Source organism: Halichoerus grypus, chromosome X (assembly GCF_964656455.1).
Source record: "Halichoerus grypus chromosome X, mHalGry1.hap1.1, whole genome shotgun sequence".
In the NCBI taxonomy this organism is placed as follows: domain Eukaryota; kingdom Metazoa; phylum Chordata; class Mammalia; order Carnivora; family Phocidae; genus Halichoerus; species Halichoerus grypus.
The window spans coordinates 106329761-106473939 of NC_135727.1; the positions used below are offsets into that span (position 1 = coordinate 106329761).

The window sequence follows — 144179 nt, forward strand, 5'->3', positions numbered from 1 at the left end:
AGCACAGGAATGCTCGGGTTTTTTTGATTTTTAAGATTTTATTTATTTGAGAGAGAGAGTGAGAGCACGCATGAGAGCGCACAAGCAGGGGGAGTGGCAGAGGGAGAGGGAGAAGCAGGCTCTCCACTGAGCAGGGAGCCTGACAGCCTGATGCAGGGCTCAATCCCAGGAACTTGGGATCACGACCTGAGCCGAAGGCAGACGCTTAAACAACTGAACCACCCAGGCACCTGTTTTTGTTTTGTTTTTAAAAGCAAGTACTAGGCTCAACTTAGAGCTTGAACTTGGGACCCCGAGATCAAGAGTCGCATGCTCTAGCAACTGAGTCAGCCAGGCGCCCCAAGTAATGGTCATTTTAAAAAGAGCTCCCTGGGAGGTACCTGGCTGGCTGAGTCAGTAGAGGACGTGACTCTTGATCTCAAGGGTCATGAGTTTGAGCCCCACGTTGGGCGTAGAGTTTAGTTTAAAAAAAAAAAAAAGAGCTCCCTGAGCTGGGAAACCGGTGATGTAGACTGTGAACTGGCAAATATTCACTGTCCTTTGAATTTGATTTACAATTAATTGAAGAGGTAGATTACAAACAGACCTATTGTTTCTTCCTTTAAGAAAGATGTGGTGGTAAATTAGTAAAGGGCTGAAGCTTTAAAATTTGCAGAGAAAGAGGATAATGAACATATGAAATTAAACTGTTTAGAAGCTGGGGCTCGTGGGTGGCACAATCGGTTGAGTATCCGACTCTTATTAGTTTCCTCTCAGGTCATGATCTCAGGGCCATGAGGTTGGGCTCTGAGCTCAGTGCGGAGTCTGCTTAAGACTCTCCCTCCCTGCTTCCCCTCCCCTCTGCACTCTTTCTCTTTCTCGAATAAACCTTTTTTTTTTTTAAAGAACTATTTAGAACCTTAAGAAATGACACAAAGGGTTCCACTTAGAGAAAAATCAAGTTACTGATAATTATGGTAATATATTTTGGGTAACACTTTTGGAAGACTGCTTTGGGGGAAACAGGTTAGATGCATCCTTTAATATTAGTATAGAGTATATTCTATTGGACTGACCATGGAAACCTCTGGGAAGGTCAATGGAAGGCCAGATCTTTCGTTCCATCATAGTCTTTTATGTATTAGTGACTAAAGCATTTCCCTTATTTCCAATACTAGATGCTTAAAAAAAGTTAATGAAAGTGGAATAAAAAGGAGTTAAATTTATTAATCTCCATTTTTTCAAGGAGCCTTCCTTCCAAGGGCTCATTTCAGAGATTACAAACTCACATGCCATCAGGGACTGGTCATAGGCTGACTTTACATTAATGCAAATTAAAAATAATATTGTTATTTTAAACAAGCCTGTGGGCTGAATTTGGCCTGTGGGTAACTAACTTATGACATCTGAGTTCTTAAAGTTATATATTTTATTGAGATATAATACATATGCCATAAATGCACCCCTTTAAAGTGTATAATTCAGTGGTTTTTAGTATATTCACAAAGTTGTACAACCATTACCACTAATTCCAGAACATTTTAATCACCACCCTCCAAAAACCTCATATCCATTAGCAGTTACTTCTCATTTCCCCTCTCCCCCTAGCCTAGACTCAAGCAAACATCTTTTCCTCTATGAATTTGCCTATTCTGGGCATTTCTGATAAATGGAATCATACAATATGTGGCTTTTGTGTCTATCTTTTTTCACTTTGTATAGTTTCCAAGGTTCAGTCATGTTACAACATGGATGTATCAGTGCTTTATTCATTTTTATAGCTAAATAATATTCCACTCTATGGATATACCACTTTTGGTTTGTCCATTCATCAACATAGACATTTGATCGTTTCCTCTTTTTGGCTATTATGAATAATGCTGCCATGAACATTCATGTACAATGACCTTTGAATTTAAATTCAAAAATTTTAAATTAGATTTTTTTTAGGTAGGCTCCACACCCAGCATGGAGCCCAATGCAGGGCCTAAACTCACCACCCCAAGATTAAGACCTGAGCTGAGATCAGGCACCCCTAAAATTAGATTTATAAACAGCTAATACATTAACACGGTTCAAGATTACATACGCTAACAATTAATGTAGTTTAAATATATATAAACAGTGAAAAGGTTTTTCTCACCCTTGTCTCCCATATGCCCAATTATCACTGCTTTCTGTCCCACTAAGTAAACACTATTAACAGCTCCTTAGGTGTCCTCGCAGCATAGGCAAACATCCTAGTTTTCTTTTTTTTTTAAATAGAAAGAGAGCACACTTAGGCACTCCTCTGCACCTTGCTCTTTCATTTTTCCTAGATAGGTTTCCATGTTTCTACAGTATTCTTTTCTAAAGCCACACATCTTCTGTTATGTGGTTGTACCAGTTTATTTATTTTTAAACATTTTAAAGTAATTTTTATACCCAACGTGGGGCTCGAACTCACAGCCCTAACATTAAGAGATGCACACTCCACCAACTGAGCCAGCCAGGCACCCCTTGAGCAACTTGTTTGGAACCTACCTTCTGCTTCTCAGAGTATTTATCTTTATAGTCCCCACATGTAATTTAATGGGTCATTTTCACTAAATGTGATGAAAGGAAAACTTCAGGACATACTTTTGAGTTTTTTCTCTATGGTGTTTGGCACATCTAATATTTTATCCTAAAACCAGAATTAAGATACATACCTACAGGGGCGCCTGGGTGGCTCAGTCGTTCAGCGTCTGCCTTCGGCTCAGGTCATGATCCCAGGGTCCAAGGGTCGAGCCCTGCATCGGGCTCCCTGCTCAGCGGGAAGCCTGCTTCTCCCTCTCCTTGGTTCCCTTGCGTTCCCTCTCTCGCTATGTGTTCCCTCTCTCGCTATGTCTCTGTCAAATAAATAGGTAAAATCTTAAAAAAAAAAAAAAAAAGATATGTACCTATATAAAGTACAGGCCAAGTAGCAATGAAGTTGATTTAAAGGTCCATTTTCAGGGTGCCTGGATGGCTCAGTCAGTGAAGCATGTGACTCTCGATCTCAGGGTTGTGAGTTTGAGCCTCACATCGGGTGTACAGATTACTTAAAAAAAAATACAATCTTTAAAAAAAGTTTTTTTTTTACAATTTTTTTTTTTTAAGTAAGCTCTCTGCGCAACGTGGGGCTCAAACTCATAACCCCGAGATCAAGAGCTGCAAGCTCTGCCGACTGAGCCAGCCAGGCGCCCTGAAAGTCACCCAGTTTTCTAACTATTATGTGACCTTATGAAAGTTGTCAGGAAAAAAAAAGTTATTAGGTTGCAAAATAAAGGATCAAGTAGACTTCATTATTTAAATATTTTTAGTCAAAATAAGCTATTAAAATTAGTCAAGAAATAATTTTGGGAACCCTTGTACACTGTCGGTAGGAATGTAAAATGGTGCAGTCACTACAGAAAACAGTATGGAGATTCCTTAAAAAATTAAAAACAGAATTACTACATGACTCAATAATCCCACTTCTGGGTATTTATAAAGAATGGAAATCAGGATCTCAAAGAAGTATCTACACTCCCATGTTCACGGCAGCACTATTTACAACATCCAAGATATGGAAACAAACCAAAAGTCCATCGACAGATGAATGGATTAAAAAAATGTGGTACATACATACAATGAAATAGGTCTCAAAAAGGGAAGAAACCCTACCATTTGCAACAACATCACTGGACCTGGAAGACATTATGCTAAGTGAAATAAGCCAGACACAGAAAGACAAATACTACATGATCTCACTTATGTGTGGAATCTAAAAAAGAAACAAAAATGTCAAACTCATAGTAACAGAGAGTAGATTGGTGGTTACCAGGGGTTGGGGAAACGGGGAGTTGCTGTTCAATGGGTTTAGTTAGTTATACAAGAAGAATAAGCTCATGAGATCTGCTGTCTAATGTACTGCCTATGGTTAACAACATGGTACTGTGCACTTAAAAATTTGTTAAGAGGGTAGATCTCATGTTAAGCATTCTTACCACACACACACACACACAAAGCTAAGGGACACAAGGAAACGTGTGGAGGGGATGGCTATGTTTATTACCATGATTGTGGTGATGGTATAATGGGTGTTTGCCTATGTCCCAGCTCCTCCAAGTGTTTACATTAAATATGTGCAGTTTTCTGTGTATCAATTTTATACCTCATTAAAGCTGTAAAAAATAATTTCTGCACTTCTATTTACTATTAGGTAGACACTATGAGTTAAACACTACCTACCATCAATGCTGTTAGTTTCTGTGCTATGACATCTTCTTCTTTTGCTGGTTTCTCATAAATAGCCATCATTCTTCATTCCCAACATGATACAAAACACTCAGAAACCAAAGACTTAAGTTTGGGCGCTTCAAAAGAAACACTAAAAATTCTAAGATACTGTTACAGAAGCAAAGATGCATTTACTTCTTAACCAACTGAGCCAGCCAGGCACCCCTAAATGCATTTACTTCTTTTACTGATTAACTAAAGAACAAAAGATTGAGGTATTGGCATGAAATTGAGAGAACAATGGCACACCTGACTCCACCGGCCAACCCAGACAGAAAGAACGGAGAGAAACCAGTAGAAAGGCATGGCTAGCCATGAGAGACCCTAACTGATCATGATTTCTGACCTCAGCGGGTATTTTCTGGATGCTGAGATGGAACAGTGTAGTCTTATCCAATAGAATGATTAAGGTGCTCATCATTTCAGAAACTACTTCTTAGGCTCTTGGTTAATTCTTCAGAGTGTGCCTGATCAAGTGCTAACAGCTGAGTTACATCCTTCTGGATTTAACTTTGATCTTAAGTTCTAGTCTATAAATGAGAAATGCAAGTAAGAAACATCCTTCTGGATTTAACTTTGATCTTAAGTTCTAGTCTATAAATGAGAAATGCAAGTAAGAATGAGGGGTCAATTTATTTTAAGTCAATTTATCATTAAATACCAATGTGCACAGTTTCAAACATTTATAAATATCGCAATTTATAGAAAATTAATGGAATCTTAAAATTATTTTGAACAGGATTTAACAATTATTTACAATTAACTCAACCTACTTTTGTAGAAACATAATTATGTTTAAAAGTACCCTCAACACAAAGTAATAATTTCACAGTACCTTTCTGTAGTATTTTTGTCACGCGAGCGGCAGCTGCATCAGTAAAACCCAAGTAGACTGAATAATTTAGAAACAGCACAATCAGAACTGCAAATGCAAGCTACCATTAATTCCAAACAAAACAACACCTTTTATAATAATATATAAATATTTTCCATTGTCAGCCCTGGTTGAAGAAAATATTAGGAGGCAGTATTTTCTTACTTGTAGTAAACAGAAATTAATTTTAAGATTTAAAAAAATTGACATTAGGATGCTAGATTAGGTAGGTTTTTATAACATGTAATACTAACCATTTTGAGAAATTGTTGGTTTCACTGGAAGCCATTTCTAACTGCAAACCTTTCTTCAGTTGTACTAGGACAGTAAGTGAGAGAATTGTCTGTGATCCCAAATAGAAATTACACTTGCTTACCAGCAACTAGTAACATATTTGGATAGAAACAGATTCTTGGCTTTATTCCTAAGGTTTTCTTCTACTTAAGTGTTTAACCTTTTTTGCTATTCCCTCAAAAGGATCCCTAATATGTCTAAATTATGTCAAAGGAAGGCAACTTTATATGGACTAGTGCTTGTTTGAAAACAATATTTACCATAGTATTCCACAGTTTTGTCTTTTTCCTTTTTTTTAAAGACATATATCCAGCTAAAACAATTAAATAAAAAGATAAGGTATAAGAAATATAGTTGAAGTCACAATAAAGTACATTTTCTTTTATTGACATGGAACATATACTTAAGCTTTAAATGCTGGCTCTTTAAGAAAAAGTTTCTCCTTGTAAATATGCATAACCGTTGCCCAAAAATGTATACAGTGTTTTCCCCAAAATATTTATACACATAGTGGTCCAGTTAAGACCAGCCCCATTATAACCTACTGAATACAATGTGCTCTGAATTTATAAATGGGCTACCCTCTGTATATAAAATATATAGGCATGTATGTTATACATACAAAGTAAGAAATATAAAAAGGAGAGGTGAAAAGAAAAAGGGTTCTTCCCTGTAAGATCCAGACAGAAATTCAGTGTAATTAGTGAGATCATGTAAAATGTACTCTTAATTTATAAATGGGTTGCCCTCAGTATATAAAATATATATATAGCCATGTATGTTATACATACAAAGTGAAAAATATAAAAAGGAGAGATGAAAGAAGAAAGGAAAAAGCGTCCTTCCCTAGAAGACCCAGACAGCAATTCAGTGAATTAGTGAGACCATGTAAAATGTCCGACGAATTTCAGTTTTGGCAAATACCTTTCTGGAAAATATCTAAGTTTGAGAGTACTAAATTTCCATTTTAAGGATTTAGTAGAGGTGTCCATTTAAACATTCAGGGAAGATGTTGTGGTCTCCTTAATATGCAGAAAAGAGGACTTTTAAGGTCTGTTAAAGAGAAACAAAAAGCCACTCATTTTTAGCTGGTTAGTAATCACCCCTTAGTCAAGTGTGTGCAGTGCAGAGAATCAAATCCTAGACCATCAGCGTTTGAGTGTGTTTGATGAAAGATTCCAATGAAGGACCTGAATTCTTCCTAGATCTCAGAGGGAATGGGGCAGGACGCGATGGCAAAGGAGGGGTCAGCCCCCAAGGTGGCTGGTCCGATCTTAACTCTTGATGTTAAAAAACACACCAGATGTTTCTATAGCATTCTTTCTGCTGCATTTTCTTTATTTCAAGCCACAGGTCTACTTGGAGGGTCATGCAGCAAGTGGCTTATAAATAAAATCAGAGTCTACGAATAGTGTCATCACATTAAGAGATAATCGCTGGATTCTTTCATTAGGCAAAGAGCTTGCATCTTTGGAATCCATGAGTTGGTATCATTTACGGGATACCTAAAACGGGGGACAAAAACCACATATATCAGCAACAACATACACGCAATTTAGGAGTTAAGGCAACGAAGACTATTTAATCATTTGAGCTACACATTCCACATGATTTCTAAATACTGCTTCACAGTTAAAATGCAACAAATATAACTAGGCCAATTCCAAAATTAGCAAATATTAACACTATTGCTAATCATTTGCCAAGGCAAGTGACTCCCACTGTTCTCAAATCCCAGCACATGTTACCAAGAGAGAGAAGCGAAAGATGGTGACCGTATCCCTTCGGGAGCCTAGGAATTTAGACAAATAACGTATCCCTTAGCTTAGAGATAAGCTGTATGTCTCAATTTTGATAGAGAGTAGGCCTTTTCCTCCTTCACAGTACCAAGGGGGAAACAGGAGAAAAAAAAAATCAATGAAAACATTCAGGTGCAGTATTTTCCCTCCTTTTACAAATCATCGTCATGCAGCCAAAACAACAACAACAACAACAAAAACACCTCAGGATAATGAAAAAATGATATAACTTTTCCTAAAACAACTCATAAGTTTCTTTATAAATCTAAATGACTTATTTTTGGATTATCACAATATTTGGAAAATATTTTTGGATACCCATTTTGGATATTTTGGAAAATTACAATATTTGGACTTTTCCACCAAACATTCCCAAGAAGCAGAAAGAAAAGAGACATCTGTGAATTCTGTATAGACTTGTGTATACAGAAGCCCTTCATAAGGTGGAAAGCACTAATACCAAGATAAGGTATTGTTTTTATGAAAGCAGATTTGAATAAACTTATCCCAAATATGAAGGATACGGAAAATGGTAGCCTAGTTTTAAGTTCTCATGCAAGTAACTCATATTTTATCATTAAAAGATAATCTAATGTTCTGCTGATGTAAACACTTTTCATTCCATATTTATATATAGCGCTAAGCTAATGACGTCAAGCTGAGTTAAGGCTTGTCGGATTTCTACAATCAGGTGCTCCCTCCATATCAATAAAGTTTACATTTTACATGTTAAACCCAGGTCAACATCTGATTAATTACAAGAAATAATTTAACTCTTTCCCTTGTTATGAAGATTTTAAAAAAATTTCACTTTCTTGGTAACATATGGAACAAGTCATTGCCATGTAGTCCCTTAAGCCTCAATTGGAAGAAAAATCGAGCTGTCATTAGGAATAGCTCCCCAAAACGAATATTACATTTAAATCATCACAGGTTATGCAATGTATTTCATAACATGCTGAGCAGTTTTATTTTTCTAAGAATAAGCAGAAGTTAATGTGCAAAAAAATAATTTGGTTTTAAGTTTGACTCCCCTTATTTTAGCAGTAATTTTTAAAACTTCATCTCACAAAATATATTCTTTTAACTAAAATAAAAGCGACTATACATGTTCCCCAATTTTAGAGTTTTTCCAGAGACTCTGCTAACATACTCTGGTGGAAACTCTTACCAGAACTGAAATATTTAGACCCACGTGGCAAGTTTTCTTGAGTATGAAGAACTTATGTACGTTTGAAAGCCAATTGAATTAATGTCAAAAATCAGACTTTAGTGTCCACCTGTCACCCTGAAAGTCCTCTCATGGAAGCTTTCACAGCACGCTCCTTTCACTTCTGCTTCCTGCTGCGGCTGACAGCAGAACGTGGCCCCTCAAAGAAACTGTCATCTACCAACAATAAGAGAATTAAGCAGAGCCACAGTCCTCAGTTCTGACTGCTCCGAAAGATTAACTGGTCTCACAAATTAGACCTTTCAGGGATTTTCCAGGTTCCTCAGCACAGGAAGAATGAAAAACTCTAAACATTTTCTGCCAAGTTATACACAAATACATTAGTGCTAACTAATAAAATTGTCTAATTTAAAGAGTAACTGACCTGAGATGTACCTTGCTCCGATTAACATTACCATGCTACTCACTATAAAAAAGCCCAAGGGTAGACTACAGAAGATACTAGGGTCACCTGTGGTCATCCAAGTAGAAGGGAATTCCAGTCAAGCAAACCAAAAGAGAGACACATAATTACAATATTTGTGTTAAGAATCACATGACAGCAAAACAAAATTAAGTTATAAAAATAGTATACTCATAAAAGCTAGCAGAGTTATTACTTCAAATCAAAAATATAATCAATATTGAAGGCTTATGACAGTTAACAAACAATATGGGTAGCATGCCACAGGTAGCCAAGAACATAATACATATATAAACCCACATAAGCCTTCCACTGGCAAAGCTGAAGAGAGTTGGTGGAGAACTTTTTGGGAGGCTGTTGACTTTAGCTTTTTTGATTCTTACCCCAAAGATACTAAATGAGCAATCCAATCCCCCCAAGATTCAAGGTAGAGATCCTTTAGTTATCAGAGAAGAGTTATACTGGTCTACTAAAAATGAACTTCAAACCCTATTTTTGCTAAGATACTGGTTTTGTTTTCTTTTTTAAACAGAATTTGCTATGTAAGGAAATGCACCTCACAGTCAATATTACTTTAATTTAAAAACTAAATTGTAAACGGGCACCTGACTGGCTCAATCCGTGGAGCGTGGGACTTTTGATCTCAGGGTTGTGAGTTTGAGCCCCATGCTAAGTGCAGAGGTTACTTAAAAATAAAATCTTGAATAAACTGTATGAATCCATATATTTTTTAAAAGATTTTATTTATTTATTTGAGAGAGAGAGCACAAGCGGGGGTGGGCAGAGGAAGAGGGAGAAGCAGACTCCCCGCTGAGCCCACGTGGAGTCCCATGCAGGGCTCCATCCTAGGACCCCGAGATCATGACCTGAGCTGAAGTCAAGATGCTTAAATGACTGAGCCACCCAGGCAGCCCCATATTTTTTTTAATCTATATATGTATGTATGTATGTATGTATGTATGTAAACTCTACACCCAACATGGGGCTCAAACTCATGACCCCAAGATCAAGAGTCGCAAGCTCTACCGACTAAGCTAGCCAGGTGCCCTGTGAATCCACATTTTTAAAAAATTGCCTGAGAATATGGTTGTGTTGGTATTTTCTAACTAATTTCTGTCAAAATCCCTTCCTTTAAAGAAAATTCTTTATTTATATATGCTTTTCTTGAATTTAAAAATTATGTATCTCTATTATTTAATGCTCTTTTAGAAAGAAACATATTCAAAATTAACCTCCAAGTTTTAAGAATATGCAACCACTGGATGAACGGGCTTCGTTGAAATGCAGCTAGTTAAATATTTGCTATGGGCATAGTTTTTGATATAATAAACTGACAACAGTCATTTATTTGCCTTTTTGGGAAAGGATTGTTTTTTTTTTTTCCCTGCACCATACATTTCTTTCCCTTAGAAGGTAGATTAAAAGAGGGGTACAAACCATTTTCCTCCATTTTACCACTGCTTATGTTATTTTTCAGATAAAACCAAGGTTTCTTTTTGTTTCCATATTTGTGGAGACCACATTTTAATTTGATTTTAGGAAAGGGAACATATATTCTTGTTCTTTTAGAGCAAGCCATCAGTTACACTAAGTTCTTTTTTTTTTTCAGTTAGGCTAAGTTCTAATCACTAATTTCCTGATATGGCTACAGTGAGTTCTAGTTTGCAAAGAAGACCCTGAGGACTATCTGCATTTACAAGTCCTTACCAATTTAGGTGGCATTTATTTATTTATGTATTTATTTTTAAATTTATATTTTATTTTATTTTTTTTTATTATGTTCAGTTAGCCAACAGGTGGCATTTATTTAATGAAAATATATCCCTTTTGGTCACACACACACACACACACTTACTTGTTATCTGATAGCTGTGCATTTTAAACCAATTTGACCTGTTTTCAAAATGTTGTTTCGGTGTGTTTGGAGTGCAAAGCCAAGCTTATCGTTTATGATAAGCTCTCTCTAAAAAGTATCAAACTCCCAATCACTTCTACAACATTTTAAACACATGTCAAAATGTATATTAAAAATTATTTATAATATATTCAAATATAGTTAGAAATAGGAAAATAAATATGACTGCTTCAAAAGTGCCAAACTGCTTTGGAGATGAAGCTAACATAATATTTTCCCCATAAACTAAAGCAATTTAAAGAGCATAAAAGACCAGGTAGCAATTCTAATATCCTTTCAAGATTATTAAAATAGGATTCTATCTGTACTGCGACTATTATAGAGCTTATTGATATTTAGTCATATATAGTTTATACTGCTTAAATAAATACAATTGGCATGTCACTAACTGAATATAATTCTGAGTTTATTACACAGCTTAGAGACTCAGTATTATACATGAGAGTGTGTTTCATAAACCTACTGAAAATCATCTTGAAACTCTTAAATGCATTGCAGTCTGAAACAAAAACAGAATGTGAAGAATCTAAACCTCTCAATAGCAGAAACTAAAGAAATCATGCAATTGTCTTTCATCAACTTTTTCTTATGTTTTAAATTCACTGACAGTGAGGTATTCAAACAAAGTGAAAATGATCAGTTGTTTTTATGGGAACTTTGCAATTAAAATTTGATCTTCAACTGCTAGCTAGTAAGGTGTGTGTGTGTCTGTGCGGTGCAGGGAGGGACAAAGGGACGACTGTGCCATTTAAAAAAATCCAACAAGTCAACGAAAACATAGGACTCAACTGCTCATTAGCCATTGATTAAGGGCAACTGGAAAATAAATCAGGGTCCATGTTGTTATATCTTGCATAGCAACTAGCACCGGGCTAGGAAAACACTTATGATCGAGAAGTTTTGTTATAAAGGGTCTCAAAATCACAAAAGGTCTTAGTAAGAAAAGCTTTGCCACCATTTTGGAAAGAAAACGGAGTCTCAGAACAAAAGATTTAAAGAAAAAGGATATTAAGCTTATTTAGGAGGTAAAAAAGCTTCAGGTAGGAACATCCAGGACTGAAAATACAGATCAGTGATCTGTGGTAATGGATGGTTCCAGAAGTGTCTCCTCAAAGCCAGATACATTAAAAGTAATTTTATATTCACTTTTGGGTTGGAAGGCAGGTAATATTTCATTTATAAACTCTTCTCCATTAAAGTGTATGCTTCAATATATTATTGGACATTGTTCTATTTATTATGTTCTAAATCTTCATTTAGCAAAGAATTAACATATTATGGCATATTAAAGGCACGTTTAAGTCTGTTTAATTATCAAGTGCATAGTAAAGGCAGCTTAAGGCTGTCTATGACTGAATGGCTTACTTAAGCCCAATACCTTCCTACTTAAGTTTTCTATTTTCTGCCAAGAGCATTTCCCAATCGATGATGACACTTCTAATTTACTATTTGGTACATTTCTTCCTCTCTGATTCCAATGAGTTCTTAAAACGTACATTCACTAAGAACTTGGAATCAGCCTAGGAAGTAGAGAAACAGATTCTGAAATTAACATAAGTTTTGGTTGGTTCAGGCCATGAAGACAGCCCCCCAAAAAGGTAAAAGGAGACACTTAAAAAAAATAAAGAAAAGGAAGACTCTAGTTGATTTTCTTTTTCATTGAGAAGAAAGAAATAATTTTACTTTTAGAAAGCTCAGTTACCCACTGAAGTACCAGGAAAAAACTAATAAGGAAAAGAGAGGGCAGGATAGAATTAAGTACGTTATCTATCTGATAATTTACATTTTATGTTTAGAACTTTAAAGTGTTTTCAAGATGTTAGAAACTCTGGACATATGATAATGCTTTTCTTCAGAACAGCCTTGCTAAGTGTAAATAGTTAGATACTTAAATTAAGTTATTTAACATACTAAGGCAAAGCGGCAAGAAGAATAAAAACATTTTTACCACTTTCCGAAGACTGAGTTGTAACCCAACCCACTGACTTCATCACAGCTTTCTTCCATGTAGAGTAACGAATTTCACTTTCTAGAAATAGAAGGTAGGAAAAATACACATCTGAAAAGTAGTTTATGGAGATAGTCTAAGCACTGTACTTATGTTCGCTCAGCATTTTCAACAAATTGTGACACATATTCAACTGGCATGGGGCTTTACCAGAACCTGGATTTGGGTGAGATACCTGCTGGAAGGTGGAGGGGAAATTCAGCATGGTGTTCAGGGTGAAGGGAGACTGGGAGCCAGGCTACCTATGAAGACCAGGCCATTCACAAACAAGTGGTGATGAATTAGAAAGGGATTTCCATTGGATCTGTTCTCTTTCTTGTGGGGAGGAAGCGGGGGAAGCTTCGGATATAGGGAAGGGGTGTACTGTAATGTGGAAAGACTAGAAGGAGAACTGTTAGTCAGTCTAGCCGAAGGATTTAACAAGTATTGATTCTTCATAAGATTCAAATTGCATTCCTGTGATACAGGACTTTTTTTACGATGGAAATCCACAGTAAGAGGACTAAACAAAAATGGGCACCACTGGTGCGTCCACCCACACGCACTCCTCCTAGTAATGGGGAGGCTTGCAGGAAGGTGTCCCTGTCAGGCCTCCTGGCCTTGCCACAGCACCTGAAGCCTGTGACACCTGAGTGACACTGCTCAAGCATCACTTGCTTCAGAAAGCTTTCCAGGGCCCCACTTATACCCCTCCTCCCTCTTCCCACACCACTTCCCACACATCTCAGGCGACCCGCCACCACAGTGAACTGTCATGGCTTTGTCTGCCTCTCCCAACATACGTGAGTCTCCTGAGGGGCAAGGACTTCGTCTTAATCATCTCTATATCCCCACATCAGGACAATTTCTGGCCTGTACTCAGCTCTAAAAAAAGTTTGCTGGAGAATGAACTACTTATACCTAGATGCCTGTTACACATGTGCGCGCGTCCCTGTTGTGTGGGGAGGCGTGGGGCTGGGGAAGGGAAGGACAGCTGACATAACCGACCACCTCTGGGCCGAGGCCTTAAAAAATGGCAAAGAAGGCTGTCCTCAGAAAACAGGAAACCCTTTGCACAGAACTTCCTTGCTTTAAGAGTGGGATTAGCATCTCGAGACCATATACTCACTCTGAACGTTATTTGTTTATTAAAAAATTGATTTTTTTCAGACGTAGAAATTTTTTCGAGCCCCCATTTAATCCAATATTAACAAATAAAAATTACCTACAGATAGAATATCAGATTTTGAAACACATTTCCTACATCAAGTTACGTGGTATACTGTCTGACTATAAAATTACTAGTGTTACAATCCATTTTCTTGTACGTGGGAAGGAATAAAATTAAGAAGTGCGGGCTTAGTCTTCCAGAAAATTAAAGAGAAATGCATTTGAGAGCTTATTTCTCAGTAGTGCAAAATCTACTTTGATGCGATTTTATACATAGGTTTTTGAAAGGCTATAAAATCAAATTCAATATATATAAAGCCTTATTTTTGTACTCACATTTATTTCAATTTAAGAGATGCACCACTGTATTTTATAAAGGTGTCGGTCAGAGCCTGTGGCTTAGCTTAGCTGGTTAGGACAGCGAATCAGGTATTTGAGGCTCGCTTATTTACTGTTGCTGCTTTTGTCAGGCTAGCTCTGCTGGGCTTAAAAGTTCCCAGGATGTCCCTTAGGCCAGCTAATCATGTCCTAAACCTAGGCCACTGGCACCACAGACGGTCAGCTCCATGGCTGATCTATCTCCCTTCTTACTTTTAAAAAAGGCTATGTTAGCAAGTTAGAAGCAGTGTCATCCTTTTGCATGAAAGGACTGTGAATAGTAGAAGTGGATGGCAAAAAAAAGTGATTTTGGAAGGTTTTTTTCTTATAATAAGGAACTTCTTCCCTCATTCAGACTCACTGCACCCCAACATGCTTAGTAGCCAATCTAAAACAGTAGCATTTGCTATTTTGCTTAGTCTCTGAACTTACGAATAAACAGAAAGGCAAACTCTCTCTTTTCCATGGTATACCATTAAAGAAATTATATTTTTAAGTAATCTCTACACCCAACGTGGAACTCAAACCGATGCCCGCAAGATCAAGAGTCATGTGTGCTCTACCGACTGAGCCAGCCGGACGCCCCTACATTTTCATTTTTTTAAACATACCCTCAGCATTGATTTGGGGTTCAAAGCGCTCCATTGTGACTGCAGACAGATCCTCGGGTTCGAGACTCCAAACGCCAACTCCTTCTGCGGCCCCTGCGGCCATGGCAGCTCCCAGGGCGGTTGTTTCGGGCATCGAGGGCTTCACTGAGGGAAGACGGCAACATCAAGGTCTTTGCAGTTACGTATGCCTAAAAATACCAGTTCTTCCGAAAGAAATATTCCTCTCAGAATGCAAAGGAATGAAGGCTTACTGACCTACTGGTATATACAGAATGTCTGCTTGCAACTGCATAAGAATTTTGTTGTTGGTCATTCCTCCGTCTACTTGCAAATGACTGAGCGGAATTCCACAGTCGCGGTTCATGGCATCCAAAATCTTAAATGAACCAATGCAATGCACGTAATTAAACTACTACTCCATAATGACATCTCTGAAAATGGCAGTCTTCTACCCAAAAACCCTCAAGAGCTTCCCAAAGCCTACAGAATCAAACTTAGATTTCTTTTTTTTAAGGCTTTTTTAAAGATGTATTTATTTATTTATTTGACACAGAGAGAGAGAGAGAGAGAGGGAGAGCACAAGTAGACAGAGCGGCAGGCAGAGGGAGAGGGAGAAGTAGGCTCCCTGCTGAGCTGGGAGCTCTATGCGGGGCTCCATCCCAGGACCCCGGGATCATGACCTGAGCTGAAGGCAGACGCTTAACCAACTGAGCCACCTAGGCGCCCCTCAAATTTAGATTTCTTATTCTCATCTTCCAAGCCTTCCTTCATGGATCACACCAACCTTTCTTCTCACTACACCTCTGCCCTCACCCGAAGAACCAGCCATGCCAAATACCCCAGCTTTGCACCCTGGTTTCCTGCCCTGATGCCTATGCTTGTGCTATTTATCTCCTTTACCTAACATGTTCTACTCAACATCCTCCCAACTGTAAAACACTCAGCGCCTGGCGGATGACAGGAACTCAGAAGGTAATGACAATTAACAAAAAGAGGAGAAACTTGTACTTATTAGAAGAGAGCTTAGGCAGGCTTAATTTTTGATTAGGTATTTAATAATGAAGCATTTAATAAATTTTCAGCATTAATATATAATTTGTTTGAAAGTGATAAAAGCGGACGAAGTACAAGAAAAAAAGCCCTTATTATTACCTCCCGGGTTTGGAAACAAACAGCTTCCAATGCAGCAAAAGCAATATGGCATTTATTGGTGAACTGGGTGAGCCCACAGATGATCCTAAAAACACACACAAAGATTTTTAAGATTAGAGTGGAGTACACGAGTCAATCTGAAATGTCCTGAATATGGAAAGGTTGACCTTGGTGGACAGAGAAGTTCAGGGGAAAAATGCGTATTAAAAAAAAAAACTGGACATAAACAATGAGCAGCTTGGAAAGTCCTTATGGTCCACAATCCTGCATCCACATAGGGAAAAGTCCAGGATCCAAATGAACAGATGACAATAATGTAACACCAAATCAGAATTCATCTAGACGATGTCCCCTGGATACATAATTGGCAGAGGCCTTGAAGATAAAAGATCGTAACACTGACATGGATGTGGCAGGGGCTTATTGTCAGATGATTTATAACTTCTTCCAATTTAAAAGTTCTGAAATTAATACTTTCCAAACAGAAAAGGTTTCCTCAACACTTTAAGATCATTTGAAAATAGATAGGAAGCTAGAAACTATAAGCTATTAGCTAATTTAGTAAATAAATCAAGACCTGTAAAAGCATACCTCATATTCAATTCTTACCCTCTCGCACTGGGCTCCCAGTAAGGTGCATATAACCCTGAAAACGCGGGGACGAAATAGCAGCCATAAGAAGTACCTACTTCTTTAGCAAGTTTTTCTAATAATAAAAAAAAAGAGAGAAACAAAAATCATTCTAAAATATTCTATTACTCTAGTCAATAAACACATCTGTATAAAAAATTAGGATAGGGCTTTTGATTTCTTATTTACTAGTAGAGCAAAATGTTCCGAATTAAAGATGTAAGCTGGGAGCAACAGAAAAAAACTTCCCCACATTGAATACCTCCCACTACAATGTAACCCAGGCCAAGAAATAAAGGAACTGGATTAGCTTCATTAATGTATTTTAACTCCTTTCCACTATTTCTAAGGTGGTTGACAACGAGATGAAAAAGTAGCCTCCAGTGCGTCCCCAGTAAGAAATGTGCTTCTGATTGTCTCACCTTCAGGCTGAAGTAAACAAGTAGATGAAAGAGTGGGTAGATGAGTTCAAAAATAATTATCTGTACTGAAAATAGTCATGTTAATAGTTAAATGATAGGCCCTGGGGTTTTAATGCTCACTCTAAGAGTTAAAGTTCTTTCTCATCAGGTAAATGTAACTAAACTACTTTACCTGCAGATTCTGGCCATCTTTGCTGTTCGATTTTACACCTGGGTAATTTTTATGCCCTACCTTGCCAGTTTGTTAAGTGGTGGCTACCACTAATTATGTCAATTTGTTGTTTTATAAATCTTCACAAAATAGTCTTTTTTATATAAATCCAACTCGTAATAGGAATCCATATCATTTAATGTCACATATGGCTCAAAGTACAATTATTAACAGACCGCAAAGGTAAAACATTAAAAATTTTCATTCTTTAGATTCTAACGCTTTGTTAGAACATACTCACCAATCTCCTCTGAGGTCTGTATAATTCCAAGATTGTCTCTCAGCCAACGAATAACAGCACCAGCTATAGCTACAGAGCCCTGCGAAGGAAAAGGAAGCCCAGAGAGAATATACGGTATCACTATAAAAAGATTTTGTTGAGCATTTCTCAATGTACGACACTCCAAGATGGACACAATTTAAAAATGTCAACTTTGGGGCTTTTACAAATATCATAAACGAGGTCTACTAATGCAAACATAGTTTTATCTAGGTCATTAGAGAAGTTTTTTCATGACACAGGGCAAAGAAGTGAACCCTCCAGCACACGCTTGGACCTATCCAATCTGCTGTTCTATGGACTGCTGCTCAACCATGAGGTAGATTATCACCCAGAAAACATTCCCACCCTATCTCCCCAGTTATCAGGGAAGGCCACATTAAAAGTTTTTTTCAAAACCATTTCTTGTATCTGATAGCATATTAAATCAAGCAACAGTAACAAAAAAGCGAAGAAGCTAACTACAAAGTAATTATTCAACGAAATCACCAAGGGATGGGGAGGCAGGGAGGAGGCTGTGGCAATAAGGAAGAAAACGTACGATTTGGAGTCAGATAAACAGGCTGAGTCCAAGTTCTAGTTCTTAACTGCTATGTGATCTTAGGCCAATTAGTTAGGCTTAGTGAGTCTCCATTGCATGACCTATAAAACGGTGGTGACTATCACAACACCTACTTAAACTACTATGAGGCTCAATATGAGCACGGAGGGGGAAGGTTATTACCCAATGTAAATATTAGCTTCATTAGTTTTTTCTGTGTTAAAAAAGTATAATCCAAATTCCACTGACTGATGAATGGACAAATAAATATAGTATATTCACACAATGGAATATTATTTGGTCACAGGAAAGAATGAACTTCTGCTATAACGTGAACCTTGAAAATATCACGTTAAGTGAAAGCAGCCAGTCACAAAAGACCATAAAGTTCACCATTCCATTTATATGAAATGTCTGCAAAAAGCATATCCATAGAGACAAAGAATAGATTAGTGGATGCTTAGAGTTGGGGTGGTGCGGTTATTCTTTGGGGCGATGAAAATGTTCTAATGTGAGGCTGTGGTGATGGTTGCATGACTCTGTATATACTGAAAACCACTGAACTGTATACTTTAACAGGGTGAATCATGTGATATGTGAATTGTATCTCAATAAAGCTATTATAAAAAGATCCTGAGGAGAAAAAAAAAAAAGTACCAGCACAAACCATTAGGAATTTCAAAAAAAGTTTTTTGGTTCTGATGTTTTATTCATACAGATTATTAATGTAAATTACTTCCAGAGTCACCCCAAACCAAAACATCAGGTGAGATTAAGTACAGAAAGCAGAATGTTTTTTAATCTGTTGCCTACCTCCTTGCCTCCAATTCAATTAACTGAATTACAGATGGTCACCCCTTCTTGCTGTCAATTTCCAGGATATAACTAGACGTGGAATATGATGATTCATTCTACCATTCATAGCTTCTATGAGAATAAGTCACTATATGTTACTGGAAAGCTGCAGACTACCACAATCGTTCTCTTTATACAGCAGCTTTTTAGCTATAAAAAATTACTAAGGAAGAGATCTGACATCACTGGGCAAACTTAACCAGGCTTTAAAAATGGGAAAAAACCCAATTCAACAAATACCTTGAAGGGACTCTAAACCCACTGTCTCTCTCTGGAGAAGTTTTCAGTACACTTCCTAACTTTGATATGTTACGTATTTAGGTACTTAGTGGAACCATCAAGGAAAACTAAAGACTTTAGAATTTTACTCTCAAATTTCCTTTGGAAGCAAACAATTCAAAGATGGTAGCTATTAAAAACAAGTAAATGTGTAAGATGTTCTAGACCAGCACTGTTCAGTAGAAATACCATGTCAGCTACATATGTAATTTAAATTTTTGTAGTTATCATATTAAAAAAGTAAAATGAGACAAGTAATTGCAATATATTGTTGTTTACTCCAAAATATTAAAAATACTATCAGTGTAACATGTAATCAATATAAAAATTATTGAGGTATTTGATTTTTTGGTACTAGGTCTTTGAAATCAGGAGTATATTTTACACTTACACCACATGTCAACTGGGACTAGCCACATGTTCCTAGTGGCTTACCATATTGGAGGGCACAATTCTAGATCTAATTCAAAAAACAGGTGTCCCTTTCTCCTTATATTCTCAAAAGACACTGGGCCTAAATTGCATCTAACCAAGAAATGCAAATATTTTCAGTATTTTTAGGTGAGTAAACTGATACCTTCAAACAGCTGCTGGGCTAGAAGTCTAGTGGAATGGTTTTGTGGTTATCAGCTAGTGGAACTTTATACTTTGGGAAACCAGATGCTGATGAACCTCATTTCCATTGAAAAGGCAGTATGCTATAGGCTTATAATAATTTTTTTTTTTTTGGAGAGGAAACAATATTGTTTTAGCAAAAGGAGTATCAAGATTTTCATGAAAAAGTAACTGGTTGTGAGCCAGAGGGCATTACTTTGATTGAAACAAAAGAAAAAAAAAAATACAAAGCCACTCTCAAGGCTCCAGAAGAAAATTATTTTAAATGTGGTCATCAGGAGTATATAGTAGTGTTTGGTTGTAAGTGAAAAAATAAATTCAATATTAAGAAAATAAAAGATAGATTAAAAATACTCATCTGAAATAAGAATATAATTTTGGTACCCGGATATAATACATGGTATTAGCTAGCCTTCTAAAAAATTAATAAAAGTGAAAGAAACCTCCAAATTCACAAAAGATGTGGTCTTCTGAATTCAGAGGCAGGGGATAAAGTGGAAAATGGCATAATGCTTTCAAAGTGGGCAGGAAAGAGTACAGGAACAGAAACCTAAAATGATAGAAGGTGATGGTCTACTTGCTATCAAATAAGTTATTGTCAATTATATCCTAAATATAAAGATCTAATACTTCAGTGTATCGTCTACATATATGAATGAATTCTCATTCCAAGGCATGACCGATACGTGAAAGGTGCATGCAAGTTGAATAGTTGTACTCTAAGAAAGACATAACAGAAATGAGAAGGTATAAAGAAAAATAAATGAAATGATGAACAGGACAAGAGGAATAAATAACTTAAAAACTAGGGGTGCCTGGGTGGCTTAGCTGGTTAAGCATCTGCCTTCAGCTCAGGTCATGATCTCAGGGTCCTGGGATTGAGCTCTGCATCGGGCTCCCTGCTCAGTGGGAAGTCTGCTTGTCTCTCTCCCTTTGCCCCCCCCCCACCCCGCTCGTGCTTTCTCTCTCTTTCGCAAATAAGTAAATAAAATCTTAAAAAAAACCCCAACTAAATACATAGCCTGGTAAATGGAAGGCTAAGAAACAGGCTATGGGAAGAGGAGATTAAAAATAATGAAGTAGGGGGCACCTGGGTGGCTCAGTCAGTTAAGCATCTGCCTTCAGCTTAGGTCATGATCTCAGGGTCCTGGGATGAAGTCCCGAATCGGGCTCCCTGCTCAGTGGGGAGCCTGCTTTTCTCCCTCTGCCTGCCACTCCCCCTGCTTGTGTGCCCCCCCGACACAAATAAATAAAAATCTTTATAAAATAACAAAAAAAAAAGATTCTTTCTCTCCCTCTGCCCCTCCTCCCACCCCTGCTTATGCTTGTGTATGTTCTCTCTCTAAAAAAAAAATAATAAATAATAAAGTAGATCTGATGTAATGTCATAGAAGACAAATATACTTTTCCTCAAGAGCTCCTTGCCATGAACAGTATCCATATAAAGGAGACATTTCAGGATGTGGGGTAGTTGTATGATACAAGGCAGTCATGGTTAAAATCAGTGGGTATGGAGAAAAATTATGTAAAATTAAGATTATCCTCAAATTGCTTAAAATCATCTATTAGGCACGGTAAACATAGCTTTGTGTATGTGACAGTAATATGCATCTCTGTGTATATAATTTATACCATACTTAATTTGTGTAAGATTACAAATGCAAAATCTAACTCCATAGCATTTTTAATTGCATAGAAGAGAGAACAGAAACCTAGAATTAAATTGGGGGAGCATTATTTTTAAAATGTAATCTATATTATCAATACTTCAGTAATAAGTTAGGGAATTAAGATAAAAAGCATTTACTGCTCAGAAAGTATACTTTCCAGGAAAGTACATTACAAAAGTCCAAGAACAACGTTCACAAAGGCTGTGGCAGACAGATTCATAATTAAGGTGGCCTCCATGGTCCCCACCTCCTGGTGTTCATGCCCATGTGGGATCCTCTCTCCTTGGGCACGGCGGGGCTTAGGACTTGCTGCCAAGCAACAGCACACGTCAAAGGTGAGGGATGCACGTGATGAAGTATACGTGATTAAGCTACGTAAGATTATCATGGCTGTTGTCTGGACTCTCTCTGTTCCTTGCTGGCTTTGAGAAAATAGAGGGGGTCCTCTGTTGGGGTCTTCATGTGAGAAGAAACTGCGGGTGGCCTCGAGGAGCTGAGGGCAGCCTCTGAGCTGACAACTACCAAGAAACTGAAGACCTCGGTGCTACAACCACAAGGAACTGAATTCAGCCAATAATCTGAGTGAGTACGCCTGGAAGGGGATGGAGCGTTGGATGAGACCACAGCCCTAGCCAACACCTTGACTGCAGCCTTGTGAGACAAGTGGTTGTGAGCCACTTACGTTTGTGGTAAAACTGTTACACAGCAATAGATAACTCACACATAGGCTTATACCAAAAATGGAACATCTGGCTTAAGAAGGGTGAAAACCTCAGGGCGCCTGGGTGGCTCAGTCGGTTAAGTGTCTGCCTTCAGCTCAGGTCATGATTCCAGGGTCCTGGGATGGAGCCCCGCATCGGGCTCCCTGCTCTGCGGGGAGTCTGCTTCTCCCTCTGACCCTCCCCCCTGCTTGTGCTCCCTCTCCCTCTCCCTCACTCTCTCTCTTTCAAATAAATAAATAAAATCTTTTTTAAAAAAGGATGAAAAACTCTAAAAAGGAAATGTCAACACCATCATCATAAATCATACCAAAGAAGAGATGGGAGAAGGGGCATTTAAAGAAACTAAGAGGGCCTATACAGAAGACCTCTTTGAAACTCTTATTTAAAAAGACAAAAATGGCATAAGATTGGGTATGTAAACGGTATTTATTGAGTACCTACTCCACACCAGCCTGCTCCAACAGAGTGGTGAAGCGGACAGACAAGTAGCGTGGCCTCAGGCAACTTGCATCTCAGTGCCACAATACAGAACATGGAAGTCTCAAATCCTAAGTAATCTCAACTTCATCAATAAGTAAAGGCCCCCAAAGGATTTCTGTTTTGTGAAATAATATTTAGAAAAAGATAAACAACAGAAGGGAGAAGCACAGCTTAAGGAAGATGGCATCCTATTAACAGATGGCAGAGAAAATGCAGACCTACTCCACTGCTCTGTTTTGCGTCAACCTCTTCCACACTAAGAAAAATTTTCTAGTGGGGGCATCTGGCTGGCTCAGTTGGTGGAGCGTGCTACTCTTGATCTCAGGGTTGTGAGTTTGAGCCCCATGTTGGGTGTAGAGACTATTTAAAAATAAAAAAAAATCTTTAAAGAAAAAAAGGAAAATTTCCTCGTGAAAGAGTGGGACAAACTGAAGCAGTTTAATAGGACATTAAAGTTTTAGAACAACTCAAGGATCATGTGTCCCAATTCCTTTTTACTGATAATGAAAATAGGAACCTAGAGAGGTTAACGTATCAGGCCCGGATGAATCACATGCCAGGGAGGAAGGAGTGAAAAAAAAAAAGAATTCTCTTGGTGATGTCCACATCAGAAATGATGAGTTTGCGCTTTAAAAATCCCCTCTCTCTGTTTGAGACACAGAGGATGAGAGGGCAAAATGTAAAAAGGGAACACTAAACCAACACCTGCTGACTCAAAGGCAGAGCGGCGGTCGAGGTGGACAGAAACAGAAATGCACAACGGAGCAGGGCTTGAGACCACAAGCCTAGGAGGTTCTGCTTCGGTTCTCCGTATGCATCAGGAAGCAGGAGTGGGGGCCAGGAACCGGCTCCCCCAGAGGAAAGGGGTCTAAAGTAGCTTGCGCGACACAAGGGATAGAATCAGCTTCAGTGCTTGAAGCCGGGGGCTAGGTGGCGCTCTCCTGCTTTGTGCGGAGAACTATTTGCTGACAAAGGCTGTGGCTTTAATAGAAGATGGGACCGGAAGTGAAAATTCCAAAACACATGAAGAACTCCATCATCACGAAATCAGCCGACAAAACTTAACAGATGGAAGAGAATTCACTCCAATCTGGCAAGGACTTTAAAATAAGTCAGTGCTGGAAGAATTCAAAGAGAGAAATTAAGGCATGATTTCCATTAAAAAAAAAAAAAGCCATGAAATTATGAATCAAAAGAAAAGCGAAATCAAACAAGATCCGGGGGGATACGAACAAATAGCCAGTTAAAACTGGTGGAAATGAAGTCACAGAGTGAAATTTAAGAGTGTAATAGGCGGGGCCAACTCTAGAAGAGACAAGATGAGGAGACATACACCGCAGGTGACTGTAACTTGCTGCCTCCACTGTGAAAGGTGGTTTGCGTCATCCGCCCCAAAGGGAAGATACACATAATCAGTTGCGTACAAGTCTTACTCCTACAGCAGCATGTGTACAGGAGAGTTACACAAAAATGTTCAGAGCAGCATTTTTCATCAGAGACGAAAAGAGAGGACAACTAAAAGGTCACCAACAGTTGCATAAATACTAAACGGTGGCATTTTCATATGGTGATGAAAACGAATGACGTCAAAGCTCTACGTAACAACACAGAGAATCTCACAGATGTGATGGTGAGAGAGAGAAGCCACATTAAAGAATACATACTGTATGACTCAGTCTCTCTCACTTTCTCTTGTCTATTTTTATTTTTATTTTTTTTAATTAATTTATTTATTTGACAGAGAGAGACACAGCGAGAGAGGGAACACAAGCAGGGGGAGTGGGAGAGGGAGAAGCAGGCTTCCCGCCGAGCAGGGAGCCTGATGCGGGGCTCGATCCCAGGACCCTGGGATCATGACCTGAGCCGAAGACAGATGCTTAACGACTGAGCCACCCAGGCGCCCCTTGTCTATTTTTAATATACAAAGTATTAAAAACATGAAAACTCAACTCTGGTGTTGAGGGTTGCACTTATTTTTTAATAAACATTTTATTTATTTATTTGAGAGAGAGCATGCACAGGCAAGTCGGGGGAGGGGGAAGGGAGAGGGAGAAGCAGACTCCCTGCTGAGCAGGGACCACCCCCCCCCCCCACCCGCAACGTGGGGCTTGATGAAGGGCTCGATCCCAGGACCCTGAAATCATGACCTGGGCCGAAGGCAGGTGTTTAACCACCTGAGCCACCCAGTCACCCTGAGGGTTGTGCATATTAAGTGCTGGAACTATAAAGTAAAGTAAGGAAATGATAAAAGCCAGGGCACTGGTGACCTTAGGGGAGAGGGAGAAACTGTGAGTGCGAGGGGCGCACAGGTTCCTGGCTGCTGGCCCTGTTCTGTTTCCTGCCCTGGGTAGAGGATACATGTGTCTTCCCTTTATACTCATTTGTCAAGCTGTACATTGATATTTTATGCATCTTTCTGTAGGTGTTTTATATTTCACAATAAAAATGTTTTGATTTGCTTTGTTTTATTTTTTTAAAAGATTTTATTTATTGGGGCCCCTGGGTGGCTCAGTTGTTAAGCGTCTGCCTTCGGCTCAGGTCATGATTCCGGGGTCCTGGGATCGAGCCCCGCATCGGGCTCCCTGCTCCGCGGGAAGCCTGCTTCTCCCTCTCCCACTCCCTCTGCTTGTGTTCCCTCTCTCACTGTGTCTCTGTCAAATAAATAAATAAAATCTTAAAAAAAATAAAAGATTTTATTTATTTATTTGTCAGAGAGACAGAGACAGCACAAGCGGGGGAGTGGCAGACAGAGGGAGAAGCAGGCTCCCTGCAGAGCAAGGACCCCAATGCGGAACTCGATCCCAGGACCCTTGGATCATGACCTGAGCCAAAGGCAGGCACTTAACCAACTGAGCCACCCAGGTGTCGCTGCTTTGTTTGTTTTAAAGAGAGAATTTGGAATGTAAGGTAGGTAGGGAGGAACTAGTGAGGGATGCAGGACAGAGAAGCAAGGGGATGAAAATATATAAAAGAACAGTTCAGAGTCGGGGAGGATGGGTTTAAAGGTGCCAATATTCATACAATAGCAATTGTAGAAGAGGCCAGGGGTAATGGTAGAGTAGCAATGCTTAAAGAAATAACTGCTGAGGATTTTCTAGAATTGAAGACAGACTTACATCCAATTTATCTAACAGGGTAAGTAAAATCAAATCTAAACCCTGGCACATCATAGTAAAAGTGTAGAACATCACTGATAAGAACATGTTAAAACCCCCCCATCCCCAGAAAATAAGCCAGGTTATCTGTAAGAGAAACCACATTTAGATCAGAGGTCTCATTAGCATAAACAATGGCCAGAAGGGGGTGCCTGGGTGGCTCAGCTGGTTGAGCGACTGCCTTCGGCTCAGGTCATGATCCTGGAGTCCCAGGATGGAGTCCCCCATCAGGCTCCCTGCTCAGCGGGGAGTCTGCTTCTCCCTCTGACCCTCCCCCCTCTCATGCTCTCTCTCTCTCTCTCTCTCTCATTCTCTCTCTCTCAATTAAATAAATAAAACCTTTAAAAAAAATGGCCAGAAGGGATGTAGGAGAAACGATGGTTTCACCTAAGATTTTATACCCACCCCAGAGAGAGGGCAAAATAAAGACAAATCTAAAAGGAATAGGCTTATTACCCAAGGCTCTTATAAGAGAACCACAAAAGGATGCCCCTCTGCAAGAAAAAAATGGGGGGAGAGCCATAAAAGGTTTGACCCCAAAGAAATGATACTGGACACAAAAAATGATAAAATAAGCCATTAAGTATGATTTACTATCTACTGATAAGAAAACAGAACTAATTACCACCCGCTTAAGAAAAAGGGGAGGGGCAACTGGGTGGCTCAGGCGGTTAAGCGTCTTGTGCGTCTTATGCTGAGACTCCTGATCTCAGCTCAGATCTTGATCTCATGGTGGAGTTTGAACCCTGCGGGCTCCCTGCTGGGCAAGGAGCCTACTTTAAAAAAAAAAAAGAAAAAGAAAAAGGGGAAACGAAAACTTTAAACTCAATGACAGGACTGGTGGAGGTCATAGAGGAAAAGTATTTGAGGTTATCATCATGGGTGGGACATTCAAATTACTAAACAACTATCAACAGTGCTAAGAAAATATATAGTTAAGTAATATATTTTTTTAAAGTAGGCTCCACACCCAATGTGGGGCTTGAACTCATGACCCTGGGATCGAGTCGGATACTCTACCAACTGAGCCACCCAGGCGCCCTACGGTTAAAATAATATCTTCAAAATTTAAAGGTACCCAGAAAAGAAAAGAAACCCAAAACAACAACAACAACAACAACAGGAAATGCATGATGTTGCTTCCAAATCAGCAGAGGGAGAATGCAAAATTAAAAGACTTAAGATGTGCTGCTACAGTTTCAGTTTTTAAAAAATGGAGAGTAAATTTTTAATACCTCAGATTGCCAATCCTAACAATTTGTCAAATTAAAGAAATGATTATTAAATATACACTTTGTAAGCACTTACAAAAAATGGAAGTGGTGTGACCATGTGGGATTACCAGGAATTGACTGAGAAAAAGTTTTACCAATGTAGCTTTATGCTTTGCCCTCTTTTTTGGTTTGGTTCAAGTTTTTTACATGTCTATTAATTGAAACAAAAAGTGAGAAGATACAGAAAAAAAAGAAAAAATCTCATCTCCTATTGTGAACGTGTGTGTGTGTGTGTGTGTGTGTGTGTATAAGTGTGTATGTTGTGACTCAGGCAGGCTGCTAGGTTAGCAGACGAAGCAAGGGACAAATCCGAGATGCACTGAAAAGAAATGGACTCGGGAGACTGGAGATGGCAGAGGGGTGGCCAGGTGTCTAGATTTTGATGTCCAATAACCTGAATTTGCATCCTGGATCTGCTACTAACTAGCTGTCAAAAGTTACCATGGCCAAGTGACTCCAATTTCACTTCCTACTCTCAAATGCCTTGTGAGGACATAGCGAAGCCTGTTTGTCAGTCTTATCTACTGTCCCTCTCAGCTTTAAAATTCTATCAATCTTTTAAAAAATTACATGAACTGAAACAAAATCTTAAAGCATATGCTTGTTAAGTTTCCAGATGAGGCAAAACTGGAAAAGTTACAGAGTAAAGCGTGAAAAAGAATCTAGACTGTGTCACTGTAGGTTGAAATCACTATCATGAAATTTGACAGGAAGAAGCAAAGACCTGAATATAGATTAACAAAAGATCTGCAGGGGCACCTGGCTGGCTCAGTTGGTAAAGCATGTGACTCTTGATCCTTGATCTCGGGGTCATGAGTTTAAGCCCCAGCTTGAGTGTAGAGATTACTTAAGAGGAAAAAAAAAAAAAGATCTGCACAAATACGGAACGGAGAGGACATGGCATGACAATGAGTCATTTGAAAAACAGCCAGATATTTTAACATCTGCTTCTAGAGCCAATGATATGATGGGGTTATTAGACTAATTAATGAACTCTCAGGCTAGAGTAGCAGAAGCAGTGTTTGTGGTCAGAGAGGAATAAATCACACTAGTAAGTACAAGTCAGATTACATGTAGAATATTCTATTCCATTCTGGAAGAGTCTGACAAATTGGAATGCATCTAATGAAGGGAGTCCAGAACTAGAAAGCATCCAGAAACCATATGACATCAGGGCACTGGGGAAGTTTTTCCTGGAGTAGAAAGACCCAGAAAAAGTGACAGCCGCGGGGCGCCTGGGTGGCTCAGGCGTTAAGCGTCTGCCTTCGGCTCAGGTCATGATCCCAGGGTCCTGGGATCGAGCCCCGCATTGGGCTCCGTGCTCGGCGGGAAGCCTGCTTCTCCCTCTCCCACTCCCCTGCTTGTGTTCCCTCTCTCGCTGAATCTCTGTGAAATAAATAAATAAAATCTTTAAAAAAAAAAAAAAAGTGATAGCCGCCTCCTAGTATTTGAATGCTCTTGACAGCTGATCCAGGTCTAGTGGTAGAGGTGTTAAGAAGCAGTTTTTGGTGCTATCTTCAAACAGAAGTTGTAGGGCTATCGGTGAAGGAAAGAGAAGGCTCTTTGTACTGGGAGGGAAGTTAAGACCTGGTAAGCCCAATCCCAGAAGCCCTTTCCAGGTCTAAGGCATCTCTAATTCTAAACGACTGACTGTCTCCAGTATAAGGAAAAAAGAGAGCCGCTTCCTCAATTGCTATAGGTAACTTTTAACAGACGGTACATATTCGACGTGCCCAGCTCTGTACTAAGCACTTTCCACAGGGGGAAAGAGAGCAGGACAGGGCTTATAGGAATTCACCTTTTGAGAAATGATATGATACCATTATTACACAGACCAAGTGTTTCCCAAATGCTTCTATTATCCATAGAGAAGGGGTTAGGGGAGAGAGAACACAGTGCTTATGTCAGGAGGGGTCAAGAAAAAAATGGAAATAAATTCTTCATGCTCTAGGCAGAGCAACTAATAAAATGTCTGAACTATAAACAGAAGTCTAATACTTATGAACAAATTATTATCGATACTTTAGGAAACAAGCCTCAGTAAGCCTTCAGATCAAAGGGAACCATTTAAAATGAATTGTAAAGAGATGCCTTTAAGAAATGTATCTAAGGGGAGGGGTAGGGAATGGGCGAAATGCATGAAGGGGGAGAAGGAGACACAGGCTTCTAGTTACGGAATCAATAAGTCACAGGAATAAGAGGCAAAGCATAAGGAATACAGTTAACGATACTATAATAGCTCTGTATGGGACACACGGGAGATGCATTTGTGGTGAGCAGAGTCCAATGTTTAAGCTTGCTAAATCACTAAGCTGTATACCTGAATCTAATGTAACATTGTGCGTCAACTATACTCAACAACAACAACAAAAAGAATGTGGGGGGCCTGGCTGGCTCAGTCAGTAAAGCATGTGACTTGGGGTTGAGTTTGAGCCCCACATTGGGTGTAGAGATTACTTAAAAATAAAATCTTTAAAAAAAAGGATGTATCTGATTTGATAAAAAGAATACTGCTTCTTTGACCTTACCAATAAAAGTTAGTAATGTTTCTAATATAAATTCACCATGCCCTACAGACTTAGACTGATATATTCCTACTAGAATTTACAAATGTGTTTGAAACAAATACTTCCGCTGAAAAAAGGCATAAATCTCCTCACTTTCTTCCCCACACCAAAATTGGACACAAAATTTATTTTTATGGGGAGACACGTGAAGAGAGTTCCTCCGCTTTTGTGCCCAGTGGTTCTCTTTGGAACACTGGGGTACTGTAGTTATAAAAACACAGAATTTTCCAGCTGACAGAAATACTTGGGAGAGCAAGTCAACACCTTCATTAAACTTCAGAGATAGAAAACCTTACACTGCCAAGCGACTACAAGGTGCCACAAGGGACTGGTAAAGAACCAAGGAGCCCATACACTCAAGATCTCCTGGGAGTCCTCACCCCAGCTCAGTCCCAGGTTCCTTCCACTCAACCAAATGCCAAGAAAAAAACTGAGTTTTTTCAGTCCTATATATTAAGATTTACCAGAAAAGGTGTTAGAAAGCACCACGATTTTCACTGGCTTTGATTGTTTGCCATACTACCCATATTGATTGAAAAGTACTTACTTCCAATGCATAATACACTGGTTTGTCTCTGCCAAGCTTGTAAGCCACTGTGGTCAGAAGGCCATGCTCAGAAAATACACACTGTAGGAAAGACAAAAATATTTCAGTAGCCAGGAAAATAAAAAGATAGCGGAAGAATATTTTTTAAAGCTAAGATGACCTAGGTACAAAAATAATTCAATAAACATGTAACAATTAAAAAATAAATCTTAAGTCAAAATTACCAGTATTAAGGACAATACATTTAAACAGTACAAAATGTTTATCCCTTGTTCCAAATTAGATTTGCATTAAGAATCTGACATGGTCCTAGCATAGATATCCCACCAGCAATCAAAATCACACATGAAAAAATTCAAAGAACCTAAAATAGTTCTTACTAGAGCCACTTAAATTTAGTGATTTTCATCATTTTTGGTGAGCTCTAAATTAAACCCTAATAAAGATTAAATAAAATCTATAGAATCATAAGTAACTTAATAGCAAATTATGCTCAAGCATTATTTATATGAAGTTAAAGACGACTTTCAATCTTTTAATTAGGAAAAACCAACCTTGCGGCCTGTATTACATAGTAAGAAACAGCCTGTTCCATACCTATAGTTGGGGGAAGAATGAACAGTGTGACAATTTTATTAAAAATAAATCACGAAACATCAATAATACAAGTCATTTAAACTGACATACAATAAGTCATTATCTTAAAGTTTTAGAAAAGTTCCAAAAGTTAACAAGCATCACACACTCCTTTTGGAATAATGTTTTAAAGACTAAGTCTAGAAGAAAACGTACTTAGTGCAATCCTAAAGGAAAAATGCAAGCATGGTATTTAGTGCCTAGTCACAGCCCAGGACTGTGGTTTATAAAGTATCACCAAATGACAACAAATTCTACATCCAGTCACATTGCTACTAACCCACGTGGAATGAAGCATTTCACTGATGGGGCAGGCTGCTTAGCTCTATCATTAGTCCAATCATGAACTGAGAAACACTGCTATCTTCTGGCATGGAGGGGAGGCTCGGTCCAGAATGCGGGAAACTGGAGATGGACCTCGGCGAGGGGAAAGCTACTGAAGGCCTCGCTTTCCTGTTCTCTCTGCAGGCTAGGCTATTCTACCAGGTGGGAGAGTCAGAGCGAGAATGGAACATGGCCTCCACGGAAGACCTGAATTTATTTTACGGCAGCCTTAAAAGTATAAGCTTTGGACTTTGCAACAAGTCTGGACATGAGTGAGGAGTTTTGACGTGTGCCAGGCAGAGAAGTAATCCAAAGTGATACCAGTAAGGGTCACAGGGAAACAGTTTTCCACTGTGAGCTGTGACTGTCCCCCTTGGCTCTCTACAAACCGTTCTGCCCAAGCTTGGGATTCCCTCCCCATGGGCCTTGCTGCTGTGCTCTTTGATATTCTGGCAGGTGGGAGAACAGGGAGCATTCAGTTCAGGGGCAGGCAGAAGGATCCCAGCAGAAGCCACTACCAGTAAGCACGAAGACAGCAGGCCCCATCATGTGGGTGTGAAGCAAATAGAAACCGAGGGCAATTTTTTCTTCTAGCCAACATTTTTCCAGGCACCGCTGTTGTGAATAAGAATTAACCCAAGACATCCTATCTCTTTTCACTCAAATATATATTCTCCGCCTGTAGACAAACAGCCAACACATTGAGGGAGCACGTGATTAACGAATATCTACGTTTTTACAGATAACAGTCAACTAACACTAGGTACAGGTAATAATACATTTATGAATGAAAACACAAATCACTATACCCTTTTACTTTCACAAGGCTGAAAAAGCTATATATTTTATGTTAATCTCCTTTAATAAATATTCTTAAAAATGGATTACCTGTTTCATGCTTTAAAAAGTTAATTATTACCCGTTTCACCGCTTTTTAAAGGAGAAATCTGTACCAATTTAGCCCCCATATAAACACCCTGCATACCGAAGAGTAGTGTACGAATCTTGAAGTAGCAAACTGACACAGAGGCTCAAGGCATTTAATAAAAGTGAATTCTTAAGTGAGTATACTTCACAAGTAATTAATGAGCATTATCAGTGTATGAAGAGACTCTTGCTACCTACAGGTCACAACTTTCAAAGCAGTTATTTTCCTCTGAAATTTTATTATTTTTTCTTCCCATACATCAAACATATATGGAGCTTTCAGCGTTTATATGGTCAACCTATCCTTTCTCAAGACTGCACTGTGTTTGAACATCGCAGAAGGTTGCCTGACTTTTCTAACCTCGGTGAAGGTGAAGGCTGCCCACTATCCCTCATGGAGGAGTGTGAGTGGCCCCGGCCGAAGCCGTGAAGGTCAAGGCCTCCTTTAGAATACCTCATGCCTCTGGGGAGAGAGGGCATCTATCTTAGGTTCTCGTCCTTAAAAGCAAAATTAAATGCTCAAATAATCCATGTCCATTCAAGAAAAATCAGAAAATATAGAAAAGCTGAAAGAAAAATGAGAATCACCCATAATCTGTTCCTTGGCACCAAAACAGAGCCGGGCTTTCCGCTGAATTCTGAGCTGGCCCTCATGTGCTCCCTGCTGAGCTTTGAAGAGACTGACCAATTCTCAGTCCCACCCTCTCCAACCTCTTAGGACTTCATCCGGCCCATCACTTCTCTCTCATTCATTGTACAACTCCCATCTGGTCTCTGCTCGGACTCCAAAGAAACATTCTCTGCTCTTGTTGTAACTTAAAAGCACAAACAAAATCCCCCACACTTGGCATGATCCTGTCAACTTAACAAACTGCCTACTTGGCTCACCATTTCTGGATGGCCATTTTTGCAAAGTACATTCTGTCTCGCTGTCTCTGTTTTCTATCTGCTCACATCTCTTTTGGCCATTTGCAACCCGGCTTTCATCTTGAGCATTCTCCTAAAGCTTCATTCTGAGAAGTTACCACTGAAGGTCTACTTTCTGTGTACAATGGTCTCTTCTCATTCTCAGCCTCCATAACCTTTTTGTAGCAGTTTGCACCTCTGACCAAGCCCCCCTCTCTTAAGTGTCTCTACCCCGGATTTCCACATGAATGAATAATTGCAGTCCATTTTTATGAATTTCCCATCCCTGTGTCTCTTACCTCTCCTAACTTTTTCTTGGTAATTGTGTCTATTCCTATTGCTTCAAAAATCACCTCTAAATAAGGAAATGCAAAATCTCTACTTTCATACTGAACTCATTCCATATTTACAAATGTGTGTAATACACAGCTTATCAGAACCACAAACATGTCCCAAACAGAAAGTATACTATTCAGACCTGTTCCTGATAGTGGGCTAAGCCTACACACTGGGCTGAGGTGACTAGACTCCATACCTACTTTCTGTCTCTTGTCCCTCCACAGTGCCATGAATACCCCCCTACAGCCTCCCTCTCTGTCCCCATCCTTTTTAGTCCTTGTCCTTGTGACCAGGATGCCTGCATGGCGTTTTTGCCTCTAGTCTCTCCTCACTCTGGCCAAGGACTTCGGTATTATTAATGAACAGTTCTAGTCACTCTGAACACCAGCTCATAAACCCGCAGAAGTGTCCCACTGCCGAATCAAGAAAAAAACTCCTCAGTCTGAAATTTAGGGCTTCACGATATGATCCTAGCCTTATTTCCTACTACCGCCCTACCTGAATGTTCTCTACATTCTCTAAACAAAGTCTTCATTTCGCTCTTTGCGAGTTTTTCAGTATTCCGTGCACTCACCAATATAGCTCCTTCTTCAAAACACCTCGTTATTAACATAATCTTTTGCGATTTTTCTCCCCATCCTTTGAAACCCAAGAGCAGTATTTCAAAGTTTCTTATGGCACATAAGTTCTGACTTCTCAGATGATTAAGTGTGTATTTGTCTTCTCTCCCCTCAGGAAGAGAAATACAAGCCCAAAGAACTTATGATTTTCTATTTCCCTCCTCCAACCTGCAGCGGCTTGGCTTAAATTCACCATTCCAGGACTTGGCTGATAATGCTTAAGCGGGAAGGGAGTCGAAAGAGAAGGAAAAGCTGACAATTTTATTGGAAACGTCCCATGTGCTCTACACCGTGTTAGGTACTTGACGAATAGAGAGAGAGAGAGCAAGCCTCTGATTTACTAGCACTACCGTGTCTGGCAGAGGAGGAAAGGTGGAAGGGAAATAGCCTAGTTTTCCATTATTTCTCTTGACTCCTGGTGCAGCTGTCTGGAAGCCAGAATTCAAAGAGTCTGTTTCCAGACCCATGCTCACTCAAGCTCGCTTGGTCATAACCTCAGGATACCATGACCTCCAAAGATTACGTATCTCCCCTGCTCTCACACAGATGATGTCACACTCTTGCATGAGGACCGTGGACCATGCTGGGCCACAAGAACATGTCATTAAAAATGGGAGACATTCTATTATCTACAAAAGAAGAATTTAATCACTGAGGTTAACACTGATGAGAGAATTAGGAAATCCTCTAGAAAAGAATAAATGTAGATAGTCTCCCACTCGGTGGATGGGACTCCTTCCTACACAGGGTAGAGTAACGCAGAGAGGTTCAGAGCCCCGGCTAAGTGGAATCAGATGGATCTGGGGGCAAAGACTGCTCCTTTCACTTAACTAGCTTCACCACTCTGACATCTGTTTTCTTATCTGAAAATGCAAGAAATCTCATCACTCTTAGATATGGGGCTTGTTACAGATGCCCCAGGTCTGAGTAGTAAGGAGACAAGATTAGGAAACAAATGCACCAAACCTCTACTTCCATCATTCCTTCTACTTCTTGTCCAAGGAGAAATGCCAGATAATGAGGAGAAAGCACAATGCCAGGAAAACAGCACTAGAAATCCCACAAAAATATAACTTTACAGTTATAGTGAGAAAGTCTAGGGCAGGAACAGTATGTTGAGAAATACAGCTCATTTTTAAAAATTTTTAATTAAAAAATATTTTTTAAAGATTTTATTTATTTATTTGAGAGAGACAGTGAGCGAAAGAGAGCACGAGCTGGGTGGGGGGGGGCAGTGGGGTTTGAGGGCCAGAGGCAGAGGGAGAAACAGACCACCCCCCACGCTGAGCAGGGAGCCAATGTGGGGCTCGATCCCAGGACTCTGGGATCATGACTTGAGCTGAAGGCAGACGCTTAACCGACTGCGCCACCCAGGCACCCCCAAACATTTTTTAAAGTATTCTCTACACCCAACCTGGGGCTCGAGCTCACGACCCTGAGATCATGAGTCGCATGCTCTATGGACTGAGCCAGCCAGGTGCCCCTGAAACATAATTTAAATCATGGCTCTTCCTCCCATCTGCTCTGCCCTCCACCACTCCCCACCCCCCCCACCCCAACCAAAACCATTAACACTTCAAACCAAAATTTAGTTTCTGGATGGAAAAGGTATTGAATTTTATAAATTAAGGTCTTTACAAGCCTTAGCATTGTGTTTACATTTATTTGAAGGAGAGAAAGAAAACTAAATGGCAAAAAACTTATTGGAACTCCTAAGCTATTGATTTTCAGCCTGGATGAACTTCAACAGATTTTCCTCATTCAAAGCACCAAAGGGAGAAACAAACAAACAAAACACCATTGGTTTTTGGGTCTGTTTCTTAAACTCACGTATTTTTGGCTTGTCCATCCTGGAAGCACATTTGTCCCACCAATGCAGCAGACTGGTCCCCCAAACACTGAAAGCACAAGTGACAATAAAGAACACTAAGACAATGTTATTAATTTCCCTTTTAGAACAGCCATAGGATTTATTTTTCCTTTCTTTCATTTATCAAGGACTGAACTATCTTGATTTTTGCATTGCTTCCATTTGGCCACTTCCCCATTTCTTAATATCCCCTACAAGATAGTAGGTATGGGAAGGAAGAGTTAGAATTTGGTCAAAAGGTTCTCAATGGCCCACACTGTGTCACCTAAGAACAAGAATCAGCCAATTTTGCTGCTTTTACCTTTCTTCCATAGTTTTGGAAGGGGCAGACTGATTAAGATAGAGGAAGAAACCCCTCACATGGAAGCGGGTAGGGCTGGGGAGGTAGCAAGGAGATGAAACTTACCCCAGATATTGGCACACCTTCCAAGGCCCCAGCTTTCTAATAAAATTTTAAAAAAGGATTATGAGTAATCACCAACTATTGTTTCTACTAACACAACTGCAACAGGAATGAACACGAATAGCAACATGCCAGAGCATGTGGGCAGACAAGACAAAGCAAGTGTTTCAACTACATATGTGATTCAGAGACAGATACTAGACATATTTCTAGAATGACAAGAAGACACATGGTATTGGAGAATGGACATCAAACACTGGACTGGGAATCGCGAGACAAGGGGTCTACTCTTGGTTAGTTCGTGTTAAGCCACTGAGCAGGCTGCTGAAACTTCTCTATGCCTCAATTTCCTGATGTATAAAACGGAGTCCAGGTAACATGAATGCCTAGGTCTGATAGCTCTTTGTTATCGTTGCCATTAATAAGGAAAACCAACACATCCTTTAAAACAAACATATGAATAGCTATCAAACCAGCATGGAACAGCCTCATTTTGGAAGGCGGTATTTTACCATCTATCCTTCCTTACCCAAACTGCTTTTAAGAGAAGTAAGAAACCCAAGAGCGTTTGGGTACCGGGTATTACTTGTTCATAGCAGACATCATTCTTCAAGTTTAGATAAGCAAGAGTTAATTTAGGTCACGAATATGGCTAGCATTCTAGGGAGAAAAACGAGATTTAAGTGGCTGTGTATTTTACCAAACTTCATTAAAAAAATACTCTAATACAAAGCAATTTGTACTGGTATTAAGGAATTAGGGGGAAGGAACGTGATCCGTGAAGTAGTGTGATGTGCTAGGAACAGGGCCAAACAAAAGCTTTCCACTGAGTGCCCCCTTGGTCTCCCATTTGTGATCCTCTAGGAGCTTCAGGTTCCCTATCTAGAAGAGTAAGGGAAAGAATAGAAGCTGCCTCACATGGCTACGATGATAAGGAAGTAATAGCATATATGTGGAAACCCTGTACAAAACAGAAAACATCTTCTAGATGGTGGATATTATTTTATTTCTTTCATGCTTTCTGCTTAATTCAAGACCTGCCTTTTTTATTTACTGGATATACTCTTAGGAAACCTGAACCTGGATAATAAGTGAAGGGTACACTTCATAAGGAACTGAAAGTGAATCCGTAGGTAACCGAGAAGCTATCTTCATATACTTAAGTATGAGAAGAAGCCTTTGCTGACACTATTGAAGGTATTATCAAACTACCAGCAGGATCTACTAATGTGCATTCAGGCACATAAAGCGCTCCTTTTCCTGCACAGGGAGGGGTCTCTGGAGGATTCCTGGCAACGTCCTCTGGTGAAGCATGCAGAAAAAGTGACAGTGCATTTCCAACTAACTAGTCTGAAAGGTTGGTCAAGTATCATTTAAGATAGGTGTTTATGACATTTAAAAACTACGCCTAATTTCCCTGTTATGCCAAAGCCCAAAGCACATCACAACTGTACTTTGTCATGGGGAACATCAGAATTTCTCATTCCAGAAAACTAGTTTAGTCTTTTATTTTGAAATACCATTTTCAGTCTTATGGGAAACTTAAAAACAAACAGACATGACTGAGTTTAAAGAAAACCTAGAGCTTGTCTAGAGCTTATAGCAATTTGGAGGGTCATGGAGATTCTAGACAAATCTGCTTAGTAAATGGACTTCTGCTTGTCTAAAACTAAATGGAAATGCACTGTTATCTTTTCCAAATGAATGGGTAGCATAATTGGTGGGCAACCTACTCACCAGACTATGAGAGATTTTCTATAGTCAGCAAGGGGGAAAAAGGAGGACAGAAGCATAATATTTTAAACGCAAGAAAAAAACTAGGCCAGTAAATGCTTTTTCAACCATTCTCTAAAACTGTTTCTCAAGGATAAGTTTTTTTCTCTGACCCAAGGCAGTCTGTAGACAGCTATGAAGTCATCCAAGCACTTTCATTGTAGATGAGCCGTGCTTCCCTTAAAAATTTCCATGATGCTTTAGAAGGCTTTATTATAAATGAAATATTTAAGGACTCTGCTCAAGCTTTATCCAGAGCACTTAGTATTCAACTCTGTTATTACTAACTCTGTAAGTAGTTTCTAATATTTGTCATGAAATGTCTAAACAATATATATATATATTTTTGCAATTGACCTTAGATGTATTTTTAAATTTTATCATAAATTCTAGATTTTTGTGCTCAAATACCAGTTCAAATCCTCCTGGAGGTTTTCAGCCCTGATGCGTAATCAGAGATACTCAGTGATGCTAATCACACTTTTTGCTGAAAGTACTTTTTCTCTCCATTTCAGTGAAAGCAACAGTAAAATGTCCATTATGGAAACCAGTTCAATTAGCAATCACAAATCAGAAACAGACTCTTTGTTTTCAGTTTCTTTGCTAAAGTTTTGCTCAGGCTGACAAAGAATCTAATATAAAAACGTGGTTTAGCCATTAAAAGAGATTCAACAGGAGAAAGAACACTAACATGTGAAGAGTCCTTCCTATAAATTATAAGCACATACCACAACTACTAAAGTTATTTCAATTAAAAGAATAAACAGGCTCAAACATTCCCATGCCACCTTCTGTAGTTAATTATTGCATAAATACCTTAAAAGTAGAATACTCAAAGAACAGCCAATGAAAGTTTATAAAATATAAAACCAACTGGTAAGAAGGATTCTAAAATTTAAGTTATAAAACTACTTAAACAGCACTAATTTCTTATTTTATATACTACCAATACTTACAGAAAAGTCAATTCTCAAACTAGAAAATGTAACACAACTGACTTTTGAATTCTGAATAGTAAAGCTTTTTTTTAAAATGAAATTAATTTTTTTTTTTTTTTTTTACCATTAGGCCATAGATCTCAGAAGAACTCCGGACGTTTGGAAGAATTTTCATTGGAATTTCAAAAAATCTGAAAAACAGTAAGACAATATTGGGTATATAACACTATTTTAAATAAATATCTAGAAACATTTATATGTATTTAAAGACAAAATTGTAAATAGCAATTAAAAAAGGGACGTATTTGAGTGCAGAGTTAAATAAGCCAGCAGAACATAGTTGTATGTTTGGGTATTTATCATTCTAACTTTATACAGGCTGATAAAAAATAAGAAGCACACAGAAAACAAAGTACTTTTCTAAAGAGACCTAATCTTCCTAATCAAGACAATTAATTTGGCCTGTTTGCTATATATCCAACAATAGTCTCTTCTTTGAATACACAGTATAGACTTGTATACTATAGCTGAAATATCAACAATTCAAGTTTGGTGCTCCACCAACATCTGAAAATAGTAAGATTTAGGTGATGAGTAGCTAACGTATTGGGAAGTGCTTTTTAGGGCAAAACACAACTCACTCGCAGAGCTCTTTATCCCATTGCAGAGAATGAATGTTGAAAAGCATTGTCCTACTTGCATTAGTGACATCTGTACAGTGGACACCTCCGTTGGCCCCTCCTGTCAAACTCTAGATGGAATAAAAGGACGTTAGATTTGTACTGATTTGCTATTTATTTATTTTTATTTTTAAAAAAGATTTAATTTAGCTGAGAGAGAAAGAGAAGGAGAAAGAGTATGTGAGTAGGGGGAGGGGCAGAAGGCAAGGGAGAGAATCCTCAAGCAGACTCCCTGCTGAGCGCAGAGCCCAATGCAGGCTCGATCTCAGGACCTTGGGATCATGAGGTGAGCCAAAATCAAAAGTCAGATGCTCAACCGAGGCACCCCCTCATTTGCAATTTAATTTACATGTCGTCAAGGGCCATAATCAGTAGCAGAGTACATAAAGCAGGAGAATGGAATGTGTCGATCACTTAATTTTCTAGTTTTCAGCAGTGTCTAATAGAAATACAATGCTAGCTATGTGCATAATTTTAAATTTTCTAATAGCTACATTTAAAAAGTATAAAGCAGGTAAAGAGTAAAACTCTTGAAATTAATTTTAGTAAATTTTGGTAAAGAGTAAAACTCTTTACTCTTGAAATTAATTTTAATAACACTATATATTTTATTTAGCCCAATATATCCAAAATATCCTTTTATTTATTTATTAAAGATTTATTTTTAAAAAACTTTTCAAGTAATCTTTACACCCAACATGGGATTCGAACTTACAACCCTGAGATCAATAGTCGTATGCTCCACTGGCTGAGCTAACCAGGCACCCCCAAAATATCTTTTAATATAAAAAATTACTACTGAGACATCTTACCTATGTATTTATTTATTTGTAAGTGATCTCTACACCCAACGTGGGGCTTGAACTCACAACTCTCAGATCAAGAGTCGCATGTTCTACTGACTGAGCCAGCCAGACACCCCAACATTTTACCTACTTAAGTACAGTATATATTTTACACTTACAGCATATCTTGATTCACACTAGCCATATCTGAAGTGCTCAGCCACACGTGCTTAAGTGGCTACCGTATTAGACAGAATTCTAGTAAACTGGTCGTTAAACAAACAAACAAACAAAAATCAGTTTTGTTTTCATCCGTTATCTTTGGAAAAGGCAGTCTTAACTACATTTGGCAAAGTGAAATATATCAACATGTCTGCCTCTTCAGGATCTTACAGAACTCTGTGCTGCTGTTTCTCTGTTTGTGATTTAGTTTTTTGGAGTAACAATTCTCATTGGGTTGTGCCTACCCAAGCACTATCCTGAAAGCAGAGTTTTAAATTCTCCCGTGTTAATACCCTCGGGCACTGCTGCTTTCTTTTGTGTGGGAGTGATAAGAGGTAAGAAAGGAACAACAGTGGAGGAAAGGCATCTCAGCATCCCGGGAGTAGGTCCCCCACCCCGCAGCTAACTGAGCTCCCTCCTGCAGCTCACAGGTGCCACACCCTGTCAGAACTACTGTCAGAACTATTTCAACTGTGACAGGTATGAAAACTGCGGGCCAAGAGAGCACCAAGCACAGCGTGCCCTGGTCAAGCACAGGGAGGGGTGAAGAAAGTACTGCTTCCTGGTACTGGTTCTGGAAGATCTGCTGTGGATCTGGCAAGTGAGAATGGGGCAACATTCCTCTGAAGCTCTCTTGAATGTTGAAAAAGATAATCACATACTTACTGAAGTAATTACAAATGAAATTGTATGTGTGGGGATTTGCTTTACAATTATCTGTGGGGAGAAAGGGCGTGTGAGTTTAGCTGAAACAAGATTGGCCACAGTTGATTGCTGTAGCTGGCATGTTGTTGCCGAGGTTCATTACACTAGGCCCTCTCCTTCTGGGTATATTTGAAAATGCCCATAAGAAAAATAACAGAGAACAAAAAAGAGAAAGGGGGAGAGAGAACATGTACTTTTAAGATAACTCCGGGAAATGTCAAAAATGTTAGTTTCTACTCATCTGTGTTCAGCTTAGGCAAAGAGATTATCCATCGAAATTCCACTATGATTTTTTCATATTATGGCTTAATAAGAGACAGCTGTGTCATGCTGAAAGCAAATGCTAAAAGTCACACAGGTGTTCCATTAGGTTAAATAGTTACTTCCTTTAAGAAATGACCACTGGAAAAGAGCATGTGATAAGCAAGAGAAAAAGACTACCTAAATTACTAATCACTAATTAAATTACCTAAATTACTTATTCTAAAGATAATAAATATGAGATGTGGTTTTGGTAATCACCCTCCATTTTTATTGAAATAAAGCAAGAAAAATAAGGAGGAAGTAGGCAAAAATGCCTCTTAAATGGAGGCTGAAATGTTCTGCTGTCTCGAGTGGGTTTTCTTAATAATTTTGCCAACTAACAAGTTTCAACTCAGGGTGCCTGGATGGCTCAGTTGGTTGAGTGACAAACTCTTTGATTTCGGCTCAGGTCATGATCCCAGGGTTATGAGATCGATCCCACATCAGCTCTGTGCTGGGCATGGAGCCTGCTTAAGATTCTCTCTCTCCCTCGCCCTCCGTCCCTCTCCCAGCTCACGCATGCACACACACGCGCTCTCTCGCTCTCTCAAATAAATAAATAAAACCTTTAAAAAAAAGTTGGAACTCTTGGTAGAAAATAGAGAGCAGGCAAGCCAGTCTAAAAAAATTCTGAAAAACTTTCTCCGTTCATACATTATATTTAAACATACCCAAATAAGCCATGAATCAATGGTCCCAAAAAGAGCTCTATCTTCTTCAACAGCCTTCTGAACTTTCCTCACATTGTCAAGGAGCCAACGAAGTTTCACGGCACTGAAGTAAGTGCTAAGTGGAAGGCCTGTCTTGGACTAAACACAGTTATGAGATTCAGCCAGCAAATTAAATTACCAACTAGTCTAAAAAATAAAACACCAAACTGAGAAACTCAATAAATCACAAAATATTCAATGGCCCTAAAGTCAACCCCATGGTATTATGGATAAAAATAATTTTCCTGTCTCATGGCACAGGAAGGCATGTTCATGAACAAAGATCAGCGTGATATGTTTGCAGTTCAAAGAGCATCCACGTTGCAAGGTAAAGAGAAAATTAAATGACACAACATCCTGTAATCTGGATGGTGAACACGCAGACGTTAGCTTTTGTGATGAGTATTACGTGCAGAACCTAGTCTGAAACTCTGCCTTTTCATTTTATATTTCATGAAAGTGATATTTTAAACTATTAAAAATCAGAGAGTATATCAAACTATAACCAGAAAATTTTAGGTTTTAAAACATGTAAGACTTAATAACAATATACTTATATGTGTAAAAAATATACTATAAATATGTACATACACACATACATATTCAAATAACATAATATAAGTGGAGAATAAAGTAGAGCTCAAGGACATGCCAGAAGGAAGCAACACTGAGTTGCTCCATATTAAGAAAGTAGTTGCCTAAAAACTCAGTGAGTACATTAAACAAAGGGAGGGTATACTGAATAAAGGATAAATGCTAAATATAAAACACATATGGGCTTATCAATCTTCCTTGAGAATGGAACAGATCCAACTCTTATTTTTGTTAGTATATTAAATACCAAATATATTTATAAGGGCTGATGAAAGTGGTTAAGATGATACATACATCAAAATAATGCAACTATCTTTCCCCTCCCCTAATCCTTAGTTTCCTGATTTACCACCTACCTACAGAAAGTGATACCTTTTTCCTTCTTATCTGCTATGGATATGTTTGGTAAAAAAATTCAAACCAAACCATTTAATATTTTACTGCACCCTGTAAGTTATAACTAACCCATGGTTTTCTAGCTTTCCTAGAATAAAAGTAAGATCAATACTCAAAAATAATGAGAGGAAATAATTTATGGGATTATTCCTCTTTGATTTGAAGGACCAAGGGTCATCCCACAAAGCCAGCAGTGAGGTAGTCGATAATATCTCATTTTAATGATTTAGGTAGCAAGTGTGAAAGTTGCCTAAAACGGCCCTGAAGAGAAAAACATGCATCACTTGAAGCAAAGTGCAGCTGGAGGAGGGGGTGAGGGTTGTGCATGGTGACAAAGAGGAACAGAATAGGAAATGGGTAAGGGTATATTTAGGACTAGCCTGAAGTTATTTGGGGGGTGAGGGTAGGGAATGGTTTGTTAAACTGCTACAGTTAATGGGATTTGAACCCTAGTTTCAGAACCAAGAACCACTGTTTTAAGAGTCCCACTGACAAATACAAAGGGGATATGCCAAAAAAACAACTTCCTTTGCATGCTAGGAGAAGTGGGCCTTGACCTTGATAAGAAAAATACCTTGCCTGTTTCAAAAATTCTCTCTCTCTTCGTTTAACTCAAGAGAGCTCTACATATGGACTGAAATTTAGGCACTTTTTATCAGCCTCCTTCATATGAAGAAAGAGTTCAGTGAGGAGCTGGAGTGACTTTTAATTTCTCTCCCTAAATCCAGATGCCTAAAAACTCAAAAGCATCCAGAACTTTCTTAGACAGATAGGAGAAAACAAGAGGGAGTATGGTTGAAGCCACTGGGACACTCTATAATCCCCTCCAGCCTATCAACCTCAGAGTATGAATCCTCTAATCCACTACAGGGCAAGAATTCTGACAGAAAGGTAAATACTTGAGTTGTCCTCAGTTGTCTGCAGAGAAATAGTCTATCAAACATATCAAATAACTATTGTGCAATAGGATGGAAGGCCCGAATAGTCTTTCAGGTGAAATCTCTAAACCTTTTTTAAAAACAAGCATTCTTACAGTATACTTTTGAAGAGATCTCTTACCTTGACAAAGTTATTATTTCCTGGAATTCTTTTACTAAGATTCTCCACGGTAGACTGGGTTCTCAGGTCAAGCCACACTACAGACCAAAATATAATAACATATATGAAAAACTTCATTTAAAAAAATCAGATCTTAATGAAATCACTGTCAAGTATAGGAGACTGATTAGTTTCCATAAGCAATTAAAATGCTAGAGCTTTCAAAAGACTGAAATTAGAAAATTAGAAATGAATGGGCATATTGTTAGAAAAAAGAATAAATTTATGAGGAAGAATTTAAAGCTTTTATGCAAAATTATAGACCAAGTTAGGAGAACAATACAAACCTGAGGGCACTTAATTTGTAACCTTTTTATAGAAAAAAAAACATGAAAAAATGTTTGGGATAAGAAGTTTCTCAGAATACGTGAGTACAGAGAAAATCTACGTGCTCGGCAGGCCAGTTGCCAAGGGCAGAACACACCGCTCAGGATCACCGTAGTGGGTATAAAGCAGGTACCTTACAAAACTTGGGAGCAATTTGTGACAAAGCAGAGAACCTGGCACTATTTATTGAAGGAAAAAGTAAGATTCAGTCTCCCATGTATGAAATGCTTACGTACATTAAACTCTTCCATTTCAAAAGCAGGCTAGAAGCCAGAATTGTTAAAAGAATTGTTTAAAGGTCACCATTCTTGCTCCCTGCTGGACTGTAAAAAATCTATTTTAAGAGATCAACATTATTTACACTAAGTAAGTTTTGTCCACTTTCTGATCCTCTAGTAGAAAATATTTCTGCTCTGCTTCAGGACAGAAGGCCTGAGAAAGAGAAGGTATCACATAGTACATAAAGCAACTGCGAAAGGTAACCAATAGGTCAGCTGAGTTTTATGTGTCAGCTTTAAGTTCTGTGCTTAACTTCTATCACTTTTAATCTGTTAGTGGTCACTTGGTATTTTTAGGCACTGACTGCGCTCGGAGGCCTCCTGAAAAGCCTCAGGCCCATCGTTTATTTAAAGGGCACCAGGGAAGATTAAACAGGCTTGTCCACTACACACGAGAATGCTGGCCACTTCATTGCAAAGTTTGGTTCACCCTTTAGACTATTCCTTTCTGTTCATTTAAAAACCAGTTCTTGGGGCGCCTGGGTGGCTCAGTCGTTAAGCGTCTGCCTTCGGCTCAGGTCATGGTCCCAGGGTCTTGGGATCGAGCCCCGCGATCGAGCCCCGCATCGGGCTCCCTGCTCGGCGGGAAGCCTGCTTCTCCCTCTCCCGCTCTCCCTGCTTGTGTTCCCTCTCTCGTGCTGTCTCTCTCTCTGTCAAATAAATGAAATCTTTCAAAAAATAAAATAAAAACCAGTTCTCTTCGGTAGTGAATTTTAATCAGTTCTTTCTAATTACTTAAACTGTCATTTCTCCCGAGGGCTGCCTGAGCTTGATTTGGACAGCGGCTACTTCAGCACAATAGACTGCTTTCTGCAGGTGTGAAAAGCAGCAAGAAAAGGCTCATCACAACTGAGGGAAGAGGAGGCAGAGAGGAACACCAGGGGAATCCGTGGCCCGTAGCGCACATCTGCATTTGCTGCCCGCCACATATTCTTCTTGCTCCTGGGAACAGTATCTCAAATTCTCTTCAGGAAATCGTCCCTCCCTCATTCTCAGCCATGTGGCTTGCCGGAGATTCGACCCTACCCCCAGCTCCAGGATCACATCCCCATCCCCATGACTGGTTCAGTAGACAGTGTGGTCTAATCAGCCCAATGGAGATTTGTGCTCAATCTGCCAGAGCCCCTCTCCTCAGCACCACTAGGCAGTGTGTGGCTGGGCCTGCTGCCCCCAGGAAGAGAGAGAGCTGAACTGGCCACATCTGGAGCCATCCCAGAAGACTTGCGGGGAATCCAGGTCATATTGTCCAAGTCTAGAGTGAAACAGCATCTGAACTAAGCTATTGTTGCATTGCTGGTTCCATGAACAAAATAATTACTTTTTAAAAAAAACTTGCACTTTATTTAATTAGGGCTGAGTTTTCTATTACTTGCACTGTGACTGATATAAGCCATTAGCAGCAGCAGCATGGAGTTGGCGAGAACTCCCCTGTCCAGGGCGCCAAGGCAGTCCACTTCTCACAGAGGGGCGTACTGCAAGACTTTGACCAAAGTAGACCTTCCTCATAGGCAATCCCAGCAGGTGTTAACAGCAGTAATTGGGAAAAGGAGAGGAATTCAAGAGAGAAGTTTTGAGTCGGTGACAGGTAGAATTAACAAACACGTCTCAGTTCTCAGTGTTTCGAGCTACACTGGGCTGGGGGTTAAAAATCAATTGAGTGTGTTTTGACTACCTACTCTTAAAAAATGAAATAGGATGGATTAGAATGGAAAATAACAGAGTTCACTGAACTCAGTAAGGTAAGTACAGACTTGTGAAACTTTTTAGTTATGTGAGTTTGATGAATCATGATGGAAGATATATTTCTCATCAAGGGACATGAACAAAGGACCTGAAAGTCATTGTTCTGGGCTGTTTAATGACTCAAAGCCTCCTAGATCATGGTTTTTCTGTATTTTAATGTAAATAATCACTAGGGAGCTTAAAGATGGACCCCATTCCCTGAAATTCTAGAATACTAAGAAGGTCCAGGGAGGGAGCCCAGAAATACGCCTTTTAAATAGGTGCCTGCCTTTTAAGAAACACTGCTATACTCCACAGCAGTGGTCCTTATCCAGAAAGCACAACGAGAATCCCCTGGAAAAATCTGAAATCATACATTCCAAGCCCTACCTTGCAGGATTCTGGTTGCAGGTCTAGGCAAGGAAGGCCCGAGTCTTTCTACTTTTGCTATAAGCATCCCAAGTTATTCATATTCTAGAACTTGAGAAGCTCTTTTCTAGGGCATGATCTTTAGGATATGCAATCTGTTCCAATCATTTCTTTAAAAACCAAATGACAGACAAACTGATGACCAGGTGGCTCCCCTGAGTCCCAGTGGCTCTGTGACTCGATTGCTCCTGGACAGTGACCACTTACATAACTAGGCACTTCACTCCTCACTTGAGAGCTTGCAAGTATCCACAGTGGAATCCACAGAATCAACCCCTCAGCAAAATGAGTCAAGACACCGGATGTGAAATTCGGAGACCAAAGTTCTAGATCTTCCAATTTTGCCACCAACAAGCTATGTGACTCAAGCAAGTCATTTCACCCCTCGTGGCTTAGATTTCCTGACTATAAAATAAGGCAGTTGGACTAGATGGTCTCCGTAGTCCCTCTCCTGCCATTATTCCATGATCACAGAAGGCTGGCAGATTCACTTTGTTTTTACAGCCCAAGAGATTAAAGCAATTAGAATACATGGAATGGAATTAGTATAACTGCCAAAGAGAAAAATGTCAGTGGTTGATACACTACCAAACAATTCACAAATGCTCAAAATTAATTGAATTAAGAACAAAAACATTAGAAAACTCATTAAAGAAGCTAAGATGGCAGAATTAGATTTGCAGGAAAAGAGACCAAAAGCCAAAGAGAAGACCCCAAGCTGGAGGAGGAGCCCCTTGCGGAGGTAATTTCCGAGAACAATCAAAAAAAGTGCCAGATCCACATCCAGCAGCGGTGGTCAATTTCCCCCATCGTGTCTGAGTCGGAAGGCCGGGAAGTGAGCAGGAGCCGGAGCACCAATACCTGAGGAAGTGCCAGCAGCTGGAACTGAAGAGCCAGAGGGAACAACGGCAACTGGATCTGAAGGGCCAGGAGAGACTGGAGAGACTGGAGCGGCTGGAGCATTAGGAGAAATAATGGCAATTCATGCTAGAGGTGGCCCGATTCAAGGTCTGTGTTCTCTCGTGGACCACTGGGAAAATGGGAGACCACTTGGGCAAGTTCCCCAGAACGAACATTTTCTACGCATGTGAGCACAGAAAGAGCAAAGGAAGAGACATGGAGTGGACAGGAAACGAAGACAGGGCAGTCTGAGGCTCTGGTTTGGTGGACTTCATCCATGTGGACAAAGGCCAGGGAAATACGTGCTTCTACTTCAGGATGACTCTTCCCTACCTGGCCACGTATCCGCGCCCTGCTTAGAGAAGTGGCTCAGCTGGTTACTGACTGCTCACCCAACCCGTGAATCGCAAAAGGCTGTGTGCTGTAGCGAGTGAGCCTTCCCTAGAAAGGGACGCGAAGGAGCGTGCCACAGTCTCTGTTGCGGCAATTTACAGGAAGACGGGAAAAGGCTGCTCTGGGAAGGCATGGCCCCAAGAAAGCACTTCCCTGATAGGGTGGCAGGAGGTGAAGCCCACCACCACAGACAGGAGAAGCATGTCCTGAGGGAACAGGGGATTGCTAAGTTCCAGAGTCATTTGGAAAAAAAAAAAGAAGAAGAAGGAAAACAGATGCTCGGGAGTCCAGAACACTATACAGCCTGCTTTTATAAGGCATGTCCCTTATTTAGACCCAGTAAATCTGATTTAAATGGTTCAAACCATGAAGTAAGTAAGTTTAAAAAAACCCAGTTGGATGATGCGATAAACTTTCATTTGTATTAAATAAAGTCACATCCAATGTAGGTCCATTAGATTTGGTCTGGTCTAAAAAACAGTTTTAAGAGTGAAGAGAAATGCGGTTACCTCAATGCCCACAGACCAGGGCCAGTTTGGTGACGTAGTTACAGTCCAGAGGAGGAGATGATTTTGAGAATATTTAGAAATTTGTATCATTTTTGGTTAGTCAGAACAACAGAAGGGAAAAGTACCTAAGAAAAAAATTTAAAAATAACTAGAAATAATCGGAATTATTTTCAATGGACTAGAAGCAAAGGCAAATAATACATCTCCTCTGGGAGGGCTGATTGTGAGCAGCTACAGGGCTGGCAGGGAGGTGAAAGCGAGGCCCCAGGTTCCGGAGCACACCCTAAGCAAGGACTGCTGACAGTTACACAAAGTGTTATCAGGTTGCTTCCTCCACAAGAGATAGAATAATAGTCAACCAGATTGCACTGCTATGTGTTATCACTTGCCAAAAGTTAAGCTATTAATTAAGCTGGGTAAGAGGTCACTTGCAAAGGAGAAGAGGCTATAATTGATGGCTGTCCCTCACCTGATGACATTTTCAGAAATCACATGGGGCCAAAAGAAAAATGGAGAGTTAGGGAGGGGGGTGATTTAAAACATATATATGCCCCAATGTGGGGGCCGAAAACTATTTCAGCTCTTAGGTGTATAAATGCCAGAATGCCAATGATTCACATGAGTGTGTGTGACCCAGGTAAGCTCTGCATTTCTCCTAAGAACACTTGTCATGTATAAATCAATCATTCCATTTGGCATTCCTGGATTAAAAAGACTATCAGCCCATTCAGAACACTGGCCATGGCTAACACTACTGAAGCCTTCTAATCTGCTAGGCACTCCAAGTATTCTACATGTATTAACTCACTCATTTTTACCTCATGCCTAAGAGGTCCACACTTTTAATTTCTCCAATTTAACTGTTGAGGGAACAGGCACAGAATGGTAGTAAGTGGAAAAGCCACGATTTGAACCCAGAGTCTGAATCCAGCTTGAAACCCCTACGACACAGGTAAGCCAGGATGAATTCAAAGTCTTAAACGGAATATAAAGAAATACTGAAGATCAGAAACCTCAAAGTTGAAATCAAAATCAGTTTCTTTTTAAATTGGCCAGAGTTGAAGAATTCATTAAATGCAAACTACACAGAATTTTTTTACCCCGCATTGAAGGAAGTGTAAGACATTCAAAGAATCTTGTAATAAAGGACTTGAAATAAGGAGAAATTAAGTATATCTGGATCAAGCTGAATATTCTAGATCTTACAAAAGTAAAAAAAAAAAAAAAACCTGCTCCCTTCCAAAGCAAAACAATAAAAACAAAACCACACTTCTGTTGTTTAAAGACAAGTGTGCTTCCAAGTTTTAGGTAGCTTGTCATTTATGGTTTTCTTTCGTGCTGATACTCTGAAATATAATCCAGTCCCAGAAAAGGTTAAAAAAATTGAGCTCAAGGTTCCTTCAGATCTTGATAAATTATTACACAGGCTTAATCACTGGCTCAGGGTTTAACCAGTACATAAAAAGTAAAAAAGGCGAAGAGGATGATCAATGTTTACAACTTCAATACTCTGCGTAAACAATTATATGTCATAGGGAACTGTATTTTTTTTAAAGATTTTATTTATTTATTCGAGGGGGGGGAGAGAGAGAGAGAGAAGAGGAGCAGAGACAGAGAGTGACAAGCAGACTGTGCTGAGTACAATCCTGAGATCATGACCTGAGCTGAAATCAAGAGTCGGACGCTCAACCAAATGAGCCATCCAGGCACCCCTATTTTTATTTTTATTTTTTTAATATTTTATTTGAACTAATCTCTACACCCAAGTGGGGCTCGAACTTACAACCCCAAGATCAAGAGTCACCGACTGAGCCAGCGAGGAGCCCCACAGGAAACCTTAAATCCAACATCTTAGAAAAAAATGTTTGCCATACCATCTAAATAAAGAAAAATGGATCGAAGACAAATGATTTTTGTTGGTGGTTTTCTTACATATACTAGAGGTCTTAAATCAGTGACTCTTGCCTCCCTGGATATTAGTCTTTAATATGAATAATATTTTTATATTAAAGCATGAATTGTGCTCTATAGAAAGCTATTGGAGCAAGGGTCATATGGCACTAGGCTTGCCACGCACACCCATCAACTATAACAGAGAGTGACAAAACCTGTCCAAGAAGGAGGGCAACAGTTGGGCCACTGTCGTTAGGCCAGAATGTTTTACTGGTGGTGTCAGTGAAACGTGCACATGAAGATCTTAAACATCACGGAATCAAGCCTTTCCCTCCCACTTCAGTGCTTTTGGCCTTGGTTGTGCCGTTGTAGTTGTGCTCGGTTTCCTCTGTGGTGTATTTGTAAACCTCAACCTTTCTCTCACTCAATACTTAGGAGACCGCAAGGTGTGTAGACCTTAACTAATAATAAAAGTTGGTTTTAGAAGGAAAAGGCTTAGAAAAATGGCAGCAGTTGGGGGTACAGGGAAGTCTGTGGAGGGGCGCCTGGGTGGCTCAGTCGGTTAAGCATCTGCCTTTCGGCTCAGGTCACGATCCTGGGATCAAGTCCCGCGTCGGGCTGCTTGCTCAGTGGGGAGCCTGCATCTCCCCCTGCTTGTGGTCTCTCTCTCGACAAATAAATAAATAAATAAATAAAATCTTTAAAAAAAAAAAAAGAGGGCGCCTGGGTGGCTCAGTTGGTTAAGCGACTGCCTTCGGCTCAGGTCATGATCCTGGAGTCCCGGGATCGAGTCCCGCATCGGGCTCCCTGCTCGGCGGGGAGTCTGCTTCTCCCTCTGACCCTCCCCCCTCTCATGTGCTCTCTCTCTCTCTCAAATAAATAAATAAAATCTTTAAAAAAAAAAAAAAAAAAAAAGAATACTGATGAAGGGAACACTAAGAGGGGGAGAGAAAAGCACCACCACGGGGGTAAGGATGAGTGAAGCCAGGCGAGAGAAGCCAAACAACCCAGGGCCACAGAGTTCTTGCAATCCAGCCGGGAGGCCCATCTGAGTCAATGGCTACATCAGGGCCTGGTGACAGCAAAGCGGTGATGCCAAGTGACACTGCTCTATTTTAGGTACCACACCAATGTTTACCTCACTCACCATACAACACATACATTCTCAAACTATATGAAACAGGCCATCTGTGCCTCAATGGACCGATTTAAACTTTTTTTCTGTGCTTGTAACTGTATGTGTTACAAAAGACATCAGTAAACACACACACCTTTATTGCAAGCAAGAAAAAAATTGCCTTTCTCAGTCTTCAACTTCTACATCAAATGGATTTCAGGTCCACTAACAGGACGGGTACTGGGGGTGAGTAAGCTGATTGCTTATTAAGGACCCCTGGGCCATAAACCAGCAGGCCACATAAAAAAGCAATTTTTAAAAAAGAGAAGTGTAGACTGCTTCTCTCATTGGCTTGTCTATAACAAACGCTGCTAATCAGTTACATAATTGAGTAAGTAAAGAGAGAGATGAAGAGGACAGGCCTACAGTGATAGATTTATAAGAGAAAGAGACAGGAGAGAGAGAGAGAATCAAACCCACAGACTGATGGGTTTGATTTATTCTTTGATATAAACAAAGAAGCTCAAAGACAAAGGTAAGTGAAAATCTAATTCTGTTTCCACCAGTCCTACCCTGTGTTAAGAGAAAGCTGCTGAAGATTTAATATTATGTTGATAGTCTCAATTGCGACTTGCATGGAGATATGACACCTGAGCCTTTTCCTGGGTGACATAAAATTAGAGGCAGAATCTATCCTTGTCATGACCAAGTGGCTTCCCTTTTCAGCTAATTAGTCCTTCTCTCTACTACTTTTCTATTCGCCTTCCTCCTTCTCACTTCCAGATTCCTCTCCTTAGCCTTCTGAGTCACAAAGACAAGCACGGTGCCTGCCTGGTTCATCACTAGCTGCCCAGGGCTCATCACAGAACCTGTACCCAGACGGGCACTTGAACTTTTGTTGAATAATTTACATTCATTCCTACAGTGAAGTCATCTATAATAAACTGAGAGACTCACCTCTCTGGTACCGACTTTAAGTCTCCATCTTACATTTGAACAATCTCTTTATACAAGAGCCACAAGCCTAATTGCCCAGAAATGAGCTTTGATTACAAGTCCAATACTCACCTTGTTCGAAGAAGCAGGCTGACACCCCTTAAATCTTAATTTCCTTCTGTTCTCGGAGGCTAAAAATCTTGCAGCCCTGTTTCCGCCCCTCCCACCCCCATTTATCTTTATGTCCTATCTGATTTACAAACATACAGGTTGTGACTTTCCTCTAAAAGGTCTCTCCGGTTTGCCTTCTCTCCACTGTCTTGGCACTAATCCCACCCACTGATTAGTAATCTCAACACCTTTGCCAGATTTTACTGCAGAGAAATGAATCTCGTCCTTTTTAATATACTTACTTACATATTTGGATTTAAATGCCTTCTATTTGTCCTTCCTTCCTGTTTCACATTCCTTTTTCTTTCCTTTCTTGCCTTTTTTTTTTAATCATTCAATATTCCCCCTTTATAAGCTTGTTAATTATACATTATTTTACTCTCATTGCTTGGAGATTATTACAACATGCATCCTTGACAATACAAGGACCTCAAAACAGTTTAGACTCATCTACTCTAAATTCGTTTCATGTACAACTGTTGTTGTGTATTTTAATTCTTAATAAATTTTGAACATCGTTAAGATGTTATTGTTTTATGCCATCAAAATTCAGTTTTTGTCTGTCTTTGCCTCTATATTTCACCTTAATTACTTAAGAATATTTTCACGGGTATAGAATCCTAGATGGAAGTTACATTCATTTAGCACTTTAGAGATTTCATTCTATTGTATTCTGACTTACTTTGTTTCCATTGAAAAATCAACTGAAAGTCTGTGTATTTATCTTGCCTGGGAATCACAGTGCTTCTTGAATCTGTGATATCTTTCATCAGTTTTGAAAAACCGTATCATTTCTCTTTCCTTTTCTCCTGGGGCTCCAATTATAAATATGTTAGACCTCCTCACGTTACCCCATCTTTCTCCCAGATTCTTTTCTGTTTTCTAAACCTTTGTCTCTCCGTGCTCCAGTCTGGTATTTACTTCTGATCTCTCTTCCAGTTCACTAATTCATTTTCAGCTGTGTCTAATCTGATGTAAAACTCATCAACTGAGTTTTTAATACAGTTCCAGAATTTCTATTTTTAAATTCCCAACTCTTGGCTAAGGTGACCAAACTTGTCAAGGCATTCCTTGAACATGTTGATCATGATAACTTTAAAGTCTGATAACTCTAATATCAGGATTTCCTATGGGTTGGTTTCTAAGGTTATTTGTTTCTGTTGGTTTTTAGTCATGTCTTGTTTTGTATGCTTGATTATTTTTTTATAGAAAACTAGAAATCGTATATGAAGAACTTTAGAGATAATTTTCCTTCAGAAACGGTTCATTTTTATTTCTGAAAGAAAGTCAGGCTAGGAGCATTAGCAATCTTAGATCACCATAATCCACTCAGTGCTTTAAATTACTTGAATCTGGGCTTTAACTCCTGTGATGGGTAGTGTAGTCTCAGTTTACCTCACTTCTAGGGTTGGCCCTACACAGTCGCAATCAAAAGTCTAGGATTTTGCCCATATTCATCTCTATCCCGGCAGCCTGACTACCTTTTGCCTCCCTATTTCCATGAACCTATGAAAATGCTGCTTAGCCTCAGATACTCCTCATAGAATCTACGAGTACTTCTAGGGAATAAGCAGCACCGAATGCCAGGCTTACTTCTCTGGGCTTTCCTTCTCTCCTGGATCTTGGTCCCATAATTCACTGCCTTGGTAGCCTTCCAGTCCCTCAGACAGTTTTATTTTGTTTTGTAATTTTTGAGCTGTTCTTGGTAGACAGGTGCATTTGAAACAATCCATTCCACCATATGGGAAAGTAAACTCTCCTTTATTACTCACTTTGTCCCATGTTACCCAGTGTACAGCTTTCAGCACTCTCTATATCCGCACCAACCCCTTTTTATCCAAACAAGAACATAGGCTTTGGGGTTGGAGAGGTTTATGTTCAAACTGTGGCTTTACCTCTACTTACAGCTATATGGCGTTGGACAAGTTATGTAGCTGTTCCCCCCATAATTCATTTTTAAGATAAGGCAAGTAAAACCTGCTTCAGGATCATTGAGATTAAATAATATGAGCAACGTGTTTAGCACAATCCATAGCACACAGTAATGTTAGCCCTTATTGAGCATTATTATCACTGCTAGTTCTATTAAAACTAATAAATAAGTCACCCTATCTGCGAATCTGATCAGTCTCTTCACTCTTCGGTGAAATATGTGTAGACATTTTCACCTTCATAGCTTGTTCACACTAGCCTTCATTTTTCCCTTTTCCTAATGTAATCCAATACATTCTTCAAGCCCTAAGATGGAGTCCAAGCTCCCCCAAAGGTATGCCCAAAACTCAAAATCCATACTAACATGTACTTGCTCTAATTCCTATTCATTTTAGCAGCATAGTTTATCAACGATTCCCTAATTCTGTGTTAGTCTCTTACCAAAAGTAGATTACAAAGTGTTTATAAAACTGGCCAATAACTCATATCCTCCATAACACACTCAGTATAGCACCAAACACATAAGAGCTTCTCAAGACATGTGCATGGTTCAGTATTGAAAAAAGTTCTTCATATCCCATAGATGCAGTAGAAATTAATACTGGAAAGCACATAGGATGGGGCACAGAGGGACAAAGGTAGAAGAAAAGGAAATGAGTATATAAGCACATCAGAAAAGAAAATATTTCTGGTAAAATATTAACTTAAATCTTCTACTTTAAGTATAACTTCAACTAACCTAGTTGCATTATTTTAAAATGACAACTCAAAGTCCAAAGTTGCATTTTTACAATTCAAAGGTTAGAGTTTAACAGGAACTTTTTGGTTCCTTTGAGAAGGTCCTTCCTTTTCCCTAAGGGGGAAAAAAAAGTAAAACCCTAACTAGTTCAAGAAGTTGGCAAATAGTGATCCATGAAAGAATACCCCCTAGGTATCAGTCATTAAAATTGTAATATCCTGCATTACTTGTATTCAAAATGATTTGTTCATGAAAATGAGAACAAAATAAATATTTAAAACACGTACTTTTGTGTAACAGGACCTATGGTTGCAATTCTTTGACATTTTTTGAGTCTTTAATTTTTTTATCACAAGTACAAAAGACATACTAAATGGTCTCTGATAACACGGTAACTTTAACTACCTTAATTTTTTATAAAGATTATTTCCAAAGGTTTCATGCTACTCTTACAAGGCACCGTTTTAGTATATTTTCTGCTTGAATATCACTTTCTTCCAATCAATACTAAAGTAACTATACTACTAAAATAACTATCAAGTAAAAATAGTTCGCTCTAGAAATCATCCCATCTCTGACAATTTCTGCCTCCATTCCCCATCTCACAACCTGGTATTTTATTTTATTTTATTTTATTTTTTTTTTTTTTACAACCTGGTATTTTATTGACAAAAACTTGTGTTTTGCCATTTGTGAATAGAACAATGCATTTTAGTGACTGTATATTTACAACAAAATTTTCCTTTTAGCAACTGACAGTGTCATTTAGTGCCCAAATATCATGTGCGAAGAGTATGCTACATTATACTCATGGTCATTTACATTTAAGTAAGATGTGATACCTAATGTTGGTATATTTGAGATTTTGAGTTTTTGAACCCCTGCTGAAATAGCCAAATGTGTAGCAGAAGGAGCTAAAATGTTGAGATTTTATTTTCATAACCTCAGATGAGTCAATTCAAATTCCTAGATGGGAAGAACAACTACCCAGGTACTTTATAGAGAGATGACTGTGCACGCGAGTAATTTTGATTTTTGAGGGGAGGAGGTGAGATCTCTTTTAGGTGTCAGAAACAGCAGGGACTATGAAACAATTGTGGCAACACTGAACCATTTGTATAATACAAATAATCAGGAAAAGGAGAAAGCAAGGGAAAGACTTAATTCAAGATGTGAATAAATACATGAGGATGGTAAATACAGAACAACTAATTTCTTAGAGGACTATTCTGGCCATCCCATCTGAGTATAGGAAACACGACTACATGCTTTCTCAGCCAGACATTTCAGGGTGACAATGTTTGCAAGTGGAGAAAGGCCTTGCATTTGACATACACAAACAACAGCTTACCCACAGCATTGTAGAGAGGCTCTCCAGTTAACTTGTCCCAGACTACAGTGGTTTCCCTCTGGTTACTGACACCAATAGCTTGAAAGAGAAGATTAAACAGAAGGGAATACAAGTCAAACAAGTAGAAAACTACTTCAGGAGAATAATTCTCATGTGTTTTGTTTTGTTTTTTTACAGGCATAACTAAACATAACAATTCGAAAAAACATCTGGCACTTTTATAGTGGTATTGAATATACTGTCTGTGAGCGGCTCCAGGAAAAGTAAATACCCACTGTCGAAATACCCACTGTCGAGTGCTTCTTTTTATTTCTGCAAGACTGCTTCCCACTTCACTATGAGCACACGAACAACATGGATTCAGATCAATATCTCCCAAATGAAAGGCTCCCAGGTTACCTTATAAAAAAGGGAATGCACTAATTCCAAATTTACAATACCCAATTTATAATTCTTTGGAGACCAATAATCACCTCATCCATTTATTTACGAATTGCTATAGGCAATTTCCGTCTGGGGGCACGCACACGCGCCTGCATTTTAAGAAAACAGCTACAGATAAAATCCTTCACGCTGGGCAACCTCCTACTGCGGTTCTTTAGAAATTGTTTTGTTTCCATATTGGAATATGTTCTAAGACATATGAATTTGAATAAGGCATAAATACAATATGCGATGGCATTTACATTATACTGACCTTCACATGACTCAAATGCTGTAGTTACAATTATTTTAGGTAAAAATACTAATCCATTCCATTTTATTCAACAGCTTGATTCAGCTAAATCAGAGGTTCTCAGACTTGGCTGTACATTCGAATCAACTGGAGAGCTTTTAAAAAAAGTATCTGTGCCCAGGCCATGACCCAAACATTCCAATTTAACAGACAGGGGTAGGAACTGAACGTTAGTATTTTTCTTTAAAACTCCCCAAGTGATTCTACCGTGCAGCCTGGGTCGAACACACTGGCCTGCCTGAAGGATCCAACTCTCTTCTCTCAGAATGTAAGGTGAGGACCGACTTTAAAGGCTATATAATCAATAACAGGTCTTCCACTTAATTTCCCCCCAAACCATTCATCACGTGACCATTCAGACAGCGCTTCTAGTGACAAAATACTCACTACCTCTCTTGAGGCAGACCAATCTTTATTCACAACTTTTGTTATTTTAAAAAAAATCCTCTTCTTTGTAGCTTTCACCTACAGACCTTAGCTGTAGTCTTTGGAGATACATGGAAGAAGGTTAATACTTCTACATGCGAGCCTTTCACAAACTTGAGGCAGCTACATTGTCCCCGGGGTCTTCTCTTTCCTTGTGTAAGCTAAACAGTCCAGTTTCCTTCCACTACTCCCACCATATGGCATGGTTTATTTATTTTTGTTTTAAGTAATCCCTATGCCCAGCATGGGGCTCAAGTTCACAACCCCAAGATCAAGAGTCAGATGCTCTCCCGACTGAGCCAGCCAGGCACCCTTCCATGTGGCATGATTTAAAATCCCTTCACCACCCCTCCTAGGAACACGCAACTTTGTCCATACTGTTCAAATTGTACACCCAGAATAAAACACAATAGGAATGTTCTGACCAGCACAGAGCTGAGGGGGACCAATAGTTCCCTTGTTCTAAATAATCTTCTTTTTAAAGCTCAAAACAACAGTTTATTTTTAAAACAATATATTAAAATCTAAATAAAAAACATAATTACTTAGATTTTACTTTAAGGAGATTTTATGTGTAATAGAGAACAATGAAAACTGGCTTATGGAAAATGAGCAATATATATATTTTTTGAGGTCGATAATTGACATTAGTTTCAGGTATATAACATGATCGGGTAGGTGTATATACTGTAAAGAGATCATAGTAAATCTAGTATCCTCCTGTCACCGTACAAAGTTACATACTATGCAATACGATATTGTTGACTATAGTCACCATGCTGTACAGTATATCCCCATGACTTATCTATTTTATGACTGGAGCTTGTGCCTCATCCCCTTTCTCCCATTTTGCCCCCCTCCCACCCGCAAACACGGCTCTGTTCTCTGCATCTATGAGTTTTGTTTGTGTTGTTTTTTAAAATTCCACATAAACGTAAAGTCCTACAGTGTTTGTCTTCCTCTGTCTGACATTGCACTTAGCATATGCTTAAGGCCCATCCATGTTGTCACAAATGACAAGATTTCATTTTTTAATAGCTGAATAATATTCCATTGTATATTCCACTTGGATATCCGTCAGTGGACACTTTGGTTGCTCCTATCTTGGCTATTGTGAATAACTGCAATGAACATAGGGGTGTATCTATCTTTTCGAATTAGTGTTTTCATTTTCTTTGGATAAATACCCAAAAGTGGACTTGCTGGATCATGTGGTAGTTCTGTTTCTCCTTTCCTAAGGAACCTGCATACTGTTTTCCCCAGTGGCTGCACCAGTTTGCATTCCCACCGACAGTGCACGAGGGTTCCCCTTTCCTCCACATCCTTGCCAACAGTTGTCACGGTCTTTTTGAGAATAGCCATTCTGACAGGTGTGCTGGGATATTTCATTGTGGTTTGGATTTGTATTTCCCTGATAATGCGTGATGATGAGCATCTTTTCATACGCCTGTTGGCCATCTGTAGGACTTCTCTGGAAAAATGACATTTGGGTCCTGTGATCATTTTTTAATCAGACTGTTTGCTATTGAGTTGTAGGAGTTCTTTTAATTTTGGATATTAACCCCTTATCAGATGTAGGATTTACAAATACATTTTCCCATTTAGTAGGCTGCCTATTTTGTTGATGGTTTCCTGTGCTGTGCAGAGGCTTTTTAGTTTAGTTTTTGATTACTGATTCAAACTCTTTGCTAATGTTTGGCCTATTCAGATTTTCTATTTCTTCATGATTCAGTCTGGGAAGATTGTAGGTTTCCAGGAATGTATCAGTTTCATCTAGGTTGTCCAACTTACTGACCTAGAATTGTTCATAGCATTCTCTTACGGTGCTTTGTATTTCTTTGGTATCAGTTGTAACTTCCTCCCTTTCATTTCTTATTTATTTGAGCCCTTTTTTTTCTTAGGGAGTCTAACAGTTTATCTAAATAACCTTTATCAAATGCAAATTTACTTACTAGAACACCTTTTCTAAAGGTATAAAGATGACTGATGGTCTACTTCAAGAAACTTAAGAGACACAGGGTAAAAGGAAGAGATTTGGGGGCATTTCCTTAAAAACAGAAGACACTAATGTTTGTAGGAATAAAGATGGAAGACCAAGGAGAATGTGCAAGAGGGGGCAGGGGAGCTGGAAATCAATGGGACATGGTCTTGATTCTTGTAGTGACAAGAAGGGATGAGATTAATGCACAGGTGGAGGGAGGAGCCTCCAGAAGGACAGAAGGCTATTGCTTTCCTTGTGATGTGGGGAAGTGGGTAAGAGTTCTAGGTATTAAGTACAGGAACAGGAAATGAGGAATTAAGCCCTCAGAACCTCAATGTTCTCTGTGAAGTAGCACACAAGGTTATCTGCTCAAATGGGCTCAAGCAAAATAGGATCATGAGTTTGGGGCACTATTCAATTAGAGCTCAGGCTCTGAAGCCAGACTGTTAGGGTTCAAATTCAAATTCCTGTTTCCTAGCAGCATGATCCTGGATCTCAATCTGTTTTATCTTCTGTAAAATGGAGGTAACAGTTCCCACCTAACAGGGTTACAATGAGGAATTCCTGAGTTACTGCGTACTACGACAGTGCCCGGCACATAGTAACTGCTTAATAAATGTTCCTTTCTGCTTCCATTCATTGTCATCAATATTATTATTTCTAAGTAATTAATTTATTTTAGAGAGAGAGAAAGCACAAGCAGGAGGGGCAGAGAGAGAGAGAGAGAGAGAGACTCTAGAGCAGACTCCACACTGAGTGTGGAGCCCAACTCAGGGTCAATCCCATGACCATGGGATCATGACCTGAGCCGGAACTAAGAGTCGGTCACTTAACCGACTGCACCACCCAGGTGCCCCTCATTGTCATCAATATTATTGAGGACAGAGTGGACTAATAGTTGCAGAGAATGGGACTGAGCTAAGCAGGACACATAAAGGAATTGCCCAGCAGTACTGGGCGCACAACAGAGGCCAGAGAACTCAGTGGGACCTCAGCAATGGACTGCTAAATTGGAATACCGTGAACATGATAGTTTTAGTGACAACTTCACACTGGGGGATCACAATGAATTCATGGTCCAGTAAAATCTCCTATTCTTCCCCACTACATTAATTTTCCATAAACAGACCGGCTGCTCGCTTAGCTACAGTCTCGGAGTCACTCTCCTCTGCCCTTTGGGCTCCCTTCTTTATTGGCTCATTTTAACTTATATTCAGAAATATAATCTAGGGCTATTTTCTATCTGACTCATTGGTCACAGGTTCCTCCCTGACCACTCCTTCTTTCCCTTCTATCTTAATTTGATTCCTTTGTGCCAAGTAAATTGCTTTTCTTGCGGACAAAGTCCAGCGAGAGAGCTTCTCCGGGTTCTCCCGCAGCCATAAACGTATCTCCATTACTGGTTTCTCCTCAGGGCACACAGGCCTTATGCGGTACCTCTGAACTTTTTCAGTGTTCCAACTTCTTGTCATTTTTACCCTAAAATCCTCTGTATTTTTTTAAGATTTTCTTTTTTTTTTTAATGTGGAGCTTGAACTCACGGCCCTGAGATCATGAGTCACATGCTCTACCTACTGAGCCAGCCAGGTACCCCTGTGTTTTGTTTTTAAAGAAAACTTTTCTAGGGCACCTGGGTGGCTCAGTCAGTTGAGCATCCGATTTTGGCTCAGGTCATGATCTCAGGGTTGTGAGATCGAGCCCCATGTTGGGCTCCCTGCTCAGCGGGGAGTCTGCTTCTCTCCCTCTCCCTCTGCTCCTCCCCCTGCTTGTGCTTAAAAAAAGAAAAAACAAAAACAAAATTTTACTAAATTCTACCTCTGAAACTAGTAATACAATATATGTTAATTAAGTTGAATTTAAATAAAAGATAAAAACAAAACAAAAACAAAACTTTTCTGGGGCGCCTGGGTGGCTCAGTTGGTTAAGCAACTGCCTTCGGCTCAGGTCATGATCCTGGAGTCCCAGGATCGAGTCCCACATCGGGCTCCCTGCTCAGCAGGGGGGTCTGCTTCTCCCTCTGACCCTCCTCCCTCTCGTGCTCTCTGTCTCTCATTCTCTCTCTCAAATAAATAAATAAAATCTTTAAAAAAACAAACAAACAAAAAAAAAAACAAAACTTTTCTGACTGCTGATTCCAGCACACATGCTTCTCTTAATAGTGCCTAATTTTCATTCCCTCTTTCTCAGAATTACACATTGAGGTTCTGTAATTCTCCACCCTGGGTTTATCTCCCATTTAGGAGCATATGAGAGTTACATGCATAAAGTATATATGATTTCCTGGCCCCACAGTCTTTTAGTTACAGATACTATCATCATTGACATATATAAAACCCAATTTAGTACACTGTATCTAGGAGGTTCATGCTTCACCTGTACATTCCTTCTCAAGAGGTATTTTTCTCAGCAATGAGCACTTCCAGTAAAATTAACTAGTTAAATGCTAACTTCAAAATCTCTGGTTCAATTTTGCTTAACATGGCCTGTGAAAAGTTATAATGACAGTTAAGAAAATATACTCAGAAAAAGCCTTTGGAAATACTGCAGGGTGTTATAACTGTTGTTGGTAGAATTATGGACGGTAAGCATCCTTATTTAAAAATAAAATCAGGAGCACCTGGCTGACTCAGTAAGTAGAGCGTGCAACTCTTTGATCTTGGGGTCGTGAGTTCAAGCCCCGTGTTGGGCCTAGAGCCACTTAAAAAAATAAAATCGTAGCTTATAATTGGAACATGTTTTTAGGAAAAAAAAAAACCCAACCCTAAAATCACCCAAAGCGAAATAATAAGAGCCCTGGGGGGAGACTCTGGGGCTATTAAAAATGCCACGTGGAAAGAGGTCTAAAGAGGTCAAAGCTTTAGAAAATGTGTGCTTGAGGCATCTTGTAACAACTGGAAATGAGATGCACCACAGCTGGGAAGCTATTTTGGAGAAAAGGTGTCTTTCTGAGACCCCCTGAGAGTAGATAGGAGACAGAAATATGTGTGGATATGTTTGGCAGGGCAAGGTGGTGGATGTGGGGGGTTTCCCTTTTCTCTAACAGTGTGGTAACTACTTTTGATACAAGAGAATTTAATCACTGAAAATTTTATGCTCTTGGGTTTTTTAAATTTATTTTTTAAAGTAATCTCCATACTCAGCCTGAGGCTCGAACTCACGACCCCAAGATCAAGAGTTGCATGCTCTACCAACTAAGCCAGCCAGGTGCACCTATGTTCTCAGGATTATAGCGGTGTATGTTATGTTTTGCTTCTATCACATGAGGATGAATAAGAGTATCTGGTACTTTAATTCTTTATATACTCTGTAGCTCCTTCAGCCCAGTCACAGGCAAACAGAGCTTCCCAACTCTTTCTTTCTTTTTTTTTTTTAAGATTTTATTTATTTATTTGACAGAGAGATAGCGAGAGAGGGAACACAAGCAGGGGGAGAGGGAGAAGCAGGCCTCCCGCTGAGCAGGGAGCCCGGTGTGGGGCTCGATCCCAAGACCCTGGGATCATGACCTGAGCCGAAGGCAGATGCTTAACGACTGAGCCACCCAGGCGCCCCAAGCTTCCCAACTCTTTAAGGAAAGAAGCAGCCTATTTACTTGTCTTGGACTCCTGTGTGCGGTTGAGCTGGAGAGTGAACTTTAGTTTTGGTGACACTGTTCATCCAGACCTGAAATCCACAAAGCTTCTGGTGCAGGACAACTAATACCAATCAAACTAGAATTTGCAAAAGAAATACAACCAGCTGGGGCACCTGGCTGGCTCAATCAGGGAAGCATGCGACTCTTGATCTCAGGGTTATGAGTTGGAGCCCCATGCTGGGTGCAGAGAGGTGTAGAGATTGCTTAAAAATAAAAATAAAATCTTTAAAAAAATAAATAAATAAGGGACACCTGGGTGGCTCAGTCAAGCGTCTGCCTTCGGCTCAGGTCATGATCCTGGGGTCCTGGGACGGAGTCCCGCATCGGGCTCCCTGCTCAGCGGGAAGCCTGCTTCTCCCTCTCCCTGCTGCTCCCCCTGCTTGTGCACGTTCTCTCTCTGACAAATAAAATCTTTAAAAATAAATAAATAAAATCTTAAAAAAATACAACCAGCTATGATAAACTCTTAATGATTTTTTTAAAAGATTTTATTTATTTACTTGAGGGAGGGGGGAGGGGGAGAGGGAGAGAGAGAGAGAGAGAGAGCGCGCGCGCGCGCACAAGCGAGGAGAGGCAGAGGGAGAAGCAGCCTCCTAGCTGATCAGGGAGCCCAATGCGGGGCTCATCATGACCTGAGCCGAAGGCACACGCTTAACCGACTGAGTCACCCAGGTGCCCCTAAACTCTTAATGATTAACAGGTAAGATTATAAATAAATTGCTCTTCAGCTGGAAAATCTGATTTATTTGCTACACGGGAAGTAAAAAGTGAGGTGGTTTGAAAAACAAAAAGTGAAGTGGTTTGTGAAGTTACCAGTGTGGCTCAGGAAAATGAACACTGGCCCAGAAGACAGGGAGCTGTGCTTTAATGTTATCCAATAACAGATAGCTACCTGACCTCCAATAAGTCCTTTTCCCTCATTTGCAGCTAGGTTTAGGCTGCAAAAGCTGTGAGAACAATTCAAGGACACAACCAACCACCACTTTGATGCACGACTCATCTAAAACTTGATGAATGCAGCTCTAAAAGAAGTCTGAAGCACTTCCACATAGATGTAGGGACAAACAAGGGTAGGATATTCCATTCATTTGTCATTGCATTATCACGTGTCTCCCTCACTTGGCTGTTAGCTGCACAACCCTATTTATGCTCCATTGTTTCCCCAGCATACCCAGCACGTGAAGTCTGCTGAATGAAAGGTTTTGATAACATTCAGTCTTTTTTTTTTTTTTTTTTTTTTGAAGATGTATCCATTTATTTGAGAGAGAGAGCACAAGCAGGAGCGGCAGAGGGAGAGAGAATCCGAAGTAGATTCCCTGCTGAGCACGGAGCCTGAAGCAGGGCTCGATCCCACGACCCTGAGACCACGACCTGAGCTGAAACCAAGAGTCCGACGCTTAAACAACTGTGACCCAGGTGCCCCTGGTCCAGTCTTTTTTAAGTAAGTTTTATTTATACAAATAGAGGAAAGTCTGAAAACAAGTTCAAAGGTTCTCCTCAGCATTTCCACCAAAATAAATAAATAATCAAAGTTTCAACTCAGGAGTGTTGGTAAATCTCAGAGCCAATTATGATGTGAATCAAGGCACCATCACCACCAACTGATGGCTGCCCTTATGTAGAGTCAAACTAGCTAAGGGGGCGCCTGGGTGGCTCAGTGGGTGGAGTCTGCTTGAGATTCTCCCTCTCCCTCTGCCCCTCTCCCTGCTCATGCTCTCGCTCTCAAATAAATAAATCTTTAAAAACAATAAAACTACTTGGAATTAATAGAGATCTGTAATAATCTAACACTCCCAATTATTTCGGGGGAGATTCTCTTAGTGAAACGCCTTGATTCCAACCGCCCTCCCCCAGCTGTTCCCCAGTCTATCTGGGACCTCTAGCAAAAACCCCAAGCACCATCTTTGACCCATCACTTCCCCTGATAGCACTACTCTATTACCCTGACTTCCAATCTATCAACTTCTGCCCCCTCTCTTCACCTCCCCCGCTACCACTGTCAGTCAAGTCACCATCCTTTCTCAGGACTTCCACGGCAGCCTCTACACTGGTCTCCCTGTGTCCACACTCAGACCTTCACGACTTCACCACACCGTAGTGAGGAAGTTGTCTTCAAACTGCACGTCAGACCCTGTCATCCTGTCACCTTGCTTAAAACCTTCTCACGGCTGGCCCCCTGTAATACTAAAAATAATAACACCCAAATTCCTAACCATGGCTGACAAGGCCTTATCCGTTTCCCCGATTTCTGCTCCTACTGAAACCCCTGATGCACCCCCGCCCTCACCCTTCTTTTACTCCACTTTTGACACGCTGGCCTTTTTCTGACCCAGAAATAGGCCAAGCTTATTCCCACCTCAGGACCTCAAACATTCTTCTCCCAGCTCTTTGCATGGCTGGCCCCCTTTGGCTTGTGAGACCTCAGCAAAAGTGTCACCTCCTCAGAGAGGCCTTCTCTAGCCATCTAAACTAAAGTAAGCCTCTCTCGGCACACCATACTGTATCACTCAGTTTTAGCTTCTGCATGGTACTTCTCAGTATCTCAGATCAGCTTGTATTTGTCTGCTCTTACTGTTGGGCTCACACCCACCGGAATAAAAGCTTCATGAGAACAGGGACCTAATCTTCCCATTTATTGTCACATTCTCAGTTCACATAGAATTGCTTGCCACCGCACAGGCACTCAGTTATGTGCTGAATGAGGGAATGAGTGAATTTGATTGAGATAATCATACATGGAGAAAAATATTCTATTAAAAATACCTTTTATGTTGGAAATATCAATATTGAGCTGTCCAAGTTTCTCACATGTTTTCTCTATACACTCATAGACAGACTGCAGAATCTCCTTAGGGTCTTGTTCCACCCATCTTTGAACAAAAGAATGTATCTGGTTAGTCCACAAGAAAGCAGTACAAATGTAATTTATTTCTCTAGAAATGTGCACTTATGAGGGTGTGGCTGGTGCATAAATCAAAGAAAATTACATTAGTAAAGGAAAGCATCGCCAATATTCTAAACTAATGATTTAAACAAAAGCCCATTTCCCTTACATTTTTCTTATTCTTCATATAGTAATTAATCATTTGAAAGAAGGCAAGTAATGACCACAAGTAGCAGATACTCTACCTACTTTAAAATAATTTTTTCAAATTCAGTAAGAAATTAGTTCCCCAATTCTTTATATCCTGTGGCTTTGATGAATTTTGATAAACCATCCACATGCCTTCACTAGTCACTAGCTATTTCTAAGTAGACTGAAATATATATATTATTCTTGGGATGGATGGACTGATTGATCTACTTATTTACTTATTTGTGTATGTACTTATTTATGAAGCAAAATGAATTCTGAAAAGTCAAAGAAGTATACTAATCTCTTTTGCCATTTTTCTCCCAAACTATTTTGTGAGAATTTAGGGAAAAAATTTAAATTTCTTCCAGTAATTATTTCATGTAGACAAGGGATTGCTTCCAGTTTTCAGACCCAATCCTGGTGCCATTTTGGTAAGGTACAAGGACCTCAGAAAGATCAAAGGCTCATAATAAATGACAAGGAAGAGAAATGTGGAAAAAACAAATGGCAACTGAGGAAAACCACAAGTAGAAAGGACCCAAATTTTAAAAGTCCTACCCTACAATCTGCAAGTACAAGGGAATTCCAAATGCCTTTCTTCTCGGCCTTCCTTGAGCCTGACTGGCTTTCCTGAGCTTTGAGTTGTCTCTAAATTCTTTTTCTAAAAACCTAACCTCCTTCCACGTATTTCTAACTTCTGTCCCTTCAAGACCCAGGTGCTTTCTCTCCAAACTGCACTGGGATTAGGTCTGTGGACAGTCATTCTAATGCTAGTACCACATCAATAGCTTTTATTATTAAAGTAATTCTCTAAAATGCAGGAGAACATTTTTCATGGAAAGAAAATACCAAAACTTGGTAGGGCATCAAGTTTTTTTTTTTCTCTTTCTTAAATTGAATTAAATTTTAAAGTAAAATAAACAGATCAAAAGTATACAATTTGTTGAATTTTAACAAATGTATGTATCCATCTAACCAACACCCCACTCAAGATATAGTATTATTCCTGTCACTCCTGAAAGTTCTTTCATGCCTCTTTCCAAATCAATCACATACTCCACAGACAACCAATTTTTGGGTTTCTATCATCTTAGATTACTTTTGTCTCTTCTTATATCTCAGACACAGCCATGTAGTATGTACTCCTTTGTGTTCAGCTTTTTTCGTGTTTCATGGTATTAATACGAATCAACCATGTTGTTGCATGCATCAGTTCATGTTTTAAAATCTGCCTCATGGTATTTCACGGTTATTCATTCTACGATGACAGACATTTGGGTTGTTTCCAGTTTGGGCTATTATGAATAAAGCTGCTATAAACATTCATGTGTGTCTTTCTATAGCCATATGCTTTCTTCTTTCATTTCTCTTGGATAAATTCCTAAGAGCAGAACCTGCAGATACATGGCTGATTTCCTAAGAAACTGCCACAGTTTTTCAAAGAGGGTGTATCATAAACATCATTAAATTTTAAATAATATACTTAACATCCTATTTAATTACAACTACTACATATGCACATTATTCCCAAGAAGGATGACTTTAGCATTAGATGGTAAGAGATGTGAATGCTTATACTCCAATCAGCAAAGCAGTGTTCACCAAGGATGGACACAGAACTAAATGCCTTCAAAGTCAATGTGGAATTTCCGATATTTAATACTCCTTTGCCTTACTACTTTCTTATCCCTTCCTTTCCTGTCACTGAATTCCCAAGCCATCAATCACCCACGTGTTTTTGCTGAGCCATCAAGGTATTGCCTCTTTCCTTGACTAAAAACCTCTCTCAAGTCTTCTCAGGAGGGGTTTGGTGAAGTTTGCTTTACAAGGCCAGAGGGCTGGTAAGGGGAAATGGATTAATAAACATGAGGTATCTTTTACATATTAAATCAGGAAACGTACCCTTCTCTTGGAAACTCTTGTTTTATTTCCACTTGATGATGACTAAGTAGTTCGGCTGTTTTTGAATTGAAAACCTGAAAAACATATTGCAACGTTAGGGTGAAAATGCACGTAGAGAGCAAAGGTGTTCAAAGCTATTCAGCAACTTAAGTTCTCAGTCACTGACAGAAAAAGTCCGATCAGATGAAATGCCACACAGGATGTTCTACCTTCTCTTCTGATAGAATCACGATAAAGAGAAATCTATTGAACATGAAGCTAAAGGGACAATTCCTTATTCTTTAAAAAAAAAACAAAACAAACGACTGGCTCCAGGTGTAGAAAATTGAATACATCAAGCAATTAATAGCACGGATCTCAAGAGAGAAAGGAAAACCAAGAATGAGAGAGAGGCGGCAAAATGCTGATGATAATGGTGTAAGGTTCCATTCTGCTTCCATCTTGGATATAGAGACACAAAGAGTCATAGATGCCCAGGCAGAGAAGGGCACTGCATAAATTCCTTCAGAGGGAAGTGCAGCAATGCATCTAGCTCTTTTAAAGGTAAGCAGAGCCCTATCAACAAGGGGAAAGTGTTTCCTGCCATCCATCCGGCTGAGTGTGCTCCCTGTGACATATAGTGTCCTGGATTGTTGACCTTTGTATAAAACATTTAAACCAATGGATGAAAGCTACCAAAGAAGTGCTGTACAATCCTCCACAATTTTAATACTACTAAAACAATACTTAAAAAAAAAAACAAAACAGGGCGCCTGGGTGGCTCAGTCGGTTAAGCATCTGCCTTGGGCTCAGGTCATGATCCCAGGGTCCTGGGATCGAGCCCCGCATCGGGCTCCCTGCTCCATGGGAAGCCTGCTTCTCCCTCTGCCTCTCTCTCTCTGTCTCTCATGAATAAATAAATAAAATCTTAAAAAAAAACTTAACCACTTTTTCTCATAGACATTCTTTTTCACCTGTGTGTACCTATACTTGAGTACCAAAGTCCTTAGGCTTTCAGAGTCAGGATTCATATTTTAATTAAACTCAACTTCCGAAATCACTGTAATTACAGTGGTAAAGTTACATCCAATTAGGTAAGAAAGTGTGTCCATGGCTAGGTTTCCTGTGGGAGAAAATTACCTGCTCAATGCGGTCTGTGAAAGGGAAAGTACAAAGAGAAAACACACCATGAGCAGCTGCCGCCCTCCCTCCCCAGCACACCATCTCCCTTTCCGGAGGAAGTGATAAATATAATGAAAGGAAGAAGGTAAAGACTCAAGTCCTTGGAGGAGATAAAATATCTTACAAGTCAAAGGTTAACTTGACATGTCATAAATAAAAGGCACTTGACAGAACCCCAAATAATATCCCCCTAATTTATTTATTTATTTCTTTTAAAGATTTTATTTATTTGACAGAGAGAGACACAGCTAGAGAGGGAACACAAGCAGGGGGAGAGGGAGAGAGAGAAGCAGGCTTCCAGCTGAGCAGAGAGCCCGATGCGGGGCTCGATCCCAGGACCCTGGGACCATGACCTGAGCTGAAGGCAGACGCTTAAGGACTGAGCCACCCAGGCACCCCCCCCAATTTACAACTTAGCATTGGGGTGTATCTCTAGGATGTTCACGCCATTTGTCCTATTTTTAATTATCGCTAGGGCCTAGAATAGTGCCTGGCATAGGGCTGACAATCAATATTTGTTGAATGTCTGAAAAAAATATGGTCTACCAGATACTTATTGGGAGAAAAATTATCAAATCAAATGAGAAATGGTTATGTGACAGAAAATCTCTAATAGGAAACCACAGTTGTATTACTTTTATCCATACTACTTCTGCTTGCAGGGTCTACTCACAAATCCCCAAAGGACTCTGAGTTAAGAGATAAGGTGTCCCTTCTGGTCGGCTGGATTCATAAACACCTCAGTAGCAGACCTATGGGGCTCTGAATGGAGTAGGATCCCTGTTCCATCATCTGGTAGTTTTTACTAGGCTAACTTCAGGACCCTTATACTAATAATGGATTTGTAGGCCTTTGGAATAGGCAGAGAAAAGGGAAGAAGTTTGGTAAATTCCGTTTGGCTTATCAGACCATGATGCTGGTGATCACACAGCATTTGGATGTAACAGGATGGAGCCTGGACCTCCTTACTTTTTCAGAGTTCTGAAACTGTGCAGAATATAGACACCACCTTTAGAGGTTTAGGAGCTGACCCTGTGCAACACTTTCAAGTTTATGGGACACTTTCTAGGTATTTTTAGAATCATCAGCTTTCTTACTGCAGCTCTGTCCAACACAATGCAAACCACTTCTGTAATTTTAAGTTTTTTCTTTTCTTTTCTTTTTTTTTAAAGATTTTATTTATTTATTTGACAGAGAGAGACACAGGGAGAGAGGGAACACAAGCAGGGGGAGTGGGAGAGGGAGAAGCAGGCTTCCCGCTGAGCAGGGAGCCCGATGTGGGGCTCGATCCCAGGACCCTGGGATCATGACCTGAGCCAAAGGCAGACGCTTAACGACTGAGCCACCCAGGCGCCCCTAAGTTTTTTCATAAAAAAAAAAAACAGTAAAAAGGGGCAGGTGAAATTAATCTTATTAACTTTTATTTAGGCCAATATATCTAAAAAAATTATCATTCTGACATGTGATCAACAGCAAAAACTATTAATGAGACCTGCTACTTTTTTTCGCAGTAAGTCTTTGAAATCTGGTATATGTTTTATGCTTACGGTCCATCTCAATTTGGACTAACCACATCAAGTGGTCAATAGCCACATGTGGCTAGTGGCTATTGTACAGGACAGTGAAGTTCTGCAGTACTGTTTTTCTCGTACATCTAGGTTCCTGGGAAGAGTTTTAATGGCTGTCCATTTGTCTGCAGATGGACAAATGTACAAAGAAGGCTAATGATGCTTCCACAATACTTTCTGCCTGGAGGGTTACGAACTCTATATGAGAGCACAGTGCCCAGTAGCGAGAACGCTAGTCTGATGTTTTCCAGCAGATTTCAAAAGCCCCTGTCAACTGAAGATGGCGGCGGCTATACGGTTTTATAAGAGTTCTAGCGTGCTCATTGTTTAAAACTCATCAGGTGGCAAAGGAGAAAGACCTCAAAATTACACAGAGGTTCCTCACTTTTTGCTCCCTTTTCAGATTTGAAATTCACCAAATTTAAAAGTCAGTTAAAACTTCAGATGCACAACAGCACAGAATCGAAGGCTCTCTTTAAGAAAGTTAATTAAAAGGCATATTTGAAGGCACGAGGAGTCTATGCTTCTTGGAAGAGATCTTTGAGATCCTGTGGGTCAGCATTTTCAAAATGTGCTCCTTGCATCTCCAGGACCCTTCAGAAGCTGGGAAGGAGGGACAGGGAGCTCCAGCTGAGCCTCTGGGCCACGCCATACCTGAGAGTTCACACTTTATCGACTTTAGCTTCCAGATTTAGGCCCTTTCAGAAAAGAGCTTAACAATGGAGTCCTAAGGCAAAAAACAAATGATTACACAAACTGAAACCCATGGCCCTAATGTAATGCTCTCATACATTCCAAAGTGAACTCCAGAAGATTGGATAATACTTACAAACAGGACTAAACTCTAAGTTTTCTAAATGCCAGTTCCGTGCTTTTCCAGTACAAAATCATGCTAATACGAATTATGATCTTTTCATCCTCCATTAAGTGGCAGCAAATACGGAGTTTTAGGACATAAAAGGAGAAAGGACACCTCACCCAGACTCGTGGGAGTCAGAGAGAGGGGCTATCAAAAGAGGAAAGTTCTAGGCTAAGACTTAAGATGGACTGGAAGGGAGTGCGTGTGGGCCTGGGAAGGGATGGGAGGCTAGGCTGAGGCGGGGAGAGCAGCTACCACGTGTGTGGGGGGATCCAGGTGAGAAAGCTGAGGGCTGCGGTCAGAGGGGGAACAGCAGTGGGGATCCAAAGAAACTGAAGTGCATTGCTGAGAGAGATTTAATTTAGGATATAAGCAATTAGATGCATCAAGGGCTTGGAGGGGGAGGAGTAAAGGAAAAGGAGGGACATTCATGGACGAAGGGACAGGTTAGCAGAGCAGTGTTTACAAGACACAGGACAGGGTGGTATTAGTCGTTGTGGCACACAAAGGGGTTAAGGAGATCGCAGAGTTCATTTTACATAATGTGTTGTTTGGCGTGTTATTCAGGCATAGACGTAGAGATGCCCAGTGGGCAGTTGCTTATGTTGTAGGTCATAAGCTTAAAGGAGGAGATCTGTTCAGGTTACAAACCTGGAAGTAGTAGATAGGTAAGTCCTGGAGATCTAACACACAGCGTAGTGATTAGAGCCAACAACATCGTATTATAAACTTCAAAGTTGCCAAGAGACTAGATCTTAATTGTTCCCACCACAAAAAAGAAATGATAACTCTGTGACACGACAGAGGTATTAACGCGACTGTGGTCATTGTATTACAATACATATGGATCAAACAACACCTTGTATACCTTAAACTTATGCTATGTTATATGTTGGTTATATTTTAATTTAAAAAAGAGAGAGAGAGAGAGAAAGATCTGTTCGCAGAATTTTGTGTTGGGCAGAGAGGCGGATGAGAACTTCACGCTTGGTGTAACACGGAGGCAAAGAGCACTGGCCTGGGAAGCACACAGAGCTGGGGGTGCGGGGTCAAGCTCCAGTCCTGCTCGCATCAGCGGTTTGACTTTAACTTTTCTGAACCTCGACTTTTCCAGCTGTCAAAGGATTAAATGGAAGAATTTATGGAAAGTATTTCACACAGGGCAGGCACACAGTATGCATCCAAATGATGAGGCCACTGCTGGTGCTGCCATGACTATTTTCATTACTGTTACTGCTGTGGTTTTTTGTTTGTTTTTCAAGATTTTATTTATTTATTTGACAGAGAGAGTAAGCACAAGCGGGGGGGGGGGGGAGTGGCAGGCACTGGGAGAGGGAAAAGGATGCGGGGCTGGACCCCAGAACACTGGGATCATGACCTGAGCCGAAGGCAGACGCTTAAGGACTGAGCCACCCAGGCGCCCCCGTTACTGCTGTTACTACCACCACCAGCCGGCAGCACAACTGACTGGTGGGAGTGAGGGTTCAAAGCCACCCGTGCTATGCTCATCTCTAAGCCCAAATCACTTATCAGTTCTAGGTTGTTTTATGGGGAGGGCAATTACAAACTGAAGAGAGGGTAAAAAAAAAAAAAGGGAATCGTGACCATCTAAGTCCTGAACGATACTGAAGGGACACCTGGGTGGCTCAGTTAAGCGTTGGACTCTTGTTTTCAGCTCAAGTCATGATCTGAGGGTCCTGGGATGGAGCCCATTGCATCGGGCTCCCTGTTTGGCAGGGAGTCTGCTTGAGATTCTTTCTGCCTCCCTCTCCCTCCCCCTCCTCCTGTGTGCACGCATGCGTGTGCATGCGCGCGCGTGCTCTCTCTCAAGAAATAAAATCTTAAAAATAAAAAAAAACTGAAGAAAGAAGTGAATGTAGGAAAGAAATTTAGCAGTGCAGGCACATAGCATACACCCCCAAAATGTCATCACTACTGCTGCTGCTACTACTAATGCTTATTATTATTATTATTATTAGGGCTACTACTACTATTACCTTCAAGTGGTAGAATAGTCACCAGCTCTCTAGTCACCGCTAAGCCTAATTCATGACTCAATTCCAGCTTTAGGGAGAGGGATGGCTTAAAAAGCAAAGACACAAGGAAAATTATCTTTATAAAAAACTATTTAAGAAGGACTTTCTGAAACATTGCAGGCCTTCCTTGTCTTAGAAGGAGACCAGTAAAGGGACGACATGCTGTCCTTACTAAGAAACTGTCCCTTGGGGTTCCAAAATGAATTCACTTATCCTTGCTCACTCATCCTATGACTAATTCAGCCAGCCCATCATAAACATGCACATTCATTTCCCTCCTCACGTGATTTCCCCACTAGCCTACGCTTTTACACCACACTCAGCTTCACTATGTGATAAAACATTTTTCAGGAATGTAAACTCCCTCTCTAGAACTCTATGATACTACATAAATTTGAATGACCTAAAATAAAAATACTAGCTACAAATATATTACATTGCCAACTTGACCACAAAAGGCATACTGGCATCTTCCAACAAGCTACAAAAGTAAGGAAAACATGGCAAATGACATTATATTTTTCTTAAAAAATGAAACCATATTAAATAGCATATACTATATCTAACACAGCTATAGTTCCCAAATTAGACTTTTTCCAAGACTCCACAAATTTTACGCTTCCTAAGTCTTCCAATCCTAGAGTTCTAGTCAACACATCTGAAGGGCTCGGCTGTCATCATGTAATGAGCACCCACTACATGCGAGGTGCTGTGTTAGGCTTTGGGGAGGAAAAAACAGATACTGTCCTGCCTTCTAAGGAGCTCAAAATTGAAAGCTCTTAACATGCAATGTTTATGGGAGACAAGAGAACTAGTAGTATAGGGGGGTGGCAGCCTATGATGAGATAGTGTTCTTGCCATTTGTGTAAGGTGATGGGCTAGAAAATAAGCCAACCTAGTGGAAAAAAGAAAACACAAAAGAAATACAACTGCAGTGATCGCAACAGTGGCCTCATTCTACCTAGGAGCCAGATTAGTTTTTACCAAATTTACTGTTCATTAGTTCCCGGCCCCTCATGGGTGCTTAATGAATATGTGTCGAATAAAAGAAGGAAAGCAGAAATCCGTCCCTAAGCCTTATGAGATCTCGAAGTATGATGGAACAAGTGGGGCCAAGACAATGGTTCTGGCCAAAGCAAGCACAGAGCTACAGTTCGAGCCATGCTTTGGAGATGCTGGCTATTGGAACAAAATGGTTGTGCAACCATTATCCATGGTGACTACACCTGAGCCCTGCCCAGGACCCATTGAATCTGAGTCACAAGATGATCAAAACCAGCAAGACTTATTCAAAGGCAATGTTTTTTTTTTTTTAAACATATTGCGAAACCAACGTTTGCGTATGTTTTTCTTGGTGAAGATTCATCTGTGATTGTAATCAGAACAGACACCTGAAAGGTGGGTAAGTGGCCTTCCCCAGCCAGGAAGCCTAGGGCAGGAATTAGGAGGACAGGCTTCTGAATGTCACAGACCTGGCCTTGAATCCTAGTTCCACTGGTTACTCTGTGACCTTGGGCACCGTCTTCAGCACAGTCCAATCACCTGGGGAAAGGAGCTTACTAACACTACCTACATCACGGTTGTTAGGAGGATTAAATGAGATAATGCTGGAAAAAATCCTCAACTGCTGCATCCAACACATTTCAAGTCACAACACATTCCAAGCCTTTGCTTTTTGTAACATCCAGCTTAATGGGGGGAAAACAAACTTACCAAATTAAAGAAGGAAGTTGACTGTTTCAACTGAAACTTTGGCCTTCTAAAGAAATGGCCCCTCCTTAAAACCTGTTACACTGATTCTTTTTCCAAGAAGTTCCTATTCTGTAATCTGAGTAATCATGTGCCAACCCCAGTTCACTTTCCTATCAGACAAGTATGAAATTTTTCCTCTGGCACAAAGCCTATGCATAGGGTCACAGGGGGTACTCTTTGACAACTAGAAGTGAACATGTTCTAAAATGGCAGGTCTACTACTAAAATAGAAGAAATTAAATAATCAAACATACCCAAGTCAGGAAGTTTTAAGATTTTTTGGCAAGGTTAAAAAAAAACAACAACCTGGAATCAAAATTCAGTTAACCTATTAAAGAGAAATAAACATCTATTCGATAAATATGTATCAAGTGCTCCCTGCAGACAAAACATGCATTCATTTGCGGTGTTGACCAAGATGTTTTAAGGAATAGAGACCTAGACTTCAAAAGAGGTCCCTGCTCCAAAGTACAGGTATGTAATTATAATACAGAGCAGTGATAAGAGCTAGGACTAGAGGTGTAAGAAAAGTAGTATAGGAAGGGGTGGAAATTCCAAGGGTTTGAGGAAGACCTGCTAGGAGATGGCAGCTGAGGCATTATTTGGAATTTCAAGCAGCAGATCTGGGGAACAGGGGAGGAGGCAATTCACTCGGATGAAAGAGCAGGAAGAAAGAAATCTTGTGTCCATCATGGGAGAAAGCTAACATTGTTAGTACAGAAAAAGGAAGAAGAAAGCTTGCAGAGGTTATGGGTCTTGTAAAAGTCGAATGAGGTATGCAAATTTAATGAATGGTCAGGAAATTATTCAAACACCTTTAACTTTATAAGGTTCCTTATGACAGTTCATATCCCCGTATTCTTTCCTGAGAAGGTAAGCAATGAGTTTTGAGTCATAATTATAACACGGAACAAAATGACTGGAACAATTCTTGGGAATCACCTTGGGATTGAAGCACTTATTCAGCAAATCTATTACCTGCATTTTGCAGGGAGTGGTTTAGCAACCGCTTTCCTTATAACCAAAGAAGAAAAACACCTCGCTAAACTGTTCCTAAGTTCTGTTCGACTTCACACATGATCTCTAAGTCTTTTATGTACCTGTGAGGCATGCTTTCATAGTTGTTTCTCAAGAAACAGAAAACTTAATTCATCAACTTTTATGCATCATTCTATAAGCAGGATGGGAATCTTCTGAATTTGCCACCTTAGCTTACTCAATGAGATCATGCCATACAGAGCCCAGTAAAGAGAACCCAACTTCGGGGGGCTTGTGTTGTTCATGTCACACACTGAACAAATGAGTGTGATAACATGAAGTTGATGAATTCTTCCCCTACCAATGCAGAAAGATGCCTCTTGGGCAGAAGAATCTGAGGAACAACCTGCAGTAGATAAAGAAGATTGCGGGCTACATGGACAGCAAGAGTGAAGAGTCAAAAGGAAGACAAGCACAGTAAGGCTGGCTCCTAAAAAGGAAGCCTACAAAGTTATGAAATATTTTACCCATATTCACAGAGGGCAAAAGCCGTATAAACTTGAGAACAATCGCCATGTTGAGTTTGGCCCCCACCGTGCTTTATGAACTAGTTGCCAACATTTAAGAATAGAAGGATTTCACTGAAAACTCTAGACTATCAGCTTTTCTTAAGGAATTGGAAGATCTGGCAACACTGGGCTGGTGTTCCTGCTTGGCAACTGTAGGCTGTCCCCTTGGCCTGAGTCTGCTCTCCAACTTCTACCTGGCTGGCCCCTGCGGGCATTTGTGTGGGCAATTCTTTAATAGGATTTCAAAAATTAACCCACAGTTAACACACATGTCTTAATGGTCTTTCTTAATTTGGGGAGATGGTAATGATCACTGTGTATTTTATATATTAATCAAATCCAGTTAGACAGACTATCTTACTTATGATTCAGGATTACTTTACAAACATTTATATGAAAATAAGACAAAATGAAACCTGCCCTGGGTGATCAAAAGATAAGCAATGTAAGAGACAGTAGAACTACATCTTGGCAGCTCAAACCAGGGTAAGTCATTAAAGAAGATTCAAGCTAAAATTGGACTGAAAGCTTTTCACTTTAGACAAGAGAGACAAGTATCAAAATGAAGGCACAAATGCAGGTTTTAGTCAAGTGGTCAGCTCAACAGGACTTGGAAAAAACGTATAAACTTTATATATAATGTATACATATATGTACATATATATATACACATACAAAATAGCGCACGAAAAAATGATTTGAAGTGAAGACAGAGCTAAATAATCATTCAATAATTACATCAACCTGTCAAATGAGTCAAATGTCCACTGAAAGCTTGAGTTCTTAACCACTTATTTAAATTACTTTTAAATTATCTTACTAAACTCGGTGTATATCAGTTTAAGAGCAAGTTTCCTAACTGCACAAAACATACTAATAAGCAGAGTCCCTTAAATAGCACTCCGTTGTGATAAAACTGCTGTCATCCATGGTAAATAAAAAGAGAAACAGAATTTTCCCGTCACTTTATGCTGTGAAGCACGGAGAAAACCATCTGTTTGTAACCCGCAAAGTATCCAGAACTGAAATTTTCGAGTCTCCGAAATTAAGTAAAGATGCTGGTAAAAGCAGTGTAGTGTGACTTTTTCCTAATGTGTTCAGCGCCCCCCCACCCCCCCAAGCCGGCATTCCACCTTCTGCAATTTCTGTGGGAGAGGATGACAACGCATCATCACGCCAATACTATATTCATATTCGTTCTACTGCTTCAAAGGACGCTGTGTTAGGCTACCAAAGCCGTGACACAGCTTTCGCCCCATCCAAGGACGTCCTGCGCCCCGCAGGCCAAACGCTCCTGGGGAAGCCCGCAGTAGCGGTCAATGTGGCCACCTGTCCCTGGCTGCAGGCGGGCCGCTCCGCACGGATGCTAGGCGAGTCCCAGCTCCCTTTGGGGGTGGAGTCCCCTATTAGTAGGTGACCCGGCTCCACCACCAAGGCCGGGGCTGCTCAACTCGGCCGCGGGGGTCGCGAGAGGCCGAGGTCCCCCAGGCCCACGCAGGGCAGCTCCAGCGTGGCAGGTCCCGCTCTGGGGGCCTTGGCCTCCACCCTTTGCCTAGCGACCGGGGGCCCGGGGTCGGAGAAGGCGCAGGATGGGGACTCGACAGCCAGCCCCGAAGTCCCTGGGCTCCCGCCTCGGCTCAGCGCCTCCTCAAATGTCACCCTGGGCTCACCAAAAAGCGCGTTGAGCTGGTGCCCTGGTCCACTGCCCCCACCAATGGCCCCAAAACTGCTTTCTTCGCGGCTGCCATGAAACCAGCTTCGGGTCAGCGGGCTATCGCGGCCCGTTTCCCGGGTGACGGCGGCGTGCGGGGGAGGGGCAGGCGGCGAGCCGGGAAGGCGAGAAGGCGTGCGAGGGCAGAACGCTCGGACCGCGCTCCAGGCAGCCCCTTTACCCGCGCGGAACCTTCTCACCCCGCCCCTCCGACCCAGGCCCCGCCCCCAAACGCGTTCCCCACGACTCCGGGGGCGTGGCGGGGGGGGGGGGCGCTGCCTGCCGGGCCAGCCAATTAGCGAGCGCGGAAAGAGGCGGAACGTTCCGACAATCAGAGGGCGGTGTGACGTCACGGGGGCGGGGCCTGGGCGCGGCGGAGGCGGTGGCCCGCGCAGCAGGTCACGTGGGCTCCTGCGACCCGGCGGCCGAGCCATCCAGCTGCAGGGCCGGGGGCGGAGGCGGGTGCTGTCCTTTGGCTGGGAGCGCCGCTTGTCCGTGGAAAGGGCACAACTCCCAACCCACGCCCTGGGGCTCCCTCCCGCGAATGGGTCCCAGAGTCCAGAACTGTTTCCTCTGGTGGGCTGTGCAGAGCACGACGTGAATCGCTCTTAAGACTGACCTGGTCAGGCCTTCCCGCGCTTCCCACGCCCCGCCCACCTCCCCTCTCCTTGCCCTGGATAATAATTCCCTGTGCGGGAACTGGTCCAATGTAGTGTGACCTCCGGGAGCACGGCGAATCCCCATCTTTGTATGCTTTTCAGGGACGAGGAACGCGGAAGTTCTTTCGGTTTAGCATTTAAGGGAAGAGTGCAGAATCAACCTTCCCGGGTTCCTCAGTTGACAATTAGGCATCCGGCACCTCCCTGTCCTGATGCACCCTTCCTCCTCGCTTGACCTCACTCGGGTGTCCCCTCCCTTCCACGCAATTTCCTCTCCCTCCATTAACTGCTCTACATTGCAAAGGGAGAGGAAAGGGGCTCTCTCATTTGACCTTGAATTTACCTTGCCAGGATCCTTTTGAGTCCTATGTTTCAGGGGCTTTTCAAACTTTGAATCAAGAACCCACTGCGAGAAACAGTTGACAACTCCAGGTGTGGGTGTGGGTGTCTGTGTGCGTGCGCATACATTTATTTTATATTTAATACATATATTTATACATAAATATATTTTATGCATATTTACATTATTGAAAAGTATTTCCAAAACAATTTCTTTCCATGCTATGCATTCTGCATTGTCTTATTGTATTGCATATCATTTTATCAACTGAGTAAAGGAGGAAAAAATTAAAAAGAACAAAGGCCTTTATTTGGGGTCTCAGAATTGCAATTCAGGTGCACAGATTCTGGAGAAATCAGAAAAGGGTCTTGGTCATGTAGGGAAAGCAAGGGGTTTTTATGAGCAAGAAGGAAGGGGTGATTACATTATTTAGATAAAGAAGTGAAAAAAACTGCTACTTTGGTGCTGACCAGTGGAGCTACTTCTGATTACTATCTTATTATTTGATTGGTGCCATCAAACAAACCTGTCTCTGGTATGTATTAATTCACTTGACTGGCCGCGGAGGATCTGAACGCTAGTTCCTCTGTTTAAACTTTATGACCAACTGTTTCTAAAACGATTGCTGCTCCTGGCCTAGTTCAAGAGTTCATGAGCTGGGAAGAAAAATGGAGCTTCAAATTGAGAACCTTATGTCCAGAAATTTTATACAATCCCCCCTTTTGATCAAGATTTTTTTTTTTTAGAAAAATGTCAGAGATCAATATTATTCCCTGCTAACCGGAGTTTTAATGTTCTGTTCTGGATCTTAAGAGGTCTGCTCCATATCTCAGGAACTAGTCTTTTGAAAATAGGTCAATTCAGTTAAACAGTTGGGTCTCATTTCAGGAGATGGTCTTGCAACGGGGTTCCCAAAGTTAGGCCCATATTGTGCAAGCAATCAGGTAATTAAAAAGAAGCATCTCTACGGAAACAAAAGAAAAACAAAGGAAACAAAAGAAAAACAAAGGAAACAAATGTTATTGGTTGGAGCAAATTATAAACCCAGTGTGGTCCTGAGTGCAGCCACTGAGAATTCTAGATGTCAGGCTCATAGCATCTTCAGAGAGAGTGCGAGCAGGCAGTGGGAATCTGATAAATTTTCCTGGTTTGCAGTCTGAATATCTCTGGTGATCTTTCTGAGTGGCCCATACAGCAAAAGGCACGAAGATTGTTTAGATATGGGCTGTTGTGGCAATTTCTCTGAAGTTTATCTCAATTGTCTAGCTTCAGTGTGCAGGGCTTCAGGAAAAACGGCAATTTTTTAAAAAAGATTTTATTTATTTATTTGACAGCGACAGAGAAAGCACATGGCGGGGAGGGGCAGAGGGAGAAGCAGACTCCCCGCCGAGCAGGGAGCCCGATGCAGGGCTGGATCCCAGGACCCAGAGATCATGACCTGAGCTGAAGGCAGACGCTTAAGCGACTGAGCCACCAGGCATCCCCAAAACAGCAATTTTAGTTCTGAGTGACTCCAAGTCAAAAGAAGGAAAGAAAATTAGAAACCTTAGTTGGAGAGTCACAGCCAGATATTTGAGGATACCAGAATTTAGGATCCAGGCCAGTTTTATAGGGAAACCCTCAATCAGAACTAGAATCTAACATCCACACTGTGTGTTATGAAATATAATTTTTTTTCTCTTTTTAAAAAGAAAACCACAGGCCCAAAATGGTGTTACTTAGGCCGAGTTCTCAAACTGGAACTTAGTACCTAATTTAATTTCAGTTTCAATCTCCCCCAGAAATGTAGTATTTAAAATTTAAATTCAATTAATTAATTAATATGTATTATTAGTTTCAGAGGTAGGGGTCAGTGATTCATCCATCTTATATAATACCCAGTGCTCATTATATCACCTGCCCTCCTTAATTTCCATCACCCAGTTATCCCCATCCCCCTACCCCCCTTCCCTCCAGCAACCCTCAGTTTGTTTCCTATGATTAAGAGTCTCTTATCATTTGTCTCCCTCTCTGATTTCGTCTTGTTTTGTTTTTTCCTCTTTCCATATGATCCTGTCTTGTTTCTTAAATTCCACATATGAGTGAGATCATATGATAATTGTCTTTCTCTGACTGACTTATTTCGCTTAGCAAAATAGCCTCTAGTTCTATCCGCCTCGTTGCAAATCCAGAAATGTAATCTTAACTGGTCAGTCAGGAATTTTCCTCATCAGCGCCAGAGTCTGTCACAGGGGGCCTCTCCATCCCCCAAAGGAAGATGAAGTAATCTGCATGATAAGACCCCCTGCTTCTTCCCCGAAGGGAAAGTGACCTTGCCTAGAACAATCCTTTTCTTTTACTAATAACTTTCAGGCCCCACCCTCTTTCCTATAAACACCTTCCATTTTGTACAATTTCTCAAAGCTTCCCTCTATTTGCTAGATGGGATGCTGCTTGATTCACGAATCATCTAATAAACCAATTAGATCTTTAGATTTATTCAATTAGGTTTTGTTTTTTAACACTCTCTAAAATCACCCTCATTTCCACCAAAGATAGCCAAATGAATACTAATTTGTTTGTGAAATAAGTCCAATTTCAACACCTTGGCCTGATTATTTTCAAAAGTGTAGCAAGAAGAGTGATTGATTCTATAGCTTCTTTTAAATCTGCTTTGCTGAAACTTTTCATAAGGAATTTTAGATTGAACTTTCAACAGCTTCCTCAGGCTAAGAAGCCAACCCAAATACTTGCCATCAGAATTTTGTGTAATTAACAGTTATGGATTTGGGTGAATCCTCCCTTCGTGAGGTCCCCCAAATATCCTGAGGTTCCTGCCCGTGCCAGGAAGTGACCTTCCTTACTCATCTGGTAAGGCTGCTGGGAACCCTGTAAGCAAGGTATCAGGCTTACTGTTCCAAGGGGCTTCATTGGCTCCATGAAGTCAACCTTAGTTCCCTAAAGCTATTTGGTCATATCTAGTCTATGCACTTCTCTCTCAAATATAACATTCCAATCCAAGCCTTGGTAATATAACCAAAGTTTGCAATGGTGTTCTGTTACAAGGAGAGCAGATTCTTAATAAATTTTGCAAATAACTATAATTGCCATGAAAATAGGAATATTCACCGAGAGTTTCTAAACTCTGGAGGGGTCAGGTAGGGAAAAAAAGACAAATGTTTCATATTTATTCACAAAGGAATATTTTATCAAATTTCTGTAAGTCATAGATAGCTTAAGAGAGAAAGTTTCCTTAAATCTGGAAGAGCAAACATTAGAAAACCAGCAACATTTCAAACAAGAGTCATAAAAACTATGATCATCTTCCTCAGTTTATTCAGGCCCATGTTATTAATTCTTGTTGTTGGAACCCAGGTTTCTCACTAGTTACAAACATTCTTATTCGGTTCAGTTTTCTGATCTTAAGGTTATCAGAAACCTCTATTTGTCAAAAGTCCTTTCCATGAATCTCCTTGAAGCTTAAACACATTTGCAAGAGCATCAAGTATAAAACAAGAACTGTAAATGACAAAAGACTCAAAATGGCCATGGTTCAAGATCCGATGAGAGTTCATTACAATGCAACTGACAAAGAAATGTGGTTATTTCTGTGACACACAACACTTCAATAATTTGAATTACAAGTGATAACATTGTACCCGAACATATTAAAACTTTAGGAATTTCCTATTATTTCTAGAGCAGTTATATTAATAGCAATTCACCCACACAATATAACCTAAGAAGGTTTATCGTCACTTACCTGACAGTGCTTTGGTAATTTGACAATTTATTCAAAAAGACTTCATTTAGAATTTGAGTTGGGGGAAGTTTGTTAAAAATATCAGAAGTTTTTAAAGCACATGTCTAAATAGGATCACAGATAATTACAAAACTTAATACTCTTTTATTTATTATCCAAGGTGACAAAAGATTCTAAAGGCAAATATAGAAGGTTACATAGTTGTTAGCAAAACTTAGCTCTTTAATGATGGGGAGATTCAGTTTCCTTAAGTAATCAAAGACCTGATAAAGACAAAACATCTCAAAACTTCGGTTTTCTTACCTGGAGTACGGTAAAGACAAAAATCTTTGTTTATAATTTCTTATTAAGAGTGGACCAATAATCTAAGAAAACTTTGCTGTTGTAACAGTGAGAGGAAACCAATTCTAATCTTGACCAGTGTACCTGTGACATTAAAACTCATTTATTCTAGGGGAACCTGGCTGGCTCAGTCAGTAGAGCATGCGACTCTCTATCTCAGGGTCCTGAAAAAGATTCATTCATTCCAATTGTAGTCCTGACCACGCATAAAATTTTTTTCAAAGATTCCCTTTTCACAAACTTTCTACAACATTCATTCTTACATTCAGATTTTGTCTATGTTTTCCCTCTTTAAATAACTGACCTTGCTTTAGGACAAAACTTTCTTTTCCCTCAACAAGAAACACATCTCCATTTCTCTTATCTTTTCTTACCGAACACATTAACATCCTACTTTCTTGGCATACGAAAATGTTTCCTTATTATTTCTGGTAGCTTAATTATGTTTAGTAGAATTCCTAACCTTTAAAAACCTTATTTTTCTTTTTTAAGTGACCTCTACACCCAACATGGGGCTCAAACAAATGATCCCAAGATCAAGAGTCACATGCTCTACCAACTGAGCCAGCCAGGCACCCCAGGAAACCTTAATTTCTTTTTAAAAAATATTTTATTTATTTGACAGAGAGAGACACAGCAAGAGAGGGAACACAAGCAGGGGGAGTGGGAGAGGGAGAAGCAGGCTTCCCGCGGAACAGGGAGCCCGATGAGGGGCTCGATTCCAGGACCCTGGGATCATGACCTGAGCCGAAGGCAGATGCTTAACGACTGAGCCACCCAGGCACCCTCTTTTTTTTTTTAGAGAGAGTGTGCGAGTGAGGGGTGCGCAGGGGGTGGGGGGCAGAGGGAAAGGAGAGAGAGAATCCTTTTTTTTTTTTTTAAGATTTTTTATTTATTTATTTGACAGAAAGAGAGACAGCGAGAGAGGGAACACAAACAGGGGGAGTGGGAGAGGGAGAAGCAGGCTTCCCACGGAGCAGGGAGACCGATGCGGGCTCCATCCCAGGACTCTGGGATGACGACCTGAGCCAAAGGTAGACGCTTAATGACTGCACCACCCAGGCACCCCAAGAAAGAGAACCTTAAGTAGGTTCCACACCCAGTGCAGAACCGGACGTAGGACTCTATCTCACAACCCTGAGATCATGACCTGAGCTGAAATCAGGAGTCAGACACTTAACTGAGCCACCCAGGTGCCCCTGGAAACCTTAATTTCTAATGAAAACTAAGAAGTAAGCAATTGTGAACTGTTATACTAGCATTCTTTTTCTTTTAAGATTTTATTTATTCTTTATTTTTTAAAGCAATCTCTACCCTCAATGTGGGGCTCGAACTCATGACCCTGAGATCAAGAGTCGAGTGCTCTACCAACTGATCCAGCCAGGTGCCCCTCTTTTTTTTTTTAAAGATCTTATTTTTAAGCAATCTCTACACCCAGCGTGAGGCTTGAACTCACAACCCCTGAGATCAAGAGTTGCACACTCCACTGACTGGGCCAGCCAGGCGCCCCTCTACTAGCATTCTTTAGACTGGCAAATTTATGAATACATTTCATAAGTTTTAGAAACATATGCCTTCTTATAGTAAATTTCTCAGAATGGCACAAAACATGTTTACCAGTAGACCTAAATATCTTTAGTTTCTCTGTAACAGGAAGTCAAAATTAAATAAGCTTATGTTTTAGTAATTAATGTTTTAGTATTCGATCTGATTTGGAAATGATCTAGATATTTAAAGACTATCTATCATGTAATTTAACTTAACAAAACTCTAAGGTTTTAAGTTACCAAAAAGGATTTGGGGAAACTATTTAAGTAGACATAAATATTGCTGAAAAGTTCATTTACAAACTTTTATCTTATTTACATCTATTTAATTCACTTGTTCTTAATAATTATGTTTAGATTAGTCATGAAAATTTCACAAGACACTAAACAGCTAGCCATCACTTTTAAGTTATATTCGTTGCTGACAAATTCTGTAACAGAGATAACATGAGCTAATTTGACTTTTAGCAAACCTAGGTAGAATAAAAGTTTCACATTTAATGCTAGCAACTCTAAAAACATGCCTGTTTTAATTAAACCAACCAACTTCAATTAGCTTTTATATATTAAGGATTAATCTTAGATCACATGAATTTGAAACATATTTGGGTTCATTTCTATTATATCTCTGAGAATTTAATTTATATAAGCACTAATATTCTTTAAGCCAATTAAACAGAGCTCTTTTTTTTTTTTTAAAGATTTTGTTTATTTATTTATTTGAGAGAGAGAGAAACAGCATGAGAGGGGATAGGGTCAGAGGGAGAAGCAGACTCCCCGCTGAGCCGGGAGCCCGATGTGGGACTCGATCCCAGGACTCCGGGATCATGACCTGAGCCGAAGGCAGTCGCTTAACCAGCTGAGCCACCCAGGCACCCTAAACAGAGCTCTTTTTAAAATTAATTCTGGCAATACCATTCAGAGGTAGTAAATCCCATACATGTATAACACCTATGAACATAAAGACAGACATAAATGGTAACCTTAAAGCTACTGTTTTAAAATTTTTTTTTTTTTTTTTTAGCCATGAGGGGCACCTGGCTGGCTCATTCAGAAGAGTGTGGGACTCTTGATCTTGGGGTTGTGAGTTTGAGCTCCACGTTGGGGGTAGAGATTACTTAAAAATAAAATCTTTTAAAAACACAGAATAAATTTTTTAGCCGTGAGACAAGTAGGATAATTCAGAACTCACTAGTTTATAAAAGAACAATTGGAACCATAGTGTTTTTCTGGCAGATGGAATCAGTTAACACTTCCTGCTCAGATAACTAAAACTTCTTCTACTAATATTTGTGGAGAAGGCACTTATCATTTGTATCTATCCTTGACAAGTAATGTTATGGAAGCTGTGGGTTAGATTTTGGGCCAGGGTGCTTCTATAGCCATTTGTAATTTTAAAAAACTCCCCCCTGCCCCCCCACCCAAGTTTTAGGAATAGAGGCTGATCTACATCTGAGTTCCCAGAGACATTATAAGAGTTTTGAGATGAAGAGTGGATGTTTGGGTAGCCCGGTGATGGGTATTAAGGAGGGCATATATTGCATGGAGCACTGGGTGTTATACGAAAACAATGGATCGTGGATCACCACATCAAAAACTAATGATGTGGGGCGCCTGGGTGGCTCAGTCAGTTAAGCGTCTGCCTTTGGCTCGGGTCATGATCCCAGGGTCCTGGGATCGAGCCCCATGTCGGGCTCCCTGCTCGGCGGAGAGCCTGCTTCTCCCTATCCCTCTGCCTGCCGCTCTGCCTACTTGTGCTCTCTATCTCTCTGTCAAATAAATAAATAAATAAAAATCTTAAAAAAAAAAAAAACTAATGATGTATTGTATGGTGACTAACATAACATATAAAATTTAAAAAATTTAAAAAAATTAAATTAAATTAAGAGTGGATGTTTGGGGACTGGTGAAAAGGAGAGGTTGAAGGATTTTCAGTTGTTTCTGGGGCTTTATTTCTAGTTTTGCAAAGATTTGTAGGATAAAGACAGTAGCTTTTAATCCCTCAAGGAATTGGGTTGCAACTTAAATGATATCATAGATTGATCTACCCATCTGGCTATGTTATCCTCAGTTTGCTTCTTTCCCTGTGGGTATATAGTTCTAATTTTAACTTAGGGGAGAGGCCTTAAAAACATTCCTATCAGATGCTGAATATCAGCTTCTAATCTGGCCAACTTTTGACTACAGAGCTACTTTTTCTAAAATTCTTGCCAGTTTTCAGCTGGGACAAACAGTAAGTATTTCTGACAGTATTAAACAACTACCCTTTGAGTGTAAGACGTCCTCAAAGAGGGTGCAAACATACTACCTTCCCAAGAGCCCGAGTCACCCCCAAAGACAGCCAAAGGAAAGAACTGACAATCTGCATGTCGCAGAAAGGCAGACAAAACGAGTGGAGCAGGAAGGTAACAGCTATTTCTCTTGAGCTCACAGGGTCTCAGTTGCCTTCAGCTCAAAATAATTCACATGCTGAAGTGGCCCACCCTGGGGAGACTTGCTCTGAGCCCCCTCAGCCCCCCCTTCAGTCTTAAAGAAGTGTCACAATCCAGAAGCTAAGTTGAATTTTCTCTGTGCTATTCTGCTATTGCCAAAAACATTTGCCCCTTCTGAGGGAAAGAGATGTGCGCCTGATACATCTCAAGAAAACTGCAGCCTAACGGGTGAACGGGGTCTGAAGGGACCAGAAGGAATGGATGAGTGCCTTGCAAGGGCCCCAGCTGAAAAGGGATAGGTAAGAATTTCAAAACTGTCATGGGGTATTAGACACTCCCACCACTTACGGGGTTTCTGTGTTCCGAGGAAGGGGGAAAGGAAGGTTGGTGGGGCTTAACACTGCCACTGTTGCTCCCATGTCTATAGGGTGCAGGGGACCGGGAGATACGGGCTTCCAGGTATGGAATGAATAAGACAGGGGAATGAAAGGCACAGCGGAGGGAATACAGTCTTTCATGGTGACAGGTGGTGGCTATATGTGTGGGAAGCACAGCATCATCTCTAAACTTGAGTCACTATGTTGTACGCCTGAAACTAAAGTGACATTGTGTGTCAACTTCACTCAAAAAAAAAAAAAAAAAGAGAGACCTCATCTCACCCCATTCCCACTAACCTCCACTTCCCCTAAGGTATGGGTAGAAGTAATGGGAAGATCCCCTGTTGTCCTCCCAGCTGCCCTATTCTGTTATATGAGCATTTGTTCCCCCCATTGTTCATGTCCTTAGAGGGGAAAGTGCTCTTAGGCTGTTTGAGCCAACTTTGTCTTTTAGGTAACAAAGGTGGAATTAAATTTTTTTTAAAAAGGGTTTTCACAATTAATTTTGTCAATACCAAAGTATTGTTTAAAAGTTTTAATCTGGGGCGCCTGGGCGGCTCAGTCATTAAGCGTCTGCCTTCGGCTCAGGTCATGATCCCAGGGTCCTGGGATCGAGCCCCGCATCGGGCTCCCTGCTCAGCGGGAAGCCTGCTTCTCCCTCTCCCACTCCCCCTGCTTGTGTTCCTTCTCTCACTCTGTCTCTCTCTGTCAAATAAATAAATAAAATCTTTAAAAAAATAAAAATAAAGAAATTTTTCTGTAACATATCATAATAATCAAAAACCAGATGCTTTTGGCCATTGAGTACATTGTTGATTTGCTTCTCCAATCTATAGTCTTTTGAAAAATCTTAGGGATAGTTTTATGTAAATCTTTAGCTAGCTTAAAAGCTTCTGTTTTACCTATAGCTTTTCACTTGGAAAAATCATCAAAAGGCTTTGTCCAGCCTACTTTGCCCATTCATCCCTCTATATTCTCCTCACTTACAAGCATGTGTATAAGTTGATAAAGGTCAAAATTACTAGGTTTACAGGTCTGAATAACTAAAATGAATTCCTTAGGGAACCCTAGAGGGTCTTCAAGGGCATTGGGAAGGTCCTTGGTAGCAGCTCACATCCTGCCTTGGTTCAAGGAGTATAAATGACTGATGAAGTCTTAGAACCTCCTTCATTAGGTGTAAGTGTAGAAGGAGTTTGGATGACTGGAGGGTCCAGAGGAACCTCCGGGTTGATATTATAGGTTGGAAGTTCTGTGGAACTAGGATACACAGGACAGCGTGGGTGTTACAGCGGGGTCACTCTCTGACTCTTGGTCTCAGTTCAGGTCATGATCTTGAGGTCCTGAGACTGAGCCCTGCATCGAGCCCTGTGTCAGGCTCCGTGCTCAGCGGGGAGTCTGCTTGAGATTCTTTCCCTCTGCCTCTCCCACTCATGCTCTCTCTCTCTCTCTCTCTCAAAATAAAGAAAGCAATAAATCTTTAAGAAAATCCTAGGATATACAGGTGAAGAGTAGGAGGGGGAAGGTGAGGAAGAGCAACAGCTGTAGCAGTTTCTGATCAATTTTTTTGGTTTAGATCATCTCTGAGGGAGGTCAGAGTTGGCTTTAGAAAGTTCAGTTATTTTTGTGTAAGGAAGCAAGTTTAGAATGATTTAATTTCTCAGAGGCCTCCAAATACTAAGTGAACGATGCTTCCTACTCAAGCTGCTTGGTTCTTTTTTCTTTTTCCAATTGTGCATGCAAATAAACTAATTTTGAAATCTCCAAAGATCCCCGGAGTGGCCACTGTAATGACAAGTAAGATTGAGCCAACAAGACAGAAACTTACAAGAAATGGACCCATAACACACACCCAGCGGTGGTGCCAGGCAGGGGCTGCTGTCCAGCAGCAATTTTCCAAACCAAAAGCCCCACTGAGTATTCACCAGACAGAAGAGAGTAACTCTGTAGTGCAGACACATAGACAGACAGACAAAAGCCCACACGGGAAAGACACCCCAAACCTGGGCCTGAGCCTCAACCAAAAAGAGGAAGTTTGGCAGGGGGTGGCGCTCCCGGCTGGCTCAATCGGTAGAGCATGTGACTCTTGATCTTGGGGTTGTGAGTTCGAGCCCCATGTTGGGCATAGAGCTTACTTAAAACGAAATTATGAAAAGTGAGGTTTAGAACTAAGAGAACTCACCAACAGAACCCCGAGCTGCCTGCTCAGGCAGGTACCATGTTCGAGTCCAGAGTCAGAGGGGTGCATCACTTCGGATCCCATGCTATTCTCACACCATTTATGTCAACTGAGAAAAGGAGGCAAAACTGAAAAAGAGAACAGGCCTTTGTGATCTCAGAATTGCAATTCGGGTGCACAGATTCCAGAGGAGTGGGAAAAGTGTCCTGTTCGTGTAGGGAAAGCAAGGGGTTTTTATGAGAAAGAAGCAAGCGGTAATTACATGATTTAGACAAAGAAAAAAAAAACCCTGCTAATTTGGTGCTGACTGGTGGAGCTGCTTCTGATTACTATACTATTGATTATTGTATTGGTGCTGTCAAACACACCTGTCCCTGGTATGTATTAATTCGCTTTACTGGCCTCATATAATCTGAATGCCACTTGTTCTGTTGAAATTTTATGAGCAATTGCTTGTAAAAGAATTATTGCCTCTGGCCCAGTTCGATAGTTCCTTAGTTGGACAGAAAAATGGAGCTTCAAAAGGGAGTCTCTTGTGTCTAGAAATTGTACACAATTCCCCAATTTTTAAAAGATGCTGATTGAAAATCACTAAATTAATTACGTAAACCACCATGCTCTCTGTCCATTTCAAAAGCACCCTACTATTGTCAATCTTTCATTTCCTTCCATCCTTTTCCCTAATCTCTCAGGGTTCTGGAACATCATTTCTATTTTTTCCCCTCTAGTCCTTATTCTACACCATCTCTGTGTTTATAGTTTAACCACACTTGCTCCGGAAGGAAATTTTCCTATACTCTGTAGATAGCAGACTCTGGTGTTCCCCATGAGGCCTGCTTATAGAAATGCTGGACTTAATAACTGCTGATAAACTGGCCTGCTTAGGAGAGAAGGGCAGATGAATCAGTATTTCTGAATTTCCTGGAAGAAGACACAGACAGGCGTTCCGGCAAATGTAAAGGAAGTAGGCTAACTTGCCTCTAAACACCATGAAAGGCATTAATTAAATGATACAGATAAGGATTTCCTTGATTCTAGAAGGCAGTAAAAAGAAAGCCACCAGACCTGCCACATCGATCCATTTAAACAAAACAAAAAAAAAGTGACTATGTTCCAACTCTCACACACTTTTGACTCTCAGATTCTAAGAGGACAGCAAATTATTTGCTTACCAGTATAGTGGGATCCGAATTCAAACATGTCAGAATAAGTGGGGTTAGATGTACATGAGAGATTCTTAAATATATTGATCCTGTGGTTCCCACAACAGTCTGTATTTCACATCCCAATTACTTTCACCAAAACAAAACTGAGAGGCCAAAAGATGATTTAAGGTTTCAGGAGTCACACACATCTAAGCTCGCGCTTGGAGATCAGGGAAGGGCAAAGGCAAGGCTCTTGAACAGAAGAGTCTCGCTTGCTTTATCTAATCTCCACACCTTAAATATGTACTCTGAACCTCCTAGTCCTGTTTCCTCTCACCCAGTTGGAATTACTCCCATCTGCCTGCTCTTTCTCAACCCTTCAAACCCTAGCTGCAGTCTGAAAACTCAAATTTATATAAATGTAAAAATCAACCAATAGATACTCCGATTTCCTTTTCCATACTATTACTGAGGCAGAGTTGGAAGTAACAATGGGGCACGTGAGGCCCAGAGAGCCTAAGTGACTTGTCTGAGATCAGCCAGCCTTCTGTGGCAGAACCAGCACTAGAATTTCCGGCTCCTGACATCAGGCCTATTGCCATTTTAGAGCAGTCTGAGGGAAGGGAAGCCAGGAAAATAAGTGAAAAGGAAGAAGGTAGGATTCTGGTCCGCCTTGCTCGCCCCCCCACCCATTCCAGGTCTGAAAGTACAGCAGTGGAGGAAACACTGGATTGGAAAGCTAAGGATCTTGGTCTGATCTTGGCCCTGCCATTCAACACTTGATCTTCCTGACCTTGAGTAACTAATTTTCTCCCCTGGCTTCCTTTTGCTCATCTGTCAAATAGGGCAAATGTCATTGACGTGGATGGGAGGATGTGTGAATGCGCTCTACGAGCAGAATGGTTAATCATGAAAGGCAAGATGCTCTCACTGGCAAATCTGTTTCCACCAAAGAAACCAGGAGGTGAACACCGAGGCACTTCAGGCAGATGAGTTAAGTAGCTTGAGTTCTTTCAAGTTCATTGTGATGATTTCTGACTGGTAGAATAAGAAATCAAAGTCAACTCCCACTGGACAGTCTCTAGGTGTTTCAATGATTCCTCCTCTGGTGTTTCCTGTTGTTAATTTATATAAGCAGAAAGACGACATTTCCGTTGAGAATCTTTTTTTTTTTTTTTGTGGGAGTGGGAGGTCCAGTAATGCTTCTTGGTCTTCCCATATTTGCCCTATTTTTTCTAGTCTATTTGGAAAGCTCCTTTCCTTATCTCTTCTTGCTATTCTAGCAACTATTACTTGGATAGGGATTGACATGGGTATGGAAAGCATAAGAGGGAAAGTTAGTAATGGAAAGGATTGCAATAAATAGCTCAGACATTCCTTTATTTTATGGGTCTGGGATGATTTAGGCAGATATAAGACGTGATTTGCCCAAGATAATGGAGTTAAAGTCAGATTCAGAATTTAAACATACTTTTTAAAAAAAAGATTTTATTTATTTATTTGACAGAGAGAGACACAGCGAGAGAGGGAACACAAGCAGGGGGAGTGGGAGAGGGAGAAGCAGGCTTCCTGCAGAGCAGGGAGCCCGATGTGGGGCTCGATCCCAGGACCCCGGGATCATGACCTGAGCCAAAGTCAGACGCTTAACGACTGAGCCACCCAGGCGCCCCCAGAATTTAAACATACTTGATTAAGAAAGCCAAATTAGGAGTTTTCCTCTCCCCCCACGCAAACTAGAAAATCCACTCAAATGCATGTTAATAATCTTATTGTAGCTACCTAAAACTATGTATCACTCTATGCAATGTTGCAACTGTAATAGAATTAGGATATGGTAATGATTTGCTAATTCTACCCATATCAGAACCACCCATAGGACTTGTTAAAATGCAGGTTGCTGGACCCCAACCCCAGAATTTCTGGTATAGTAGGCAAGGTCTGATAATTTGCATTTCTAACAAATTCCCAGGTAATGATACTGCCGATATAGAGACCACACTTTGAGAACCACAGGACTATGGGTATGCTAGGGTCTCCATTTTTCTAGGATTTGACAAAACTGTGTTAAGAGAAATCTGTCTTTTATCCTGTGTTAGTGCCCTTTTCTCCCAAATCTTAGTTCTTTGCTAACAAATAATACACTTAGAATATTGGTAGAAAAAGGCTTAAGGCAGAGGTTCTCAACCATTAGTCTGTCCGAGTCATGTAAGGTGCTTGTTAGAGATGCAGATTCCTGCCACCTTCTCCCTACCCTGACCCCTCAGAATAAAATGACCTAGGCTCTTTGATGCCAGGGATTTTGTCCTGATCATTGTTTTAGCACTAGGGTCTGGGTGTTCTATAAGGGACTGTTGAATGAGTGAATGAATGAATCAATCAATGGAATCGTACCTTCTGGTAATAACGTCATTGTGCTGTACCCTCCCACATTTCTTTCATTGTTTTAAGGTTTTACTGTAGGCTCTGCTGCTAGATACAAAATAAACACATACAACTGTCACAAGTAGGGCAGTACACATCGAGTCTCAGCTGTAAAAACCATTTCAAAATATAAACTTGTTCTTTGGAGTACATTGTGTCAAAGTCTGCCCATATTAATAGCATTGTGATAAAATAGTAACATTTCCTTTGATAAGCAGACAAAACCCATCCATGATCTTACACACATTTCCATCTCCTTGCAACAGTTCCCATCTCTACCCAGTCTAGGCTCAACCACCCATACCCATCACAAGTCACTGGTATTCCTTCACAGGTGCAGAAGAGACTGGGCTTGAGCCAGGTGACTTGTACGGCCAACAGGACATCAGCAAACATGATGCAGAGACTTGATAAGCGTTTGCCCAAAAGTGAGCCTTTCCTTCTTGGAACCAGCTGCCACGCTTTAAGAAAGCCAATCGAACCTGCCAGCAGATGAGAAACCATGTGGAGGAGAACTATGCACTCTAGCTGACCAACACCAACTTCCAGAAATGTGAATGAAACCATCTTGGATATTTCAGCCCCAGGAGAGCTCCTAGCTGATTGCAGCTACTGAATGAACGACCCAGTTGAATGACTGACCTTAGTCAATATCACCTAGAGCAGAAAAACTACCCAGCTGAGCCCAGCTAGTACACAGAATCATGACAGATAATAAATGGTTATTCTTTTTAGCCACTTGGTTTTGGAGCTGTCACGCAGCAACAGATAAATGACACAACGAGTACATGTTGGTGTGATCTCTCTTCCTCACAGAATTTTAATTTTTGGTCATATTTGGTTCTAACCAAGATACTGGGTCTTTTGGAAAGATCAAAATAGGAATATCCAGAAGTTTTCTCATTTTCTAAACATGTTTGGAAAACTTGCAGTTGATGCAAGTTGACAGGTCTTCAGTTTGAACACCTGTTCCTGATAGGGTTCTGAGGCGGGGGAGGGGGGGGAATGCTGGGAAAGCCTTTGTTTCCACAAAGGGCAAGGTGATGCATAAGTCGGACCACTGTCACTTGACTGTTTTTATTTTCTTCCCTCAGCACCCATTTTGCTTTCCAGTCTCACATTCCTCTTATTTTCCTCATGCTTTCTCTTTTGTGTGCCTGTTTGCCTTTCCATGTGCCCACCTTCAAGTCTCCAATGGCTAACAGAAGAGAGACAAAGACGTATGTTCCTTTTTATAGTTTGCCTTTTGCCACTGTATATAGAGATGTAAAAAATAGGGAAACTGACAAAATTGAAGCCACAATTATGTTCACCATTATGTTTAAGTACGTTCATGATTATAAATTACGTGTTACATTCGTAATCATGGGGCGCTGACTTTTCAAGGGCTGCATTCACACAGTCATATCATACAAAGAAAAGAAAATGTATTTAGTGCCTTCTTGGGGCACCTGGGTGACTCAGTCGTTAAGCGTCTGACTTTGATCCTAGAGTCCTGGGATTGAGCCCTGCATCGGGCTCCCCGCTCTGCGGGAGGCCTGCTTCTCCCTCTCCCACTCCCCCTGCTTGTGTTCCCTCTTTCGCTGTGTCTCTCTCTGTCAAATAAATAAATAAAATCTTAAAAAAAAAAAGAAAATATATTTAGTTCCTTCTCTGACAAGTCACATAGTCGGCACAAAATAGATGTTGAATGAGGGAATTCACTACTTTCAATAGGATTATAATCATTCATTTGCAGATTTTTAAATTTAATTTTATTTTTAAAGATTTATTTATTTATTTGAGAGAGAGACCACATGAGGGGCAGAGGGAAAGGGAGACAAACTCCCCGCTGAACAGAGAGTCCGACATGGGACTCGATCCCAGGACCCTGAGATCATGACCCAAGACGGAATCAAGAGTGAGATGCTTAACCGACTGAGCCACCCAGGCACCCCTTGCTGATTCTTTTTTTTTAAAAAGTATGCTTTTGAGAAGAAAAGGTAACTATAATTTACTTGTTTAGGCTCCATAGTTAAACCTGATTAGGAAAAATTTTGGAAGAAAATGTATCATTTATCACTCAGGAATGGCATGTAAGGAAAGAGGAACGATGATCTTAATTTAAGTACATTCATTGCCTTTTTAATGGGAAACTCTCCTCTCTTTGGAAACACTCCATTGAAAGCACGTATCTTGGGGCGCCTGGGTGGCTCAGTCATTAAGCGTCTGCCTTCGACTCAGGTCATGACCCCAGGTCATGATCCCATAATCTTGGGATCAAGCCCTGCATCCAGCTCCCTGCTCTGCAGGAAGCCTGCTTCTCCCTCTCCCACTCCCCCTGCTTGTGTTCCCTCTCTCGCTGTGTCTCTGTCAAATAAATAAATAAAATCTTTAAAAAACAAAGAAAGCACATATCTTTGGGGGCACTTCTTATTTGTGAAGAAACATACAGATGTAATTTCCTAAATTAAAGGACTAGGAAGAACTTTTCAAATTGTCTAGCTCAACTCCGTGTATTAGAACTGAAGAAAATAAAGGCAAGGATCTGGGTTACTTGTCCCAGGTCACTTAAATGTTTGAAATTGGTCAGCAAGTGGTGAGGTGCACATGTGTGTCTTATGAATTCACCGCTATTGATGAAAAAAAAAAACCTCAGAGCATAAGTCAACCTACAATGAATCAATAGTGCTCTTTTCTGAAAGATACTGTAAACATATAAACATTATATATATATATATATATATATATATATATATATATATATATATATATATATATAAATTAGGCCATCACTGAAAAAAAGTGCTGTAGTCTTTTTAATTTTATTTTGTAAAGTAAGCTCTATACCCAACATGGGACTTGAATTCATGACCCTGAGATCAAGAGCTGCATGCTCTACCAACCCAGCCAGCCAGGTGCTCCTGTGGTCTTTTTTCAGAGTTTTCTACTATACTTACTGTACTCCATTCTCCCAAGGCCCCATTCCTCACCACTGTGCACGAAACCTAGGTCTTTATTTCTGTCATCAATCTCTCTGTGTTAGAGAATGAGGAGTTAAAAACTATAGAGAAACACCAAATGCTGGCAAGGATGTGGAGCACCAGGAACTCTCATTCGTTGCTGGTGGGAATGCAAAATGGTACAGCCACTTTGGAAGACAGTTTGGGAGTTTCTTACAAAACTAAACATACTCTTACTTATGATCCAGCAATCATGCTCCTTAGTATTCACCCAAAGGAGGTAAAAACTTAGGTCCACATAAAACCTGCACCAGATGCCTATAGCAGCTTTATTCATAATTGCCAAACTTGGAAGCAACCAAGATGTCTTTTAGTAGTGAATGGATAAATTGTAGTCCATCCAGACAATGGACTATTATTCATTGCCAAAGGGAATGAGCTATTAAGCCATGAAAAGACATGGAGGAAACTTAAATGTGTATTACTAAGTGAAAGAAGCCAATCTGAAAAGTTTGCTTACAGTATGATTCTAACTAAATGACAGTTTGGTAGAGGCAAAACTACAGAGACAGCAAGATCAGTGCTTGCCAGGGGTTGTTGGGGGTGTGTGGGGGAGACTTAGGGATGAATAGGCAAAGTAAAGAGGATTTTTAGTGCAATGAAACTACTCTGTATGGTACCATAATGGTGGATACATGTCATTACACATTTCTCCAAACCCATGGAGTGGAAACACTAAGAGTGAACCCTAATGTAAACTATGGACTCTGGGTGATGATGTGTTAATGTAGTTTCACCAGTTATAACAAATGTACTACTCTGGTGGGGGATATTGATGATGGGGGAGGCTGTGGATATGGGGGCCAGGGGTATATATGAAATCTCTGTTCTTTCTGCTCAATTTTCCTGGGAACCTAAAATTGCTCTAAAAAATAAAGTCTATTTTAGGGTGTCTGGGTGGCACTGTTGGTTGAAACACCGACTCTTGGTTTTAGCTCAGAGTTGTGAGGTCAGGCCCCGTATCGGGCTCTGCGCTCAGCACAGAGTCTGCTTGGAATTCTCTCTCCCTCTGTCTCTCCTGCTCGTACTGTCTCTCAAACAAATAAATAAATCTTTAAAAAATAAAGTCTATTTTAAAACCTGTAGAGATAGTTTCGACATATTTGAATGGTTCTGTCCTCTACTCATGCTCCTTGGCTGACTGTGCATTACTGAGCATTCATTACCTAGGTTGAGAAATCACCTGCTTCCCTCCCATTGCCATTTCAATTCTCTGATCTAGACCTTCTTTACTTTTGACCACATGGCTTGTGTTGGCCTATTTCCTTGCTTATGATAAAATAAATTTTATTAGAATTCTTTCTGGTTGTATTTAAATAAGCTCACACGTTTAATTTTTTAAAAGGTCATTTAAAATTTTGTAAAATATTGGCACACATTAAATCACTAACTTCTGGGGAACAGAGGTTTTTTTTCTCCTTTTCAAAATAGTTGGTCCCTTGGGGGGGGCGTGGCTGGTTCAGTTGGTGGACGATGTGACTCTTGATCTCGGGGTTGTAAGTTTGAGCCCCACACTGGGTATGGAGATCACTTAAAAATAAAATCTTAAAAAATATATAAAAACAGGTGGTCCACAAATCCCTGCTCTTCAGAAATTTGTCATATATACTTTGTACTTACATTTTCAAATACTGTATACCTTAACTTCTCCACTCCCCTTCACGTCCTTCTCCCTAAGTGCTGGTTAATAACACTGCAGTCTACAAATGGAAATTTTCTCTTTGTAGCTTGTGTCTGGCTGCCTGGAAATGATCGTGATGTCACAACTGTCCGTTTGCAGTTAGGCAACACAGCAGGAGGAACATAGAGGAGAAATAACCTCTATTTGTAAGTTAGCGTTTGTACAATGAGGAAAGCATGAATTTGTATGGCTCTCCTTTCATGACACCCTCTTCTTCTGGATGGGGTGATATGACACCTCTGCCTATTCAAGAGAACTTGCTGTAATCTAGTGCCCATGTCTACACACTTTGGGATGCTTGCATATTCCACAGGTGACAGAGTCCATACTGCTGGGTGACCTTTGGAGGTCTCCAGTCTGCCAACCTTGCAGATATGGACACCCAGGCTGGCGTATGTGTTCAGGAATAGGGAACAGAGTGATCACTTTTAACTTATGATTCACAGCTATGTGGTTATGATACTTAAAGGGACAAGTCCCATTTCAAGTAAGGGTTTGGTGCCTTTGGTGGTACCCCCAGTGAAGTGTTTGCAACAGAATAGTCCCCCCCCAATAATTATGTTTATTATTTGGGAGTCTTCTCTGCTATCAAGTATAAGAGAGCTTATTATGTAAACTGTATTCAGGAAACACTTTATTTTCAATCTTTTGATATTTTCCCCCTGTTAAAATTCTACTGAAACACTTCTTTTCTAAAGGAGGCAATGGAGATTAGGCATTCCAGTGAGGATGAAATACTATAGATGCTTATGGTATATTTTATAACTATTTAGACCAACGTTTCCATGACTGTAGAGTAACAGTACTCGGCTTAAAGTCTTGTACTCTTCCAAAGGTATATAGGTCAAGTTAAAGCAAACTGGAGGTTTTCCTAGACTCATTCCCTTAAAAATACCACACCCCCGGCTTTTGGCCCTTGCACTCAGGCCCTTCCTGGCAGTATTCCTTTCTCCCTCCCTGTCCATTGTAGTTTTGCTATGTTGTTGCAATAAGGGCTTCCAAAGTGTTCACTCCACCCTGCATGTAAGCCCTTGCTTAGTGTCCATCACTCTGGGTTTATACTCCGTGATTTGTCTCGGCTAAGGGACACTAGTAACCATGACACGAGCAGAGACTTAAAATGAGCTTCCTCATTTGGGCTACTGCTCTTTTGCTTCTTCTTTGGTAGTCCACAAACCACCATGTGGGGAAGCCTGGGCTAGCCTGTTGGAGGATGAGAGACCCCATGGCGGAGAGACCAAGTCATTGCCACTAGGCCCTCTAGAAAAAACAGCTTAACAATCACTAGACATGTGAGGCCATCCCAGAACATCCAGCATCAGCCCAGCCAGACAAGACCAGAAGAGCCATCATTAATGTCCCAAATATCCCAGCCATCACATTGCACAAAATTGTCAGCAACATATTTTGTTGTTCAATGTCCTTCAGCTTCAAGGTGGTTTCTTACGCCGCAAGAGCTACGTGATACACGGTCCCACCTGCGGTCGGTGTGGTTTTCTATCACGTGCGGGGAAGCTGACCACACAACTGGCTGCTCTTCTTTCCTCTATGGAAAATATCTTAGTCCAGTTCTTTAGTTACAAGGAACAAAATCCACTTGAGTTAGCTAAAAATAAAATGGTGTGTGTGCCTACGTGCGTGTGTGCACATGCACACACTGAGTGGGAGATGACAGATGGTTTTGATGACATGACTGAACCAAGTTTACTCTAAGCATCTTTTTGTTTTTGTCTTTCTGGGACTCTTCTCCGAAACTCTTCGAACATGTGCCCTGCTTTCTCACTTCACTCTCAAGACTGGCTTTCCCTATCTATTTATCAAGTTGCCCAGGGCTCTAAATGATACCTCAGACTCCGAGGCTACCTGACTCTGTCCCTTACCGATTACAATTTGTTTCCATATACAAACCCTCGAAAAGATGCTTTGATTGGCTCGTCTCATGTACCTTTTGCTTCCCTTTAATCAAGTGGTCACCCTGATCTGGTCAGCAGTGGTGACACGGGACAGATAGGGTAGACAAGAAGTCTTTGTGCATCTGCTATTTGCCTGAGGTTCTACTGATCAAGGCCGGGCTCAGCTGGATGTCACAGCTTCAGGATGTGGCAGCTAGGGTGGCCCTTTTTCTCACTGCATGTCATGTACTGGATAGGGTGGTTCTGTTCCATGTGTGTTCTTTTTTTCCCTTGGTCAAGATGGCTTGTTCTTAGGCATGTTCATCTTATGGAGATGGCATAAGTGCAAGAGAACAAATGGAAACATGCAAGGCCCATTAAGGCCTAGGCTCAAAATTGTCACAGTGGCACTTCCATCCAGATATCATTCACCAAAGCAAGTTACACGGCCAAGCCCAAAGTCAAAGTGGCAGGGAAATTACTCCACCCAGGATGAGACCATAGCAACTGTCTGCCTGCTGGTAGGGGTGAAAAATTGGGGCCAGCACTGCAACCTAGTATGGTTTTCCCTTTTCATGTCTTTGACATGCTCATCTTTGGCCCAGCAAAGATGGTCGTGGTGGTGACGAATGGTGATGAGCTGGAAGAGAGGAGTCCACGGGCCAGAGGAACTAACTTATCTATAGGCATCTATAGGAATGGCTATAAGATTGTCAGCAGTCAGAAGGGCAGTTTAAAGAGAGATGGCAGATAGTGGCTGGCTCTGGATCAAAACTATTATTCCAGAACATCTGATATGGTGCCACACTTGCAATCTCTAGGCCATGCTATGGCCCTACAGTGGAGAGGGCCAGCCAGGTTGTTCAGGGAAGAGCTGTACTCCCCGGAATGAGCAAACTGCTGTGCACATCGAGAAAGCAACACAGATATACAGTCATACGTCTGGCCAACATTGAAGAGGTCAGGGGCAAGGTGTTAGTATGACAGCAAGCATTGGCCCAAGGCGAATAGGACAAGACTACTTCAGGTCCGAGGCCCCAGAAGGTCTGCTTTGGTCAGGCTTGGCTAGGGTCAGAGATGCAAGGTTATTGATGGTCCTCAGGGCATGGCAAGAAAGAAAAAAACCCATGGACCGATCCTGCTAGCTCGCATGGCTTTTTTGTCTTGCAAACCCGCTGCTTGCTGCACCCAACCCACCATACCACTTGTCCAAGTGACTCAGTTGGCGATTTATCATGTTTCACCTTAGCAGTTTATTTGTCACGTATGGATCACGTCGAAATCATGTCACCATTAAAAAAAGTAAAATTCAGAGCAGCCTGATGTCTGTAGATTCTGATTGTTTAAATCAGGGTGACAAAGTCAGAAGACCCAGGAAGTAAGGATGACAACAGAGGGTTTTTTTTTTTTTGATGCCAAACAGATGGTAGGAGGAAAAGGCAATGAGAGTAAATCACTGGCAGGGGTTTACTCTGATAGTCCCAGAAGAGGCTCCTGATGTAAGCTAGTTACTAATGGCAGAAAGGAGGCTGGGGCCTGACTGGAAGTGTTAGGGGAAAAGGGGGAGGAGCTTGTTCTGAGCCCTTAGGGGAAGGCATGGACAAGGGCCCAGCAGTGGTGGGAACTCTTTCAACTTCCTCATCTCGGAATTCAGAGTAAGCTCTTGTTTACCTTTCCAGCCGCACCCCCCCCGCCCCCCCGCAACTTCCCCATCTGTACTCTACTCCTGCCAATGAGCGGGCTTTCCATTCCCCCCAAAGACGGCCTGCTCCTTCCCCGATTCTGTGCCTTTGACTGGGCTGCTCCCACCATCTAGGACGCTGTCTTTTCAGTGTTTGCCTGTCAAATTATTCTCATCCTTCAAAGCCTATCTCCAGTTCCACTTCTTCCATGAAGTGGATTCCTCAAGCAAATATGACCCGTTCCTACTTTACCTCCCAGAGTGCATCCCATAGTCTGTCTTGTATTATCATTTTACCTATATTTGTCCTATCCATTCTTAATTTCTCCTCTTCCCTGTGTGTTCAGTATCTATTGGATGTCCTGTATTTTATCTGGACCTATGAAAATGCATGTCCTCAAAGTGTCTGCTCTCAAAAGACTTTAGTTTGTCTGGAGGGAGATGCAGACTGGTAAACGGGAACTGCAACATGTGATAAAGACCAAACAGAAGTAAGCATAAGTGCTACTGGAGCCTCTAAGAGGGGAATTTGAACCAGCCTTCTAGAACCTGAATCCTGAGGGTAAAAGGCAGAAGTCATTCCAGCACGGCCAGCAGCATGTGCAAAGACCCTGGGGTTATTCACAAATTGCTTGTAAGGAGCAATACATAAAATATTTATGTTCAGATCTTGGTACATTAATAACCTAAATGTATAAATTACATAAATACTTCCCTATTTGTTTTATTTTCTGGCAACCTTCAATAAGCAATCATTCATCCCCATTTATAAGTGAGGAAACCAGGTCAATCTGGGGTCAATCAAATTAAAATCAAATTAAAAGTAGCAGAGTAAGGACGACAACAGAGGTTTTTTGATGCCAGAGCTGTGCTCTTTCCTCTACATTTTGCCTCTCAGATCTGGCTCCTCCCGATAGAAGGAAAATGGGCAAAAGGTCAAAGAGAGGATCTGGAAGAAAAGATAGGAGCTGGAGGATAAATGACATAACCTTCACAAATTTTCCCCAAGACTACCTCTGCTTATGAAAGTATACAAAATCCAGTGTCTAGCAGATAGACCAGAGTATCTTAATCCTTTCCATGGACTGTACTTTTAAAGGTTCACACTGCTGGAGCCTCTGGGTGGCTCAGTCGGTTGGTTGAGCACCCGACTCTTGGTTTTGGCTCAGGTCCTGATCTCATGGGTCGAGGGATAGAGCCCGCCCGACGACTCCGTGCTCAACGGGGAGTCTGCTTAGATATTCTCTCCCTCTGCCCCTTCCCTCACCCACACTCTCTCTGTCTAAAAATAAATAAAATCCTTAAAAAGAAATAAAGGTTCACACTGCCATTCACACAGGTAATAAAAAAGGGGGTGTCTATGCGCAGCATGACCTCTAACCTACTTAAAGAACTGACGTGGATGCAGTGATGGCAGCCAACAAGAATGTCGTAACATTCTAGTGTACAGAATTGGCTCAGAGTTGCCCAAATCACCTGACAGGAACTCTAACTTCAGGGCCAGGGCCATCCTAATGGTGCCCCTTAAAAAAAAAAAAAGAGGCTATTACTATATTCTAACGTAAAACAAAGTTTCACTTCATTTCTACTTACAAAATACACACATGCCTTATACAATATGTAGCCGACCTAATAAAGGTTTTGTGAAATCTAACAAGATTGTTGTAACTCCAAAAGTTTTGGTATCTACAGAGACAAGCACTGCCATCATCAGTAAAAGATGGAAACTGCAATTATCAAGCAAGAATATTGTACCTTAAATTAAATGTAAATTGCTCCCCTAATTCACAGCCTTGAATGATGGAATATTTGCATAGGAAGAAAACTTGGAGGTCACTCCTCACTTTCTATGTAAAAATTCTGACTAAGGGAAATTTGGTGATTTTTGCCTTGGGAACATTTCTTTGGGATTTTCATATACATGCTGCCATTTTATCTTTAAAACCTCGCAAAATGGACATGACAGGTGGTATTCCGACTGCACAGATAAGAAAACAAAGCTCAAGGATTTTAAGCCTCGCTTATCAGCACAACAGTAATAAATGGATGCCAGGATTTTTGTGCTTTTTCCTGCACCCTGTGAGCCTTCATGAATTTTTACTGATCTAAAGGAAATGACAGTAAGGCATAATAACAAAGAAAACATGTGGCATTTTACTGTGTTCTTTTTTCTTCTTTTTAAAAGATTTTATTTAGTTATTTGAGAGAACATAAGCAGGGGTGGGAGGGGGCAGAGGGAGAAGCAGACTCCCCACTGAGCAGGCGTCCCACCAGGGCCTCAATCCTGGGACCCTGAGATCATGACCTGAGCCGAAGGCAGATGCTTAATGGACTGAGCCGCCCAGGTGCCCCTTCACTGTTTTCTTACTCAATCCAAAATGGAAATGGAGAGGGTTCTAGACTGGAGCTTGAGACTTATTTTCAGCAGTTATTGGCCTTGGGCTAATTTCTTACATGTGTTCATCTCTGGAGTCACAAGTCTGGAACTTGACCTGTCTCACAGGGTTGGTGCGAATCTCAAATGAGATGATGGATGGGAAACTGCTGTGTAAAGAACAAAATGTTAAGTGACTGGGTGGTGAAAACAAAGTCAGCATGATCCATGCTTCAGAAATGTTGGGGATAATAAAAACGTTAACTGTTTGCTACTAATCTGATGAGGGACATCTGTAACTTATAAAAGAGGAATGGACAACTTTAACAGCAGAAACAAGAATCCTGAGCACAAGAAGAAATATATATGCTCTTGTTTGGGAAGATAATATAATAAAAAAGGTATCTCACAAGTTAATTTTGAGATTTAATTCATTACTGATTAAAATTCCAACAGAGTACCGGGCGCCTGGGTGGCTCAGTTGGTTAAGCGACTGCCTTCGGCTCAGGTCATGATCCTGGAGTCCCTGGATCGAATCCCGCATCAGGCTCCCTGCTCAGCAGGGAGTCTGCTTCTCCCTCTGACCCTCCCCCCTCTCATGTGCTCTCTCTCATTCTCTCAAGTAAATAAATAAAATCTTTAAAAAAAAATAAATAAATAAATAAATAAATAAATAAAATTCCAACAGAGTGCTTAAGAGAACTTGACTATCTGTAAACTTTTTATGGAAAAACATGCAACCAAGCAATATTCTTAGAAGAAAAGAGAACAGTGTAGGATTTACTCTGCCAAACATTAAACGACTGTCATAAATTTCTGGTACTATCCTGAGAAAATAGAATGATAAAGTAGAATAGCATTAAAGAGTAGACTAACAACATTTTTAAGATGTCAATATATGGCATGTCAAGTGACACAAAGTAATAAAAATGAATCACTAATAAATGTGTTACAGAAAAATAATATGAAAACGGAGAAAAATAAATTTACAGAAATAACTTGTATCACATCCTAGAAATTTCAAATTAAAGAGTTAAATACTAAAAAGCCATCCACAGACAAAGCTAGAAGAAAGTGGAATCACAGATCTTAAGTCAGTTGTAGAAGGGAGGTAATTTTTTGAGAATTAAAGTAATAAAAATAACTGTGGTGAAATAGACCTAATAAGAAGTGAAATGTTTTCCCACAATGAAGAATAATAAAATGAAAAACAACTGAGTGAGAAAGATACTTGTAACTGATGTGTAGGAACAGAAATTTTAGCCCCAAAATATGTAAGCAAGAGAGATACTGGTTTATAAAGGGAGTAACTATTTTCTAATGGAAGCATGGTCTAAGAATATGAATGCACGGTTATGTAAGAAGAAATATATCAAATGTTATTCAAAAGTTAAGCTTCCAGAAGAATTTCAAATTGTGTGAATTAGAGCAACTATGCGGTGTCATCTTAACTGTATTTAATTAGTAAAAATAAATCAATTGTTGACAGAGTTGTGTGAAAAAAAGCTATTTTTATACTTGGCTAATAGAATTCTAGTTGAAATTGGAAAGCATTGGAAAAACCACCGTGGAGAAATTTCTAGGCAAATCACGATATGTTTGGGCAATGAATTAATATTCCCAAAAGAAATGACATGTTACAACTATATAAATATGTGGAAGTAAATACATAAAATAATGTTATGTAAAACAAACGTTGATACAATTGAACAATGTTGGTACCAGCCTTATAAAACTAACGAATCATTGAATACTACATCAAAAACTAATGATGTACTATATGTTGGCTAATTGAACATAATAAAAAAAATAAAAAAAAATTCATAGTATAAGCCACAGAGTTGGAAAGGACCCTGTTGCTAAAGAAGAAATAATTTTTAAACGAGGGTTTCTCCCCTCATTTAAACATTTTGGTTTGGCTCTACACCATTTAACTGTAAAGTTAGAACATAAAAATATGAAAATACATTTAAAAAGTCAGGGATAAATAAGACTCTCCCTGGGGCTGTGCGTTATTATTCTCAATTTTTTTAAACATCTATACATTGTGGCTTATTTATTGCTATAACTGAATGTTTCTGTCCCCCCCAAATTCATATATTGAAATCTAATCCCCAATGTGATGGTGTTTGGGGGTGGGGCCTTTGGGAGGTGATTAGGTCATGAGGACAGAGCCCTCATAAATGGGACTAGGGCCCTTATAAAAGTGCCCAGAGAGCTCCCTTGTCCCTCCTGCCATGTGAGGTGTTAGTGAGAAGACATATGAACCAGGAAGCAGTCTCTTACCAGACAATGAATCTTGGTGCCCTGATCTTGAACTTCCCAGCCTTCAGAAGTGTGAGAAATAAATTTTTTTTGAATAAACTATGTCTATGGTATTTCGTTATAGCAGCCCAAATGGACTTAGACATTTACTGTTTGTAATTGTGATACCTTTGGTCCTTTTTTCTTTTTTAAAAATTTTATTATTATTTTTTAAGTAATCTCTACACCCAACATGAGGCTCAAACTCACAACCCTGAGATGAAGAGTCGCATGCTCTACTACTGAGCCAGCCAGGTGCCCCTGATCCTTTTTTCTTGTATCAACTCAACCTGTAGACTTGGAACTAGATGTATTCTTAGAGATCATCTAGTACAGCCTAATTGTGAGAATGAGGACATTGAGGCCCAGGGAGATTTGCTCAAAGTCACAGAACTTGTCAGTTGCAAATTAATTTTTAGATTATATACAAACAGTACTTATTTTGTTATAAACAGATTTGTCATTCCTCCCAATGAACATGTGAATCATCAAACAGAGCAACTCAATATAAGAAGTATTATTACCTCAATCCTGTTCATAATTAAAGAAATGAAGATCAAAATAATGAAATGCTGTGTATCACTTATAAGGTTAGTAATAAATTAAAAATATATTCTGGTATCTAATGATGGTGAGTTTGGGGAAATGGGCATTGCCATATTGTGATGGAGAGAGTGTCAGCAGATGCAGTGATTTCTGGAGGGCAGTTTGGCAATAGCCAACAATCTTTTAAATGCACTTTTCATCCAGAAATGCCACTGCTAGAAACATACCCTAGATGTATGCTTGCAAAAGTTCTTCAAAGTGTATTCAAAAGGATGTTCATTACAACATTATTATAGAGGAAAAAAAGAAATCATGAACGCATTCGTTAATTAGAAACTGGTCCAATAAGTTGGGAATAGCCTTCAGATGGAATACTATACGACCACTAAAAATGAAATTGCGTATGTCACATTGGGAAAGATCTATAACATAAACTAAGAGGAAAAAAGCAAGATACACAATCATGAATGGTCTCCGATATGTGTGGGAGAGACATACAGAAACACACACGCATACATATACAAACACACACACATACATAAATTCTAAAAGAAAACACAAGAAACCGTGAAGAGTAGTTACCTTTGGAGAGAGGAATATGAAGAAGGAAAAGAGGAAAGCTTTTACTTAGTATCTTGTACTAACCTGTACAGTATGGATTTTCTACCTAGATATTTACATTAATGATATTTTAAAATTATCAGCAGACTTTACACAGATTGTAGAGGCATGGGTTAATATTTTTTTTTTATGTTCCTTGTCTCAACTTAGTCCTTTTCTGTATATTTTCTTTAATTGCTTGATAAAAAGAATAAACATTTAACTTTTATATTGAGTTACATCTGAACTGACCTGGAAAAACATCCATAGAATTTTAAGTGAAAGAGGCAAGTTGCAAAGTGAAATTTTTCATTGAAAAAAAAAAAAACCTGGGGAAGAATACATATTACATTATAACCTTAGATGGGCAGGATTGGTGAAGAAGGACAGAAAACCTCTTTTTTAAGTAAAAAAAATCTAATAAGGTAAAATAATTAAATGACAAATGTTGCCAAGGAGCCATATGGGGCCTGTTTTACTTCCCTAAGGACTGCTGCTGTAACAAATTACCACAAATTTGGTGGCTTAAAGCAACTCACATTTATTACCTTACAGTAATAAGGTACTCGCGCGCTCTAGGGGAGAACCTGTGTTCTTGCTCTTTCCAGCTTCCCGGGGGCTGCTTGCATTCCTGGCTCAGGCCATTTTCAAAGTGAGCAATGCCAGTCCCATCTTTCTCATATGGCATCATTCTGACACTATTTTTTTCCATTTTTAATGACCCTTGTGATTACACTGGGCCCACCGAATAATCCAGGAAAATTTCCCTATCATGGTGTCAACTGATGAGCAATCTTAATTCAACCCCCAAGCTCAATTCCCTTTTGCCATGTAAGGATACATAGGTGAAGACTCCAGAGGTCAGGACACGGACATTTGGGGACAACCATTATTCTGCCTACAATAGAATGTCAGGACACCGGCCACTTCCGGGACTATGCAAGGATGGTCCCAACAGGAGCCACAGGGGCTGGAATGCTAGTAATTTATCTGGAGAGGATGAATGTGGCTTTATAATCTCAGTCTGACCGTATGTCTAGTATAGCCTGAAGGAAAACCTGTTAAGCTAGTTTTGTACCTACGTTGTTGAACCTGGAAGCAAAGAGGATTCCCAGTTGTTCAAACCCTTTACCTCCCCTCCCCCACTTAAAATTTTTCAGATGTATTTACCGGCCCAAGTCTGCATCAGGGCTTCTGCTCTTGTGTGGAGTTCTTCATCCACCAACACAACCACATCGCTAGAGTGAAAATAAGTCACCGCAGTACTCCATCCCCAGCATGCTTCCTGAGAAAGTTCTACCCCTCACGAGCACCCCTGCTGAAATACTTCTCATCACTCTTCACTGATAAATGGTGTGAGTGAGGAACACTTTTTTGAGGTGTATATGTGTGATACACACACAGACACGCATATACAAGACCTACTCTGGAGGCTTAGGTAGGAAAAGAGACAGAGAATACAATTTGACTTCAAATAGAAATCCCATGCAAAATTAAGGAGTAAAAGTTAATTTGAAGATAATAAGAGAAACTACCTGTACAACGAAACAAAACCATACCCCTGAGGAATATCCATTCTTTTCTAAGGTCTCAAGTGCACGTTTTTTTGTGAACAATTATATAATTTCCCCCCTAAAGTTAATCATCCCTTCTAATTTCGTGGCATTAGTAATATTCAACTTGGAATTTGAAAATGAGGTCAGAAAAAAAATCACCATCTGAAATGGAGCTAATGAGAATCAAGATGGGAGAGATTAATCATGAACAAGAGTGGATCTGCTTAGAGAAGTGGTATGGGTTAGGAGGGAAATAAGCCAGAACTTAAGTACTTATCTTTGGACTCCCAGTTCCAAAAGTTATACTCTTTAAAGTGGAGACAAAATGCTGATTAGTTGCATTTCAGAGGGATGGGCAAAGCTTCAAGGCTGGGGTGGCTGTCCCAAAGAGGAGATTCCCTCTTTGGCAAAGAACAGGATTAGAGTCTCCTGTTTGGGAGGGCACTTCCTGTATTTGATCTACGTGGTCTCAGGTAAAGGTGTGGGCTCATCACAGTCTCTTAGCAAATATTCACTTGCTGACTGATGTGGGGTGTTTCTCCAGTGTAATGTTCTTTTTGATTTGGCTTAAAGGTGAAAAACATTAGAAACCAGGTGACAGCCTCCACAGTAGTAGATTCACAAGGAAATAATGTCAGGAGAGCAGGGGATGAAGAGGGTTTGGAGTGGGCTAAGGCCTGGAAATTTTGCATGGCTTTGGGCACGTAAATCTGGGGAAAGGCAACTGAGAAACACACAATTCCTATGTCATTTTTTAAGGCAACATAAAGAGCTCCTTTCATCTGCATGGGGCTTTTTATGTAATGTGGGTGTGTGTACTGGGTTGGGACAATGAACAGGGAGCACATGCGTGCCTTTCTCCAAGCGGGCCTACTAGAACATTCCTGTCACCACTGCCTCTCTCTCCCATTTCCTCCCTCTCTATCCATCATATGGAAAGAAGGGGAGCAACAAAGCCCAAGTCAAACTACACTTAGTAAAAAGCCATGTATCCTTGGGCAGTTAGCATATATTATTTAAATATGTTGTGCTTGCTTCAGCAGCACATAGACTAAAATGGGAACGCTACAGAGATTAGAATGGCCCCTGTGTAAGGATGACAGGCAAATTCACAAACTGCTCCATATTTTTTATGTTAACTAACTGGAGTTAAAATAAAAACTAGGGGCGCCTGGGTGGCTCAGTCAGTTAAGCGTCTGCCTTTCAGCTCAGGTCATGATCCCAGGGTCCTGGGATCAAGCCCTGTGTTGGGCTCTCCGCTCAGCAGGGAGTCTGCTTCTCCCTCTGCCTCTCCTCCTGGCTTGTGCTTTCTTTCTCATTCTCTCTCTCTCAGATAAATAAATAAATCTTAAAAAAAATAAAAACTTAAAAAAATAAATATGTTGCTGGTGCTGATGACATATCCCCAAAAGGTTATGTAATCTGCTTGTGAAATGCACAACAAAGAAAGGTTATATCTTTATTGGCAATTGTAAGTTACACACCTCTTGTTCCCCACCCCCCCTCACCCCACACTCATAGTGACTGTATATCAACTTGTCCATCAACTTTGGAGTCCAGAACAAAAGGCACATCAACTAAAAGAGAGAAGAGTTTTATTCTGTTAAAGAATAAAAGAAGGTCAACCCTAATGACTTCTCTAAAGATTTCCTGAGTTAAGAGCAAAAAAAAAAAAAATCTTTAGCATTCGAAATTTAATGGTGCCACGCTTTGTTTTCTCTTTGCCAAATAAGGTTTAAGTCAAGGCTTATCTTTCTTGTCTGTGGGTCCTTATTGTTGGAAATTTTGAGTGTGTACTAAGCTTATCCTGACTATAGGTCAAAACTAGTTAAATGTCCTTCAGCAAGAAGGAACATGTTGAGAAATCGCAAATCATTGCTCTGTTTACATTTCTATTATAAAAGTTAAATATTTGTTCTAAGTCAAAGATTATTACTTTCAGTCACTTTTTTTAATGAAAGTCATTTAGTGAAGCTACTCCAAAGCTAGAACATGAAACTTTTTTTTCTTATTCTATTGTACAGAAGCAATTAGAATTCAGTCCCTGCTCTAACTTGCAGAGACCCCTAACTTAATACAGAACTAGATTTTTTGGTGTATTTTGTCTTTGTTGGACAATACTAATGGATTTTTTTTAAAGATTTTATTTATTTATTTGACAGAGAGAGAGAGCGAGCGAACGCGAGTTGTGGGCAGAGGCAGAGGGAGAGGGAAAAGCGGACTCCCCGCTGAGCAGGGAGCCCAACACAGGGCTCGATCCTAGGACCCTGAGATCATGACTTGACACTCAATCAATTGAGCCACCCAGGCGCCCCATGGATTTGTTAATTATTCCTTGGAAATCAAGAGGTAGTTATAGAAGACTGAGTGGGGGGTGGGGAAAAGAATTACTCAGGTGAGGAAGTCTGCAAATTTAGTTTGAAGGCCATAACTTATTAACTGGATAACCTTGGGCAATAGATTAATCTGAATCACCTCTGATCTGAATGATATGAATTGCAGATGATTTGAAGGAACGGTAACTGTAAAACCCTAACATGGACTAATTAGTATACTAGTATACTAGTAATTAGGTCCTAAAAAGGAGTTAGACTGCCTGGGTTCAAATCCCAGCTCAATTGCCTAATGCACTGTGAACAGGAGTAAGTCACTTAACCTCTCTGTGCATCACTTCGCCATCCATAAAATGTAGACAAAAATAGCACCTACCCACAGAGGTACAATGATTTAATGAGCTAGGATACAAAGAGCACATAGAAAGGACTACACAAGAGTTAGTTATTATGCTGAGGGGTCTTAATATTGAAATTGGTTAATGATCATTCCATTAACAGAATAATTTGTCATACATCATGCTTGAATGTAACCATCAAGGAGAAAAGAAAAACCTTTATGGATGACAACCTAAACCATATACACCCAAAGAGCTTACTGTCTACACTCAGTAATGTGACTTTATTACTTCATACTTTGCTGTCTTCACCTTAACTTGCTGTCTCAGCAGATTCTTGCCCAAGAAGATAATAGTTGCAAATAACTTTATTGCTCACTCCAGGAACTTCCTGAAAGACACATTACTCCCTGCCAGACTCTGAATTCCTTGCCTTAAAAATCCTCACCTCGTTGTGGTCACCAATCCTAAATTATGACATCACCATCCTTACCTAATCCTAACCAAGACTTCCTCACTGAAAGGCCTTCCTTAAGCCAGACTAGAATATCTCCTAACATCCTGGCTTCACCTCCCTACCCAAAGTTCTGTCAAGGTTGCTCTCTTTTACTGCAGTAAGGGTAAACCCAGCTTTGTCTTATCTACAAGTTATCTTGGTGACATCTGCGGAGAGCCAGTATTCCACGTGGATTAGTGAACTGAACTCTGGAACCAGAATTAGAAGCGAGGAGTTGAAGTCACAGCCCTACCATTTGGACAAGTCACTAATTTTCAGATGCCTCTTCTGTAAAATGTACATGTATAAAATGTATACATACACATACAGTGTGTACACAAGTGCTCACGGGGTAAGGAACGCTTAATAAATGTTTCTTACATTGCCCTTCCTCTTCTTTTTGGTTGCCTGCTGGGGAGGGGTAAGTTGGGTAAATGACTATACTGTTAGTCTGCTCAAGCCGTCACTTTCGGGTAAACCCTTGTTGGCCCCTCATCAGCCACCTTGTAAATACAGCCAGTGAGATGAAGACCGTGGAGGATGGGGATACTCCTTCCTACCTGAGATACCATAGTTTCCTTTCTTCCTTCTGTCCTCCCTCCTTCCCTCCCTTTCTTTTTTCCTCCCTTTCTTCCTTCCCCCTCCCTTTCATTCTTCCTTCCTTTCTTCCTTCTTTAAGGTTTATTTATTTTAGAGAGAGAAAGAGAGCACGCACACATGAGCAGGAGGGACAGAGGGAGAGGAAGAGAGAGACTCTCAAGCTAACTCTGCACTGAGCATAGAGCCCAACACAGGGCTCGATCTCATGGTCCCGATATCACAACTTGAGTGAAACCAAGAGTTGGATGTTTAACCGACTGCGCCACCCAGATGCCCCACCATAGTTTTCTGAAGGGAATACAGGTGGGACCCAGAGCAAGTATTAAACTGTATTTAGGAACACCTGGGTGGCTCAGTCGGTTGAGCATCTGCCTTTGGCTCAGGTCATGATCCCAGAGTCCTGGGATTGAGTTCTGGCATCGAGCTCCTACCTCAGCTCCTACCTTTGTCCCTCCCCCTGCTTGTGTGCTCGTGTGTGCGTGCTCTCTCTCTCTCTCTAATAAATAAATTAAAAAAAAACCTGTTTTTATCTGCAGAGAGATAGTAACTGATCCAAAATCCTATGCCTGGAGGAATGAGAAGGACCAACACTCAGCTCCTTTGTTCCTCAGAACCTTGCAGGCATGCGGGAGGTGAGCTGTATGGTCATCTCCCAGGTCTTCATCACTTTGTGCACTGCCTCCTCTTCTCCTCCTTTCTCACTTCCTGTGCCAGTTACTGCTTCCTTGATGTTCAGGTCCAAAGTTACCCTTTTCACCTGCAGGTGGGAAAATGGGTCAGGACCCTCGAAACTGTCCTCTGCTAGCTGCAGTGTTAAGCTTTGTAAGGTGTTTGAGGAGACACTGCAGGAGGAAAGGATTTCCCATCATGCTCTGATGGGCTTGCTCTGCAGGACCATTTAGACGCTGGGCTTCACTAGTACACAGGTCCCACAGTGCACAGAAGCTGCCAGCATCTATTGTCCAGAAGTTGCCCCTGGCACCCATCGGGAGTGGTTTTATAGCAGGGTGCCTCTTGTGAGACACCTCCCTGTGAACAGCTTCCCAGGAATCCTAGAGGATAGATTTTCTCTTGCAAGTTACCAGTGGGTTTCTGGCAACTTCTGCTGGCTTGACACCACAATGACTTCTCTTTCATCCACTTAGTCATGACCCTGACTTCTCAAAAAGATCTGGATTTCAGCCTTCAGGGAGGGGTATCTTCCTTGGGCACTCTATGTTGAGTCTAGGGGTTTCAAATGCCCCTGTTTCTTCTATTCCTATCTTTTGTAGCATTCTCTTCACCTTTTAAAAAAGTTTTTATTTAAATTCCAGTTAACACACAGTGTTATATTAGTTTCAGGCGTACAATATAGCGATTCAATGCTTCCATACATCACCCTGTGCACAACAAAACAAGCACACTCCTTAATCCCCATCACCTGTTTAACCTTCCCCTCTGGTAACCCTCAGTTTGTTCTCTATAGTTAAGAGTCTGTTTCTTGGTTTGCTTTTCTCTCTCTTTTTCCCTTCACTCATTTGTTTTGTTTCTTAAATTCCACATGTGAGTGAAATCACATGGTATTTGTCTTTCTCTGACTTATTTTGCTTAGCATAATATTCTCTAGCTCCATACTCATCGTTGCAAATGGCAAGATTTCATTCTTTTCTATGGCTGGGGGGAGGGGCAAAGGGAGAGGAAGAGAGAGAATCTTAAAGGAGGCTCCACGCCCAGCCTGGAGCCCATTACAGGGCTCAATCTCATGACCCTGAGATCACGACCTGAGCTGAAATCAAGAGTCAGACACTTAATTGACTGAACCACCCAGGCCACCCTGAGCTTCTAAAGAATTTAAAATCATTGATTTTATATCTTACCACTTTACTGAATTCGTGTATGAGTTCTAGCAGTTTTGGGGTCGAGTCTTTTGGGTTGCATTTCTATGCACCAACAAGAAGACAGAAGAAAGAGAAATTAAGGAGTCGATCCCATTTACAATTATGCCCAAAACCATAAGATACCTAGGAATAAATCTAACCAAAGAGGCAAAGAATCTGTACTCAGAAAACTATAGAATACTCATGAAAGAAATCGAGGAAGACACAAAGAAATGGAAAAACATTCCATGCTCATGGATTGGAAGAACAAATATTGTGAAAATGTCTATGCTACCTAGAACAATCTACACATTTAATGCAATCCCTAGCAAAATACCATCAACTTTTTTCAAAGAAATGGAAAAATAATCCTAAAATTTGTATGGAACCAGGAAAGACCCCGAATAGCCAGAGGAATGTTGAAAAAGAAAAGCAAAGCCGGTGGCATCACAATTCCAGACTTCCAGCTCTATTACAAAGCTGTCATCATCCAGACAGTATGGTACTGGCACAAAAACAGACACATAGATCAATGCAACAGAATAGAGAGCCCAGAAATGGACCCTCAACTCTATGGTCAACTAATCTTCGACAAAGCAGGAAAGAATGTCCAACGGAAAAAAGACAGTCTCTTCAACAAATGGTGTTGGGAAATTGGACAGCCACATTCAGAAGAATGAAACTGGACCATTTCCTTACACCACACACAAAAATAGACTCAAAATGGATTAAAGACCTAAATGTGAGACAGGAGTCCATCAAAATCCTAGAGGAGAACACAGGCAGCAACCTCTTCAACCTCAGCCGCAGCAACTTCTTCCTAGACACATCGCCAAAGGCAAGGGAAGCAAGGGCAAAAATGAACTATTGGGACTTCATCAAGATAAAAAGCTTCTGCACAGCAAAGGAAACAGTCAACAAAACCAAAAGACAACTGACAGAAATGGGAGAAGATATTTGCAAATGACATATCAGATAAAGGGCTAGTATCCAAAATCTATAAAGAACTTATCAAACTCAACACCCAAAGAACAAAGAATCCAATCAAGAAATGGGCAGAAGACATGAACAGACATTTTTCCAAAGAAGACATCCAAATGGCCAACAGACACATGAAAAAGTGCTCAACATCACTTGGCATCAGGGAAATCCAAATCAAAACCTCAATGAGATACCACCTCACACCAGTCAGAATGGCTAAAATTAACAAGTCAGGAAATGACAGATGTTGGCGAGGACTCGGAGAAAGGGGAACCCTCCTACACTGTTGGTGGGAATGCAAGCTGGTGCAGCCACTCTGGAAAACAGTATGGAGGTGCCTCAAAAAGTTGAAAATAGGGGTGCCTGGGTGGCTCAGTCGTTAAGCGTCTGCCTTTGGCTCAGGTCATGATCCCAGGGTCCTGGCGATCCCAGGACCCCCCATCGGGCTCCCTGCTTGGCAGGAAGCCTGCTTCTCCCTCTCCCACTCCCCCTGCTTGTGTTCCCTCTCTTGCTGTCTCTCTCTGTCAAATAAATAAATAAAAAATCTTAAAAAAAAAAAGTTGAAAATAGAGCTACCCTATGACCCAGCAATTGCCCTCCTGGGTATTTACCCCAAAGATACAAATGTAGGGGCGCCTGGGTGGCTCAGTTGGTTAAGTGACTGCCTTCGGCTCAGGTCATGATCCCAGGGTCCTGGGATCAAGCGCCGCATCTGGCTCCCTGCTCGGTGGGAAGCCTCCTTCTCCCTCTCCGACTCCCCCTGCTGGTGTTCTCTCTTTCTCTCTGTCAATTAAATACATAAATAAAATCTTTAAAAAAAGATACAAATGTAGTGATCCAAAGCAGTACTTGTACCCCAATGTTTATAGCAGCAATGTCCACAATAGCCAAACTATGGAAAAAGCCAAGAAGTCCAACAACAGATGAATGGATAAAGAAGATGTGGTATATATACACAATAGAATATTACACAGCCATCAAAAAACCCCCAAATCTTGCCATTTGCAACGACGTGGATGGAACTAGAGGGTATTATGCTAAGCGAAATAAGTCAATCAGAGAAAGACAAGTATCACATGATCTCACTGATATGTGGAATTGAGAAACAAGACAGAGGCTCATAAGGGAAGGAAGGAAAAAATGAAACAAGATGAAACCAGAGAGGGAGACCAACCATAAGAGACTCTTAATCTCAGGAAATAAACTTAGGGTTGCTGGAGTGGTGGGGGATGGGAGGGATGGGGTGGCTGGGTGATAGTCATTGGGGAGGGTATATGCTATGGTGAGCGCTGTGAATTGTGTAAGACTGTTGAATCACAGATCTGTACCTCTGAAACAAGTAATACATTATATGTTAAAAAAAAAAAGAGAGAGAGAGATAATAGTAGGAAGGGAAAAACGAAGGGGGGGAAATCGGAAGGGGAGACAAACCATGAGAGACTATGGATTCTGAGAAACAAACTGAGGGTTCTAGAGGGGAGGGGGGTGGGGGGATGGGTCAGCCCGGTGATGGGTATTAAAGAGGGCACGTTCTGCATGGAGCACTGGGTGTTATACGCAAACAATGAATCGTGGAACACTACATCAAAAACTAGTGATGTAATGTATGATGACTAACATAACATAATAAAATTTTTAAAAAAATCTTTTATATTTTTATTTTCGAGACACAGGAAGAGAGGGAGCACAAGCAGGGGGAGTGGGAGAGGGAGAAGCAGGCTTCCCGCGGAGCAGGGAGCCCGATGCGGGGCTTGATCCCAGGACCCTGGGACCATGACCTGAGCTGAAGGTAGACGCTTAACAACTGAGCCACCCAGGTGCCCCCCCCCAAAATCTTTAAAAAAAAAAACAATAAAAAGGAATGGGCTAGTGGTACATACAGCAACAAAGATGAATTTCAAAATACTTTTGCTGTATTAAAAAAGTCAAACAGAAATGAGTATGCACTGCATGATTCCACTTATATAAAACTCTGAAATATGCAAACTAATCACCAGCAACAAAAAATACACCAGGGGTTGCCTGGGCCAAGGGGATGAAAAGTGCAGGAGGGAAAGATTACAAAGGGATGTGAAGAAGCTTTTGGGAGTGAAATATTCTTTATCTGTTTTTTTTAAAGATTTTCTTTATTTGAGACGGGGAGAGAGAGAGTGCGCATATGCACAAGACTGGGAGGAGGGAGAAGCAGGTTCCCCGCCGAGCAGGGAGTCTGATGCGGGGCTCGATCCCAGGACCCCGGGATCATGACCCGAGCCGAAGGCAGATGCTTAACCAACTGAGCCACCCAGACAGCCCTTTACTGATTACTTTTTAATGTTAAACCAGCCTTGTAGGGGTGCCTGGGTGGCTCAGTTGGTTAAGCATCTGCCTTTGGCTCAGGTCATAATCCCAAGGTCCTGGGATGGAGCCCCATATCAGGCTCTCTGCTCAGCGGGGAGCCTGCTTCTCCCTCTGACTGCTATTCCACCTGCTTGTGCTCAATCTCTCTGTGTCAAATAAATAAATAAAATATTTAAAAAAATTTAAAAAAAAACCAGCCTTGTATTCCTGGGTGAACCCAACTTGATCATGATGTATTATCCTTTTTATATATTATCGGATTCAATTTTCTGGGGCAATCATAGGGCTTACCTAGCATGTTTCCTGTTTTTCAGGAATTATTGTCCTTCATTGTCTAATGTCCAATGTTTTGAAAACTGTTGTTTCATAACTTTGTTCCTGTAAATCCAGGCCCTGTTACTCCATCTTTGCTAGCAACAGAAATCCAAATGATGCATTAACATAAATGCTCCAGGAATCATGGCAAAAACTGTCTCTTAGTCTGCAAGCCAAACAAGGTGTATGTTTCCATATTAAGTCACAGATGAGACTCAGGAACAGAGTAAATGGAAATAAAAATCCAAGGCTCAGGAGGCATCTTCAGGTTTGAGGAAGTTAGACTTTGATGGTGTTGCTAACACTTCTATTTAAAAAATAAATTACACATCTAAGGAAGGTAGAAATAAGTCTTCTTCTGTTGGTATATTTATTTTAAGAGAAGATATTGTTGGTGTGTATCCACACACATACATACACAGGAGTGTGGAAACACAGTGAAACTAAATTAAGATTTAAAAAAACTTTCTATTGGTGTACTTCATGCTGAAATCCTTTAGACTGAACCTAGGCCCTCCAAAAAAAAAAAACCAGTCAAGGGTGGTATCATATAGGTTAAAAGGCATTCAATATTCATAGAATTGCTCATCACAGAAGCTCAACTTTTAAGATAAGTATACTTGTTACCGGTTGTTCCAGAAGCTCAGGAATACTTCAGCTTTGAGAATATATTCCAACTACTCCAATCTTACTGAACTGCAAGGCAAAATTAAACCTCCCCAGCAAAAGTAGTGGTTCCAGAAACATCTGGTGTTTATAAACAGAAGTTTGTGGGTGAAGACCATGTCTCCCTAATTTGTTAGCCGTTCAATACTGCATTGACTGACAGACTGGAGTGATCTGAAAGCTAGCACTTAATTATGTTGGCCAATTTAGCTAGAGTCACTCTCCTAGGGTATTCATTTTCTTTTCCTAGGGGCTTTAGTTTAATTTCACTTTTCAATGATGTATTTATTAATGCATATACTGGTGCTTTTAGGAAGGTCTTGAGATACGGTCTCAGGATCTGTGTGAAGGCTCAGGCCCAGCAGGAAGAAGACACTGCTGCAATGGCTTCACCTAGACACATTCTTTTTATCTCTGCAGTAACTCACTTTTCACAATGTGAACTGAGCTCCCTCTGAGAGGGGTGGATAAACCCTTTTTGCTTCAGTCATACTTGACTGTTTTATTAGGCAAAGATCCAAGGGTAGGCTACCATCATAATTTTTTAAATCTTAAATTTAATCTCCTTTGAATACAATGAAATCTCAGCCACTGGAACACATTAATTAATCCAGCACTTTATACATATGACAGTCTGAGATCTCCTGGCTCACATTTTCCTTCAATGAACTTTCCATTTTTCCAAAATGTAATATTTATGAAGCAGCTAAATTTCTCTGTTCAAAAGACCATTAGTAGAATGAAAACATAGTTTAAAGAGATATTAACAGGATTGCATACTTTGAGCTCTGGTTTCAGATTGACCTAAATTTGAATCTTGGCTTTATTACTTAACAGCTGTATTAAGTGCTTCAGTTTCCACATCTGTTTATTTTTTTCCCCTGAAGATTTATTTACCCATTTGAGAGAGAGAGCGGGGGGAAGGGGAGAGGGAGAGAGAGAATCTCCGGCAGACTCCCCACTAAGCGCAGAGCCTGACGTGGGGCTCCACCCCACGACCCCAAGATCATGACCTGAGCCGAAATCAAGAGTTAGCTGCTCAACTGACTGAACCACCCAGGCACCACCTCATTCTTCTAGCTTATATGAATTTTATTTGTAGACAACCTACCTGACATGTTTATTTTTTACTTTTTTTTTTTTTAATAAATGGCTCCACTCCAAATAAGTCAAGGTCGAAATAAATGAAGAGCCCAAGGTGGTATCAGTCCCATTCGTCTAAGTCCTGATGTCGTGTGGCTGAAGAGCTGCAGCTTCTTATGGCAACAGGTGATACATCCAAAGTCATAGCCAAGTTCATTAACATGTTTCCATTTCTACACCATCCTTAAAGGAAATCCTATATGGGGTCACACCATCCCCAGAATAGTCCAGCAGAGCAACCATGCCACGTCGGTTCATGTTTTCATCAACAGAGAACGGGTAGTTTTTGCAGTTAATGAGGATGTACTTGATTTGTTCTGCAGCCCCTGTCATAAAAGGTTTTCCTTTTTCTGGCCTCTGTTCTTCAAGTTTGCCTTTGATCGATTTCATGTAATCTCTGACGTACTTTTCGTAGGCTTCTTCGGTGCAGCTGGTTTCTGCCAGTGATGTTTCAGGACAGTAGCAACACCAGGCATGACTGTGCTTTCTGTACCTTCACCCTCGGAGGTGGAGGCATTTCCCACAGTGAGCGAGTCATCAGTGTTACCCTCCATCCTCCTGACCGTCCTCCCCTCCACCTCCAGGCACAGCCCCTGTGCCATCCCCCAGATCTTGTAGATGGTGGACAACATCTCATCCTAGCGGATGAGGTCCTGGGAGTTGATCATGATGGTGGCTGGAGAAAAAGGATGGTGGTGCTCGCTTAGCAGGAGCCGGGAGCTCTGAGCAAACGTGGTGCAGCCAGAGCAGTGCTGGGAAGAGGGTGGAGAGGGTGAAAAGAAAGCTCAGTTTCCTCATTTTTAAAAATGGGATATGACTAGTATCTAATTCATGAGGACATGGAAATGAATAAATGAAATAAAATATGTAAAGGGCTTCGTAGTGTGTCCAAAACATGGCAAATGCTTAAGGAATTATATTTTTGTGTCAGATTAAAAGCAAAATAATGAGAATGTTTTCAAGGGAATGTAGATCTTTTAAAAAGACAAAAAAATTCTGGTTTTCCTGGGAAAATAACAAATGGAAGTAGGCTACTGGAGTTTGGTGACCTTGACCCTCTGAGGATGATCCTGCTCAGTTTCTTTGCTTCTAAGTCTTTGCCTGGCCACCTGCTTCTCCTGCATGCACCATCATAAATGGACTAAACTCACTTTCATGTGCCATCACTTGCTTCCCTAGGAGGATCCAGAAAAATCCATGTCACAAAGTAAGATGTAAACGGCACGCTTGAGTGTGCAGAGCACACAGCTGCACATGGAACCAGTTGACATTCATGCAACCATCACTCCTTCCACACTGACCACATCAGGGATCCAAAAACTCCATGGTGAAGACTAGGATGTGAATGACTTATCTTGAGTACACAGTGCCTACAACCATACTCAGTCTACTCGTATGTGCCCAAAATTTCCCTGTACATGAGCATGGATAGAAAGGTCCCTGGTGCAGACTGTGATGTGAATGGCACTAAATGAGTTTGGAGTGCAATTAACAGCAAATGGAATAGGTTTAATTTATTGTGGCCATTACATACCTCCATGGTAAGAAGCAAGGAGTCCACGAATATCCATGGAATAGGTAAGACAGTGAATTGCACTCCTTCAGTTGTGCATTGCACTGAACTGCGCGTGGAATAAGTCTACTTCCGTGTGGGCATTACTTATTACAACTTTAAGAATACAGGAGTCTAGAAAACACCATGGACTAGACCACAGAGTCAATGAAATCCATTCATTTGGTACTGCATTCATGTGCACTGCATGCGTTTGTGTATTGAATATATCTACTTTCATTTGGTAATCTCTTACCCCTATATGAACCTCAGAAATACACATTGTATATAATATATATAAAATAATAGTATATGAATGGCACCCTGTGAGTTGTGCAGTGTACCCAAAGTTCAAGGAATATTTCATTTCTATGATGCCCTTGGTTATCTCCACATTGATCATATCAGAAGTCCAGAAATATCCATGGCACCAGACTGTTGTGTGAGTGGCAATGCTTGAACATGCTGGACAAAGAACCATTCATGGGATAAATCTAGTTTAATGAGACCATCATTTCCCCTACATTGGGAATATAAACAGGAAAGATCCATGATATAGACCGATAGGGATGGCAGCCTTGGAGCGTATAGTGCACACAATTTTTCATGGAACGGTCCTTTTTAAAAAAATTGATATAACATTAGTTTCCAGTGTAGAATGTAATAATTTGATATTTGTATATAATGCAAAATGTTCACAATAAATCCAGTTACTATCCATCACCATACATAGGTGCAAGTGTTGTTTTTTTTTTTTTTTAAGATTTTATTTATTTATTTGACACAGAGAGAGAGAGCACAAGCAGGGAGAGCGGCAGGGAGAGGGAGAGGGAGAAGCAGGCTTCCTGCTGAGCAGGGAGCCCGATGTGGGGCTCGATCCTAGGACCCTGGGATCATGACCTGAGCTGAAGGCAGACGCTTAAGGACTGAGCCACCTGGGCACCTTTGATCGATTTCATGTAAGTTTTTTTTTTTTCCTCATGATGAGAACTTTCAAGATTTACTCTCCTAGCTACTTTCTTTTTTATTTTTTAAAGATTATTTATTTATTTGAGAGAGAGAGAACGAGCACGAGCGTGTGTGGGGGGAGGCAGAGGGAGAGGGAGAGGCAGACTCCCCACTGAGCAGGGAGCCAGACAGGACCCTGAGATCATGACCTGAGCTGAAGGCAGAGGCTTAACGGACTGAGCTACCCAGGCATCCCTCTCCTAACTGCTTTCAAATATGCAATATAGTATTATTAATTACAGTCACCACACTGTACACAATATCCTCATGACATATTTTATAACTGGAAATTTGTACCTTTTGACATCCTTTACCCACTTCACACACCACTACTCTCCACCTCAGGCAACTACCAGTCTGTTTTCTTTTTTTTTTTTTTTAAGATTTTATTTATTTATTTATTTGACAGAGACAGACAGAGTGAGAGAGGGAACACAAGCAGTGGGAGTGAGAGAGGGAGAAGCAGGCTTCCTGAGGAGCATGGAGCCCGATGTGGGGCTCGATCCCAGGACCCTGGGATCATGACCTGAGCTGAAGGCAGACGCTTAACGACTGAGCCACCCAGGCGCCCCCCACCAGTCTGTTTTCTATACCCATGAGCTCATTTTTTTTTAAAGATTCAACCTATAAATGAGATCATATGGTATTTAACCTCTTTGGCCTGACTTATTCCACTTAGCAAAATGTCCTCAGGGTCCAGCCACACTGTCATAAATGGCAAGATTTCATTCTTTTTTATGGTGGAATAATATTGGGCCATATATACATTGTATTCACAATATATTATATATATACTATATGCAAAGATTATATATATGATGCATGTTATATGTATTATATGGAAATACATATATATCTATATTATATATATGTATATATACAAGACACATAATATATAATACATATTATATATATACCCACACACACATGCACACACAAACATGTAGATACCATATTTTCTTTTTTTAAAGTTTTTAATTCCAGTTAACACACTGTGTTATATTAGTTTCAGCTGTACAATATAGTGATTCAACACTTCCATACATCACCCAGTGCTCAACACAACAAGCGCACTCCTTAATCTCCATCACCTGTTTAACCCTCCCCTCTGGTAACCATCAGTTTGTTCTCTATAGTTAAGAATCTGTTTCTTGGTTTGCCTCTTTTTTTTTCCTTCACTCATTTGTTTTTTTTTTCTTTTTTAGATTTGGATGTGTGTAGATTTCAACCTTCATTTTCTTTTTTTTTTTTTATTTTATTATGTTATGTTAGTCACCATACAATACATCATTGGTTTTTGATGTGGTGATCCACGATCCATTGTTTTCGTATAACACCCAGTGCTCCATGCAGCACATGCCCTCCTTAATACCCATCACTGGGCTAACCAATCCCCCCTCCCCTCTCCCCTCTAAAACACTGTTTGTTTCTCAGAGTCCATAGTCTCTCATGGTTCATCTCTCCCTCCAATTCCCCCCCCCATTTTTCCCTTCCTTCTCCTAATGGCCTCCATGTTATTCCTTATGTTCCACAAATAAGTGAAACCATATGATAATTGACTTTCTCTGCTTGACTTATTTCACTTAGCATAATCTCCTCCAGTCCCATCCATGTTGATGTAAAAGTTGGGTATTCATCTTTTCTGATGGCTGAGTAATATTCCATTGTATATATGGACCACATCTTCTTTATCCATTCATCTGTTGAAGGGCATCTCGGCTCTTTCCACAGTTTGGCTATTGCGGACATTGCTGCTATGAACATTGGGGTGCATATGGCCCTTCTTTTCACTACCTCTGTGTCTTTGGGGTAGATACCCAGGAGTGCAATTGCTGGGTCATAGGGTAGCTCTATTTTTAAATTTTTGAGGAACCTCCACACTGTTTTCCAAAGTGGCTGTACCAACTTGCATTCCCACCAACAGTGTAAGAGGGTTCCCCTTTCTCCACAACCTCTCCAACATTTGTTGTTTCTTTCCCTGTCCATTTTTGCCATTCTAACTGGTGTAAGGTGGTATCTCAATGTGGTTTTGATTTGGATTTCCCTGATGGCTAATGATGATGAACATTTTTTCATGGGTCTGTTAGCCATTTGTATGTCTTCTTCAGAGAAGTGTCTTTTCATATCTTCTGCCCACTTCTTGACTTGATTATTTGTTTTTTGGGTGTTGAGTTTGAGAAGTTCTTTATAGATCTTGGATACCAGCCCTTTATCTGTAGTGTCACTTGCAAATATCTTCTCCCATTCTGTGGGTTGCCTCTTTGTTTTGTTGACTGTTTCCTTTGCTGTGCAGAAGCTTTTGATCTTGATGAAGTCCCAATAGTTCATTTTTGCTTTTGTTTCACTAGCTTTTGGAGATGTATCTTGAAAGAACTTGCTGTGGGCAATGTCAAAGAGGTTACTGCCTATGTTCTCTTCTAGGATTTTGATGGATTCCTGTCTCACATTGAGGTCTTTCATCCACTTTGAGTTTATCTTTGTGAATGGTGTTAGAGAATGGTCGAGTTTCATTCTTCTGCATGTGGCTGTCCAATTTTCCCAGCACCATTTATTGAAGAGACTGTCTTTTTTCCATTGCATGTTTTTTCCTGCTTTGTCAAAGATTATTTGACCATAGAGCTGAGGGTCCATATCTGGGTTCTCTACTCTGTTCCATTGGTCTATATGTCTGTTTTTGTGCCAGTACCATGCTGTCTTGGTGATCACAGCTTTGTAATATAGCTTGAAATCAGGCAACGTGATGCCCGCAGCTTTGTTTTTCTTTTTCAACATTTCCTTGGCGATTCGGGATCTTTTCTGATTCCATACAAATTTTAGGACTGTTTGTTCCAGCACTTTGAAAAATGTCATTGGAATTTTGATCGGGATGGCATTGAAGGTATAGATTGCTCTGGGTAGCACAGGCATTTTAACAATGTTTATTCTCCCGATCCATGAACATGGAATATTTTTCCATCTTTTTGTGTCTTCTTCAATTTCTTTCATGAGTGTTTTGTAGTTCCTAGAGTATAGATCCTTGACCTCTTTGGTTAGGTTTATTCCAAGGTATCTTATGGTTTTTGGTGCTATTGTAAATGGAATCGTTTCTCTAATTTCTCTTTCTACAGTTGCGTTGTTAGTGTATAAGAAAGTAACTGATTTCTGTGCATTGATTTTGTATCCTGCCGCATTACTGAATTGCTGGATGAGTTCTAGTAATTTGGGGGTGGAGTCTTTTGGGTTTTCCACATAAAGTATCATGTCGTCTGCGAAAAGAGAGAGTTTGACTTCTTCTTTGCCAATTTGAATACATTTTATTTCTTTTTGTTGTCTGATTGCTGTTGCTAGGACTTCTAGTACTATGTTGAACAATTGTGGTGAGAGTGGGCATCCTTGACGTGTTCCTGATCTTGAGGGAAAGGCTCTCAGCTTTTTCCCATTGAGGATGATATTCGCTGTGGGTTTTTCATAGATGGATTTTATGAACTTGAGGAATGTTCCCTCTATCCCTATACTCTGGAGAGTTTTAATCAGGAAAGGACGTTGTATTTTGTCAAATGCTTTTTCTGCATCAATTGAGAGGACCATATCATTCTTCTCCCTCCTCTTATTAATGTGTTCTATCACATTGATTGATTTGTGAATGTTGAACCACCCTTGCATCCCGGGGATAAATCCCACTTGGTCGTGGTGGATGATCCTTTTAATGTATTGTTAGATCCTATTAGCTAGGATTTTGTTGAGGATTTTGGAATCCATATTCATCAGGGATATCGGTCTGAAATTCTCCTTTTTGATGGGGTCTTTGCCTGGCTTGGGGATTAAGGTAATGCTGGCCTCCTAGAATGAGTTTGGAAGTTTTCCTTCTGTTTCTATTTTTTGAAACAGCTTCAGTAGAATAGGTACTATTTCTTCTTTCAATGTTTGGTAGAATTCCCCAGGGAATCCATCAGGCCCTGGACTCTTGTTTTTTGGGAGGTTTTTGACCACTGCTTCAATCTCGTTACTGGTTATTGGCCTATTCAGGTTGTCAATTTCTTCCTGTTTCAGTCTTGGCAGCTTATAGGTTTCCAGGAAGGCCTCCATTTCATCCAGATTGCTCAGTTTATTGGCATATAGTTGTTGATAATAATTTCTAATAATTGTTTCTATTTCCTTGGTGTTAGTCATGATCTCTCCCCTTTCATTCATAATTTTATTAATTTGGGTCCTTTCTCTTTTCTTTTGGATAAGTCTGGCCAGTGGTTTATCGATCTTATTAATTCTTTCAAAGAACCAACTTCTAGTTTTGTTGATCTGATCTACTGTGTTTCTGGTTTCTAATTCATTGATTTCTGCTCTAATTTTAATTATTTCTCTTCTAATGCGTGGCTTAGGCGTCGTTTGTTGCTTTTTCTCTAGTTCTTTAAGGTGTAGAGTTAGTTGGTGAATTCGGGATTTTTCTATTTTTTTGAGTGAGGCTTGAATGGCTATGTATTTCCCCCTTAGGACCGCCTTTGCAGTATCCCATAGGTTTTGGACTGATGTGTTTTCATTCTCATTGATTTCCATGAATTGTTTAAGTTCTTCTTTGATTTCTTGGTTGACCCAAACATTCTTGAGCAGAGTGGTCTTTAGCTTCCAAGTGTTTGAATTTCTTCCAAATTTTTTCTTGTGATTGAGTTCCAGTTTTAAAGCATTGTGGTCTGAGAATATGCAGGGAATAATCTCAATCTTTTGGTATCGGTTGAGACCTGATTTGTGACCCAGTATATGGTCTATTCTGGAGAAAGTTCCATGTGCACTTGAGAAGAATGAGTATTCTGTTGTTTTAGGGTGGAATGTTCTGTAAATATCTATGAGGCCCATCTGGTCCAATGTATCATTCAAAGCTCTTGTTTCCTTGTTGATTTTCTGCTTAGATGATCTGTCCATTGCTGAGAGTGGAGTATTGAGGTCTCCTACAATTAACATATTGTTATCAATATGACTTTATTTTGGTTAACAGTTGGCTTATATAGATGGTTGCTCCCATGTTGGGGGCATAGATATTTACAATTGTTAGATCTTCTTGTTGGATAGACCCTTTAAGAATGATATAGTGTCCTTCTGTGTCTCTTATTACAGACTTTAGTTTAAAATCTAATTTGTCTGATATAAGAATTGATACCCCAGCTTTCTTTTGAGGTCCGCTGGCATGGAAGATGGATCTCCATCCCTTCACTTTCAGTCTGGATGTATTTTTAGGTTCAAAATGAGTCTCTTGTAGACAGCATATGGATGGGTCCTGTCTTTTTATCCAATCTGCAACCCTGTGCCGTTTTATGGGAGCGTTTAGGCCATTCATGTTGAGAGTGATTATTGAAAGATATGAATTAATTGTCATCATGTTGCCTGTGAAGACATTGTTTTTATAGACTGTTCCTGTAAATTTCTGTTGTATATCACTCTTGGGGTCTTTCCCCTTTTCTAGAACCCCCCTTAATATTTCTTGCAGGGCCAGCTTAGTGGTCACATATTCTTTCAGTTTCTGCCAGTCGTGGAAGCTCTGCATCTCTCCATCCATTCTAAATGACAGCCTTGCCGGATAAAGTATTCTTGGCTGCATGTTCTTCTCATTTAGTACCCTGAATATGTCTTGCCACGCCTTTCTGGCTTGCCAGGTCTCTGTGGATAGGTCTGATGTTATTCTGATGTTCCTCCCTCTGTATGTAAGGAATCTCTTCCCCCTAACTGCCCTTAAGATGGTTTCCTTGGTTCTAAGATTTGCAAGTTTTACTATTACATGCCGGGGTGTTGGCCTGTTTTCCTTGATCTTAGGAGGGGTCCTCTCTGCCTCTAGGATGCGAATGTTTGTTTCATTCCCCAGATCAGGGAAGTTCTCAGCTACGATTTGCTCAAATACATCTTCTAGTCCTCTCTCTCTCTCCACTCCCTCCGGGATTCCAATTATTCTGACATTGGAACGCTTCATGGCGTCACTTATTTCTCTATTTTCATGGATTCTGAGTTGTTTTTCCCTGGCCTCCTCTTTTCCCTTTTTATCTATTGTATTGTCTTCCAGGTCGCTTATTCTCTCTTCTGCCTCAGTTACCCTAGCTGTTAGATTATCTAGATTGGATTGGATCTCATTGATAGCATTTTTAAGTTCTGCCAATTCACCTTTTATTTCTGCCCTTAGAGACTCTATGTTGCCATTAATTGATTTCTCCATTCTAGCCACTGTCTTCACAATTGCTAGCTTGAATTCCATCTCCGACATCTTGGTTATATCCGCATCCATTTGTAAATCTGCAGCATAAGTCATAATCTCTGAGTCTTTTCTATTTTGGGGGCTCCTCCTCCTAGTCATTCTGTTGATGGGTGTTTGAGGGAATATATAGAGTCCAAATTATTGACCAGAACCCAAGCAAGATGCACCTATTTTCTTGGGACCTTAGGGTTGCTGGCGTCTTGTTTTCCCAGCCTGTCTTCTGCGGGAGGGGCCTGCCGCGCTGTTACTCAGGCAACCCTGTTTGGGCAGAGTTGCCCTGCGCCCTTGTGGCGGGGGATGGGCTCAGTGGGAATCAGTCTTTGGGGCTTTTGTTCTCTGGCGCCTTTCCCTGGTGGCTTTCCGCGTCTCTTCCGCGAGTCAGAGCAGAAGAGACCGTTTCCAACCCTCTACCTCAGAGCAGAGAGATCACAGTCTGTTCTTCAGTGAGCTCTCCAGGCCACACCGTCTCCGTTTCTGTCCGTGCTGCTATAAACTGCAGCGTCCTGGGTTGTGCGCCCCTCCGTGGCGCTCCCAGTCCTGCCTCCAGGTCGGGGTGCGTCTCTGCCCTTTGTGCTTCTAAAACCGCCAGCCGCTCCCAGTTCACACGCACGCCGCTCTGGGTTTCTGACCCGGGGGCTGCCCTAAAGTCCCTTCCCCGCCGCTATGGACCGGTCTGCGAGTCTGTGCCCGTCCACAGTGCGCGAGGCTGTCGCTCACCGGCGGTGTAGGATCCCCACGGCCAGGCACCCTCCCGCCGCCGTTTATCCTCCCATATCTGCCCGCAGAATCACGGCTCTCCGCTTCTTACCTCAAAACCAACCGCCTGCGATATTCTGTTTGTAGAGATCCAGATCTTCTTACATCTCAGGCTGGTTTCGTGGGTGCTCAGAGTGGTCTGGTAGATATCCAGCTCAATTCCGGGGACCAGTTGAAATAGGGTCCCCTACTCCTCCGCCATCTTTCCCCCCTGTTTTGTTTCTTAAATTCCACATGAGTGAAATTGTATGGTATGTCTTTCTCTGACATATTTTGCTTAGCATAATACTCTCTAGCTTCATCTATGTTATTGCAAATGGCAATATTTTGTTTTTATGGCTGAGTAATATTCCATTGTGTGTGTGTGCATACACACACACATCTTCTTAATCCATTCATCAATCAATGGACACTTGGGCTGCTTCCATATCTTGGTTATTGTAAATAATGCTGCTATAAACATCATGGTGCACGTATCCCTTTGGATTAGTATTTCTGTATTCTTTGGGTAAATACCCAGCAGTACAATTGCTGGATTGGAGGGTAGCTCTATTTTTAATGTCTTGAGGAAGCTCCATACTGTTTTCCAGAATGGCTGCACCAGTTTGCATTCCCACCGAGAGTGCAAGAGGGTTCCCCCTTTTTCACATCCTCGCTAACACCTGATGTTTCTTGTGTTGTTGATTTTAGCCATTCTGACAGGTGTGAGGTGATATTGCATTGTAGTTTTGATTTGCATTTCCCTGATGATGAGTGATGTTGAGCATCTTTGCTTGTGTCTGTTGGCCATCTGGATGTCTTCTTTCGAGAAATATCTATTCACGTCTTCTGCCCATTTTAAATTGGATTATTTGTTTTTTGGGGGCTCAGTTTTACAAGTTCATTATATATTTTGAATACTAAACCTTTATTGGATATATCATTTGCAATTATCTTCTCCCATTCAGTAGGTTGCTGTTTAATTTTGTTGATTGTTTCCTTTGCCATGCAAAAGCTTTTTATTTTGATGTAGTCCCAATAGTTTATTTTGGCTTTTGTTTTCCTTGCCTCAGGGGACCTATCTAGAAAACAAGTTGCTACAGCCAATGTCAGAGAAATTACTCTCTTCTAGGATTTTTACAGTTTTAGGTCTCACATTTAGGTCTTTAATCCATCTTGAATTTATTTTTGTGCATGGTGTAAGAAAGTGGTTCAGTTTCATTCTTTTGCATGTTGCTGTCCAGTTTTTCCAACACCATTTGTTGAAGAGACTTTTTCCTAATACCACATTTTCTTTATCTGAGTCATCCAGTGATGGACATTTAGGTTGTTTCTATGTCTTGGCTATTGTACATAATGCTACAATGAATATGAGGGTGCATCTATCTTTTCAAATTAGCACTTTTTTAAAAAAAGATTTTATTTATTTTTGTGAGAGAGAGAGTATGAGAGAGAGAGAGAGAGCACAAGCAGGGGGAAGGGTAGAGGGAGAAGCAGACTCCCTGCTGAGCAGGGAGCCCAACACAGGGCTCGATCCCAGGACCCTGGGATCATGACCTGATCCAAAGGCAGACGCTTAACTGACTGAGCCACCCAGGTACCCCTAAATTAGCACTTTTAAAAAAAAGATTTACTTATTTTAGGGGGAAGGGGCAGAGGGAGAGGGAGAGAGAGTCTTAAGCAGACTCCACACTGAGCACAGAGCCTGATATGGGGCTTGATCTCACAATCCTGAGATCACAACCTGAGCAGAAATCAAGAGTTGGATGCTTAATCAACTGTGCCACCGAGGTACCCGTTTTTGTTTTTTTGTTTTTTTCAGACCGATACCCAGAAGTGTAATTGCTGGATCATATGGTAGTTGTATTTTTAATTTTCCGAGGAACCTCCATACTGTTTTCCATAGTGGCTGTACCAATTTACATTCCAACCAACTGTGTACAAGGGTTCCCTTTTTTTTTACATCCTTGTCAATACTTGTTTTTTCATCCTTTTGATAATAGCCAGGTGTGAGATGCCATCTCACTGTGATTTAGATTTCCATTTTGCATAATCCTTCTTTACTGTCGAAATCACTTACTTCCTCATTGAGCATATGAGGAGCCCAGAAAGATCTATGTCACAAACTAGGATGTGATTGACATCCTTAAATTTTTTAGTGCACCAAAATTTACACAGAATATATTTACTTGAATGTGGCATTTATCCCCACAAGTATATGGGTCCAGAACTCATCACGTGATCGGCAGCCTTTAAATTGTGCAGTACACTCACCTGTATATGCAGTGAATCTAATTTTATAAGGCCATCATTAACCTCCACACTGACCATAAGAAGTATCTTTCTAAGATCTACGGCCTAGACTAGAATGTGGCTTTCAGCCCTTGAATAGCACAGTATATCCAACTGTAAGTGAAATAAGTATAAACTGATATGACCATCACTTATCTCCACATTAACATATGACGAAGCCGGACATAACCACAGAATTTACCAGACAGTGACTAGCACCTCTTCAGTTGTATAGTGTACCCAAATGTACAAGGATAAATTTATTTTCACATGACCATTATTTACCCCCACACTGAGCACATGAAGAGATTAGAAAGATCCATGGCATAGACTGGGATATGATTATCACCACTTCTGTCTTGCAGTGTACTTAAAATACATAGCACAGTCTAATTTCATGTGGCCAACACATACTTCCACATCGAATATATGACAAATCCAGAGAGATCCATGAGATAGACTATAATATGAATAGAATCCCTTAAACTGTGGAGTATGTCCACATTTATTTTTACGAGACTGTCACTAACTACACCATATGAGGAGTCAAGAAAGTTACATGGTATATAAAACAAAAATGACACCAATTGAGTTGTGCAGTGCAATTATCAGTACTTACCTCTATTTTGAGCATGTTAGGAATCCAGAAATAAAGCTGGCATAGATTGTGTTTGAATGGCAACATCTGAGTGTGCAGTACTCACAACTGAACGTGGAATAAGTCTTCTGTTACGTGGCCATCTTTTACCTCCACAGTGAACATATAAAGAGTCCAGAAAGATCCCTGGATTGCTTCTCGGCCTTTTGGCTAAAATCAAGTGCAGAAAAATCTGTGGAAAAGAGTAGAATGTGAATGCCCCCCTTAGCTGTGCAGTGCGACCAGCTGCATATGGAATGTCTACTTTCATGTAGTCATCACTTACCATCATGTTCAGTACATTAAGAATTAAGAAAGATCCATGGTATAGACTGTGAGGTGATTAGTGCCCCTGGATCTGTCTAGTCTTTTCAACAATATATAGACTAAGCATATTTTTATGTGTCATTCACTAATTTACATTCACATATGAGCAGCTCTGAATAATTTATGGTGTAGACCATGGAAGAAATAGCATCCCTTCAGTTATTCAGTGCAGTGATCTGTACATGGTAGACCTCTTTCCAATATCTATCCATTCTTTCTTCTTCCCTGAATTCCCAAGTTCAGATTCCTGGAATTTTAGCCAGGTCAATAGACACCAAAATAAAGACAGTCGTTCTCAGCCTCCATTGTAACTAAGTGTGGCTATATAACTAAATTCTAGATCATGTGTGTAAGACATGGGAAACTCCCAGGAAGTGTCTTTAAAGGGAGGCAGATGCTCTTCTCTTTCCCCTCTTCCTGCAAACTTGAATGAGAATGTGAGAGTTGAGGCTAAAGCAGTCATCTTGGAACATGAGGCAGAAGCTATGTGTTGAGGATAATGGAGCAACGAACTGGAATGGGTCTGAACACTTAATGATTGTTGAGTCACTATATCAGCTCTGGACGGCTGCTTTTGACTACTGACTTGAAAGCTAACTTGCTTGGGGTTGCCTGGGTGGCTCAGTTGGTTAAGTGTCTGACTTTAGTTCGAGTCATAATCTTGGGGTCCTGGGATCAAGGCCCACGTTGGGCTCCCCACTCAGTGGGGAATCTGCTTCTCACTCTCCCTCTGCCCCTACCCCCACTCATGAGTGTGCTCTCTCTCTCAAATAAATAAATAAAAAAATCTTTAAAAAAAAAGAACGCTAACTTGCTTAAGCCATTAATTTAGGATAAGAGTTACACACAGCCATTCCAAATCCCAACACACAATGGTTAATTTTATGTGTCCATTTGACTAGGCAATGGTATCCAACTGTTTGACTAAATACCAGCATAGATGTTGCTGAAGGTATTTTTTAGATGAGATTGACATTTAAAAAACTAGACTTTGAGTAAAGTAGATTATTCTCCATAACGTAGGTGGGCCTCATCCAATCAGTTGAAGGCCTTAAGAGAAAAGACCACCTTGAAGGAAGGAATTTTGCCTCCAGTTGGCCTTCCAACTTAAGACATTAATTTCTTGGGGTGCCTGGGTGGCTCAGTCGTTAAGCGTCTGCCTTCGGCTCAGGTCATGATCCCGGGGTCCTGGGATCGAGCCCCGCATTGGGCTCCCTGCTCTGCGGGAAGCCTGCTTCTCCCTCTCCCATTCCCCCTGCTTGTGTTCCCTCTCTCGCTGTGTCTCTCTCTGTCAAATAAATAAAATCTTAAAAAAAAAAAAAAGACATTTATTTCTCGGTGGGATTTCCAGCTTGTCAGCCTGCCCTGCAGATTTAGGACTTTCTAGCTCCTGCAACCATATGAGGAAATTACTTGAAATCTCTCTCTCTGAAAGAAAGACTATTTATATATCTATGTCTATATATTCTGTTTCTCTGAAGAAACCTGACTTATACAACAACTAATTCAGTTTCTAATTTATTTCAGTTTAGTATAGCCTGTTTTTACAAGGTGATGGCAAATTTAAAGACCACTGAATTTTGTAGAAACCAGCTCTGAGCCAATAGTGTGACTTTTGAGCAAGCCGTTTTTCATCTCCAAAATTAGGTGCAGATAGGTAATAATTAGGTGGTAATACCCCACATTTATCACAGAAGTGCTTTGAGAACAAAACAGTTGTATTGTTTGGAAAACAAATAAAGGCATTTATGAAAATCCTCTTAAGGGCGCCTGGTTGACTCAGGTGGTTAAGCAACCAACTTTTGATTTCGGCTCAGTTCATAATCTCAGGATTGTGAGATAGAGCCCTGCACTGGGCTCCACACTGAACATAAAGTCTGCTTAAGATTCTCTCTCTCCCTCTCTCTCTCTGCTCCTCCCCGCCCCGTGCACATGCACAGTCTCTCTCTCAAAAAAAAGAAAATCCTCTTAAAAATTATAAAGTACTTAATAAATGTAAGACCACTATTTTTGACATTGAAAACAAGTTATTTGTCAACTGTCAGGTAAAACAACTTATTAAGCAGCTATAAAGAACAGATTTGGCAGCTTGTAAAGAGCAATCACTCTACTTTTAAGGGCTGCAATAAAAATTGGAAATGTATGTTGGCAAAATTCCATTCATAACTGGGGTATTTTGTCTTGTTATTGGATCTAATAGGATGGGGAATTGGTATACTAGGTGCTCATGTCCAAATGCCCCCCATCAGGATTCTAAGGCGTTTGGAGGGCTTGTCAAAATTGTATACCAAGATGCATGCCTTCTTCACCTCTCCCTGGATCTTAGCATCCGAATTTCACCAGCTAGAGAAGCATCCCTTGTCCTTGACCTGAATTGGAGCCTATGTTTCAGGACTGTTCCTATGACTTCCCTTTGTTATAAACAACCACTTTAAAAAACAAAAAAAAATTCTTCTCTTATATGATGTATTCCACATACATAATTATCAATATTTGGAGTTTTGCTGGGGCACCTGTGTGGCTCAGTCAGTTGAGCATCTGCCTCTTGATTTCGGCTCAGGTCATGATCTCAGGGTTGTGGAATCCAGCCCCACACTGGGCTCCATGCTCAGTGAGGAGTCTGCTTCTCTCCCTCTCCCTCCTTCTCTATCTCTCTCTCTCTCAAATAAATAAATATTTAAAAACATATTTGGAGTTTTACCTGTCTTTTTTGCATCCCCAAACTCCTTTTATTATAGGGTTTTGATTATCTCTATCAAGACTCCAAACCTCCCTAACACAAACCATCTCCAAGCATCCTTCTGTTTGCCCTATTGGTTTCTGCCACATAAATGTCTTCATTATTTCTACTAAGTCTTCCTCGATATGCAGCCCCCCAAAATTGATTATGCCTTCATCACACGAAATCTCTTATTCCCTGGAATATATCACTCTTTGCCATCCCTCTTGGGTCTATCTATGTGTTTTTTCTTGCCTGTACATGTTTTGGATTACTGTAATATCTTTTTTTTTTATTAACATATAACATATTATTTGTTTCAGGGGTACAGGTCTGTGATTCATCAGTCTTACACAATACACAGCGCCCACCATAGTACATACCCTCTCCAATGTCCATCACCCAGCCACCTCATCCCTCCCACCCTCCTCCACTCCAGCAACCCTCAGTTTGTTTCCTGAGATTAAGTCTCTTACAGTTTGTCTCCCTCTCTAGTTTCATCTTGTTTCATTTTTTCCTCGCTTCCCCTATGATCCTCTGCCTTGTTTCTCAAATTCCACATATCAGTGAGATCATATGATACTTGTCTTTCTCTGATTGACTTATTTCGCTTAGCATAATACCCTCTAGTTCCATCCACGTCATCACAAATGGCAAGGTTTAATTTTTTGATGGCTGCGTAATATTCCATTGTATATATACACCATATCTTCTTTATCCATTCATCCATTGATAGACATTTGGGCTCTTTCCATAGTTTGGCTATTGTGGACACTGTTGTTATAAACATTGGGGTGAAGGCCCCTTCGGATCACTACACTTGTATCTTTGGGGTAAATACCCAGTAGTGCAATTGCTGGGTCGTATGGTAGCTCTATTTTCAACTTTTTGAGGAACTTCCATACTGTTTTCCAGAGTGGCTGCACCAGCTTGCATTCCCACCAACAGTGTAGGAGGGTTCCCCTTTCTCCACATCCTCGCCAACATCTGTAGTTTCCTGACTTGTTAATTTTAGCCATTCTGACTGGTGTGAGGTGGTATCTCATTGAGGTTTTGATTTGGATTTCCCTGATGCCAAGTGATGTTGAATACTTTTTCATGTATCTGTTGGCCATTTGGATGTCTTTTTTGCAGAAATATCTGTTCATGTCTTCTGCCCATTTCCTGATTGGATTATTTGTTCTTTGGGTGTTGAGTTTGATAAGTTCTTTATAGATTTTGGATAAACTGTAATATCTTTTAAGAGGACTCTCTTTTGTAGGAGAAATCTGGGTTTCACCTTGCTTAATCTTAGGTGTAATTGTCATTTTTGCTCTTCAGGCCATTCTTGCCATTGGAAAAAGGTCAAGGCTACCTCTTGAAAAGCAGTATTTTGAACAAACTGGCAACAATTTTGAAAATTAAGATTTTTTTGGGGGGGCGATAACAGACACACATGGTACAAAAGGGGGAAAGTTCCCTAGGCACCCAATTCCCTTCTCTGAAGGTAACAAAAATTACCAGTTTCATGTGAATTCTTCCAGAGATGTTCTTGCATTTAAACCACAACTGATAAATACACAACTGATAAATTACTGAACACTACATCTAAAACTAATGATGTAATGTATGGGGATTAACATAACAATAAAAAATAAAAAAAAAATGTTTATACTACCCAAAGCAGTCTACACATTTAATGCGATCCCTATCAAAATACCAACAGTATTTTTCACAGAACTAGAACAAGGAAACCTAAAATTTATGTGGAACCACAGAGGACCCCAAATAGCTAAAGCGATTTTGAGAAAGAAAAGCAAAGCTGGAGGCATCACAATTCTGGACTTCAAGTTATATTACAAAGCTGTCGTCATCAAAACAGTAGGGTACTGGCACAAAAATAGATACATAGATCCATGGAACAGAATAGAAAACCCAGAAATAAACTCACAATTATATGGTCAATTAATCTTTGACAACATAGGAAAGAATATTTGATGGGGAAAAGAAAGTCTCTTCAACAGATGGTATTGGGAAAACTGGACCACTTTCCAACACCACACACAAAAATAAACTCAAAGTGGATTAAAGACCTAATTATGAGATGTGAAACTATAAAAGTCCTAGAAGGGAGCACAGGCAGTAATGTTTCTGACGTCAGCCATAGCATCATTTTTCTACATATGCCTCTTGAGTCAAGGGAAATAAGAGCCAAATAAACTCTTGGGACTCCATCAAAATTAAAAGCTTCTGCACAGTGAAGGAAACACTCAACAAAACTAAAAGGCGACCTACAGAATGGAAGAACATATCTGCAAATGACATATCTAATAAAGGGTTAGTATACCAAATATATAAAAACTCAACACCCCAAAACCAAATAATCCAATTAAAAATGGGCAGAAGACATGAACAGACATTTTTCCCAAACAAGACATCCAGATGACCAACAGACACATGAAAAGATGCTCATCATCACTGAGCATCAGGGAAATGCAAATCAAAACTACAATGCCACATCACCTCACACCTGTCAGAATGGCTAAAATCAACAACACAAGAAACAACAGGTGTTGTCCAGGATGTGGAGAGAGGGGAATCCTCTTGCACTGTTAGTGGGAATGCAAACTGGTGCAGCCACTCTGGAAAACAGTATGTAGGTTCTTCACAAAGGTAAAAGTAGAACGATCCTACAATCCAGCAATTGCACAGCTGGGTATTTTCCCAAAGTACACAAAAATACTAATCCAAAGGGACACGTGCACCCTGATGTTTATAGTAGCATTATTTACAATAGCCAAATTATGGAAGCAACTCAAATGTCCATCGACTGATGAGGAAAAAGAAGATGTGGTATACATATACAATGGAATATTATTCAGCCACACAAAAGAATGACATCTTGCCATTTGCAATGACATGGATGGAGCTAGAGAGTATAATGCTAAGTGAAATAAGTCAGAGAAACAAGTATCATGATTTCACTCACATGTGGAATTTAAGAAACAAAACAAATGAGCAAAGGAAAAAAGGAGAGACAGACAGACTGACAAATAAATCAAGAAACAGACTTTTTTGGGAAATTTTTTATTGTTATGTTAATCACCATACATTACATCATTAGTTTTTGATGTAGTGTTCCATGATTCATTGTTTGTGCATAACACCCAGTGCTCCATGCAGAACGTGCTCTCTTTAATACCCATCACCAGGCTAACCCATCCTCCCACCCTCCTCCCCTCCAGAACCCTCAGTTTGTTTTTCAAAGTCCATCGTCTCTCATGGTTCGTCTCCCCCTCCGATAAGAAATAGACTCTTAATATAGAGAACTGATGGTTACCACAGAGGAGGGGGATGAGGGGGATGAGGGGATGGGTTAAATAGGCGAAAGGGATTAAGGGGCACACTTATCAAGATGAGCACTGAGTAATGGATAGAATTGACGAATCACTATATTGTACACCTGAAACTAAGATAGTTTATGTTAACTATAACGGAATTAGGGGTGCCTGGGTGGCTCAGTCGGTTAAACGTCTGCCTTCAGCTCAGGTCATGATCACAGGGTCCTGGGATTGAGCCCCGTGTTGGGCTCCCTGCTCAGCAAGAAGCCTGCTTCTCCCTCTGTCCCTCTCCCTTGCTCTTGCTCTCTCTCTCTCTCAAATAAATAAATAAATAAAAATCTTAAAAAAAACTATATTGGAATTAAAAAAAACAGAGAGGGAGGGGGTATACTGCACACACATTATTCAAGTCCTGTTTTTCATTTAACAATATATCTTTTTTTTTTTTTTTAAAGATTTTATTTATTTGACAGAGAGAGACACAGCACGAGAGGGAACACAAGCAGGGGGAGTGGGAGGGAGAAGCAGGCTTCCCGCGGAGCAGGGAGCCCGATGCGGGGCTCGATCCCAGGACCCTGGGATCATGACCTGAGCTGAAGGCAGACGCTTAACGACTGAGCCACCCAGGCGCCCCCATTTAACAATATATCTTGAAGATTGTTTTATATCAATAGACATACAATGGTTTCATTCTTTTAAGTAAATGTATTACACACCATTATGTAGATGAACCGTAATTTATCCTATTCCTTATTGGAAGACACTTGGGTAATTTCCAATTTCTTGCTATTATAAACAGTGCTACAATTTTTTGGATACACCTACACACTGAAAATTGGATAAATTATAAATGAACCATACTTTATCCAATTCCTCATTGGGACACACTTGGGTAATTTCCAATCTTTTGCCAGTATAAAAAAATGCTACAATGGATATTCCTATACACATATCATTTCCCACACATGTGAAGATATCTCTGATAAATAACTAAGACTAAAACTACCTTGTCAGAGGGTTTGTGTAATTAAATTTTTTTATAGGTATCTCTGAGCATTTATCTAAGGGAGAATGGAATCACTTTCCAGTTCCAATTTACATTTCTTTGATTACAGTGAAGTTGAGTATCTTCTCTCCCCACATTTTACAAGGACTTCATGTCGATTGTTTCATCTGATATCTAGATGCAACCTTCCTGACTGTGAACAGTCTTCAGTGTTCTAGAATATCATCCTCTCTTCAATGTTCCCTCAAGGCTGGGTGCTCCCAGGCTGAAGGGTCCCTAGTAGTGAGACCCAATGGTAGAGCACCACCATTGCTTCTGTCTTCAGCATTTCCTGTCTTCTGATTCACTGATGGTTATCTCAGTTTTTTCCAGCCAAGGGCTGTAGTATTTTCAGCCTGTTGCGGAAGGAGGCCATTAGAAATTCCTTCTATTCATCTTGGCTAGCCAGGGTTTTTAGACTCTCTGCGTTGGTCAGTCTGAGAAGCAGAACTACTAGATTTTTTTACACATGCACACACACACACACAATTTGGTATTACATATAATTAGAATATTATATATATAATCTGTATGTTATACACGATATTGTATGTATTATGTATTTATTACAGGGATTTGACCTTATCCAACTGTGGGAGCTAGTTCAAAGATCTACATAAGTCTGTTGTTTCCAAGGCTGTTGATGGAGGAGCCTGAAGGCTCGGGCAGTAAGTTGGGAAGGAAACAAACATGAGTGAGCTGGAACCTGGGAGGGTAGACTGGAATTCTCGTTAGTCTCTCATAGACTTGAAGCCTCCAGCCTTGATGATGGGGCTGTTCCGAAGGAGAAGCTGGTGCCTTTTGCACAGAGTTAAGCACACAGTTGGCCTGGGAGTCCGAGAAGCTGGGGGAGGAGGTGACAGAGGCTGGAAGGGCTACAGAGCCACAGTGGGCAATCCAGCAGATCGGTGACGCGTGTGTGAGTGGCACCAGCACCTCACGCCCCACTCCAACCTTCTGAATTCAAGAGAAAATGACTGCGATTCTCCTTCCATCTTGTGAGGAACAATGCACAGAATGTCTCACGATTCCAGCCACATGGGAACTCTGCAGGGAAAGAAGTTCTGGGAAATGCAGTTTCAGCTTACCTAAGTTGACACACTACAAATCCTCTACACGCTCCCAAAGTAGCCTTCTCATTCAGGTTTATGCTCCCTGCATTTGGGGACCTGGATCAAACTGTCAGCCCTACTTACGCAGCTCTTAAGCACCAATTCTCATCTTGGGGCTGTATCAGTTCGTTTTTATTATGTAACAAACCATTGCAACACTTCGTGGTCTAAAACAACGAACTCTTATTTATGGTTTCTCATGATTACGTGTGCCAGTGGGCAGTTGTTCCTCCCTCAGCAGGCTGTGCTGGGGGCAGGGTGGTCTCGGATGTCACCGCTCACTGGTAGTGGTCCACCTGTTGTGCGCGTGACCTCAGCTGCGATGGTTTCTGTCTGCTCCGCTAGGCATCACCTCATTACCTCAGATGGTACTGGCTTTGCCTCTCCTGCTGAGCGAAGGCTTCTAGCATCCCTTCCACAGTCGTAAATGTACACCCAGCTCTTCATTTTTTTGAGTCTTGACCGGGACCTTGCATAAGTTTATCACCTGTCATCTCAAGGTCTTCCTCTTTAGTCCTCTTGTGGGTATCTGTTGCCCACAAAAACACTGCAGGTTGGTACCTAGACCCTACCACATATGGGGAGGTCCCCACTCCATGATAATACTGCTGTTTGCATCAAGTGAACTTGCTTCATGCTGTAAACCCTCAAGGTATCAACATACCATCGCATTCTCTGTAATCCTTGAAGTACCAAAGCCAGGTGATTTTTACGTGCAGAAGTGGGGAAAATGTCCACTCTCTCCCAGTCAACGTTTATCTCCTGGACATTGACCCAGACCTGCTTGAGCCTCTGTGCCAACATTTCCTTTCAAAACCAGTGCCTCAGCTTCTGTCTATAGGCCGTATTCTCAATGGTAATCATGAGTCCAGGGGCAAGAAACCTACAGCGGGGACAAACATCAGGCTGTCCTTTTCATTCCCTGATGGTATCCTTGTACAAAGAGTCCCCCTGGTCCTACCAGTTTATCAGGTAAGCCTGACCCCAACTCAAGTGAAGGCTGGAGTCATGGCTCCACAGGCTTGCTAGGGCCTTCCCAGTGAGGGTACCTACCCTACTTTCAGGACACTTCCCCTTCTGTTTCCCTTCCATTCACCCCCACCTTATCCCCCCACCTCCAGGTCTTTGTGCTCTAAATCCAGTCAATTATTGGCTATTCCCTCATTGTGCATCAGTTTATCTCCTTAATTTTACCCATGCTGCTCTTTCCCCTTGGAATATTCTTTTACCAATTTCTACTTGGAGATTGCTTCTTTATTCTTCCTGACTCAGCTCCCATGTTTATTCACCTGTGAAATTTTCCTCAAGGCTTTTGGCCATAACTAATTACTCCAGTAGCACCTTTTAAATAATTTCTCTATTCAAGTATTTATGGTATTCTGACTCAAAACTATTTATGACTCAACCTTGGCAAGTCTCTAACTGGGAAGTCAAACACAAACAGTTGCTTGATGGTAGGAGCTCTCTCCCAACCTCTGCCACAAAAGTTAAGGTAAAAAAAAAAAACCAACCAAAAAAACCTAAGATGGCAATGACTGAATAAAGAATGAATGATGTAGAAGACAAGAGCTACATGGCAATGCCAAGGGTGAGGGCACGTGCAAATGCTAAGTGTTGTCCTGGTTCTGGGGGTGACATGTAATTTCAGACTAAGGGGGTGTGCTGGAATCCTTGACTTCTTGGACAAGGTGCTTTGATGAAG

At 40.6% G+C, this 144179-nt stretch overlaps 1 protein-coding gene, 1 non-coding gene and 1 pseudogene across 6 annotated transcripts; 1 reads left to right on the top strand and 2 right to left on the bottom strand.

Annotated features, from left to right (window-relative positions):
- Positions 1-5794: 5794 nt before the first annotated feature.
- GK (glycerol kinase) lies at positions 5795-79832 on the bottom strand. Of its 5 annotated transcripts, XM_078064166.1 has the most exons (22): positions 79594-79832; positions 69001-69074; positions 66786-66892; positions 57249-57326; positions 48169-48261; positions 44513-44589; positions 42425-42562; positions 39700-39809; positions 39183-39249; positions 38085-38102; positions 36351-36386; positions 35905-35972; positions 30877-30919; positions 30323-30403; positions 17579-17657; positions 16684-16780; positions 16075-16159; positions 15178-15298; positions 14923-15066; positions 12725-12805; positions 8823-8909; positions 5795-6933 (listed from the first exon to the last, which is right to left on the bottom strand). In XM_078064166.1, exons 1-22 carry the CDS (start codon positions 79669-79671, stop codon positions 6923-6925), a joined length of 1773 nt encoding a protein of 590 aa, XP_077920292.1. In that variant the 5' UTR covers positions 79672-79832; the 3' UTR covers positions 5795-6922. The 5 variants fall into 5 exon arrangements, with proteins under 5 accessions (XP_077920292.1, XP_077920293.1, XP_077920294.1 ...); XM_078064167.1 differs by lacking the exon at positions 38085-38102 and having other exon boundaries at positions 79594-79831; XM_078064168.1 differs by lacking the exon at positions 8823-8909 and having other exon boundaries at positions 79594-79831.
- Positions 79833-111478: 31646 nt separating this feature from the next.
- On the top strand, positions 111479-111582 carry LOC118533255 (U6 spliceosomal RNA). Its single transcript, XR_004916142.2, has one exon. It is a non-coding gene; the product is annotated as a U6 spliceosomal RNA (small nuclear RNA).
- Positions 111583-121675: 10093 nt separating this feature from the next.
- On the bottom strand, positions 121676-122187 carry LOC118533254 (translationally-controlled tumor protein-like; annotated as a pseudogene).
- Between the last annotated feature and the right edge of the window lie 21992 nt (positions 122188-144179).

Bases quoted from the DNA above. Each gene is read 5' to 3' on its own strand.
- GK (XM_078064166.1), bottom strand. From the start codon at position 79,671: ATGGCAGCCGCGAAGAAAGCAGTTTTGGGGCCATTGGTGGGGGCAGTG. The intron at 44,590-48,168 runs GTATTGGTGCTC...TTTGGTCTGTAG, and splicing joins AGCTGCTGGCACTTCCTCAG to TGTGGCTTGACCTGAGAACC. The intron at 39,810-42,424 runs GTATGTTTAAAT...TATTCCATCTAG, and splicing joins TTGATTCATGGCTTATTTGG to AGTTTGACAGGAGGGGCCAA.